This window comes from Carassius auratus, unplaced genomic scaffold (assembly GCF_003368295.1).
Source record: "Carassius auratus strain Wakin unplaced genomic scaffold, ASM336829v1 scaf_tig00024851, whole genome shotgun sequence".
In the NCBI taxonomy this organism is placed as follows: domain Eukaryota; kingdom Metazoa; phylum Chordata; class Actinopteri; order Cypriniformes; family Cyprinidae; genus Carassius; species Carassius auratus.
In genome coordinates this window covers 1-116,689 of record NW_020525376.1, presented here as the reverse complement: position 1 = coordinate 116,689, position 116,689 = coordinate 1, and the positions used below count along the sequence as shown (strand labels likewise).

The following is a 116,689-nucleotide window of genomic DNA, read 5'->3' as shown; positions in this document are numbered from 1 at the left end:
AACTCGTAGCACTAAGATTTTTCATGATTGAATACGGCCTATAATGAGTTTCAAAGAACCAAATAATCCAAGATCATACAAAATCGTCATCAAATCCATCTCACTGAGAACGGGCTGTTTTGTTATCGTAACCAAACTAAGGCGGGGCTATTTTTCTCGGTCCAATAAAAAAGGAGATTGGTTGTGAAGCCTGCCGTCTATGGAGGAAATTTCTGTCAATCAAAACGTAGCCTAGCAAGGTTGTTTCGCGATGTGAACTAAAAGTGGACCTTTTCGGATCCTTACAAAAGCCGAAGTACGTCAGTTTCTTTTTTCACTTTCAGTACATTTATAACACATTTAACAAACGTCCAGCTGTAATAAATGCATGCCAACTTCAGTCTAAAAACCGCGTTTATCCGGAATAAACATTCTGACATGTCATCCTGCGCGTGACTGGCTGTTTACCCTTATGACATAACTTTTATATAGTTGAACGTCTGTTCGTTATTATTCTATATATATATATTTTAAATCTGGTTTCTATGGCAACAAAAGAACTCATACCAAAGAACTCGTTACAGTGAAAGACAAAGGAATGTGTGAAAGAACGCGGACGCTGATGTTTGTTTACATTTCAAAACAGCTGTTTCTAGCGAACAGTACAGTACAGTAAAAATGCATGTTCTTTTTTCTCTTATAGATCTTATATCTGTTCCACTCTGAGGGTTCAGATGGCATGTGTGATCATTTTGTAATTTGATTTTTTAAATTCTGGGTAGTCATAAAAAAAGTAGACGCAGTGAATGTCATTTGACTATTTAAGAAGAACCAGATAAGTTAAAATGCCTTAAATGGAAAATATGTCTATATTTTATTTATCTATACATTAAGGCCACGTATATATAAAAACAAAACTGTCAGCAAAATTTCTGTTATTAGTTCTTAGTATTTTTGTTTCACAGAATCTTCACCAAACCAGTTTAAACCAACTGTTAAAATAGATTAGAGAAGTAGGTTTTTCTCACCTTGTTTTAAATTATCTTTAGCTTGCGACTGGTACAATTTTAGTAGTTCCTTTTATAGTGAAAATATTTAGCTTTTACATTACCAGATTTTGTATTTCTGCTTAAAAGATGCCTAGTTTAGCAGAAACATTCAGGACAACTGGTTTGATGTATTTCAGCAATGATCCCGATTATAGCGATACCAAAATAATCAGAAATGTAATTGATCTCTACTACTTGGAAAATAAAGCATTCATACATAGAAAGGGGAAAAAAGTATAAGCACTAGTAGTGATGCTTTACTGCTTAATCCAAAATTTTTCTCTGGTCATCCAAGATGTAGATGAGTTTGTTTCATTATAATACCAGATTTGAAGAAATTTGGAATTGCAGATATGTTGGTGGATTTTGATGGAGGACAACAAGGGATACCACTCAAAATCACTAATATTACTGATATATCATGCTTCTCTATGAATAAATATAATGTGCATATCAAATGTGAGTTATCTTTAGTTACTGTGATTCTTTCACTCAGCAGACTACGGATGACCTCTTGACCTTGTTGGCAGGAAACTAGTCAGACCATGGCCGCTGGTGCTGCAGTCGGGGAGGGTCAGATCCAACGGATTATCAGAGATCTGCGTGGTACGGATGTGCGTTGGCTTTCATGAGAGAGGCAGAGCTATTGTTTAGAGAGTGAAAAGAGACATGTGGTCCATGGTGGAGCACGTGCAGTTACAGTCCTCAGGGTGCTGGCTTTCAACATGGGGGAAAGAGAAATGCAAAACCAGAGAGACCTGCTTGTCAGAGTTCATCCCTTATGTGTGCCGTATCAGTTCCTGAGGAGGATGAAAGGCGCGTGGAAGACATACAACTAAAAATGGGCTAAAGAAGACACTTTTTAAACCCTTGAAAAAATGACTATAAAATTGGGTTTTGTTGTCTGTGATCATTATTAATAGCAGTGTGTTCCTCTGTTTTAAAATGTGCCTTTACATATCTTGATGTCATCTTGATTGTCATACTTGCTTTATTCTGATGGTCTTTTCTAACAGATGCTGTTTCAGAACTGACAAAAGAGTATAAGGAGAACGGCGAGCCCCATTACAGATGACAGCACCAACCTGCACAAATTCTCCTACAAACTGGAGTACCTGCTTCAGGTCAGAGACATGGACACGGAAAAAAAGATGTAAACGGGCTCCAAAAAATTCTTATTTGATAGATCAAAGTTGTTAAAAATGCGTATGATTTCATTGTATTTGTTGTGTAAATTCTCATGCAGCCTGACCAACAAAACAGTATCACATTCTCACCTGCCAATCAAGCATTGTGCTAAAACAAGGATTTTTAACTTTACTGTTATTTAAAGCTGCAGTAGGGAACTTTTGACGCTCTAGCGGTTAATAAACAGAACTGCTTGCGTCTTGTAGAAGAACATCGTAGCCGGAACTACTTCTCTCTGTTTATGTCTATGAAGAATCACAAAGGTACTGGGTTACTCTGCCGCGGTAACCCCGAAGCAATCTAAAATAGTCTGAAATAAACACTTATTATAGGTGCACCCTAGAGATTCAGGACAAGCTAAAACACGGTTTGGAAAATGGATTCATCGTGTACTCGCTTATTATATAAATTTTTCTACATTTTAAACACAAACAAAGTTACGGACCGTAGCTCTGGTTGTTTTTTACCGGGAGCGGATGACTTTCTGCAAATGGCAATAGGACCACTGGAGGAGCCAGAGGAGCTTGATTTTTTCACAGATTATCTGTCTCATATTCTACTGTCAGGACATAATGACAGGTTTAAGAAATATGTAAAAAATATATTTTTACAAAAGTTACCTACTGCAGCTTTAATCAAGGTACACTTGGAATGCAAATGTAAGATGATGTCTTAGAAAAATTAAACAAAGCAATAAAAATAATTGGCTAATGGGCTATTAAATATGTTTTCCCTTTAAATGAATTTGTTATGTACAGTGGCCGAGAGAGCTCAACACACTGCGACTTAAGAAAGCACATGCTAATAGACGTTTTCAACGGCAACGACATAAACATACGATACTGTGCATGCTCGCTTTTGTGGCCCTAACTTAACTTCCGGTAGACTTCCAAATAGAATCAATAACAACAGCTAAGTAGTCCATCTAGAGTAGATTATTTTTGATAACATCCAAAATATGTTTGAATCTTGAAAATATGTAAATCAGACTTACTGAAAATGCTAATTCATTCTCCACCTGCAGGAGGTGCTTTAAAGCGGGAGAAACAGGTTTCCCGGGTAACTGTTGTACACAAAGCAGCGCTGAGCTCACAAACGCTGTTTTATCAGACATATAACATGTGAGATGAAATGAAAATTACATCGAAAATTTTGTAGACTAATTAAAAATAGTCTTCCTTCAGAAATACAGTGATATAAAAACACCCGCGCCTCGTTTTGATTTTTAAACGTGCAGTACGTGCTCATGTTTATTCAATGAAGCCTTTTGGAAAATCTGTCAGTTTTGATATTGTGAGCACCACAAATAAATACACATATGGTAAACACATCCCACAGCACAAGAGTCTTGAGCCCAACTTCAGTCTACTACTCATCATCTTAACTTTTAACTGTGTTTGTAGACAGCACCATGGCCAGATTGATAAACAAAAACAGACCAGAAGTTAACTTAGGGTCAGACGCATGCGCCCGATGAAACCGTCTAAGCACCAGCAAATTAAGAAAACATCTTCATCATTTTGACAACACATGTGCTACAAATTCTCACAACACGACCAAATACAAAAACGCACTGCAAATACACACAAAACGACCAAATACAGAATCACACAGCATGTAGTGTGTGTGATTCTTAACCATAATTATATTATAGAAAAGGTGTATTAATTATGTTTTTGGTCTTTGCTATTTTTTACAAGTACCATTTTTGGGGGGTTGATTTCCATTTGTGTACTTACTACACAAATACAACAGTTAAACTATGGTTAGTGTCATTTGTGATTACTAGGGTTTAACTATAATAACCATGTCTTCTTAATTTGCTGGTGTTTTTTCTGTTTGCATGTGTTTTTTTTTTTTCATTTGCAGTGCATTGAGCTCTATGGGCCACTGTAGTTTTGAGCTCGTTGGCAGATGTTTTAATCATGAACCCACTTCAAAATTGAAAGTATTATTTTATGTAATTGCATCTCAAGTAAATATAACTTGATATAATCTTAAAACATTAAATTTATTTTCATAATCTAGTGGTTGGTAGAAGAGCTTTTCATACCTTAAGGTTTTTTTTCTGTTCTTTTTTTTTTTTTTTTTACTTTTTCATTTAAACTTCTTTGAGCCTGCTTTTAAGATGTTTCTCAGTCATCTATCTGAAGTGTTATGTTATTGTTGTGTTGCTCAGTTCGACCAGAAGGAGAAAACAACTTTTCTGGGATACAGAAAAGACTACTGGGATTATTTCAGCGACTGCCTGGCCAAAATCAGAGGAGCAAACGATGGAATCCGCTTTGTTAAATCAATTCCAGAGGTTAATATCGATCTCACTCTCATATTTTTTTATAATGTTAGCAATAAAAACAAACTAATGCAAATGCATAAACATGTAATACAGGAAATAAAAATTCATAAACCTGTATCATTCACATTCACTTATTAATAACTAACTAACAATACTAGTTATGTGACTAATATTTTATTATTAATTTATAATAGTAATAATTTATTGTTAAATGTATTATTCTCTTGCTTGTGTATGCATGAAAAAGCGGAAAAGGTCAATTTTAACCACCCTTTCTTTTATTATGATGTGCTGTATTACTGGACATCTCTTGTCTGTAAAAACACACCTATTGTTTAAACAAACCTTCCTGTCAGATTTGTCCAGTTCTCTTGTGATACTATTGTTTAGGTTGTTCCTTGTCTGCCCGCATTATACGCTGATCTAAAGGCCATGTTTTTTTTTAAAGAGCCACTTCCACTTGAAAGCTGTTTGATATTGTTCACGGTCAGATTTTTTGTACTGTCTTGACACTGAGCTCTTCTACAGCGGTGACCAACTTCCATGTTTCGTGGTGTGGTCAGTTTCGGTCTCATAGATGCTGAATTTTGGGAATTAAATTTGATTAACAATAGGTAAATTATTCAGCTTTGACTGGTTACAGGTTGTAGTCTGTATGCATGTATAAACAAAGGTATTTAATTATGCCACACAGAAAAAGTCAAACATCCACCAGTTTAAAAGGAAAAAAATTCTGTCAATTAAAAAGTTTTAACATTTTAAAATGTCATTCACCTCAAATAGTAAGTAACCACCCAAAAAATCCTAGCAATAACTTGCAACTACCTTGAAAAATGTCCAAAAAAACAACAATTATTTGATCCGTTGCCATTCAAATTTGAATAATGTCCGATATGTTTTGGAACAGTGCAGATACTTGAGTGGCAGTAAAAGCTTTGATCTTTTTCTGTCTTAGCTGAAGACGTCTCTGGGTAAAGGCAGAGCATTTATCCGTTACTCACTTGTGCATCAACGGCTGGCTGACACACTCCAGCAGTGCCTCATGAACCACAGGGTCACCAGGTAACACTTCACTGTCACCTCACCTGTCATGCTACACATCTTTCTTAATAAACATAGAATTTAATATTCAGACACGTAGCCAAGGCTTTGTTTGAATTCCAAATATTGCACTGAAATGTTCCTGACATTATTATTTTTTATTATTTTATATATTTTTTAATGAATACAAAGAAAAGTGTGTCAGTGCAATGTTTCTACATGTATGTGTATGACTTTTTTTTTTTTACATTAATGCAGTACTTTGTTAAATGTTTGGAAAATTACCATTTTAACGTTTTTGATAAAGTCTCTGTTTAAAAAAATACAGTAAAAACAGTAATATTGTGAAATATTATTACAATTTAAAGTTAATGGTTTTTATTTCAATATGATTCAAAATATATATTTTTTTCTGCGATGCAAACTGTATTTTCAGCACCAGTCTTCAGTGACTGATTTGCTGCTCAAGAAATATTTCTTATTATTATCAATGATGAAAACAGTAGTGTTTGCTTAATTATGCAGAAACCTCGATATGCTACCATTCAAATTTTAATTGTGTGTGTTTTGAGTGTGTGTGGTTTTTAAAATAGAAATGAATGCTTTTATTTAGCAAACATAGATCAGATTAATAAAAATGACAGTAACATTTTTTTTCATAATTTTACAAAAGATTCAATTTTCACATTTTCAATTTCAGACTCTTTTCTTCTGAACTTTCTATTCATCAAAGAATCCTGAAAAAACAATATTAAGTAAAGTGGAAGACTAGAGTAATGATACAAATAATTCTTTACAAGACTTCATTACAAACGATTACAAATTCTAATGTTTCAAACTTTTGACAAGTACTATATACAATATGGACATTAATAATAGTTATAATGATAATAATTAACTTATTTGGTTTATGAAAAATATGAATATTATATATATATAAAACAATAACAAAAGTTTTATAAAATAGTTTATATGGACATTTGAAAAATAAATGTTGTTATAATCATCTATTATTGCACCTTTAACAGTACTTCTCAAACTTCAAACTAATAAAAATAATAAAACATGCAAAAAATACATAATGTGTATATGTGATGTGCATTGCATATATGCAGCAATGTGTGACTGCATTTTAAACACGGCAGTAAATTAAATATTTTACTTTATTAATAATTTAAAATGGAAATACAACTTGATATTTTAATCAAGTTTTTAATCAAGGTTAATCATTTCATCAAATAACTTATTGTAATCCAACATTTGTATGCCAGAGTTTAGCAAATACACAAAATGGTTTCATGCAGCATTTCTGTGATTATGGAGAAATACACCTGAAATAGGTTGTGCCATTATTCATGATTATTCATGCTGATGTCTGTGTTCACCATCTAAACCAAAAAAGGGGAAAACTTGTGCATAAGCTGCCATTTCCGCTTGTTCTGTTTACAGTGTTTTAACAACACACAGCTTAATTCAGTAGAAACAATACTGAGAGTGCTTCCCTTTCAGTTTTACTTCTTTAAATTGGCTTCCCTCTTTAAAGAAATCACCTTTACTTTTTTACTCAAGGATTATGGGTCTGTGCTATGTATGTTTATACAAACATTTTTATTTTATTTTTTTCTGTGTGATCAGAAGGTAGTCTAAACATTATTTCCATATTCTAGTTGTATTCAAGTTTAAGTTTTTTGTGAAATGAATTAAAAAGTAATGAAGATGTGTTGGAAGCTTTATTTTCAAACTTTGAAGCATTACTATTTGTGGCGAGTGGGGCGGGGCCGAGGGACGTGGGAACAAGGAGTGAGGCCCCACTCGCCACACTATTATAAAGTCAAGTCAAGTTCAAGTGACTTGACTTTATAATAAAGTCACTTGACTTTTGACATTTACACTAGAAAACATATTGATGTGTCATTGTATCATTTTATTCCTTAAAGCTGCGGTAGGTAACTTTTGACGCTCTAGCGGTTAATAAACAGAACTGCTTGCGTCTTGCGGAAGAACATCGTAGCCGGAACTACTTATTATAGGTGCCACTTATTATAGGTGCACCCTAGTGATTCAGGACAAGCTAAAAACACGGTTTGGAAAATGGATTCATGGGGTGCTCACTTATTATATAAATTTTTCTACATTTTAAACACAAACAAAGTTACGGACCGCAGCTCTGATTGTTTTTTACCGGGAGCGGATGACTTTCTGCAAATGGCAATAGGACCACTGGGAGGAGCCAGAGGAGCTTGATTTTTTTCACAGATTATCTGTCTCATATTCTACTGTCAGGACATAATGACAGGTTTAACAAATATGTAAAAAATAAATTTGTACAAAAGTTACCTACTGCAGCTTTACATTTTCTTTACTTGGTCTTAAAAGGTCTTACATTTACATTCATAAACACCTGCAGAAACCCTTAATGTAATAAGATTTGGAGTGCCATCATTTTTATTTCTTACTGAAGAACTAGACTTTGTTTTTTAATGCCTTATTTTATTTAATTTTTTTAACTGGTGTTTTTCTGTAGTGACTGGTATAATTCCCGGAGCCCATTTCTGAAACCCCATCTCAGTGTGGACATCATTAATTACCTCTATGAGCTCAATGATGTTCAATTTGATGTTGCATCCAGGGGTCATGACCTTGACTCAGAGTGGCCCACTTTTGCAAGGTAAGCAGAATATGAATTTATATATTTCTAATATAAACAATGAAACATCAGCCGTATATTACTACAAAAACACTGGCCCACATATAATGCTTCTAATTTATGGTCCATTTACCATTTACCTGGAAATAGTATGTGTGTGAATTTGTTTGAATGAGCTGATTAATGTTCAGTTAATATAATTTAAAGCTAATTTAAAAAAATATCTTACAGTAGGACACTGGGAATTACTAGCTCCCCCAGTCACATGTGGAAACCACCGAGTCGTAGTTCCAGCATCAACAGTCTGGCCAGTACATACTCTCAGGTACCAGCACACCTTTTGAAGATCCCTGTTCTCATGTATCATTCTAAACTTAGAAATACTTAAACTACTGTTTTATATCCAGTAGATGGCTTTGTTTGTGTCTCTTTCTTTCATTCTATGTATATTTCCTCTAACATTCATTGTAGCAGGCCCATGAGTTTCCTGGGAGTCCAGACTTTGGACCTGGACTTCTATCTGACGTGTCTGTCCAAAACTCCAGTGGACTAAATGATTCATCCATCAGTGCTATAGACGAACTCCGTCTGGAGCTGGACCAGTCTGAATTAAAGCAAAGGGAGCTCCTCGACCAGGTTCAGCAGTTTGGCAGAGAGGCAGGTGAACTCCACGGGGTTGTGGTAGAGCTCCAAAGGCAGCTGGATGTCTCTCTAGCTGCTCAAGGTAACCATCAGGAGCTCCAGCGGAACCTGGAGGTGCTAGCTGAGAGCGAACAAGCACTATCCCATGAGCTGGAGGTCTTAAGGGGACGTGAGACTATCAGGGAGGCCTCCTATAAGGACCTCCAGGACATGTTGGCAGCAGCAGAACGGAAAAATGAAGAACTGATGGCAAGGCTAGATGGAGTATTGGATGAGAAAGGCCAGAGGGCGGCCAGTGACTTCAACTCTGCCCAGAAGATTCACGAGCTGTTAAATGAATTGAAAGAGGCTGAGAAGGGAAGGATAAATGCTCTGGCAGAAGGAGAAGAGAGGAGGAGGCAGGCGGAACAGCTGGCTGAGAAAGTCAGAATGAAGGATGAAGCACTCAAAGAGACTGAGGTGAAAATGGCAGCTTGGATGGAAAAGGGTGAGCAACTGCAAACCAGCGCAGACGAGCACCGTAATGTCATGGACAAACTTCAAGGGGCACTTGCAGTGCGAGAGAAGGAGACCAGCAACCTGCAAAAGCAACTGCAAGATCTCCAGCACTCTCAGGAAACTATGGAAAAGAAGGCCAAAGTGGAGCGGAAGGAAATGCAAGAGGATAAAGAAGAGCTTGAGAAGAAGGTGAGTGGTCTGGAAGAGCAGTTGCAAACATCACGGACACAGCTGAAGACTAAGGAGTCCAGTCTTCTCTCCAGTATCAAGAGAGTCCAGCATTTGGAAAAGGAATCAGAGAAGCTTAAAAGCGATAAACAGAATCTGAGAGAAACCATATCTGCACTGGAGAACAGCACCAAAGAGCAGGCCAAGAAGATTGAGGAATACAAAGATAGTTGTGGCAAGCTAATAGAGGAAAACAGCAAGCTCCTCCAGATGGGGAACAAAAATGAACAGACCAAGAAGGAGTTGCTTGAAAACAAATCTTCCCTGGAGAGTGAACTGGCTGGATTGAAGGCCTCAGAGAAGCAGTTGCGAGCGCAAATTGATGATGCCAAAGTGACTGTGGATGAAAGAGAGCAGCGGCTCAGAGAGGAGAACAGAAGTCTGGATGAAAGGCTGCATAAGGCCAACTTGCAATTGGAGGAATCAGAAAGTTCAATTCGCCAACTGAAACTGGAGAACAAGGACAACATGGAGGTTCAGGTGACTCTTAGAGCATCTCTCACAGCCATGCAGGAGGAGATACGCAATATCAACAGCCAGATTGCTGAACTTGAGAAGAGTCTTGGAGCTGCGAGATGCAATGAGGCAAACCTGACGGCACGGCTTAAAGATAAGGATTCCCAAATTGAGGATTGGGAGAAGCTCTGTGAGGAGCTCCAGGGAAGGGTGGAAGAACTTGAAGGTCGGGAGAGGGATTTGGAAATGGAGAAGACAAAGACCGAAAGAGCCTTAGTTAAACAAACAGAGATGATTAAGACTCTTGAGGCCCAGAGGACAGCTGTGGAGAAGGTCCAACTTGAGCAGAGTGCATTCCATGCTAAAGAGACCCAAGAGATGGCCTCAAAAGTCACTCTCCTGGAAGATCAGCTGGGACTGAGTGTGAAAGAGGTTTCTAGGCTTCAAGAGGAGGTGCTTGATCTCAGGGCTAAACTTTACAGTGCTGTGGAGGAAAAGGACAAGACCAAAGCAAAGCTGGAGGTCACAGATGCTTCCTGTGCAGAGCTACGAACCTTGACCGAGCAGTTAAAGAAGCAGGCAGAGGAGCAGAATCGACTGCATGTGAAAGAGCTGCTGCAGTCAAGCCAACGGGTAGATGCCATAGCTTTGCAACTGAATCAAGAAACGTCCACATGCAAGAAAACCACTGCTGAACTCACTTCAGTCCAAGAGGAGCTTGCAGATCTCAAGGCCCAGAATGAAAGGTTGGTTGTGGAGAATACAGAGACCAGGGAGGGTCTCCATCGGGTCAACACAGAAATGGCAGAGTTGGGAATGACAGTTTGCAAGCTCACCGCAGAGCGGGAAGAGGCCCGGGAACAATGGGCTGCAGAAGCTGCTAGGATCCAGGAACTTCAACAGCAAGGAGTAAAGGAAATAGAGCGACTTAATGCTAGCTTGGTGGCTCTTCACCAAGAAAACTCCAGTCTAAAAGAAGAGCTCCAGCAGATGGAAAAACATTCAGAAACAGTGCTGGAACTAAAGGAACTGCTGGACAAAACCGAGGGTGAACGGGACGCTGCTCGCGAAGAGATCGCCGCAGTGAAATTTCAGATGAGCACGGAGAGTATGACTTTAAAAAAACAGATAAAGGTAAAATAATCCCAGAATCATCAGTCATTATCACTTCAAATCTATTTTGTCAAATACTTGTGCTGTGTTCATGTCATGGTTTAATCACTGTAATAAGTAGACAACTCTACTCTGTACAATGTTTCTGGAATAATTTGTTTATATAAAACCCTCATAATGCAAAATGCATTATAGAAGAATTATAAAACAAAACCATCTTGTGTGTGTGTGTGTGTGTGTGTGTGTGTGTGTGTGTGTGTGTGTGTGTGTGTATAGTATCTAAAACAGTATAACATGTTTTTACATGTCACACAGTTAAGTGAGAAAAACTGGTCATGAATCAAGTTCATGTGAATGCTATATAAAAGGCAGGAACTCATAATTATAGTATTTCTGTGTTGATATGAATGCAGCATCAGTAGCTTTTTGATTAACAGAAATCGAAATCCTTTTCATGTAAAATTGTGATCTTAGTGTTACAAATATTTTCCTTTATTAACTACTTTATGCATTTTTTCTTGATATAGGCTTTATTAGTATTTGTTTTTTAATCTAGAGCCTTAATGAAGAGATTAAGGGGTTGAAAACTCAGCTAGACATGGAGTTGAAGAAGACATCTGAGCTGGAGGCCAAATTATCCGAGTTAGAGGTACAGTATGCAAATGTTGAGCCAGATGAGGCCAGACTAACAGCATCACTTTTAATACTTCTATGTAATTGAGCTACATGATCATCAAATAGTTTTTGAATACCAGCATGTGAATGAATATTATTCATCTCTGTTGGGTGATAACACTGGTATTGATAGGTGATGAATGTCTGATCTCTCGCTGCTCCTTTTGTTCTTGTTCATTAGAGACCCACTGTGCCAGACAGTGGAACAGAAGACAAGAGATTGGGGTTAATTGCCAGACAGTGATGCATTTGCTTCTCATTAAGTCTATAATTAGGAACAGTGCAGGCTGTTACCTGCAGATATTTGTCTGTTTGTCTGTATAAGTGCCTCTGTAATAAAAAAAACAAACTATTATTCCTCTGTGAAAAACTTTATAATAGAAGCACAGTGGTCAAGTGTATTTGATGGTAAAACCAAGATGCTGAATTATTGTTCATGCACCATGGTATTTAAAAGAATATCACAAAACAAGCTATTATACAAAAAGCAGTACTGTGGAACTATAGTGATGTAAGATGGTAATACTATTGTGCCTTGAAATGGACAACGGTAGTAAAATGCATGGAATAAAACCAAACGAGACAAAATAACTGTACAGGGTTTCTGTGTACAAGTTGTGTTCATGCATTTGGCTGTTTGTTTGTGTTTTTAGGCAGTAAATCTTGAATACTCTCATCTGATTGAGGAGAAAGACTCTCACATCACTGACTGTGAGACTCGAATGCGTGAGAGAGAGTGTGAGACACAGCAACTGCAAGAAAGTGTATCAAGGTGAGCGATCAAAAACACAATAAAAGCGCTCATGAAGTACAGATAATGGATCTGCTTGTGTAAAAGCAATCACTAATGGATTTCCAATTGGATCTTCATAAGGATTTCTTGAACCCTGGAAGAGATTCAGTTTTAGTAATCAGTTAGGTTATATTTGTATGAATTATTATTAGCTTCTGTTTTCCTTTTCTCTCTCCATAAGTACCAAAGAGGCTCTTAGTGAGGTACAGAAAGAGAGGGAAGAACTGAAGCAGAAATTGGATCAAGTGTTGTCAGAGACTCAGAATCAGCATCTCCGGATGACTGCAGAGCTGGAGGATCTGGGCCAAACCAAAGTAAACCTGGAGGAACGGCTCATCGAACTTATCAGGTCTTTATATAGCCTTGCCATTCAGGGTTAACTTCTTTTTCCTTACCTAAAAACAAGGTTATTTCATTGTTTATAATTAGCTAGCTTGTTTCATGATTATAGGTTAGGTTTGAACTTAATCCAGTTTTTCTAACATGTCTTGTCATGTTTGTAAAGCTCTGTCACACCTTGCAAGTTTGCCACAAAAACAGATTTCCACCTATTTATATTGAGAATCATTAATTTCACTCTTGGTGTAAATATATTTGTTACGAAAATCATGATTAAGTTTACTTTTTGAAAATTCTTTAAATAGTTTGAAATAGTTTTGATGCAAAAATAACTAGTTTTGTTCTTTTATAAGTTAAGGTGTCAAAATAATTGGATGATTTGTAGGAGATTCTTTTGGTTTATCTTTTAGTTTATATATGTGTGTGTGTGTGTGTGTGTGTGTGTGTGTGTGTGTGTGTGTGTGTGGTGTGTAAAAAGTTTACATTTAAAAACAAAATATACAATTTTCAAACAGAAAATCGTCCAGTCATTTTCATTCAAAAACTAAATATATATATTGTTTTTGAATGAAAATGACTGGATGATTTTTTGTTTGAAAATTTTATATTTTGTTTTTAAATGTAAACTTTTTTGTCTTGATCCAAGCACCTCAATTTATTTTACTACTTCACCTTGTATGTCATCTTGTGCTACTTGAAATAAAAAGCTCCAGTCACGCTTCAGAGGAGAAAAAACTTTAAAAAAAGACTAAAACCTGTTTTACAGATGAAGCTGCTTGAATTATCGAGATGTTAAGAAAAACTGATAATAGCAGTGTTCAGTGTCTGTATATTAAAATACAATAAGCATAAAAAATCAAGAGAAGAGCCCATTCTCACCTGCTGGATTGTTGTTACCCTCTCTCGGTTTAATTCAGTATTTTTACATTCCTGCCACACTCACACGCAAGCAGATGTTTGTTATTTGCTATTTTTAAGTGCATGGCTTATTGAGTTCTAGGTGAATAATATTATTCACATAATCAAACCGCTGCAGATGTAATAAAACTCTGTCCTTGACACGAAAAGGAAATGAACCATGAAAGGTGCTTTAAGACATTGAGGACCCCAAAAGACAAAAGAGAACCAAAGAGATTTCTTTGAGAGTCTTTGTTTCTATATTCTCTTTTTTCTATCTGTGTTTCAGGGATAAGGATGCTCTGTGGCAGAAATCGGATGCTCTGGAGTTCGAGCAGAAGCTGAGAGCGGAGGAGCAGTGGTGGCTGGTTGATAAAGAGGCCACACATTGTCTGGGCTGCCAGGGCCAGTTCACATGGTGGCTGCGGCGCCATCACTGCAGGCTGGTGATCTCCATAACACCCTCTCTGATCTCAAGTTGAAATGCAAAAAACTACAGAAAAAAATGCATGGATATTAATGTTACTAGAAGTAGAAGTATTGTACACATCTTTTGAAGAAAGGCTCAGAAAGATTTATCAATCACATCACGGTAGTTTAGCACACTATGTGCTAAGATTTTTTTTTTTTTGAAATTACGGTACACTTCATTGAGAGTATGTATTGTACAGTGCACAATGAATATTTTGTTTAATTAACGCCAGTATGCATACATTTTAAAGTGAGTTTTGAGCTTCCAAATCAATTTGTTGTGTCTGTATGTGCGTTTATGTATGTGGTTTAGCACTGGAGGAATTTATATTCAATCATTGTCTTTTTCTGGGCAAACACAACACATCTTTGGCTGTTTACTTTGCTACCTGATCTACATAATGACTTTAGTCAATCTGGCTGAAACAATGCAGACGAAACATGCAAATAAATAGAATTTCATTCTTAGTCAATCCTCACCTCAGGTCTTTTAGACACATCCTGAGGTTTTACTGCAATTCATTGAGTACATTAAAGGAATTGTTCACCCCAGAAATTAAAATTCACCATCAGGCAGTCCAAGAACAGATTTGGAGAATTGAATCATTAAATCACTTGAATACTAATGGATACTGTGCAGTGAATGGGTGCCGTCAGAATGAGAGTCCAAACAGCTGATAAAACATTACAATAATCCACACCACTCCAGTCAATCAGCTAACCTCTGGTGAAGTTAAGTGCTTTTCACTTCACAAGACAATAATTGATGGACTGGAGTGCTGTGGATTATCCTGATCTTTTTATCAGCTGTTTGGACTCTCATTCTGACGGCACCCATTCACTGCACAGGATCCATTGTTGAGCAAGAGATGGGGATGAAGAAACAAAACCTACATCTTGGCCTGAGGTTACATTTTCAGCAAATTTTGATTTTGAAAACAGTTTTCAGTACTTATTATAACATTTTTGCATTATGTATAAATTTAATAGAATTCTTATTTTAAGACCTGATAAGTAATTTGCCAACAATTTTCTGCAACTATTTACACAGAGTCTGAAATTTTTATCAAAGGAAACAAAACATATTTGGACGCCTAAATGGACTTTTAAAAGTTTTTTTTTGTTTTGTTCCAAATCTGCTGACTTTTGTTATACTGTGTTCTTGGCAGGTTGTGTGGCCGTATCTTCTGTTACTACTGCAGCAATAATTTTGTGATGACCAAAAACTCAAAGAAGGAGCGCTGCTGCAGAGAGTGCTACACACAGCACAGCGCTGTGGTGGAAAGATTCACGAAAGCCGAACTCAACAGCTCATCAGAGAATCAACCTCCGCCTCTTCCAAATGCTGCCAGTCAACCACCACCACCCTATATACCCACACCAAGAGTTACAGGTACAGATGCAGCCAAAAACAGACCCTACTAATACTTATGAGTTGATTGCACATGAATGCGATGTGAAAAGTTATAATTATATACATGTTAATTGTGTAGTTTAGTTTGAATGCATTTTGTTTATGACAAGTAGCCAGAAAAAAACTACTCGTTTAGCTGATTCATGAAGACACACCCGTGCAATTAACTTGCATTTCTCATGATGGATACTCAAACTTAAATTACTCTTCATTGTGTTGCACTAGTGCTGAAAAACTTTCTGCCTCCTGACAGAGAAAAAAAAGAGATATCTGAATTGTCCATTTTATTCTTTATTATATCATAGTTTTTTTTTTTTGTAGTCTTGCAAGTATGACCTTCCCAGCAGGTCTTGAATGTAAAATTATTCTAGTAGTTGTAGAGTAGTTATTCTTTATGTTTTAAATTCAGGAAACTTTTTCCATTTAAGAGCACCTCAAAACTCCCTCAGCAAGCATCAAAGTTACTTTTCTTTCCTGTAAACTCTCTACATAAGTACTGATAAAAAAGGACAGTCACCGTTGAGTGGGTTTTTCATTGTGTGTGTGTGAATATACAGTAGCAGCACAGATTCAAAAGAGATCCTTCAAGGGCTTAAATGTATTGTTCTGCCTGGCATTCATCTTTAGTGACTGAAGAATGTCTTTATGAATGGATTGACTGGCCGGGAAGTCCATTCCTGAATGCTAAAAGACTAGAAACTGCTGCAGAGAGCTTTGTCATCATAATTGACAGGTGGAACGTCATAGATTTGTCTTGACCGTAACAAGCAGTCCTGTCATTGATGTACTGGACAGCAAATATTGCTGGTTAATAAATATATCTGTGTGTTTTTCTCACGGTGGTTCAAAAAGCCAGATACGATAAAAAAATCGTTGATGAAAATTTGATGTTTGTACTAAAGAATATTCTATTGATTTCAAGGTTTGATACCTGACATGCACATAGAAATCATCTCCAGCAATCTCTAGATATTTAAAAAAAAAACAATATACGTTCACTGCAGACTGTGATTGCTCAATCCTGACCAGCACTGAGAAAAGTAAAGTACCATGTGACAGCGCCATCTATGTATCATCAGTAATTCAAACCTGGATAATGATACTTGAAAACTTCAGTGAATTTAGAGCCACCTAGCATTATTGTAATATTATTTTTATAGTGATATAGTATTTTTTATATTTTAAAATAGATTTTATTTTCATATTTCCTTTTAATTTTAAAGTATTAGTATTTTTCCTTTGTGCATTTTCTAATTTATTTATTTTTTTAAGATTTATATTTAGCTTGAATTAATTTTTACTTCATTTTTAGTTGTATTGATTTAAGTTCTTCAATTTGTTTTATTTCAGTTAGATGACAAGGCAGAATTTTTAATTTTTTACATTTCTCATGGGTCAGTGTCATATTAATGCATATAACGTCCCGTGTCCTGACTTGCAGTCACAGATCCTGGCGACAAACCGGATGATGGGGCATTTGACATCATAACAGAGGAGGAAGTGAATGATACCTATGACAGTGACTCGCGCACCACCACCGGGTCACAGGAAGGAGGAGGAGATGGAAGACAAACTGGAGACCTGTAAGGATGATACATGCACACACACACAAATGATCCCAGACAACACCACCTGTAAAAACATTAATGTTCAGAAATTTGGGTTCAGTAAGATTTTTTAAGAAATCAATACTTTTATTCAGCAAGGATGCATTAAATTGATCAAAAGTGACTTCAAAGACATCTGTAAAGTTACAAAAGATTTCTATTTCTAGTAAATTCTGTTCTTTTGAACTTTCTATTCATCAGAGAATCCTGAACAAAAGGAGAACAACTGTTTTCAACATTGATAATAATCAGAAATGTTTCTTGAGCAGCATATTAGAATGATTTCTGAAGAATCATGTGACACTGAAGACTGGAGTGATGATGCTTTTTTTTACTGTATTTTTGTTCAAACAAATATAACACACATAAGAGACAGATGGAAAAAATCTTCCAGACACCAAACTTTTAAACAGCAGTGGACCTGCTGAACTAATCTAACTTTAAACCTGGTTTTTAGATATGCTTCTTCCATTTGAATTTAGGTAAAGTAAACAAAAAATAAGAGCTCAGTTTTAAGGTATATGCTGCTTAGGGTGTGTAGTTTTTGCAAATAATGATGCTTTCAGACTTATTATTGCAATAAGGCTAGGTGAAAGCCGGCATCTTTTTTTATTGCAAGACATATTCCATTCTTTTAACCTTAAAATAATCATAAATGCACTAAATAAGGAACCGCATTTACTAAATGAAATCATATAAAGAATTGTTCACTTCTGTATGAAGAGACCAGAGACAATGGATGTGCTAAAACATTCCCATGTCCTCACAATCACACTTCGAATGTGTCAGTTTGTAGCAGTGTTATCAAGATTCCCCAGGCTGCATCTCCGGCCTCTGTTTAGAAAATTGTGCTGTGATGCTTCTACAAATAAGTGTTACAGACAGACAGGAAGTCCTGCCGGGAGACTGATTGCAGGGGGGGATGATGACTGTCAATTTATGCGTTTCATGCCATCTTTGCGTGCATTTCCTGACATTTGTCACTCTGAGATGAGCACCTGCCTGGCATATAATTCTACAGCAACCTAAAAAAAATCATTTTCCTGTGGGTGAACAAGGTTTCTGTAATAAGATGCACTCCCCGATGGAAAGATTTTTATTTTTAGTTTATTTATTTAAATATTAAGCAGCACAAGTGTTTTCAACATTGATAATAATCAGAAATGTTTCTTGAGCAACAAAACAGCATATTCGAATGATTTCTGAAGAATCATGTGACACTGAAGACTGTAGGAATGATGATGAAAATTCAGCAATGAATTACCGTACATTTTAAAATATATGAAAATAGAAAACCATTATCTTAAATTGTAATATTATTCTCCAATTTCTGTCTTTACTGTATTTTATTATTTATAGCTTCAAATGGTGTTCCATCTGTTTCTGATGATTGTCTTTTACAGTAGCATATCGAGTGACATGACACCTGATGAACAGGAAGAGATGGTCCCTGTACAGGATGCAGAAATCACCCTCCTCAAGTCAGGAGAACTCACGTTAGTATACGCCTATAGAAAACACACGCACACACACACACACTCATCCGGTTATACAGTTATTTTTTCTGTTGATTGGGTGCATGTCTTTCTGTAGTGCCTCTGTGCCTCTGGATATAGATCAGATTCTTCATTTCGGTGATGGTTCCCGTGAACTGTTTGTCAAGTCCAGTTGCTACAGTGCCGTTCCCATCACTGTGGGCGACCGAGGGCCCATCATCAGCTGGGTCTTCTCTTCTGAGCCCAAGAACATCTCTTTCACTGTGGTGTACAGAGAGACACTTGACACACCTGTTGAGCAGGCCAAGGTAACACACACACACACACTGCCTTCAACACCTGTTTGGTTTGCAAAGGGTGCCACGGACAACTCATTCGCACATGCGCGAGTCGACCATCACTAAAGTTGCTCACTGTAAAATAACTGCCTTGTTAGTGTGATGCTCAGTAGATAGTCTTTTAAAAAGTCTCAGATAATTTGGTAATGGGTATCTCTGTGTCTTAAAAAATGATTTCTCAGAGCTCTGATCATAACTCTAAAAATTGCCCCTCGTTTAGTGTTGGGGAGTTATAAATCAATAAGAAGAAACATTTTAATATTATAATAATCATTATTTACTTTGACTTCCTTCTGTGGAAAAGGAGGACATTTTTTTTCATACAATGGAATGGAAAATTAGGCTTTTTATTGACCTAAAACCTTTTGCATCATCTTGTTTATATCGAAATAATATTTAGTTAAATACCATTGTTTCCAGCTAATTTTAAAATAATTTATTGAACATTCTTGGTTTTTATTATTTTAGTTAAATGTATTGCTATTTTATGCATGCACTTTAGATGCTTCCATTCTAATTAAGATCTCTTTTTTTATGTTACTAATAAATATTAAACGATCAAATTTGCCAGACTAAGTAGCTCTAATGTAGTTAGTGTTTGGTAACTTCTAGTCAGTGTTGTTTTAATTTTTTTTTTTATATGCTGTTTAGTATTTATTCTTGTTTTTTAATTAGCTTTTATTTGTATATTTTCAGTCATTTCATTTCTTTGTTATTTACAGTAACTTAGACTGTGTATGATAACTGCATGTTGAATAATAATCAGTTAGGCTAATACAAACTGCTGCATTTCTTCACAGACGTTGCATCAGCTTGCATTGTTACGTCCCTTCTGTGTGGCAGTGTCTCAAATGCATCCATCTTTATTCTCACTCCTTAAAATGATAACCATAAAGCAGCCCTTTTACCTCTTAGAGTGCTAAATCTATTTGATGTCCCTGTGGTTCAGGTTCTGATTCCTCTCACACGCTGTAACTCGCATAAAGAGACCATACAGGGCCAACTGAAAGTCCGCAATCCTGGAGTCTATACACTCATCTTCGATAACTCATTTTCCAGGTACAGTAACACACAGGTAGCATTTATACACTCCGGAGAACCTTTCAGAGCTTTTTTGCTTCACAGAAAATATCTACTCTTTTGACTGGTAGTATTTTGCTCATGATTACTATAGTAGGCTGTTTTTTTGTTGTGCAGTGCATTTTATTGGCTTTCTGTGGGTCTTGAAAGTATTAATTCACCCATCCACAAATTAAGGCCTTATAAAGCCGGAAGTCCAAAATTCACAAACTCATGGCACTATATTACATGCACATTGTGACAAGCTTTGTAAATACCGGAAACAATATCAGTGCTTTTAGCTGCTTATGCACTATAATTATAAAAACTTTTTAAGATATCAGTACACTGAAAAAAGCTTGTTATAAAAGCAATATTCACTCGGATACAGTTAAAAAGAAATGGCAAGTTACACATTGAACAGTATTTTGAAGTAGAAAAACTGAAATAACATATATTGTTTTCAATCGTTTTGCAGTAATCTTTGTTTTATTTACAACTTAAAAAAAAATGTTTACAGTGTAGTTATTAATTGGTAGGATGGAATGATCCTTGTTTCTCCTGTGTTTTCTTTTCTACAGATTTCTCTCCAAGAAGGTCAACTACCAGCTGACCATTGAGAAGCCCATCGTCTATGATGGAAGTGACTTCCCTTAAATGTGGCTTTGTGGTGTGTAGCGTCCTCGTGTGAACTTGATGTGCTTTATTTTCATCTTTATTCATCTCAGACCTGTTCCTGTGTGCCAAGAGTTTCTGTTTTAGAGTTGTATGGGTTAGAGTAGTATTAAAGTCATGTTTTATCGCTGATAGCATTCAGGTTATTCACAGTTTCTACAGCATATGTACTTATTGGAAAATGCTTTTTGTTCTGAACTCATCTACATCTTAGATGACCTGAAGCCAAGTAGATTTTAAGGAGGTTTTTGAGTGATTTATTCCTTTAAAAAATGGCAATTCAGAGAAGTCATTTTAATTTCTAGCTGCATATGACAGAGAATACAATTTAAGTCTGCAAACAAGACTTGGAGATATCCAGAAATGGCAGCAGTTTGTATCGATATCACACTACAGTTCCACTACGGTTGTCCAAAACGATAGTATGTGCTCTGAGTTTACCAAGTACACAGGGAAAAGAGAAAAATGTGTATTTTGACATATTTTCTTAAAGAAATGCTACATTAGAAATTTCATATAAGGTAAAACTGCATGCTTCACAAAAGCAACAAGCTATGCTTACGACTCTCCAGTTTTTTTTTGTTTTTTTTTTCTCTGATGTGTCATGACATAGTCCTGAAACTATAGCAGTTTACTATCTTTTTGTAGTCTCCACCAACTGTCAAATTGTCACAGGAATATTTATCTGCTCACTATTCTTGTGTCATCTAAAGCATTAATTATTCACAATTTATACAGGTAAATATGGCACTTTTTATTTAATCTACTCCGTGCACTATTTTGTATACAATATATTGAATCAAATGGCGGATACTATGTAGTCATTTAGCACTTGCACAAAGTGTCTATTTTTGCAAAATATAAGGCTCAGTTTTTTAATCTTATAAAATTGGATTGCATAGTATTTTTGACATGTTCAATTTTAATTCCTCCTTTCTGTATATGCATTACTGAATCTTCATCCTGGTAGATGGCCAAACACTAGTAATATGAACACTAAGGCTGTTAAACGTGTCTTGTTTGGTTTTAACAACTTTGAAAAGCAAATATCCAAGACACTCGTGTTTATTCAGGTGTATGTTTCACATACATTTCCAAGTGACAAAGCTGAACTAGACTGCTGCTCTTATGAAGATCTGTTTATATATTTATATTGTATCTCAAGCTCTTATTTGAATTTTGCGCAATTTTACATATTTTCCTAATAGGACTTGCTCTTTTACAGGAGTTTTCATATGGTATTTTAAATAAATTGGTGCATTTTAAATACATTTTAATGGATTGTTCAGGAAATTGTGAATATTTCATGAATGTAACTGAATTTGATGATATTTGTGAATCTATGCAATCACAGTGCAGTGTTTACAAATGGCTGAACCCTTTAAATGTAATAAAGTTGAATTGGTTCAACATTTAGTGCATCTGCTTCGTTTGTTCAGAAACATACTCTTGTCTGTATACATGCACACGATGATAAACAAGCGTTTTTAATTTTTTTGAATAGCCTGATTGAGTCTGTATTGGAAACACTGTGGTGTGTTGCTCACTAGATCTTCTGCTGCTGGTAATTTGGTGGTTTGCATGACATTGTTGGTCGTGATGTCAACATGAGGGGGCGACCTTCAGGTAGAATGAAAAAAAGTTTTCATAAAGTAAGTTTACAATATTAATATTATCCAGAGTACACAATTTTAAGTGTATAAAAAATACATAAAACAAATATGATGGAAGTCAGTTAAAGCTATAGGAAATAAAAATAAAAAGGTAGTTGTGACTTTTTTTCTCACAGTTCAGACTTTATCCTTGAAATTCTGAACTAACTTTATTTATTTCATGTGTAAAAAAAAAAAAAAAAAAAGTAACAATTTGCATCAGAATTTAGAATGTTATCTCCCAATATTGCACACTCAAGAAAAGGTTATATATACTGTAGAACCATTTTTAAGTGTTCAATCAAAATAATCCTTTAGGGTTCTTTGTAGTTGGAAAAAAAAAAGTTCTATATAGAACCCTTTAGAGGTTCCCATAAATTTTTCTTATATTTTAATTGACTTAAACTGCTCGTAGATACTTTATCACTAGCAATATATCACTTTGCAATACTGCAACAGTTACAGAAATTAACCCAAATCTGTGTTTATGTATGCACACTTTTATTTGAATTAATTGTGTCCTCTTAAATTGACAAAATACAATCAGTTTTATTGTCCACACTGCGGAGGTTTACAACGCGTTAAACCTTCTTCACTGCTAGTATACACATTTATTTATTTCTTCCTGATAGTTTTGTTACTATAAATGAATGTATTTAGGCTGATAAGTGATATCAAGTATTTTAGACTTCAGTAAAACCAGTTAATTTGGATGGTGCCATTTTTTTTTTCAGTGTACAAGATCATGTGGTAATTATTTTAAAACTTAATCTTGAAAGAGCAGAAGTAGCCTACATTTTAAATTTATTTTCTTCATAATGAAAGGTGTGTCAGTAAAAATTTTTTATTTATTTATTTATTTATTTTGTGTGTGTGTGTGTGTGTGTGTGTGTGTGTGCCAAAGAGGGGTCTTTCTGCTTATATAGAATGTTTTTTGCCATAAAGGGTTGTTTGGATTTAAGTAAAGAACCCTAGGGTCTATAGAGCCCCGATGGACCTTGTCTGGTTTGAGGAAAGTAACCTGAGCTGTAAAAAGTTGCAGCAGAGATGCAGAGGTTTTGAAGGCAGAACTGTGAATGATGTGCGCTCTCTCCTCTCTCTTCTCTGATTGGTCAGATTCAGTCTATAAAGCGTTTGATCTAACTACAGCCGTCAGCGCGCGCTGTGGACACGGCTGGAGACATGCGCTCGTGTCAGGGTGTCCTGTGGTTGACATCTCTTACAACTGTGAGTATGCACAACCTCATTTACTGAGTCACACCTGAAATTAATATCTTGTCACATTTGTGTAAGAAGCATCTTTATAACTACAGACTTTTGAACGGATTTTGTGGTCTGGCAAGCTAATTAAATTATTCCACGCGCTTAGAATGAAGACTGAGAGTTTGTGTTTCATATCTCTTTTATTAATTTAACTTTGTATTGTTTTATTAAACATTTTTTTGGCTCATTGAGAATATGATGCCGCTTATGTGATCTTAACTAATACATTTTTGCATGGAATATCCCGTCGATGCGCTGCTTTAGTAAAGCTGGAGTCGGCGACTGTTATAGACTCTCTAAACAGCGAGAGAGAAAAAAATTAAAAGAAAAAGAAAGAGAGAGAGAGCGGCATGCGCTGTTTGATAATAGCCTGGAAAATCAAAAGGCTCTTTGTCTATCAATCATTTTCTGTGAGCATGTTGTCTATAATATCCTTGGAGGGAGGGGTTTTCAGCGGATTTTCTTAATAATAATTCATTATCGTGTGGATTAAAGGAATCTCTGCAATGAAGCTCATTTGGTAAATTGGTATCCCGTTATTATTGCATAGCAGTCTTTCTACTGCTTATTATTTATTTTAGTCAAAACAAGTGTGCAAGGAAAACCATACTGCTCATTTTGGGATAACATAGCATAGTTGGTTAACATAGTAGGCTATGGAAGTTCTAAGCGGCCATGCATTATATATATTATTTTCCTTTTTTTTCTCGTTATAATGACTTAATCTCGACATAACGAAAGTCATTTTCTCGTTATAACGAAAGTCGTTTTATCGTTATAACTACTTAATTTTCTTGTTATCTCCTCATAACCAAAGTTGTTTTCTCGTTATAACGACTTAATTTTTTCTAAGAAGTTGGTGGCACTATAGACCTGAATATAACTGATGGGGTGTTGTACACTATCCACTTTACTGTACACGGACCTTCCTCGTGATCGCTATAATTTGTGCAGTCTTTTTCATTACTGACATTTAATTAATTCATAAATGTCAAATGATTGAATCAATATGATTATTTTGTGTATTAAGTTCTTGCTAGATGAGTTTCAACAATGCGTTCTGTGTCATAAAATAACTGCTTATCAAAACCAAGGTTGACGTCACTGTATTCTCTTTGCACCTATATCTTTATTTGTGTTCTTTTAGGCACATGATTAGGTAGTTAATAAGCGGAGATGTTCTGTTTATCTACAGTAGGACGGGATTTAACGATAGGCTATTTGTGATGTGCTTCTTTTCCTTATTCGTAATCTTTATTGTTAACCATATTGATGAGAAATGTGATGTATATGTAAAGTGCATAGGCTAATTAAATTTAATTGTTCTATAATGTTGTAATCGTTTTTTTTTTCTGCACACACACAAACACGTACTACACGTACACATAAACGCTCTTTTCAAACAGAAGCTTGTAACGCACATGATATATCTGTCACAGCATATAATGACTACTAAAAAGAACAAATTTTATATACTTTTATTTCAAATAAAGGGAAAATTAAAAGTGAGTTAAATCCAAGCAGCTCTAGAAGATCTTAGAATAGTTCTGCATCCTTCTGAAGTGTTCGCGGTGTTGCCATTTAAACATGTTAATTACAAAAACAAAACGTTTGGTGTACTGTCTCTGGAAAAATCCACAGTGATCAATCACCCTTTATTTACTGTATGTACAGTATTGTAGATGTTGTTACCTAGGCGAAGCAAAATTTGCTGAAATATAGGCTACGGTAAGAGCGCCTAAATGGTTGTCCAGATGCATGTCAAAGTTGAGTTCGTTACTATAGAAACAGTAAAACTGTTATGTCCTTATAACAAGAAAAAAAACTTTCATTATGTCGAGATAACGAGAAAATGAAGTCGTTATAACGAGAAAGTGACTTTCGTTATGTCGAGATAACAAGAAAATTAAGTCGTTATAACGAGAAAGCGACTTTCGTTATGTCGAGATAACGAGAAAGCGACTTTCGTTATGTCGAGATAACAAGAAAATTAAGTCGTTATAACGAGAAAACGACTTTCATTATGTCGAGATAACAAGAAAATTAAGTCGTTATAACGAGAAAACGACTTTCATTATGTCGAGATAACAAGAAAATTAAGTCGTTATAACAAGAAAACGACTTTCATTATGTTGAGATAATGAGAAAATTAAGTCGTTATAACGAGAAAGCGACTTTCGTTATGTCGAGATAATGAGAAAATTAAGTAGTTATAACGAGAAAACAAGAAGGAAAAAAATTATAATGCATGGCCGCTTAAAACTTCCGTATATTTATGATTTCAGGCATAATTTTTTTTTTTTTTTTAAATAGCGGTCTAACATTGTCAATGCCAATGATCAATCAAATCAAAGAAGGCGGGGCTTAACTGAACATAATATTTCAGTGCAATCCTTAATTTTTAATGGTAAAAGGGCAAGGTAAGCTAATATAAATTTTTATTACATTAACCAATTATTTTACTGCTGTGCCCATGTTCAAGAAGACAGAGGACAAGAAGACTACGGAGTAGGTAGTTACTACATTTTGTTTAGAATTTGCTTTGCCACCGTTAAAGGGGTCATTGGACATTGGTCATTAGAGGTCATTGCATTATAAAAGCATTCTGTAAGAGCTCTTTCTCATTAGTCTAAAAATGGCTTATATTGAAGCCAATCTGCAAATGAATGGTTGAGGAATTTGTCATTCTATGACGTAGAGGCTAAACCCTGCCTCCTGATTCTACATCACCACCACGTCAGTCATAACTTAACCTGCCTGCATGAGTTGCATTGCTTCACTGCACTTCTTAAATCCTCTCCCGTGGCCTCATGGGATAGTAAAGTGTCCATAGAATGCACCCTTCAGAACCTGAGTGTAAGAAAAGGGTATTTCATCATCTGGTTATTTTTGCTCACGGTTTTTTGAATACTGTTTCGGACATGCTACTAGCACACTTGCTCACATACTGTTTTTCGCTTACTATATAGTAGGGAAGTATGCACTTTTTAATGCAGCAATGGTTACCGAGTGTTCCAGGAGTAAAAGTGCCATTAATGATCTCTTTAAGGAAATTTAATTTTAGTGATAACTTATTAACCTTTAAAGAAGACCTACTGTCAGCTCTGAGGTAGTTAACTGATGCTATATCATTTTGTTGAAGCCATCTCTTTGCATTTTTTTAACTTGTTTTAAATCATCATGTTTAACAGTGGAATTGGAATACAGAATACCCCTGATTCTGTTAAGAAAATTCCATCAATCAGAGAATTGCAGTGAGTGCCAAACAAGCGCAGACTCCGCCCACTTCCATTAATTACCACATATGACATAATCAAATCCATCTCCCATGCTCTCAAAACACTTAAATGTTTGAATATATATATGCATCTTTTGCAATAAACTGGTATTGTTTCTACGTGTACAATCAATCATTTTGTTAGATATTTCTCCATTGTTTTAAACTTATGTCATTTGCAATGGTCCATGGGATTAGTTCTTTCTCTCATTAAAGCCGTAAAGTAAACAATTTTGGACTATTCTCTTTTTGTCAGATTTACACATACTCTTTAAATAAAAGTTTGAAACATTGTGATACATTGTGTTTGGTTCTTAGATTATAATGCTTTGAATTAAGACTTTTTTAATATTCCTATGGGGAAAATGAATGGAAAAAAATACTGGAGCCAGCACCGCTGTTACTTTCCATATGAACTTGTGTAAAGTTTTAGAGGTATTTATAATAGCCAAAGCATGTATCCATGTTTTCCCACCTGTTGCAGCTTATGATCTTCCTCTATCACCCACATCTCTGTGTTTTAGCCACTCTAAACCTCAGCATTTATGAAAAACAGAAACTGCAACATTTCTGGTGTCAAGGTTGCTATCTTAGGTTAGAGGTTAGAGTATGCCGTTTGCAGTTTTGAAGAAAAGAGAAAACCCTCTTTTGTGGAGTGTTAAATTCTCCTATGTCAGTGCGGATTGGGAGAGCGAGTCAGGATGACTTCAGATACGGTTATTTTTGGACACATCTAATTTAACCTTCTTGCAATAAAGGTTGTCATCTCATCTGTGTTTGATGATGACTTTTATTTTTGAATTTTTCATTACGTCTCCTGCGGGAGCTGGAAAATACAGGTGTATGTGAATGTCGTCACCAGGAGAAGGCTTTGAAATGATCTCAGGCTTTCTGGCTGTCAAAAATAAGTGAGCTCTCAACTTTCCTCTGGTGCATTTGGTTGTGCACTTGTGTGCCCATTTCCTTGGCAAATGCACTGCAAAACCACAATAGGAAGTAAATGTGGAGGCACAAGCGCCATCTGCGATCTGAACTGGGGGACCCTTGTTGGAAACGGGGCAGTTAATGGATCTGCATGCTGTCGTGTAGAGTGGAGATTAATGTTCTCCAGAGAGAATGCACAGTATAATAGAGCTCTCTGTAAACGAGACCGGTGATTTCATATGGCGCAGGTGGTTTTTTTTTTTCTTCTAAGTGCCTGTACAAATAAGCATTTTCTTTTTCATTTTCTTTGCTGAAGGACATTAACATTTCAGGCCTTTGGAATTCATAAGTGGAATCAGTGGTTGCATTTGTGTGACATTTTCAGATTAGTTATTAATTATTGCATTAATTTAAAGATTCAAGATATATTTCTAAATATATCCAGGGCATTTGTAGCCATCAGTACTGGGGCACAGAAAAGTGTGCCCATATCTTGATACAAATGGATATAAATCATTCACAAACTGCACTTGCAATAAAGAGCTGCTTCATTACTGACAGAGGATAGAAGACATTTTTTTGTCAGTGAATTGTAGGTAAATATACTCGCTCTTTTTGATCCAGTGCATGAGCGATCTATCCAAATAAATCAAACTGAAACACAAACAATTTCAGACATTTTCACAAATCTGTTTCAATCCGATCACAAGAGTAATTCATTTATGAATTGTAAATTGCTAGGTTTTTATTATTATTATCATTATTATTATTATTATTATAAAAAGCTGATTAAAAAAAGCACGACTTAATTGCAGAAATAATAAGAATGTTTTTTTTTTTTTTTTCAGATCAGCTATCAGATATATGTTTTTTTGTAAAGAAATTAACACTTTTATTCTGCAGGCTTATTTTAGTAAAATTAAAATAAATAAATAAAAATGTTAATAAAAATTGTTTCTTGAAAAAAAAATAAACGGAAATAAAATATTTGTCTAAAAACATTGCCCATTTTAATTTGGTTTAACTTGATTAGTCAAAATAACTCAAAACTGCAAAAAATAAATAAATAATAATAATAAAAGTGTACATGAACTATAATAGTATTTATAAACTACTAAAAATGGCAAAAACAACAAAATTGCAAAAACTTTAATTACAATAAATTGAGAATATTATAATAAAACATAAAAAATAATAAAAGCTATAATTGTCTCTCAATGATACATTAATAATTAGAAATATTTCAGCAGCAAGCAAATCAGCTTATCAAAATGATTTCTGAAGGATCACTTGAGACTTAAAATCCAACAAAAATAATATATATATATATATATATATATATATATATATATATATATATATATATATATATATATATATATATATATATATATATATATATATATATTCAAATAAAAATATATTGAAATGTATTCATTTCACAATATTACTATTTTTTACTGTACTTTGATTAAAAATTAGTTTATAATTAGGTGAAAACATAGTGCTATTATGGCTGAATACTATTAGGCAGCTCAGGATCAAAACCATAAAGTAGCAGCCCGTAATTGTATTGAATTTTTCTGATGAATTGCATTCTTTAATAGCAGAATCAGAGAAATAAAACCACGGACAGAAGAGCATGTGGGGTAAAATATCCACAGCGTGCAGCTCTGAAATCCATGGAATCCAATTGTGCGTGATATCATAATAACAGCATGAATGCATTAATGGACTCTCTTTTTATTTCATGTGCAGAGAATCAAAAGCATTAGTGACAAAAGCAATAGCTTTCTTCTATCCTTTTTAATCTAATCAATCAAATCTACTGCAACTCTGAACACGGCGGAGTATCCGGGTCAATTTTAGCATCCGCCAGTATGAGATGGAAATGAGCGTGGAGCATGCCGAAAATATTTCTTTTGTGTAATGAAGTGGGTGTGAGACTTAATGAATGGAGAGAGACCTTGAATGATGCTGCTTATTTACAAATCAACTCATGGAGCCGTGGATAACCGAAAGAGATTTTAATAGTTTCCAACACAGGGGGTATATCCAACACAGGGAACAGCTGTTAGACCCGACAGACTGCACAGAAACACAGGATGAATACCAGACATAGGTGCACAGCATGACTAATTATCTAAACGAGGACAGGAACATGATCCAATAGGGAACACAGGAACAGAAACAGGGGCTAACCTGACACAGAACAGTCCAGAATCCTGACACAGAGACAGCAGTGACTCAATTACTGCTTACACTGTCACCTTTTATGAGGAAGATCTCAGACAGAGGTTTGATTGATTTCATGCTCGTGCTCATATCCAGTCAATAGATTCCATCATTTTAAACAGCATGACACTAAACTTACAAACAAATGTCACAGTCATATTTCTCTTAAATAATAAGAACACCTATTCTGCATACAGATTAAGAAGCTTAGTTTAAGGAAGATATTGCATTGTGGGTCATTACATTATTTTCCTTAACATTACTTAAAAAATTTTAAAAAAATAATAATAATTTTGGTGCTTCAAGTTAAACACATTTCAGTTAGTAGCCAAGGCAAATTTTCTAATTTCCATCGTCTATAAATATTTTTAAAAATTCTAATATGAGGCCAATCTCACTTCTCAATGTAGACCTTAAAATTCTTGCAAAGGTTCTTGCACCCCGTCTTCAACGATTAATGCCCTCCATTATTTCACTAGATCAGACAGGGTTTATGCTGGGCCAGCAATCTTTTCATATCATTAGACGACCACTCAACATCATTCACTCATCAAATAATGATATCCCGGAAATCGTGGTATCTCTTGATGCCGAAAAGGCATTCGACAGGGTCGAGTTGGGATACCTATACGAGGAAATGGACAGGTCCGGTCTAGGTGAGAATTTTATTCTATGGGTTAGATTATTATACTCATCACCAACAGCATTGGTTCAAACTAATGGCATGTTATCACCTCCTTTCTCACTTCGGAGAGGCACCAGACAGGGTTGTCCCCTGTCTCTACTCCTATTCACCATAGCGATAGAACCTCTGGCCATTTGGCTCCGTGCGGAAGAAGGCTTCAATGGCATCACGCAATTTGGCGTAACACATACATTTTCATTATACGCGGATGACCTGCTCCTGTATATCCCTAACCCTGTCACCTCACTCCCTGTCATTTTGAATGTTTTGGATCGGTTCGGTACGTACTCCGGCTACAAGCTCAACTACCAGAAAAGTGAGCTCTTGGCAATAAACTCTTTGGCTAAGCAGCTCCCACGCTCGTTATCAGGATTTAAATGGAGTAATGACGGATTTAGCTACTTGGGTGTTCATATTACAACGGCCGTATCTGACTTGTTTCGCAATAATTTCTTACCCCTGGTCGCAAAAACTGCAAGTGATTTTGAACGATGGGTGCATCTACCACTCTCCCTTGTAGTGAGGACGCCTCACCTCCTGCCTGGGTACATTTGGAGCGATCAAGCGCACGCCTCCCGTTGCGGTCGGTCCTATGCTCCCAACTCCCTTTGCCTTTAGGACCTGTAGGCCCATGTCCAATTGTATCCCTCTCGCTCAAGGTCTGGAGTCAGATCAAGAAGTGTTTAGGCTTACAGGGTCCCTCCATCTTGACACCACTGCTCCAAAATCATGTCTGTACCCCCTCAAGGTCGGATTTAGCATTCAGGGCCTGGCATAGTAATGGTATTATTTGTGTTAATGACCTGTACAAGGATGGTAAATTTGCATTCTTCACAGAGCTCTCTTCTCTTCATAATTTGCCAAATTCACACCTCTTCCGCTTTTTTTCAGATTAGAGACTTTGTTAAGAAAACATTTACCCACTTCCCAAATCGTCCCCCCGAAACACTGACTGACTCCCTCTTGGCAACAGACCCCAATCGTAGAAAATGCATTTCTGTGTTGTACGAGTAATTAGGATCGACCTCTGCACACCCTGGTACCCTTTCAAAAGCTGCTTGGGAGGGTGACTTGAGCATGGCTATTACGGTTGAACAGTGGGGCCATGCTAAGGCTATGGTTCACTCTTCTTCTATATGCGCACGTCATGGTCTAATTCAGTGTAAGATCCTTCATAGAGTTCACTACACAAATGCAAAATTGTCTAAAATATACCCTAATGTCATTGATGCCTGTAGAAGGTGTAACCAGTCCCCTGCCAATCATACGCATATGTTCTGGTCCTGCCCTAAGCTGACAAATTTTGGGATGAACTTTTTAGACACCTTGAGTAGAGCTAATGAACACACTATCTCACCCAACCCTTTATCAGCCATTTTTGGCATCTCCCCAGACGCTGACCTCCCTGTTGCACTGGAAAGGGCCCTGGCATTTACATCATTGCTAGCTCGGAGGCTAATTCTGCTCAATGGGAAGCTTCCCCCCCCCCCCCCCAGACATGATCGTTGGATAAAAGAAGTGCTTGACAATCTGAGGTTGGAGAAGCTCAGATCCTCTCTGAAAGGCACTACCTCAAAATTTTATTTGACTTTTTACTGACCTAATCAAGTACTATTATTTATTTACTATTTCCTTTTTGTGTGTGTGTGTGTGTGTGTGTGTGTCTATACTGGTGAATGTTTGTTGGTATGCATGTATCTGTATGTTTGTCCTCGTTTATGGGCCTGTGTTGGGTCTGTTCAGGGGTGAGGTGGGAAGGGAATCGGGTACAGATGCCATTTTGGTCCTACTTTGTAATGTTTTTTTGTTAACTATACATTTGTTACCTGCTGTCAAAAAATGTTAAATCTACTCAATAAAAAAAGTTGAAAAAAATATAAATAAATGTTCTAATATGTATACAAAATAATACATTGCTACTGTATATAGCATTTTCTCTAATATTTTATATAAATATATATATATATATATATATATATATATATATATTATAATTTATTTCAGCTTTATGTCTGATCAGGATGTTTTAGTTGTCTATAAAAGCCCTCCTTGCAATGTGCAGGAGTCAAATTTTTCTAAAAACACTCCACTTTCTCATTATTTAGTATTGTTTGATTGAATTGTTTTTCTAGTTTTCCCTCCGTTTCTGTTTCCCAGCTGTGCTCTGATTTTTATTTTATTTTTTCTTAAGAGACTGAAAATGGCAAGTGATAATATCAGTTTACTGCGTCTCTAAGGCTTGAGGATTAAAAAGAAGGAGATGAAGAGAGATAAACGTAGAGAAAACCCAGTAAATATGAGAAGATTAGGATGAGATAGTGCTGCTGTATGAGAGTATAGCACCTCACAGACGACTGCCTTCTCTGTAGACTTGTTTATGGTGTCGAACGGCTCAGTGCTTTTGAAGAAATCTTTTAATGAACAATACCCTGCTGCTGACCTGTGTTGTTCATTCAATGAAAGCAGAGACGTGACCGCTTTAGAGATGATTTACCTTTAAAGACAGACTATAGCATGTACAACCAGCCTCATCGGGCGGCCTGTGAAGAGCATAGTGATGAGCTTTTAACTTCTCATGTGTAAAATAATATATTTATTTAACTTTTCAGTTTTATTGGCAAGAACTTGTATCAAAGTAAATGTTAAATGGGAGTTATTCTTGGCAAATGGTTGGGATTTTTTTGTCATTGGCTTACTATTGATGTGAAAAACCGCTGTTTAAGTTGGTTTTTGAAAGATTTTATAAAGAATTTTGAAAAAATATATACTTTTATGCAACAAGAATTTATTAAATTGATCAAAAGTGACAGAAAAAAACAAGTTACAAAATATTTTTGTTTCAAATAAATGCTGTTCTTTTGAACTTTCTATTCATCAAAGAACCAGGGTTCTTGGCCTCCACGCCATTCATAATAAATGTTTAATGCACAGCTAGCCATGCATTATCCCTTCCATATACGTATAAGGCTATAAAATTATACATTTATTAAGAAAGATTTTTGTGTGTAAATCTTTAGTAAATTGAGTAAAAACAAAAAACAGTTCTCTTTCCATTTCAGAAACTTTACTATAAATGATTTATGGAATATTATGAATTATTGGTACCACATGTTTACCACATTTATGAAAGGCCTTTGAAAATCTATATTTGTTAAATTGCTGTTGATTGTGATTGCTTTCAAAAGCTGCTAGAGATCATAGTAACATTTTAACCTGCATAAACTCACACTGAAGTGTCTGATTGGAGACACTCTGAATCAGCGCTGTGATTGCATGTACATAATTAATGCATGCATATATGCGTGTGTTTGTGCATACACTACATATGCTGAAATTGTTAAGGCTGTTAATGAAGTAGCCCTTGTCAAAAACCGAGGAAGCAATCATTTGAAATGTAATGGTGTATTTATTAAATTGAAGATTGATTGAAAATAAGAAATTTCACCTTTCTGCTAATGCAGTCAGAATGAATGTTGTTCTGTGCTGTTAATACCAATCTTTTTTATCACATGCTCTCTCTGTGTTTGGAAAGTGGGTCAGGATTGCAAATGCAATTGATAGTAATATTCTTTTTTTTTTTTTTTTTTTTTTTTTGAGCCTGAGTGTCTGAAGATGGATCTTTAAGTGTTGTGTTATAAGGTAGACCTGCATTTTTATGCACCACTCACTCACACATTTAATTTTCTCTCTTGGCAGGTGTTGTCTAGTTTGCATCCTGAGTGTGAGTATATCTTTCAGTTGGCAAGAGATGAACAGCGGTGTCTCAGAGAGATCACAGATCTCGGGAACCTCAGCAGCTCCTCAGGTAGAAATAAACCGACGCTCCTGATGAGATTTTTAAACGTAGGATGTGAGAAGCGTGCTAAAGAGCGCTGAGTTTCAATTGAGAGCAAATGGAGACTTTTGTTAAGGCATAATGCTTCTCAGATTTTTCTCCTCAGAAACTGTGTTCTGCAATCAGAAGTCACAGATCTCAATATAAACTCAAACATTTCTCAGATGTATCCAGGACTATTATATAACTAAAAAATGTGGGTTCATTAAGATTTTTAAATGTGTTTAAATGTGCTCACCAAGGCTGCATTTATTTGATAAAAAATGTACTAAAATATTGTAAAATATCATTACATTTTAAATGAACAGTTTTCTATTTGAATATATTTAAAATGCATGTAAACTGAATTTTCTGCATCATCACTCCAGTCTTCAGTGTCACATGATCCTTCAGAAATCATTATATTATGATTCGCTGCTCAAGAAACATTTCTGATATAATCATAATAATTGTGCTGATTGTGATGTTTTTGTGGAAACTGTAATTTTTTTTCATGATTCTTTGATGAATAGAAAGTTCAAGAACAACATTTATTTGAAACAGAAATATATCGGAACATTATAAATGTCAGTACTGAGTTCATATTTCATTTAATTTTTAAATCAATTTAACGAATTCTTGATGAATAAAAGTATAAAATCTTTCAAAACCTGACCCCAAACTGGAAATTCAGCTACTATAAAATAATTTACTATATGTTTTTAATTTCTGTATTATTTCTAAAGTAAATAAACCACAACATCATCAGTAATTTCTCCTGTCAACTTTTTGACTTTATTTGAAATGACATGAAAACAGGTCACAAACACTTGAGATGTCATTTAAAATAAATCACATCTGCATGGCATTTAGCACTGCCACAAGCTGTCAGTGGTGACATTCAGAGACAGAGTTTAGTACAAGTTCAGACTCATTGAAATGCAGCGCCTTGCGTTTGTGTTTCCCAGTGAATCCCAGAAGTGAAGTCGTGTTTGGCAGCGGCTTTGCAGGGCATTCGCATAAACACATGTACACGTGCCAATCCAACATGGCAAACTGGACATTTATATAGCAAATACAAGCTGTTACATGCCACGGATAGCCTGTCAGATGGTGCTTGAGTGCATGGGTATTTACTGAATAAACACATGCTCTTCGTGTGTATGTGTGTGCGTGTGTGTGTGTGTGTGTGTGTGTGTGTGTTGTGAAGGTTGTCTGCCAGTATGGGATTCAGTAGTGTGTTGGCCCAGGGCTGCAGTGGGTGAGACGATCCACTCGCCCTGTCCTGCTGTTTTCTCTGTCATCAAGAACAACACGGGTACGACACACAACACACTTGTGCATGATTCAAAACTGAATTTTAAAGTTCAGGACTTTAAAAACAGTCCTGCCATATTCGTGCTTGTTTTTAATTATCCAGCATTGAATTAAAACATTGCATTTTTTATTTTTTTATAAACAACATTTGAGATGCTAACTAGAGAAATTTGTACATGAACTTAATAAATTAACTTTAATTTAATGGGCCATTTTTATTTGTTGAAAATGATCAAAAGGAATGTTGTGGTCATTATGTGATGTTTTAACTCTACACATTGAGAAGATGAATTGAAACCTCAAATGGTAAAATGCACAGCCTCAATATTTGACTTTGTACTATGTACTTTACCAAGACTTAAGTTTGACCCAAAAAAAGGCTTTTATATTTGCAGTAACTTTTTAAAGTCTCCACAGATCCAGCAGTATATCAAACTAAACCTGGTCTAAGCCCGACCAACCAACACTGCATTCACATCTGAAAGCTCTCAAATGAAATTTGCACTCCATCCTTGTATCTCTGTCTGGTGTAGAAAAGGAAACAGGCTTCATTTCACATTCAGCTTAAGCACAAGCTAATTTAATGCATTGCAGCTCATTCTCTAGAGAAGAAGTCAATACAAACCACATGAAATGTCAACTTGTGTTTATTCATTTAATCTGAAAGTGCTGGTGACCGTATTAGCATATTTGTTATAAGTTGTTGTTTTTTAAAAGCTTGCAGAGACTGCCTTGCATTATTGTCATTGACCTTTTGACCTATCATTGATTACTCCAGGTATAGTGAGTCGTAACTGTACGCCTGGCGGCTGGTCACATCCGTTCCCTCCGTACCATGAGGCCTGCAGTGTTGAGGACGAAATCCCAGAGGTCACACATGCTCTGAAATTCAGACTCATTTGTAAAGACACAGTCAAGAATCTGAGTATGAACTCAAACCAAATGATCTGGCTTTGGATTTAAATTTTATGTTCTAATAAATGAAGTTAATTTACAAATATATTAATACATTAATTGTAAAGTTATTATTAAATTAATACATGTTTCATAATAAGAATTACTTAATAATTTTAGTGACTTAATTTAAATCTAGTAACATTGATTTAACTGAATATTACCTATACTACACTTTATATTACATTTTTATTGTAATAAAAATCTTTTTTTTTTTTTGCAGAATTTTTTTTTCTTTTCTTTTTTTTTTTATAATCAGGCTTTAGGCTTTAAAAATTATGTCTGTATGTCATAATTCTCACTTATAGTTTATAGTTGGCTTATAGTTTTTCATTTTATGATGAAATAAGTTAATATGTAATTAATATGTAGTTAATATAGAAATAAATGAATACATCAATTGTAAATACAATTTCCAGATCATTTAATTAACTTAATTTTAATCTAGTTACATTCATTTATTTTATTTAAATACAGTTATTTTTTATATTTAATGTTTAATATAAAATGGATATATATATATATATATATATATATATTTATATATGTGTGTGTGTGTGTGTGTGTGTATTTGTGTCAGTTCAAGTCACCTTTAGTTATAAACACTTTCTACAATACAGATTGTTTCAACGCAACTTTAGAGTAATAAAAAAAGCATAATGCAGCTTTAAAAAGACAATAGTAAACTCAAACTAATTTTAATTTACATTTTTGAAAAAATAAATATTTAAAATGTATTTTAAGTTTTAAAAAAATCTGTATAAACTGACTTTAGGGTTTCATAATTATGTCGGTTTGATTCAAATGATTATTCATTCATTCATCATTGCGTCAAATAATGATGGATCTATTGATTCACTGCTTTACCCCTGTATCCAGAGAAATGTTTCTTGTATTTAAACCGACTCTGTGTCCTGAACATGGTCTCAGATGTAATTGATTTCTGCTTGTTTGTCCCTCAGGAGTCATACTTTGCCACAGTGAAGCTGATCTATACTGTTGGATATGGAGCATCACTGCTGTCGCTCTCTGTTGCCGTGGCAATACTGATGCTCTTCAGGTACTGTGCCTTTACAATGAGTTCTTATTGATGGACAAAATAGAAAAATCCAAACCTAAATACAAAATCCCCTCATGTAACCTGAAAGTTGTTGTAAAAAAAGGCCTGCTTTAATATATTTAGTCTCTTTTGTGAGTAATATTTTTTTTAAATAAACCTAACACTGGCTATACATCTTTAAATAATTTTCCTGCGTTGGTAAAAAACTGTGTTCTTTAAAATGAAAGAAGTGACCTGTTGTTTGTATTCTGTAGGCGATTACACTGTGCTCGAAACTACATCCACATGCAGCTGTTTTTGACCTTCATCCTGAAATCGGTGGCTGTGTTTATCAAAGATGCTACGCTGTTCTCCAGTGACGACACAGATCACTGCACGCTCTCTACAGTGAGTCCATCAACACCACAGTCCTCACAGAGAACTGGACAAAACATGACTGATTGTGACTCAATGCATTCTGGGATTGCTTTCTCCATGAAGGATGTATGTGATATTGCCTGATATTGTGTAACCAGCATTTATTTGATCAAAAATACAGTAAAAACCTTAATATTGTGAAATATTATTACAATTTAAATAATTGTTTTAATGTTTTACCCTTTTATGCTCATTAGGGACGCATTTATTTAAACAAAAAAAATTAAGTAAAATTGTGAATAATTACTATAATGTAAAATCACAGTTTTCTATCTGAATCTATATTAAACCATAATTTATTCCTGTGATCAATGCTGTATTTTCATCATCATTCCTCCAGTTTTCAGTGTCATATGATCCTTCAGAAATCATTCTCATATGATCTGTTCCTTAAGAAACATTTCTGATTATTATCAATGTTGAAAACAGTTGTGCTGATAATATGTTTGTGGAAACATAATACATTTTTTTTCAGAATTCTTTGATGAATAGAAAGTAAAAGAACAGCTTTTATTGGAAATATAAATCTTAACACAGACCTAAAAAGGTTTGAAAAATCACCTTTTTATTTAAAAAAAGAATAGAAAAACGTAATTAAAAATGTATTACGAGTTTATTTTGTGCCCTGTTTATGGAAAGATCCTTAAAATTGTCATTGTCATTGTCATTTCCTGCTGAGTTTGGGCTTTCTCCATCTGTTTATTTCTTCTTCTTTTTTTTGCCGTCATGCCCTGTTTATCATTCTCAGCATCTCTCTCTCTCTTTCTCTCTCTCTCTCTCTCTGCAGGTGGCCTGTAAGGTGTCAGTGGTATTTTGTCATTATTGCATCATGACTAATTTCTTCTGGTTGCTGGTTGAAGCTGTGTATCTGAACTTTCTGCTGGTCTCGGCCTTCCCGCGTAGCCGCCGCTGTCTCTGGAGTTTCGCTCTTCTGGGCTGGGGTGAGACGCTCATATCTGTCCCTACAGCCACCCGGCCCTGTCCTCTCCCAAACACTTTCCTCTGGCCATCACAAATGAGGTTCATCTACTAGTGTAGACTATGTGAGTTATTAAAGGAAGAAACAATGAAAACTAGGGGTGCTCCGATCACGATCGGCCGATCGTTAATGCGCATCTCGACAGTAAAGCCGGTTCTCTAATCAGCGGTTAATTCCATCATTTTTTGGTGCATCTTCTCGGTTAAAGGCTCTGTGTAGTAACAGCTGCTCTATGTGAAATCACGCACGTGATGGAATTAACCGCTGATTAGAGAACCGGCTTTACTGTCGAGATGCGCATAACGATCGGCCGATCGTGATCGGAGCACCCCTAATGAAAACTTTAATTTAGTTTGTTGTCCTGATATTATTTTTGTAACTAAAAGTCTGTTCACACCAAGAATGATAACTACGTATAACAATGAATATAATATTTTCTTTATTGTAAGCGCATTGCAGTTTTGTCGTCTGTCACTTTAAATGCTCAAGCTCTTTTAAAGCAGGATGGATTCTGATTGGCTGTCAGTGTATTTATTGTTTATCAGCTGGAAAAAAATGCCAACAGTATCATTCTTCTGTGTCATTATAGTTATATTTGCAGTGTGACCAAAAAAATGAGACCAAAGACCAAATGAAATAGCAAAAGTAATAACACATCCCATCAACAATGTATCCCATCTGCCCTTGGTCAAATTTACACACAGTCCCGCACCAAAATTATATTATTGGTTGAGTGAGTGTTGCAGTGTCAGGATACTCAAATGGTATATATATATACACACAACTGATTTCAACATTGATATTGATAATAATTCAATGCTTTTATTCAACAAGAATCCATAAATTTTATTATGGATTACAAGTGACAATAAAGTCATTTATAATGTTAAAAAGATTTCAAATAAATGCTGTTCTTTTCATCAAAGAATCCTGAAAAAAAAGCATCATGGTTTCCACAAAAATATTAAGCAGCACAACTGTTTTCAACAATAATAATAAATGTTTGTTGAGCAGCAAATCAGCTTATCAGAATAACTTCTGAAGGATCATGTGACACTGAAGACTGGAGTAATGATGCAGGAAATACAGCATTGATCACAGGAATAAATTACATTTTAAAATAGATTCAAATAGAAAACAGCTATTTTAGTAATTTTTCACAATATTACTGTTTTACTTAATCTTTTAATTTTTTTGTTTAAATAACTGCGTCCTTAATGAGCATAAAAGCGTAAAACATTAAAACATCTTAACCATGCTAATAATTGGAATGGAAATATATGTATGTAAAGAGTAATGTATGTGTATCACGATCAGTCTAGGGTTTTATTTTTGCAGTAATAACCATTACATTACTGACTGTACATTATGATGTGTATTTCTGAAACCTGTTATTTTTCTGATGTTAGCAGCTATTACAGTCTCAGTCGCTCCAATCAGTGAAGTACAGCAGGATCCTTCTGTTTCTCAGTTTCCAGTTATATCTCTCTCTCTTCCCTCCCTGTCTCTGTTACCCCGGGAGGGCTGAGAAGTGTCAGAACAACTTATGTGATTGGCATTTCTGTGATTTGAGCAGACTCTGAAAGAAAGAGTTCAAATGAACTTGTCGATGCTCAATACAGAGATGCACGGATCATGTGCAAATCACAGTTCTTGTTCTTATACCTGTTCCAGGTTCTATTGTGAACAGGCTTATTGTCAGTGATCAGTGCATATTACTCTAAATAATTATTTTTAGTTTTAATCTGAGATACATTTTGGTGTATAATGCTTCTAGTCAATTCCTGGAGGATTAAATCACGTGTTGCATCTTTTCCCTGCTTCACATACTTTTGTATCACATTTTGGAAAGTTGAAGAGGTTACAAACTGCATTCCATGCAGACTTTTAAGAGATTTATTTTTTATAGTAAGTACATGAAAATCGATGATTTCTTGTGCAAATGTTTAATACTTAATGAACACTGTCTAAATGCTGGGTAATTTCCATAAACGTTTAATCTTATTTTCATAATTGCTTAAGTTATTAATTTAGAATTTTGCCAAATTTTGGTCATTTGACTAAAAGGCACTTTATGTTTCATGCAGCATAGCTCAGATTTTTTTAAATGTGCTTCTGTCTGCATGTCACTGAATAAAGTCTGACTTATTCTACACGCAGTGTCATTACCATGATAATCATTTAAAGTAATAGCTTCTAGGTATATTATCCATGCTTTTTATTATTATGTTATTCAATCTTTTTGTCTGTCTCTTGTCTTTTCTTGCAGGTTTTCCCCTGGTCTGCATCATCCTCTGGATCTGCTCTAGACTATATTTTGAGGACACAGAGTAATTGCACGTTTTTCTTTACCTTACTTAGTGGTGCTTCTTCATACTAGGGTTAGGGTTTGAACAAGTTCTTAAAGCCAAGCGAGATTCAGTCTCATCGCCTTTGATGTTTTCAGTCGGCTGCTAGTCTGCTACAAGACTTGGGGCTAATGACCCAGAACAGAGTCAGAGTCAGAGAGACTTTATTATCATTTCAGCTCTATACAGCAGTACACAGTGAAACGAAACAGCTGAAAAGTAGAATGACTTGATTGACCTTCTACCGGGTCACATGATCTTTGAGAGCAGTTGAGTGTTTTTATTTCTCTTTAGATCCACAGTTGGACACAGTCTTTTAGTGGATTGTGTGAGAGAAGAAAAACGATGGATTTGAATCAGTCTCTTATCCAGGCCTATTTTTTTCTCAGGTGTTGGGACATAAATGAAGATTCTCCTTACTGGTGGATCATCAAGGGTCCCATTGTAGTGTCCATAGGGGTGAGATAAAGCTCATATATATATAAAGCTCATAAGCTCATGAGCTCTTTTCAGCTCATATTTTCCCGTTTACCTTCCCAACCAGGTGAACTTCTTTCTCTTCGTGAACATCATCAGGATTCTGGTGCAGAAACTGAACCCTCGCTTGATCCAGTTCAACAATTCGGCTCAGTACAGGTACAGAAATCAAGGCAACACCACACACCCATGAGCAGGGACATCAAAACGGGAGAGTAAATGCATGAGTGGGTGTTTTCAGTTCATTCTCTATGGGAGCTGAGCAGCAGGTCTGTGTGGAGGATTGTGGGATAGCGTGGCTCAAGTGATGGGAGCCTAACAGATTACTAGGTTCAATGCATCAACTTTAGTATTAAATGCATTAGGTATTATGAACTGAAAGGCGATGCTAGTTTATAAATATACTATTTTTCATTGTTAGTTCATTCCAGTTTATAAATGCATGAGCTAATTTTAATATATTCCTTAAATATTATACTGTAGCAGTGTATACAATTATAGGGTTTATTGATATTTTGAATTAGATTTTTTTTTTCAGTTTTAATTTGAATTCCTTCATGTACTTTTGTCATTTATATTTAATATTTCTTTTTACATTTAATTCATTTTAAGTCGTTTTAGAACTTCAGCATATTTCAGTTTAGTTGCAGGGCAACTTTTTTCATATCTGTTGCTAATACAAGTTTTTCATCTAATATTTATGTTTTTATTTTATTTCAAGTTCATTACCAAAAATACTTTTTAATAGTTTGAGTTTTACTTTATATGTTTGGATGTTAAAATGAACCAACATTAATAAATGCTGCAAAAATCTAAACTGACTGGTTGCATTAATTATTATTTATTATTATTTATATCACTGAATCAACTGGACAACATCAGTTTACGCCAATGAAAGTCATTGTAAGATCAGATTATTTAATAATGTCTTATGGTACTGAGTCTATCTGAGTAGGACAGGATGTTATACAAAACTGGCTCTCCAGGGATGTGGTAATGAAATGCATGGAGTGAAACTAAGATGCAAAGGAAATAACTGACAGGAAATAAAATGGAGTTCCCAGAATGCCGCTGAAGGAGAATGATGTGGACTCGACATGTCATTGTCACTGATCCTTTGATCATTGTTAGCCACTGCAGCTGATGGAAGTGTAATTCTCTTAAGTGAGTTTGTTCTTCCACCCTCTAAAGCGTTTCTACTGTACTTCCCTCCACGGAGACCTGCAGATAGCAGCACTGGTGATCATGACAACCACTGGAAATAAGATTGCTTTGCAATTTTAGGTATTTTAATAGATAACCCTCAAGCAGAGTTATTTGTGAATTATTATAGCTTGAATGAGCTTTATTTTATTTATATACACCTGGTAATCAAAAGTTTTGAAGAATTATGTTTTTGAAAGATGTTAATTGTACTCGAACTGTAATCGATTGTTTTACTAAAAACAAAATCATAATAAACAAATCCTCCGCCAGTTCATATAGCTAAACTGTTAAAGCTAAATCTAAAGCTAAAGCTGTTGCCAAGTAACAAAGAAATCAAATTTCACTACTGTTTTTACATCCAGGTGTCCAAGGATGATTTCCAGTACATTTCTGCCTGGCACAGCTCATACATAATATCTGGAGAGATAATATGACTTTATGACCTGTTAATGGTGATATCATGAAGAGCGAGGCTCTTTGTTTTTGCCAGAAAGTAGTGTTTGCTTCTGTTGTGTTTATATTCATAATCATACATATAAAGATGTAACACAGGCCTGTGAATGACAGCTACACTCTCTAAACTGGGTTTTTAAGAGTTTCTGTCAGAATATTTGATGGTTAATATTTGCAGTGGTGCTAATACATAAAAATAAAATAAAAAAACACAGCGAGTTCATTAAACTGTGAAATTGAGTGAAATTTTAATATATTTAACACTGAGGGACCTTAAAGGTATAGCTCACGTTCAGTTTCACACAAAGTTGACTTTCAGAAGACTTAGAATGTGTACAAGTTATAAATACTACGTTTATGCAACAGTTCTTTATACATATTTGTTCTCTGAAAAAGGTTACTAAATCTCTGTATTCTACGAAGAAAGAAAATCACAGGTCTGGAGTGTGAGAAGATGAATGTTTTTCTTCCCCTTTAAGCTCAGAATGTTGGTTCTGTAAATTATACATTTTTCATTTATGTTTTAAAATCAGCAATTATAATAATCACTGCAGATATGTTTACATTAATACATATTTTTATCTGGCTCACATATGAAGAACAATACAAACATAAGAAAATATATTACTGGAAGATATACAGTAAATACAACATTACAGTATTTCTTATTCATTCAAGATTATTCAGATCAGTGTGCAAATACAGAAGACACAAATGAATATTAAAGGAACAGTTCACCCTAAAATAACACTTTATCTCTCCTCCCCTCAGACGACTGACCAAGTCCACCCTCCTCCTCATCCCTCTCTTCGGCACTCATTACATGGTCTTCAGCTTTCTCCCAGACTACTTCAACGTGAGCCTGCGGCTGTGCATCGAGCTGTGTCTGGGCTCCTTCCAGGTTATTCAGCCCACTATCAGCACAACACAGCCTAAACACACACACAGCACGCATACACTTATTAAGGCTGGAATACAAGACACCATTTTTGACCAGATCTTCAGTCTGGGCATGTTGACGCTTTAGTTGCCAAAAATCAGAACCAGTCTGCAGTTTTCAGCACTTGGAAGATGATTTGCAAACAAATGACTCTTTCTGATTCTGGTTCTTTTTAGTGAATCTAAACCATGCCGCACAAATTGTATAGTCCAATTCATGAACAAATTTATATTTTCTGTTCTTTTTATTGAATCAGAAACACACGGGAAAAACAGTACAGTCTGATTCACAAACAAATGTCTTAAAACATTCAGTGTAGTCCGAATAACTAACAAATGATTCTTTTAAAATGGTTCTTTTTAGTGAATCAAAAACATAAAAACCAATCTGTGTAGTTCATAAACAAATGACTTTTAACCAGTTATTTTTCTTGAATAATAACAACACAAAGCACAAACAGTACAGTCCGATTCACTAACAAATTACTTTTTCAAACGGCTCTTTTTATTGAATCACATACAGCACAACCATGGTAATCCAAATAACTATCAAATGACTCTTGTAGTGACCAGTGTAGCCTGGTTCACCAATAAATGACTCTTTTAAACCAGTTCTTTTTACTGAATCATAAACACGCAGCACAAAAAGTACAGTCCGATTCACAAACAAATAACTCTTTTAAAATTATTCTTTTAGTCAGTCGTAAACATTCATTCATTTGCAACCAGAATAGTCTGATTCACAGACTGACTCTTTTCAACCATTTATATTTATTGGATCAAAAACATGTAGTAAACAGTATAGTCCGATTCACAAACAAAAGACTCTTTAAAAATGGTTCCATTTAGTGAATCAAAAACATAGATAGCAACAAAAGTAGTCTGATTCACAAAACTTTAAAACCAGTTCTTTTTACTGAATTAAAAACATGCAGCACAAGCAAGGTAGTCATATTAACTAGCAGCAAATAGCTTTTTTCTTTTTAATGTGTCACACACTAACAATAAGGCGCATGTTTCTGCGAGATTTTGTTGTGTTTCGGTGTGCTATCCCCAGTTGTTTGGTATATGAAGACCAGTTTTTCTCCCGTTTTCATCCATTTACAAAATCCGAAAGTGTATGATGCCTAATGTTCTGTTCAGATTTGTAAAAGTCATGTAGTGTACTTTTTTCTTACTTCAGATGAGCTCAGATCAAAACAACCTCCGAGCAGACCTCATACTCACCTTTGATCTGTTGACACAGAAGATGGACACCGGGGCTTTAGAGATATTACTTAGTTAGATAGAACCCTAATTGAGTTTCCTGAAGGGCCGGTGATTAATTGTAAAGATTAATTCCATGCAGGATGTTTAGAAACATAACATGAAGGCTTTCTTGTAAAGGTTTTATATGATGTCCGTGAAGTGTGTTTTTTTTAATGCTAATTACTTTCTTTGAAGGCTAACATTGAAGCAGGACTATGTTATTAATCTTGAGTAGTCAGATATGTCAGCTCACCCTGAATGTGCAAAATGACTGACAGACAGAGAAATGCCTCAGGTTTACAGATTGCTATTTCCTAGTTCCAAAGTCTACAGTGGTTCTAGTGACAGGTTTGATATCCTAAGACATCTATTTTAGGGCAGTATATAGGCTGTGTGTGTGTGTGTGTGTGTGTATATATATGGCTTATTGATCTGAAAGTACAGGGATAGTTCTCTTGAAAATGACATTATTTACTCATCCTTGTGTGCTGTGTGCAAACCTGTATGTTTGTAATTTGAAATTTGAAGAGTACAATCTGTTCTGTGGATACCATTTGTAAACTTAATTTCTCGTGTTAGACATTGACTATAATGTGCAGAATTATTCTGAAATGATAAACTTCCAATTTTGCAAATGTAAACATTTTTAAAACATCCATGAAACGTTAAAGAATGTTTCTGAGTCTTTTTGAATCGTTTATTACAGGTCTGAGGAACATTTAATTCTATTTTCACTTTCTCTTCATTGATTTTCTTAAGGGTCTTATTGTGGCGGTTCTCTACTGTTTCCTGAACCAGGAGGTGAGTGATTATTATTTAGCCCTCTCACATCATAAAAATACAAAATACACTACAAAATTCATAATAATGTGTTGAAAGCTAGATTCTTTAAGTGCAATGCCCTTATGCATTTGCAAACTGTAAAAAAGCATGCATGTCAGATATCTGGACAAACCGGCTTGTTTACAGTTGATTCTGAAAGTCAGGTTTGTTTTTGAATGGAGACAATCAGTGTTCTCAGAGACCTAAACAACATTTGTACTCAAAATCTGGCCCAATAAAATCCTTGACAAACATGTTTGCCAATCTTTATTAATTTGATTATGAAACAGATTGGGAAATTAACAAGAGGACTGCTTAAAGGCCAATATGCCATTAAGGATAAATAATAATAATGCATTGTATTTCAGTCTTACATTTAATTAAAGTCATTTTTAACATCCAATATATTAAAGAAACAGTTCGCCCAAAAATTTAAACTTGCTGAAAATCTATATCCAAGATGTAGATGAGTTTGTTTCTTCATTTGAAAAGATTTGAAGAAATGCAGCTTTGCATCACTTGCTCGTCAATGGATCCTCTGCAGTGAATGGGTGCCGTCAGAATGAGAGCCCAAACAGCTCATAAAAACATCGCAATAATCCACAAGTAATCCACACAACTCCAGTCCATCAGTTAATGTATCGTGAGTGGAACACTGTATGTTTGCAAGAAACAAATCATTTCATGTGGTTATTAGTGGATTATTATGTTTTTATCAGCTGTCTGGATTCTCATTCTGACGGCACCCATTCTTCTTTACATCTCTAACAGCACCATATATATGTGTGACCCTGGACCACAAAACCAGTCTGAAGTCGCTGGGGTATATTTTTAGCAATAGCCAAAATAAACATTGTATGGGTAAAAAAAAATATATATTTTTCTATTATCCCAAAGATCATGTTCCATGAAGATATTTGCCATAAATATATCAAAACTCAATTTTTGATTAGTAATATGCATTGCCAAGTATTCATTTGGACAACTTCAAAGGTGATTTTCTCAGTATTTAGATGTTTTTGCACCTTCAGATTCCAGATTTTTAAATAGTTGTCCTTCTGCCAAATATTGTCCTGTCCTAATAAACCATATTCCAATTCCAGTCCTTGCGCCGCTTTTTCGATGGCAACTGCGAGAATCAAAGTTACACCTTCTTTCTTTGTGTGAACATTTGGGCGGCATTATGTTATTCTTCCCACACAGTGACGTAGACACTCGGGGAGCGTGTTTAAACGAGGTGTTTTAAGAAGACGTAGACAAGTCTTTAACTTTTATGAAAAATATCTCTTTGGGTTTGAGACTTTAGTGTTTGCAACTTTAGGAATCTTATCTATTCACGAACAGCTTGTAACTTGAAAACTTGAAATCACATCATATGTCGCCTTTAAAATGTACGTTAGATTTAGGTTTGGTTTTGATTGAAGTCTCTCGTGGGATTTTGTGATTATATATATGTTTGTCTGTCAGGTTCAGAATGAAATACGCTTACGATGGATGCGAAATCAAGAGGGGAGTTACGTTGTCGTCCCTGTTGGAGCCAAAGGAAGTCAGATGGATACTCCATTCTAGTCGCTAAAACTCACCAGTGCCTCCATACAGACCTCAACACCTCCAGAATACATGAACATCTGAATGAAACGGTTTTATTAAATGCAGATCGTATTGCTCAGTTTATGTGAAAACCAATGACTTAAAGAGTGTATCTAAAGAGAGTATATCTGTGAATTACACACAATCAAAACAGTTAGTTACAGTAATGCAAAATTTGTTGCACTTCAAATTCAGATATTTAATTATAATATTTATTTATTTGTGGAAATGTTAAACTGTAAAAAATTACTCAATATAAGGCAGTATGGCAGGTTTAATATTTATGTATTTATCTGTATGTAAGTACATTATTTAAAATAGAGAAATGTAAAGATTAATTGGAAGATTTCATGGATTTCTGAGTGAGATTCAAGTAACCGGGGCAAGTTTTTACATGTTTTATATGTTGTAATTTTGTAGAGTTTGTAAGCTACACTTTCTGTTGGCAAAAACAGAGGTTTTTATTTGTCCTTATCTTTCATTTCACAAGCTGTTTTGTGTGTGATAACTATATTTCTGTTTACATTTGAAATGCCTGTAATAGGTAGTTTAATGTCAAGTTCTCATGTGTGACAACTTACCCCATATAAAGTCAAAGTAAACACTTGAGAGAAAAACAGCTGTGTTTCTGTATATTAGATGCCTTGCAGGTCTTAAAGTGACAGCAGTCTAACAGTACTAAACATGCTGCCGCTTGTCATTAAAGGAAGAGTTCACCCAAAAATTATAATTCTGCCATTATTTACACACTCTCATATTGTCCCAAACCTGCACTGATTAACACAAAAAAAGATATTTTGAAGAATTGGGTAACCAACCAGTTGCTGGTCCCCATTGACTTCAGTAGCGAAAAAAATAATACTATGGAAGTCCCAGCAGGACCAGCAACTGTTTTGTTACCCACATTCTCCAAAATAACTTTTCTGTTTAACAGAAGAAAGAAACTCTTTCAGGTTTGAAACAACTTGATGAGCAAATTAAGACAGAATTAATTTTTTTATTTTTTATTTTTTGTATATTATGTGTATTTGAACTTAGTTTATGTAGTTAGGCTGTACTGCTCAGACAACTTGCAAAATAGTAAAACCAACATGACAAAGAATCGTAAGTTTACTGAAAAAATAAAAATAAATGATACCACAATCCCATAGTGTGATAACATGCCCTGCAGTTTGCTCATCATTTGTTCCTACATCATTTTTTCCTGCAATAACAGTATAAATGTTCAAAAGCATCTTTGTAGCAAAGACTGAAAGTAATGTATAAAGAAAGTGACTTTCAAACTAAACCCCCGCTCGAAGCTGAAAGTTTGACATCTAGCCCTGGTATCTCATTTCTGCTGGTCGATTCTTTCTTGGTCACTTAAAAAAAATGATTGATGTATTTAATTTTAATTTTAACATAGCATTCGTAACTTGAATGTGTGAGGCTTCTGGTGCCATTCACTTCCAGTTATTTTAGCTGTAGGCCTACTTCAAACATTACGTTATGCTGCTTGACAAACTAGTAGGCCTAGCTGTTAAGATATTATTTTGATTATTTATTCTCACCAAATGTGCATTTATATTTTGTTGCCTATAAACAGCTAGTAAAAGCATTGTAAACTTATTTTTGATATAAATATTGTATTATACTGTATATTTTTTTCAGCTGTAATACATTATTTGTTTATCTGTCTGTTTTCACATGCTCTTGGAATGTCCTTAAGTGTATAAATGCATTAAATCATCAGAGTGCTTTACAGAGATGGAAATATTACCAATTTTATAAATGCTCTATCCGTGTAATGGATGTATTTATTTATTTTATTATGATTTTTTGTCTATTTTCTTCCCTTTAATAGTGCAGTTAAGCTGATGTTGTCATGTGCATGTGTATGTCCATAAGCAAGCTGGCGCAGTTTGCTCAATGTTTTTTTCTGATTTTGGTTGAATGTTGATATATCTACTTTAATGTCTAAAATATAATTATAATTTTTTATAGCAGGAAAAATGTACAGAATTGCCAAATGTCCAGGCTTCAGAAATCTATTAAAGATTAGTCTGTCTGTAATAAACACTGACCTCTGCTGCTCGATACATAACACTACTACTGTATTTACTCATCATACTTATTTTAATGAGAATAAAGTCATGTTTCCTCCTTCCTCCTTATTTTTATTGTTAAAATGTTTTTTTAGATTAGTTTATAGCCTGTTCACCTTTAACAATATTTCTACCTTCATTGCTAAAGTTTTATTTCTACAGTCAGGTAATACTTAGAAAAAGTCAGGTAGAAATACTTTGTGAATTGTTTCGGCCATAACATTTGAATCAATCGGCTCAGCATTAGTTTGTTAAAAAATAATATCCCTAATAATAAGTAATATTTCCACAATATTGCTTCCTCTTCAGTTTTTACAGCGATTTGGGAATCACTTGGTGAATCATTCAGAAGAGTCGGTTCAGTAGAACGATTTGTTCGCGAGCATTACTTCAGCACTGAAGCATTCTGATGGTGAGGCGTGGCGTTTACAAACTCCTGTGTAATGACTGGCGTGCCAAAGTAAAAGACGCTTTCCTTTTTCCGAAAAAAGTTAAAGGGAAGTGTCTTGAGAAAACATGGCGGAGTAAGAGAAAGAGACTTTACCGATGCTTCTTCAAAAAACGAGAAACTCTCCCACCACAGGACATGTAGCGCGCTTACACACTTTAAAGCTGTACTAAATTTAAAGTGAGGTAAGAGCTTGATTTCGTTTCTTGATTTTTTTATTTTCTAAATCTAAACAGCTTCTCATATTCTGTATGTGTCGCATAAGTTAAGTACTTCCTTGTATTTTTTGAGAAAGTTATTGCATTTCTTTTTTTAACTTATATGATGATTTCGTGAAAAAGGCTTCTAACTAGTCAAAGTGATCTTTAAAGTTTATTTCAAAGACACTTCAGTGTATGCTGGTCATGGGATGGATAGTAGTAGTGACGGTGACCACAATCAGTTCTGTCAAAACGTAACGTCACTGTTAATTTGTCCACCACTATGTTATATTTATAAAAATAAAAATAAATATTTTTTGTTTACATTTGACATAAAGTAAAAAGCTGCTTTGTGGCATTATTTAACAAATTGTCACAAATTATCAAGCAAAAATAAATAAAAATCATATCTGTTAGTGTAGTGCACTTAAAATAATGATCTATTATTTAACTTAATATTAATGTATTTATAACTTCAATGTAGTACAATACAGAATTTAATTTGATCTGTATTTTATGGGACAGTTTTTTTTTATTTTATTTTATTATTTTTTATTGTCAAGACTGAGAATTATAAGAATTGCAAAAGTAAAACATCGATTTTCATTAAAATATTTTGAGAATAAGTACAAATATGAAATTGTAGGCTACATTTTTATGTTAAATGTATCTTTTTTTTTGGCAGTGGCTATTTGCACTGTGTAAATAGCAATTAGATGCTATTTACTCTAAATTGTATTTACACTGTAAAAATTTTACTACTTATTGCAAATAGTAGCAATTATCTGCACCTTGGTATTGTAGTACATTGTAAAACAGTATGCACTATTAACTCATTCATTGAGTGTAAATTTTAATTTCAATACAAATTAATAAAGGGATGCCACCTTGTTGGGACAATAAAGTCTTCCCAAACCAACCCTAACCCTACCATATACTTCATTTTTAACTCTTTGATTCATTTTCATTGAAAATAAATGTCTTCTGATGTGATTTGAAATTTGAAAAGGGGAAAAAAAGTAAGACAAAAGGCTGATTCGAACCCAGGTCGATTGCGTCAAAATGAACATGTTACACATGTTACGTTACACATGTTACCATTTGCACCACTGGAGTGGAGTTAGTGTAAACCGCCTCAGCCAACAAGGCGGGCTATTTGCACTTAGTGATTTTGATTTTGGGGGGAATTATTATTATGGTACAGTATTTAAGATTCTCACGAAAGGTTGTTGTCTCACTGTAAGTAGTTCCCCAAAGTTCGCTGCTTTCGAAGGCCTCCTGTGGGACTTTATGAGAATGGACACAGCAGCTCATTGTGTTTGTGTGCTTGAATCTTTTCATGAATCACAGGCGTTTACAGTGCACAGGCTGTACCTTTGTGTTTTATTCTGTTGTAGACTGACTAATCTGCTCATTCATTGCTCACAAAGCTATTATTATCACCTTTCTAGAACCCTTTGAATAAGTGGATCAATGGTTCTGGAACTGTTTGCATGAAGAAGAGCTGAAATGATGATGTAGTTGTTTCGTTATGTCATTTTGGACCAGTGTTTGAGAGGATAAATGATCCTGACATGCTTGTTTAGTGAAATTACGCTAGATAGGAAGTTGATATGTCAAACAAAAATGAAAATTCATAGAGTGTGTCTTTTATCACATGCTTGAGTAAATATATGGTTGGACATGGCCTGGGCTTTGCCAGGAAAGGACTGTGTTTGGCATTGCAGAGATGAATATTCAGATTGTTGGTTGGTTGATCCAGTTTTGAACGTGAACAATGCTTTAAAGGTGCCATTGAGGTAAAAATATCCATAACATGACCTACACGAATCAAAAGAATGAGAAGAAATAAGGGCTATGATGTCATTAAAAAAATGTCAAGTTATAGTGCTGCAGAGATATCAACCTTAATTAGCATTAGCATTACTAGCCCCGGCCCGACAGGTGTCGTAATACCAGTTTCGGCCATGGGAGGCGGTATGCGGGCAACATAATCACCAGCCAACCTACAATACACGAATAACTCACACGGCTTGTGGGCGTGTACTTGAACCTGATGTCAATCATGTGGAAAGTACAGCCCACTAGTTCATTTCAGTTCATGGGAAGAGAGCGTCACCCGCTACAGGGAAACAACCGCGCTCGGAAACACAAATCAAGAGTAAACATCGGCACTGCTTTTAATCACTGGAGACAACTGATGGACCTGAAAGAAATGAGGTTCGACTCCGATCTTGCAACATTTCTTTTGGATTGGTAAGTTAGATGCTGTTAGTATTTCGCTAGAAGTTTGTTTTATATGTTTGTGTATTTGTTTTCGGGAAGTTATAACATAGAAATGTATCGAAGGCTGTTCGATAAACGTGCTAATGTTAGCGTTGGCTAACCGTAGCTACGTTTGATATTTAGCTAGCTATAACTTAACGTTACCCATTTTATTATATAGGGCTGTGCATGTCTTTACTCATGTACATCTCATCAGTAAAGACGCTCCTGTAATTAGAAGTATAGACGGTTTCATCGGGCGCACGCGCCTGGACCTAAGTTAACTTCCGGTCTGTGTTGTGTATATCGGTCTGGCTGCGGTGCCATCTACAAACGCAGTTAAAGCCAAGGTGATGAGTAGACTGAAGTTGGGCTCAGGTGGTTGTGCTGCGGGATGTGTTTCCCATACATTTATTTATTTTTGGAGACTCGCCACAATTTTAAAACTGATCGATTTTCAAAAAGGCTTTGTTAAATAAACATGAGTAACGTAACGTTACGTAACGTACTGCACGTTTAATAATAATAATTCCTTACATTTATGTTTAAATATCAAAACGAGGCACAGGTGTTTTTATATCGCTGTATCTCTGAAGGAAGGCTTGCATGTTATATGCGTGATAAAGCAGCGTGTGAGTGTACCAGCTCTGTTTTGTTTACAGCTGTTACTGGGGAAACCTCTATTTCTTGCGCTTTATGTCTATGCTTTAAAGCATCTCCTGCTGGCAAATAATGAATTAGCATTTTCATTAAGTCCGCCTGATCCACACAGAAAACACATTTTGTTTGTTATCAAAATATATCTACTCTAGAGGGACTTGGCTGTTGTTATTGATTCTATTTGGAGTCTACCGGAAGTAAAGTTAGGTCCACAAAAGCGCTCACTCGCATTAACGTTTGTTTATGTTGATGCCGTTGAAACCGTCTATATCTCCAGCACGTGTGTTCAGATCAGGGCTGCCAGGTTTTCACAACAAATCCTGCCCAGTTGCTTCTCAAAACTAGCCCAATCGCGTTTCCGGGAGGTTCCCCGATAAAACATTGCTTCCCGGGGTTAAAATATACGTTTTTTAGCAGGGTTGCCTTGGTATAATTCGCATTTTAGGGACTAAAGTTCACGTTATTTGTATTGGGGTCGCTGCGACCCGCAGACATGAAAAACAACCACCACAGACTTGGCAACACTGGTTGGCATTTACTACACAGAGCCGTAATTCACTGACAATCTACACAAAATCGATGTTAAAATCGCAGGCGATTCTTTGTCGATTTTGAAAGCGATTTTGTGTTAGTTGTCGGTAGACTACGGCTCTGTGTAGTAACTGCCGCTCCACCTGAACCAGTGTTGCCAAGTATGCGGTTGTTTTTCATGTCCGCGGTTTGAAGCAAACACAATACCAATAACGTGATATTTAGCCCCTAAAATGCTAATTTTACCAGGGAAACCCTTCCCAAAAATGTATATTTTAACCCCAGGAAGCAATTTTTATCGGGGAACCTCCCGGAAACGCGATTGGGCTAGTTTTGGACTAGTTTTAAGAAGCAACTGGGCAGGATTTGTTGTGCAACCTGGCAACCCTGATCTGAATAAACATGCTGGAGATAAGTTATACTTCTAATTACAGGAACGTCTTTACTGATGAGAGGTGCATGAAAATCGCATTCGATTTTTTGCACAGCCCTATTATTATATCATAACTAACCTGCTCTGTCTAGTCTGTTGGTCTCCGTGTCCTCTTTGCTTCATGGTTTTTCTGTGCGTGAAAAAATTGATGTGTGGCGTGAAAGCGTGTGAAAAGAGTCAATTGCGTGTGTCTCACGGTGAATGCTTGAGAGTTGGCACATTAGTTCTCAAGCAGAATAAAGGACAGGTTGATTATTGCTGTTTAGCGTTTGTATTAATCTATGATGTGTCCCTGTTTGCCTACAGGGACATAAAAAATAAATTAAAAGTGATACGTGGACCAAGGTGTCTGAGATTGTTCATTTTAAGTAAAGGATCCTAATATTTCGTCCACAACAATATTTAATGAGGTTATAACTCCTTGTGGTTAGTCTGCACGAGATCAACAAGCTTGTTTGCTTTGCGGCCGCTTTAAATACAAAATAAGCATTCAATCTACGTTAGAGCGTCTGAGCGCTCACAAATCTTTCTGCAGCGTTGTGAGCAGAGCGGCAAGAACGATTTTTGACGCTCTAGACGCCGGCGGTGTGTACGCACAGTTAGGCTTCGGCTATGGCTGTAGTGTTGTTGTGAAAGTAGGGGCGGAGCATAGAGACTATGCCGTTTCTCGTTTGTTACTCTAGAGTAGACCAATTCACTTTGAGGCATACTGCCCCCATCTGGTATGGAATGTGGAGTATGACTTGATTTTTTTTGCCAAACATTACAGATGGCACCTTTAAGATTTCTGCTCAATACAAGGAATTCCTGAAGTACAAACAAATATGATTTCTACCATATTTTCCCACTGCCTGTTCAGTTTTTGATCAGGATAAAGTTAATTCAAAGATAAAAGGTTTGTCACTCACCATCTTGTTTTCCCAAACTTAGGACTTTCTTCTGTGCAGTGTTGTATTAGTATTGTTGTTATATACTATCAGTGTTTATTAGCTTTTGTTTTTATATTTTTATTTTTTATTTTTTAAAGTTTTAGTAATCTTGTTATATTTTTGACAATGTTATTTTATTTTGTTTTAAATTTACATTTCTCTACTTAGATTTATTTATTAGTCATTTTAGTTCTTCAACTTAAATTTATTTGAAAAACATAAATAATTAAGGCAATTATTTATGTTTCTTTATGTTTAGGATTTTAATCCATTTTATTTTATATTAATATACAAAAAATAAATATGTATTTTATTTAAACTTTATTTTATTTAACAAAAAAGAAAATGGTTGTTATTATTATTATTATTATTATTATTATTATTATTCGTTTTATTATGAACAACTAACTATTATTTATTAGATCATTTTAGTTTTAATTAACAATGACATGGTTGCATCCGTGGAATGCAAAAGGAAATACTGTAAAGATGTAAATTGTCAATTTTTTTTATTTATTATTTTCTCAAAAATATTGCAAAATCGCACATCTTGTTTGCACAAATGCATATATTCAGACATTGCATGAAGAAGCATCACACTGGGTTTGACATCAGCGTTTCCCAAGTGGCATTGAATCCTTGGCTCTTCCCTCACATAAAGCTATCATATGACTTCAAAATAATAGTATGTGAGTCATATGGACTTTTTTATGATGCTTGTCTGTCAGCTTTGTAGCTGGACAGGTCGTGGCCACATTTTTGAAAATGTCTGCGCTTGAGTTTCTTGGAAGAAATCAACTCATATGGGTGGGTCTGAAATGATGTAAGGGTGAGGAAATGGTATCTAATGTGTCACTGTCCTTTCAGATGAAAACATTCGTCAAGATTTTAAACTCTTTGTTTTTCTCATGTACTGGTTCATCTGACACTTGTCCGGGTCATGTCAAAGAGACAATGTAATGCAACATCTTTCCATCCAGAAAGAAAATGTCTTTTGATGATCAGATGGTTGCTCATGAGGAAGTCAAGAGACTTCCTCATGTTCACTCTTCCACATGAGATGCAACATGATACAGTACATACCAAGTCAGAATTAGCTTGTACTTTGTAGGGTGGATTAATCAGTCACTGACTTTTTTTCGTAATGAAATCACTTGCACATCAGTGTGTGTGTGTGTGTGTGTGTGTGTGTGGTTGTGGTTGTGGTTGGGGGGCTCATGTTTCTTAGACTCTTTCTTTAGTGACACTCAGCAGTCAGATGGAGGATTGGTTGAGATATGGTGAAAACATGAACATCTTCGCTCCGTCTTTATGTTTGTTCTTTATTTTAGAGTTGTGATGACGTGATGTTTGATGTTTTTCCAAGTCTCTTGTGTCTCTGCTGTGGGGTTTTGTTTTACACTTGGACTTTTACTATGAACTTAAATGGATGTGATCTCAAAGGATGAGGATCAAGCGTTTCATGTTCGTTCCAGGTAGGAGAACAGATCTGTCTTGTCATATATTAGCTAGTTTTACAGCGCATCTCTATTTTTACTTCAAATAAGCCGTTTAGCACAAGTGTTTGTCATTCTTTAGCATACGATCCAGATCCACTGATGTGCTCTCGTTTTTCCATCAGATGAATGGTTTTGAAATGTAATACAGCATGTGGTGGATGGAGGCGAGTGAATGAGGTTTCAGTTTGGTCCAGAGATCTCCTGTGTGTGAATTTTTAATAGGTGTGTTTAAAAATTAAAACAGAGGCGCAGTTTTGTTTCTTGTCTTGCTGTCGCACATCCACAAATAGTGGAGGAGCATTTCACACTGGACCTGAAAGATGAGTCAAGTGGATAAGTTTCTTTCCACACGTGCAACTTTTGGAGAACGGGTTTGAATTCAGCATGTTTCGGAGCACATGCACAAACCACTAGGCCATGGCTCCAACAAGGCCCTGATGTTTGGATGAGATGGATTATCTAAATTTGCTCATCTTCATATAATGCCAAACATTTCTTTTGTAAAAAACAAAAACAAAAATGTTTTAAAAGATGTTTAAGCTGTTTTAAGTTTTAGTCATTTAGTGTAAGTTTTAGTGCTTTTGTCTTTTTTATTCATTAATTTTTTTTTATTTCTGGTTTAGTAATTGTAGTACACACTTCATGTTTTTTAAGAATGTTTTTTTTAAGTAAGTTTTTCATTTAACTATATTTTATTTAATCTCTTTTTTAATCACAGAAAATGTAAGTTCTAGTTTTAGTAAACAGTAACGTCACTTTTACAGCACTTATGATGTTTTATTTTCACTTATTAATATTCTATTCTATTATAATGTATGTTAATATTTTAAATTAGCATTTATTTGTTTATTTAAATGTTAATTTAAGTTTTAGTAATATTATGTGTAGGACTGCCTGATCATAATCATAATTGTCGATTATTCCACTGAAATTGTAAATGCGATTATTAATTATGATTATCCCAGTTTACAGTGAATGATGCTTATACCATTGTTTGATGCAACTGCATGTCGTAATTTTGGTATTATAATATGAATGGTATTATAATGTTATTCTAAAACAATGGAAAAACCCTTAAGATAACCCTTAAGACTTTGAATGATTATATAATTGTGGCATCCATAATTGTAATCACGATTAGAAATTGTATTAATTGTGAAGCCCTCTGTCACTTTTTGTCAAATTTTTTACATTTAGCCTAACTTTATTTTAGTTTGACTTAAGTCTTACAACTTTTCGAGGCAGCTTTTCTAGTTTTCTTTAAGTTTTTTCATGTAATTATATTTTATTTTATTTTGTTTCGTTTTTATTTTAATTATTGACAAAAATGTTTAACAGTTTTAATCAATAATAACAACAACACTGAAAGCAGCTTAATTTACAACTTGTATCTCACACAGTGCTTTTGTTTGGATTCAGAAGCTTCTGGTTCGAATGGGCTTCTTTTATAAAACTTTGTTGTTGTTCCTTTTTGGTCAGAACTTATTTTATTTAGATGGAAACGAGATTGTGCAAGATTTTCTCATTTTGAGTTCTACAGATCTCATGGAAAGACATGAGGGTGAATAACTAATGACGGAAGTTTAATTTTACAGTTGGAGTTTTAGAAATGAACAGAAATAATGAGCAACATGTGCCTGGTGTTTCATTCAGTATCAGTGAAGTTCATGACATCATGCGTAGTATGAGTTGGTGTGAATTAGTCATTTCCATCGGTCAGTGGAGAAATCATGTCAGCCGCTCGGCGCTCGTCCCACCTCACTGAGGATAAAGAAATGAGAACATGTGAACGCTGCCAGCCTTCTTCTGAGGGCACTCTGGGCAAAGCGCAGGGTTTAACTTGGTTTAATGGATTTTCCCAGCGTGGCCTTGATAACCTGACAGTTTCTCTGGCTGGAGTCGATTCGTTCTTACTCTACTTCAGCAGATTAATCAATTCTGGCAGGTTTTCTTGGATTGCTTTATTCCTCCACAGCTCTAAAGCCTTCTTACCTTGTCTTTCTCTTGCTAATTGTGGATTCTAAGGTGTTCTTAATGGTGCCAAGGTGTTTAGGTGCTTACTTCCCGGGTTCCTAAAAAAAAAGTTACAAATTGTTTGTGGGCAGTTAGATAAAAAAAAAAAAAATATATATATATATATATATATATATATATACACACACACAGTACAGACCAAAAGTTTGGAAACATTACTGTTTTTAATGTTTTTGAAAGAAGTTTCTTCTGTTTATCAAGCCTGCATTTATTTGATCAAAAATACAGAAAAAAACAGTAATATTGTGAAATATTATTACAACTTTAAAAGTTTTCTATTTGAATATACTTTAAAAATAATTTATTCCTGTGATGCAAAGCTGAATTTTCAGCATCATTACTATTATTATGAGTGTTGGAAACAGTTCTGCTGTCTAATATATTTGATGAATAAAAGGTTAAAAAGAACTGCATTTATTAAAAATAACAACAACAAAAATTCTAATAATATATACTCTAATAATATATTTTCTTTACTATCACTTTTTTATCAATTTAACACATCCTTGCTGAATAAAAGTATTGATTTTATATATATAAAAAAGAAATAAAAATTACTGACCCCAAATTACTGACCAGTAGTGTATATTGTTATTACAAAATATTTATATTTTAAAAACATAGCTTCTTTTTTTTTTTTTTTTTTTTACTTTGTATTCATCAAAGTATCCTAAAAAAAGTATCACATGTTCTGAAAAAATATTAAGCAGCAGAATTGTTTCCAACTTTGATAATGAATCATCATATTAGAATGATTTCTAAAGGATCATGTGATAATGATCCTAAAAATTCTGCTTTGCATCACAGAAATAAATGATAATTTAAAGTATAATACATTTAAAAACTTAACTCTTAAAAATAAAGGTTCCAAAAGTCCACATAGAACAACAATTTTTGGTTCCCCAAAGAATCTTTCGGTGAACAGTTTTGAAAAGAGCCATTTTCTTTTCTTCTTTTTAATATGTGAAGAACTTTTAAAAAATCTAAAGAATCCTTTTTTACATTATAAAGAACCTTTTGGAACCATGGAACCATCTATGACTATAAAGAACCTTTATTTTTAAGAGTGTAAGAGGAAAAAAATCAGAAGCTGCATGGCATTTTTTTTTTTTTCTAAGGTTGACCCATCCGACTGGAATAGCGGGTTTAGAAGCTGTTGGAAGCACATTAGAGTTACTCTGGTTCCTCTTTTACGCGTGATAATCTCCATGTGTCATCTCACTCTTAATTGGAATTGACGTTTGCCATCGGGTGTCCGTAGATAACACTGGCATGTCACACTGTTGCATCTGTTATCAGCAGGCTTACTGCGCTGACCCTCCGTTCATGTGTGCAAGACCCAGTGTAACCTGTTACCACGGGTCAACAACAAAACATTTTACAAGCTAAAGCCCAGTTTGGTTGTGCAGAGGCTTCTCACTGGAGTAGAGGGTTTGGGAAAGGTCTCACAGAGGGGGTTATCCTGGAATTCAGTGTCTTTTGGAAGAGGTCAAACTGTTTCAGGATGTGTCTGAGAGGGTTGAAGTCGTGGGTCTCATGCTGCACCCCATGGAGAATTAAACGTGTCTATCACACCAGAGGAGAGAAAGTCATGCAGAAGATTGAGATGTTTAGACGGTGCACAGAATGTTTCAAAAAGAAAAAGGAGAAAAGGTGAGGTTTGTTTTGGTTTGTGATTTTTCATGCACACAGTTGACACGTGTGGTTGCTAGGGTATTGCTATGTGGTTGCTAAGGTGTTGACAGGGTGTTGGAAGTAGAAATTAATATTTTTGTTCTGCAAGGATGCATCATCAAATTGATGAAAAGTGAGAACAAAAACATACGAGACATAATAAGACCAAAAGTTTTGAAACATTACTATTGTTAATGTTTTTGAAAGAAGTTTCTTCTGCTCATCAAGCCTCCATTTATTTTATCAAAAATACAGAAAAAATCTGTAATATTGTGATATATTATTACAATTTAAAATAATTGTTTCTACATTTATTATACTTTAAATTATAATTTATTTCTGTGATGCAAAGCTGAATTTTTAGGATCATTATCACAAGATCCATTAGAAATCATTCTAATGTGATGATTCATTATCAAAGTTTTTTTCAGAACGTGATACTTTTTTAGGATACTTTGATGAATAAAAAGTATATATATAAATAAAAAAAGAAGCTATGTTTTTAAAATATAAATATTTTCTAATAACAATATACACTACTGGTCAGTAATTTGGGGTCAGTATTTTTTTTTCTTTCTTTTTTTTTTAAATAAAATCAATAATTTCAGCAAGGATGTGTTAAATGGTTAAAAAGTGATAGTAAAGAAAATATATTATTATAATTTTTTTCTTACATTTTGAAAAAATGCAGTTCTTTTTAACCTTTTATTGATCAAATATATTAGACAGCAGAACTGTTTCCAACACTCATAATAAATCAGAATATTAGAATGATTTCTAAATGATCATGTGGATGTTACATGTGACACTGAAGGCTGGAGTAATTATGCTGAAAATTCAGCTTTGCATCACAGGAATAAATTATTTTTTTAAAGCATATTCAAATAGAAAACTATTATTTTAAGTTGTAATAATATTTCACAATATTACTGTTTTTTCTGTATTTTTGATCAAATAAATGCAGCCTTGATGAGCAGAAGAAACTTCTTTCAAAAACATTAAAAATATTAATGTTTCCAAACTTTTGGTCTTTACTGTATATATATATATATATATATATATATATATATATATATATATATATAATTTCTATCATTTTTTCCAGGATGGAAGCCTCATGTCTGGAACTGGCTCTGGAAGGTGAGCGTCTGTGTAAAGTGGGAGATTACCGTGCTGGTGTCTCCTTCTTAGAATCTGCCATCCAGGTGGGCACTGAAGACCTGCAGATTTTGAGCGCTATCTACAGTCAGCTGGGCAATGCCTGCTTCCACCTGCACGACTACAACAAGGCGCTGGAATACCATCGGCATGACCTCACGCTCACCAGGTCTGAATCTGGACGCTTACGCCACGGTTTCGAAGCTAGTAGGATAATGTCCTTATCTAAAATCGCATGTCTTGTTTTTCTGACTCTTTCAGATCTATCGGAGATCAGCTGGGAGAAGCTAAAGCCAGTGGTAACCTTGGAAACACATTGAAGGTTTTGGGTCGCTATGATGAAGCAGCAGTTTGTTGCCAAAGACACTTGGACATTTCCAGGATGCTCCATGATAAAGTGAGGTTTTTAACACAACCAAGGGGCCTTTTAATGCAATAGCTGAACCCCGAAATGACGTTTTGGTCATCATTTATCATCTGTAATGCAGAATAAGATATTTTAAAGAAACTACAGTATGATTCTCACTAACCAATGGCATTCTTTACTGATGTCAAACCCGGCGTGTCAAGGCACATTGTACATATGTGCGATGTGTACGTGTGAATAAGGTCTGACAGCTATTGTATGGCGTCATCAGACTGGAAACATCACATATTGAATGGCATTGACTATTTTTATGGCACTTTTTTGTCCTTTTTTTGGAGCTTGACAGCTCCTGGTCACAATATGAATGCAGAACCAAAGAAAAAGTTAAAGTAAAACGAAACCAAAAAACAAGACTCATTAATAATAATAAAAAAAAAAAAAAAATATATATATATATATATATATATATATACGATGAGGAGATATAATAAAAAGGCACTTTAGATACAATTATGGACTGATTTTATTTATTGATTGATGTAAGAAATACTAATTTATTTATTGATAAACTGATAAAATAAGCTGTTTATAGAAATAATTAAAAGGGTATGTATTTACAGTATTTTTGATAATACAAAAAAAGTAAATTAAAGACTTTAAAAAAAGTAAAATAAAACAATGATTTATTTATTGATCAAATAAAACTGAATGTTCAATTAAATAAATACTAATAGAATTGTAAATAATATGACTTTTTATTCATTTTAAATTTTTGTTTAATATATGTATATTAAATATGTATATATAATAATAATATATATATATATATATATATATATATATATATATATATATATATATATATAGTAGGGGTGTAACGGTTCACAAAATTCACGGTTCGGTTCGATACGATACACTGATGTCACGGTTCGGTTCGGTTCGGTTCGATACGTTTTAGATACAGCAAAATGTAAAAACATCTCAACTTTTCAGAATGCCGCAAGCGCACCGCGGGTCATGTGACAAGAACCAACCAATCAGCTTCATCCTTTCCCGTAACAACGTTGAGAGCTCAGCCAAGATGAAGGAACAGCTGATCATAGTTGTATATGGATTGCAATTTTGAAATAAATTCAGTAGCAGAGCTACTGCAAGCGATTTTTAGAGCTGCAAATCCATTTATCCTTCGCTGAAATTTCCGCGTCTCATGGAGAGAGCACGTCATTGTTGCTTAGCAAAGACAGACGCCTCATGAGCGCTTCTGCCCGAGCGCTTTGGAAAAGAGGAGAAAGACGCGCTTAGCGTTTTCCATGCGTTTTTAGGCACGATATGTGAACGGCCCCTAAGGCGCTCGCTCACTCAGCACGCGCTGAAGGCTCGTTGCAAAATGTCGAATGCCTTTAACAGACCAGAAATATAAGATCCTAAAATAACCAACAGATCTGGTGTTTGGGTTGGATTCCCTGTAAGCTATAGTTTCTAAATGCTGCAGGGATAGTTTGCTGCGTGCATGTTTCTCCTTTTTTTCGTCTTTTCCCAGATAGTACTGACGCATATATCCCAGATATTCCCGCTGTTTTTTTTTTTTGTTTTTTTTTATTCCCGCTGGTGTACCCTGTCATGTTGCAGATGCGACATACCGTTGTTTTTTTATCCACCACTCTCTTGCCATCACCATTATAGCTTAAAGGGAATCCAAAGTGCACCCAAACACCAGACCTGTTGGTTATTGGAGGATCTTCTCATTTCTAGTCTGTTAAACGCATTGGCTATTTTGCAACGAGCCTTCAGCGCGTACTGAGTGAGCGAGCGCCTGCTGAGTAGCCTAACATAAACATATAAGATGGTGTTTTTTTCTTCTTCGGGAGTGTCAGGGGCGTTGCCTGTTACGTTGTTTGGGTTATTGGGCTACCTTGTTGAACGCATATCATTATATTTCTTTCTCTCTCTTTTTTTTTTTTTTTTTCAAATATAATTAATTACTCCAACGAACCGTTCGGTATACATAATGCGTACCGCGTACCGAACCGAAAGCGTCGTACCGAACGGTTCAATACGAATACGCGTATCGTTACACCCCTAATATATAGGTATAATAATTTAGTTTAATATATGTTTATAAATGATCAACAAAAATGTTTTAAGAATATTGTGACATAAAATGTTCACCTAAAAAGAAACACGCCTCATCTCTTAAAAAAAAAAAAATGAAGCCAAACAGATTTAATAAAAAGCAAAAATTGTCAGTGGATTTGTTGATTGGTAATATTTATTTAGTAATGTAAATAATAATTAAATGAAATGTAAATAAATAATATTTGTTTGTTGAACAAATACAAATAAAACTAACTGTTCAAATAAAATTGTCTTTTTGGTATCATGAACCAAAATTTAAGATTATTATGGTCTAATTTTTTTATATCTCTCACGTTATTCCTTTAAACTCTGTTTGAATAGTTCATGGCCAAGTTTGCCTCAGATGTTTTTGGAAGCCCTGTTATCCCGAAACACCACTTGATCTATTTTAACAGACCATAAACATATTTATGTTTAAATGCAAGGCTTCAATCCTATTTAGGTGTGTAATGAGCGTGTCTTGTGGACTGACTGTTGTGTGCGTGTCTGTGTGTGGTTTGTGCGGTGGGGCAGGCCAGAGCGCTCTATAATTATGGGAATGTGTACCACGCCAAGGGGAAGAACATATGTTGGAGCGGTATGGATCCTGGAGACTTTCCCGAGGAGGCACACATCGCTCTAAAGAAAGCAACTGAGTACTACGAGTGAGCCAGCCAGCATTTGTTTTCATTCTTTTAAACACCCAAACCAGTGTGTAGACGACACACATGTGCCAAGAGACAAAATATTTCATTTCTGAAAGAACATAGCAGAGATTGCAGTAGAAAGTTTTCCAAAGGCATGCTTTAGCTTCTATTGTGTTATCACCTCTACTGTATCTAATAGTGCACCTCTCTGTTTGAAGAGCGAATCTGGCCATCGTGAAAGAGTTGGGGGACAAAGCGGCTCAGGGCAGGACCTACGGTAATCTTGGCAACTCACACTATTTGCTCGGAAACTTCCAGGATGCGGTCTTGGCTCACGAACAGGTATTTCATACAGAGAGTTTCTTAAATTAATCAACTTGTGGTTTCTGTCAGGGATGGGAATCGCCAGAGGCCCCATGATACGATATTATCACGATACTTGTGTCACAATACCATATTATTATTGACCTTTTTCAAACTTCAAATTATGTTCCTAAACTTCAACTTTGGCAACATCTGTTTCAACTAAAAAAAGCATTTCTCAGTTTGTTTATCTCACTTCAGTGTTATTGCTGCAAACAATCGATAATTAATTCAAATAAATGTTCTAATTCTGTAATTCTACAATTCCGTAATTTATGAAAATAACTGTAATTTTTACCCTTTTGTCAAATATTGCACTGCAAAGAGCAGTGCTACTTTTAACTTATCCATAACTTAGCAAATGACCATGGAATAAGCGCGATAATCAGTGCTTTAAAAGATTGCATTAAAAGATTTTAGAAAAAAACTAAACACCACCAACTTGTGGACTGTAAAAAAATATATTTTATTATTTTACCAAATAGTATAATAAAAGATTGATACTTGGCATCCATGTCTCGATAGTATTGTTGCGGAAAATATCGCAATACTATGCTGTATCGATTTTTCCCTCATCACTAGTTTCTATTAAAATGCACAGATAAACTGATAAAGGTTGGATTACTGTACAGAAAAAGTCTGCTATTATGTGCACAATAATATATATTAGTGCTGTCAAAATTTGTGAAATAATGGATGCAGTTATTTTTTTTTTTTTACAGTTTATTGCATTACAGATATTTAACGCAATAAATGCAGGGGCAGAGCCAGGGTTGGCCACCCCACTCACAACTGCTGCGTCTGTCTCTTTTTGCATTTATTTAGACACAGAACATCTTTACGACCACATCAAATGGGAGATTTTCAGACGCACACCCTAACTTCACCTCAGCACTAGGCGCTAGTCAAAGAGCCCAAAATAAAAGCATTTCATTTGGATATACAATAATAATGCAGAATCTTGTGCAATGTTCAATCAAATCACAATCAAATCAAATTGTTTCATGAATCAGCAGAGTTTATAATTTTTTTTCTTCATTTTTTTTTTTACAGCGTCTCCTTATTGCGAAGGAGTTTGGAGACAGAGCTGCAGAGCGGAGAGCGTATTGCAACCTTGGAAATGCATACATATTCCTCGGACAGTTTGAAGCTGCAGTTGAACATTACAAGTCAGTTTTATTTTATTTGATTTTATTTCAAATTTTCTAACAAAATATACAAAGCAATGAATACAAATAAAGCAACAATGGCAATTGAATATTTTTATCTTATTTGTTTAACTTTATATCCAAAGAAGTAAAATGAACAATTCAACAATAGTGATATTTTTTTAATTAATTATATTATTTTTATTTATTTGAATTATTTTAACCTGATACTGAATTTATTTTTCACCTTCCTATTAAACTTATATTATTAAAGACATTATATTATAGCCCTTATAAGTAATGTTTGCTCCTTGCAAAAAATTTTGTCCTTGCAAAAGAGAAATAAAAAACAACAACTGGGATGTTTTTTTTATTATTATTATTATTTTTATTTTATCATAATTAATTTCCAAATTATAACTCATTTACTTTCCACTTTCCTTTATTTATCTAATTTCCATTCATATAGAAATTATTGATCATAGCCATTAAAAGCCATGTTTATAGTATTTTTGTTTTTCCTTGGGAAAGCATCCGTTTATTAATTTGACTCAACATTTCATGCCTTAAAATAAGGGTTTTACCATAGTACTTGTCCAAAAAACATGTACTTCTGTATTTGACTGTGAGATGAGCTGGAGTGATATGATGAGCTGGTTTTGGTGTTTTCCTGCAGGCGGACGCTGCAGTTGGCGAGGCAGCTGAGGGACAGGGCTGTGGAGGCTCAGGCCTGCTACAGTCTGGGCAACACCTACACACTACTGCAGGACTACGAGAGAGCCATAGACTCTCACCTCAAACATCTCATCATAGCTCAGGACCTCAAGGACAGGTACACTGTCACAAACACGTCCTGTTTGGGCTGCTGCTCTTCCTGATGTCTAACCCTGTTTCTGTCTCTGTGTGTGAAGGATCGGAGAAGGGAGGGCATGCTGGAGTTTAGGGAATGCCTACACCGCACTGGGAAAGCACGAGCAGGCCATGAGCTTTGTTGAAAAACATCTGGAAATCTCCAAAGAGGTGTGTGTGTGAGTGAGAACACTGAGATAACACCAACCCACTTCCTGCCTGCACAGGAAAGCCCAAGGATGAATCTCACAGAAAAGAAAAATCTCAAGAAAAAAAAAAATCATGCCAAAAATCAAGTATAAGAATAAGAAATTATGCTTTATATGAAGAAAATGAAGCTTATTTTAGGATTAGTAACATTTTTGGTGTTATAACAAGTGCTATTTTAGTATCTTTACTATACTATTATAGTTTTTTGTTAATATTTTAATTGAAATTTTATTTTTATATTTTAATTTTAGTTAGTTTTAGTAATTAAAAATTGTATTATGTTTATCATTATTATTACAGTTGTGGTCAATATTTTGTCATTAATACATTTTTGTCCACAACTGCATGTATATACGTTTTTTTTTCTAAGTTTTATTTTTTATTTTTTGCAATAATAAGCAATTTAACTTGGGGAAAAAAAGAGTATTTTATTTCAGGTATTTTTTTGGCTTTTAGTTAACAACAGTAACTCTGAACATGACCTTATTTTTTACGACAATTGAGATCTTTTTCACCCCTAATTCTCAATGCTAAAAATCAAGTTCCCATTGCTCCCAATGACAGATTTTCTAATTACAGTGATACAGTTTATTTGTATTTAATTCAGCATGAATTAGTTTGTACAACACACACTTAAAACATTATTTAAAACACATTCAATTCATCATCAAAATTAAACAGGTTTATTTTCTTAATGCACATTCCTGTGAATGATAATGTCACTGTTATTCCACTAAATAATTTCCTCTGAAATCATTTTTTGCTTATGTGGCATTGTTTTTTTTCTTCATTTCAGTATTGAGAATTAGGGAAAATGTTTTTACATTTACATTAATCATTAGCAGATGTTTTGTCCATAGTTAGTTACAGCAGAGGAACATGAAGGATACAAAATCACCTTTATTTGAACACTAGATTAGATTAGGAAACAAAGGTGAAAAGCAAGAAAGAGGATAAAAATTATGTGAGAGCAAAGCAAATAAAAATTCCTATTTCTTTCTTTTGATTATGAGGGGAAATATGATTTAAACAGGCTTTGCGTGCTTGCTTTCTAATGTTTTTTTCCTTCCTGTGTGTGTGTGCTGCTCAGATTGGAGATCGTAGTGGGGAGCTGACGGCTCGAATGAATCTCTCTGATCTTCAGTTAGTTCTGGGTCTGAAGCAGAACAGCTCTGCCTTCATCGAGAGTCCGCCCGGAGACAGCAGTCTGACTGGTAACAGCACACACAACTTTCCTCAGACTTTAAAACCACACATGGTAGATGCTGTTGAATGTAAAGATGAACAAGAACCCTTAGAGGTGCACAAAGTTTGGTTACAATTTTTTTTTTTTTTTGGTGTCCTTGTTACAGTGTAATTATATATTTAAGTACTTCGAAAAATGTGTTATTTAATAACTTGTGCTTACTAGGGCTATTTTTATTTATTTATAGGGTTATTGCAAGTCATTTTGTCTAATTACTCTTCTCTTATTACCTTCTTTTATTATATGTAATGTGTAACAAGGACATTGTAAAATAAAGTGTTAAACAAACTCCATCATTATTATTATTATTATTATTTATGATATATTTATATTTCTGTAATACAGAGAGGGCTGGAGAAACAACCACAATATAATAAATAATATTAAAAAAAATACAAAATTAAATTTAGATAAAAGGTAAGTAATTATGAAAATAAATATAGGAACTATAATCAAATAGTAAAGTTAGTAAAATAAAGCTCTAAAAAAAATTTACAAACATAAAATTATAGTTGTGAAAAGTACAAACCACAAAGTATTTTTTGACCAAAAATAGGACTTTAATATTAATATTGAGAAATTGAATAAATTGAAAACAAAATCACATTTAAGCCATACTGAAGTAATATTAAGCATATTAACTATCATCCAATAACTTAACAAATCTTAATCAAAACTTAAGATCTAAATCATTTTAAAAATAAGATTTTAAAACAAAAATCAGATTAAAAAACTTGTAATGCAAACAATTGCAGTACATGTATTGAAATGACATTCCCTTAAACATGGAGCTCTCCTGTATTTTGGCATATTTGGCACATAAAAGTTTAATTTGAGAGTTTGGTGTTAGGAGTTTGCTGATAGCGCCACCTACTGGATAAAAAAAACTGTACATTTTGTTTAAACTTCAATTCAGTTATATGGCTTGAATATCTTTTTTTTATTAACAAATACATACATTTAAAATGTACAAAATTAGTTTGTGCATGATTAATATGCTTGGCAGCAAAAAATACTAGTAATCGACATATCAGCTTATAAGCAATAACTGCTCTTAGCACAACTGATCTAAAGAATGAGAGTCACAGTACCTGCTTCTTTCTGGTTTTGTAGATGGAAGATCCAGAGGAAGCCGGAGACTCAGCATGGAGAACATGGAGCTCATGAAACTCAGCTCTGACAAAAATACGGTGAGACAAGACTTTCACCGCCGTGCTTTTATTAGTGTGCTAAATGCTCACTCCAAAGATCTTGGATAATTATACTTTTCTCTGTCAGGAAAAAAGTCAGTGACTAGAACAAACGTTTTCAATGCTTCATCTGTCCAGGGCCAGACCTGTGAGGAGACTACAACTCCTCAGGAAACCAAATCGCCAACCAAATCATCCATAGCCAAGCTTTCCTTCATCAATCGCTTCAGGAGCAAAAAACACAGGATAAATGGCTCAAACTCCAGTCCACCAGCTGAGAACCACAGCAGCAGCCCACCTTCAGCCCGTCTGGACAAACAGGTCAAATACTAATCTTTTCTAAATGACACATGACAAATAGCATAGTTGTCCGTTTAATATTATAAAATATGTATTACTTATTAATATTCTCATTTCCCTGAATGGCTTTTCCCACAGAACACCCCAGACACTCTGGGTGACGACAGCTTTTTTGATCTTCTGAGCCGTTTTCAAGCAAACCGCATGGATGACCAGAGGTGCTCAATACTGGACGGCCTAAGCCGTTTTCCCGCCCCTTCCGTACCCTGTGAAACCCCACCTGTAGTCTTGAAGAAATGTGAGACATCCTTCCTCCCTCACTGCACTGACCTGTGCAAACTATACTTGTATATGAAGGTGCAAAATCATTGAAGGTGCATTCACACTGACAGCGATTCAAAGCAGAAAAGTAGGAGCAGTTGATTTGAATTTACAGAAGTGAAACAATGTGAGCAGAATCTAACTTTGTGCTAATAAGAAAACAGACTAACAGACAGTGACAGTGTGAACGCACCTTTAGTTTGTAATAATTATACCAGTGTATAGAAGTGCACACAGGGACAATACTAGAGTATTGTGTCGCATGACAGAATCCCAGCCAATTATAAGATACTTGATGTTTCAAATAGACACAGTGTAGAAAAACATGTCTTCAAACAAACATATGTGTGTGTGTGTTAAGTTTTTTCTACACTGGTGGGGACTTAAACCTGAATGCACTCCAACTCATGGGGACTTGTGTCACCGTGGGGACCTAAATTAAGGCCCCCATGGGTACAAAAGCTTATAAATCATACAGAATGAGATTTTATAGCAGAATCATAGCAGAAAGTTTCCTGTGAGGAGTAGGTTTAGGAGTAGGTGTAAATACAGTTTGTACTGTACCATTACAGCTATGGGCAGTCCCTACAATGATAGTGAACCAGACGTGTGTGTGTGATTTTATTTGAATGAATTTAATAAATTTTTTTCATTTGTTTTAATAAAAATAAGTCTGGTATAAAAAAACTTTTTTTTTTTTCTTTTTTTTAAGTAGTCGCTTATACTCTCCAAGGCTGCATCTATTTGATCAAAAGTACAGTAAAAACAGTTACTGTTTTTTTTTTTTTTTTTTTTATTAATACGTTGAAAAATGTACTTTTATTCCTGTGATCAAAGCTGAATTTTCAGCATCATTACTGCAGTCATTACTTCAGTGTCACATGATCCTTCAGAAATCAGTCTAATATTGCTGATTTGCTGCTCAAGGCAAAGCAAGGCAAGTTTATTTATATAGCACATTTCGTACACAATGGTAATTCAAAGTGATTTACATAAAAGTCAAATAATCATGACGTAAAATAAAATAAAACAAGCAATTTTAAAACATTTAAAACATCAAGAAACATTTCTGATTATCAATATTGAAAACCGTTGTGCTGTTTAATATTTTCGCAGAGCACATTTTCTTTTTTTTTTCAGGATCCTTTGATGAATAGTTAAAAAAGAACATTTGTTTGAAATATAATTTTTGGTTATGTTATTTACTTGACAATTGTCAATGTTATTGGCTTTTGACCATTTTACCAATTCTTGTTTCCTTTCTGAATAAAAGTATTTATTTATGTAAAATAAAATAAAAAAGAATCTTAACTACCCCAAGCTTTTGGACAGTGTTTAAATGGTCCACATTGTGCTGTTTTTAACCTTGTACAGCTATTTCCGCATCCGGAGCGGAGGCCTCGGCACAGCCTGGTCATTTCCTAGACCTGCTGGCCAGCTCACAGAGCCGTCGGCTGGACGAGCAGCGGGCCAGTGTGGACCGTCTCCCAGGTCTCCGGCTGGACCAGCGCCACAGCCAGGACGTTCTCAGCAAACTCATGGCCTCGGCCGATAACAAAGCAGCAGATGAGGACTTCTTCGACATGCTGATTAAGAGCCAGGTTAGTGTTGTTTATTATCAGTCTCTCTCTTTAAAAGTGTATGTTTGATAGCTGTTTTTGGCTTGTACAGGGATCCAGACTGGATGATCAGAGATGTGCTCCTCCACCTCCTCCCACCAGAGGCCCTACAGTCCCAGATGAAGACTTCTTCAGCCTCATCCTTCGCTCCCAGGCCAAACGGATAGATGAGCAGAGAGTCATCTTGTCATCAGACACAAGACCACTTCAGACCAATCCTGAATGACCTGTTCTGTATGAAGCCAGAATACTATTTTAGGACCTTGCAACATCATTGAAGTTTTACTTATGAATCAATGCCTTGTTGAAAAAGAGGTCCTACAAGGTGAAATCTGTTCTCATTTAACAAGATCTTTGAATCTTGAGATACATGAAGTTCTTTCATGCTTCCTTCTAGAGTGATCTGAACTGGATTCAGACATTCCTGTACAGGAAAGACCAAGACTGCAGTCTCTTTCTCAGGGATTCAGTACAGTGCACTGAATGCATTTCATTCACCTGGATAACTGGATGGACTTAATCAGCGGTAGATTAGGATGTTTGACCATTTTATATATATTTTTAACACTAAATGTAGCATCAGTTCTATTTTGATTCTGTCTTTGACTTGTATTGTATGTAATGTTATCTTTTAATACCAGCAAAGCAATGCTCTATATTAATGTTCTGAGATTTCAGAAACGAGCAGTCTCCAAAAGTTCGGATTTATGTGAATTTAAAGTTGTGTTCTGGAAATTGTGAAGAATGTATTACTAATTTTAAATAAGACGAATAAAGCCTCATTTTAATAGATCCTGCTCAATTACAAACGGACACAGTTTAGTATGCTGGAAACATTTTATTTGAAGCTGAAGCTACACAGGACAGAGTGACCAACACCATGATAACATTACTTGAGTTTTCAATTGAGGAAAAACTGGGTAATAACTATTCAGAATTACATTTATAGTCTCTCAAACTCTCATGAACGCCAAATAACAAAAGAATACAAAGAAAATCAGAAAAGATGAAAACACATTGTCTTGCATAAAGCATTAGCGCAATTGTCCTACATCATGATTAAATTAATTGTGAGACATTTAAGGTTTACAACCTGAAAGTTAAGAGAAACTAACAGCTGTTATCTAACTCTGCAAATCAATTCAGTGTGAACGTTTTCTATTCAGTGGAGCCATGACGTTTCTTCTGTTTTGGTTGTTTGATTGGTTTAACAATGCTGTTTGACAGCAATGTTGGAGAATCCATGAACCTGAGTGAGCTGAGGAGAGTCCAATGAGACCAGAAGTTTCTGTGGACCGTGACACGTGGGAATAAACTTCTCTGTCAGGCACACTGTGGCATTCCCTGCAATGTCACTGTGAAAGAAAGAAAGATGATTTTATAATACTGTGTAATTATATTTTACTCTTCTTCTTTTTTTGATTAAATAATCACTGTTTAGCAACAGTTTGAATATAATGCAAAATTAATTTACGGTTTAAATAATTAAATCAATTTTACCCATAGTTGACAACTCTTGCATGCTGCTGTCCAAGTCCCACAAAGCGGAATACAGAGTTCTTCAGGACACGAGGCAGAGGATTCTGGAAAGTGATTTTGACTGGCACTTCTTGACCCAAGACAGCATCACTTACAGGCTGAGAAGAAGCACATACAAGACACAATTTAACACTAAATAATTCCAACCAATCAAAAGATTCAACAGTTAAACTCTAACTTTAAACTCACAGCGACAACAAGATCTGGTGTGCGCAGTCTGAAGTTGTACTGGGTGGCCAGAACCTGCTTCGTCTGAGCCACGTGTCCAAAGAGGTTGAGCATCAGTGAGGTGTGATCCACCAGGTGTTCCTTATACTCGTCATAACTCAGGGTCCATTCCAGAGCTCTGCCTATTATAGCAAAAATGACAAATACTGAATGAATACTCATGCTTTCATTACAAGTCTCTTTACCCATAAGCTGCATAATGCCAACTGGGTGGTATCATGTATTGCAACTCTTTATCACTTCTCACATTCAGCTTTATCTTTGAACTCTTTATGATTTCTTACATTCAGAGGGCTTGAGCTCGATGCATGTCTGGTCTCTCTTCAGGAAGGTCTTCCTGACTCCGGTGTAGTACGTGGCTGCAGCCTGGCTGTAGAGGGTGACGCTACGAGGTGAGCTGCATTTGTTTTTAAGATTGATGTAAAGCAAGGCATCCTTGCCCACACATAGTCCATCCTCTTTCAGGCTGACTTCACAGACAACATCCTCAGGACAGGGCAGTGGGTATGTGCATCTTCTCAAGCCATGACGAAGAGCTGTTTCCAAAGCAGTGCTCTTCTCAGAAGAACCTGATCAATAAAATACAAGGTAAAATGCACATATGATTGAATCCCAGGAGAGACACCAAACTTCATCATTTCTAGAAGCCATGGTTCAAAGTATTAAGGGGCTAAAGCAGATGTTTTAAGTGAAATGCTTGTGGGTTTTACCATATGGGTGTTTGTAGAAATTTGTGATGTCTACACGTTGATCTGAGCCGACAGCTTTGGTACTGATGCAGTGACCTACTACATCCTTCTCAATATGAACAACACCAAAGGTCCCGTCACATCTCCGCTGCCAGTAAACCTTATCATTGTTCACCTAGAGACACGACAGGAATCAGAAGTTATAATCGCTGTTTGTAAATTGTATGCAATGGTAAATTAAAGGAAATAACGCACTTCTGCGAAAAGGAAGGGCACATCATGCTTCAGGAAGACCTGCCCGCTGCGGATCGCAGCAACAGAGGTGGGACCGCAGCGGAAGAAGCCCTGGCCGGTCAGTTGAGGAGTGGAATCAACCACCTGCCAACCTCCAAAACCAGATGGCAGGTCTGGCCGAGTCATCCAGGCCTCATTCCACACATGGTAGTTCCTACATGGAAGAGAAGAAGAAAGATCTAGAAACACTTCATGGACATTCAGAGGAACTCTTGGTGACATTATAAATGGTAATGATACTTACCAGATTGGATCACGGTTCATGTGATCGATCAGCTGAAATTTCTCATCCAAGTAGACATCAGTTGACAAATGAACATCAGTGTCATGAGCAGAACAGAAGTTTGAAACTGGACGAGCAGGAACACCCAAACACCTCAACACTACGAGAAAGAGAAGAACAACAAAATAATTACATCTGTAATCACTTTCTCAAAACTTCTTCTTGTCCAGTCTGCAGGAACTCTTACGTGTGTTGGTGACTCCAGCAAAGGCCAAGCTCTGTCCATACTTGACTGGCGTTCCTCCACATTTGTAGAACTGTTTCAGGATGGCACTGCTGCTGCACCAGGATGTAGGAGCAGTTCCATCTCCATAGCAGTGTGACCAGTTACCCACCAGCACACCACTGCCTTTGCTGGCAATAACCTGTTAAGGAAATACAACTGAAAGTATTATAGAAATACTGAATTAAATAAAAGAACAAATCTGACTATTGTGTCAGGCTTTCCAAATGAAATCAGGTGTTGATAAGAAGGAAATGAAGACTCACCATGTCAGAAACCACTCTGGAAATGTTAATGGGGCTTCCCCACCCTGAGCAAGGTGTACAGCTCTTCTCCAACACATACATACACGCAGACAAGATTCCCTTCTCAAACTAAGAATCACAGAGGAAGAAAATTAGATATTGTGAAGCAACCCCTTCATGCTATATTGTGCACTTTTATATCTCAAGTATGGGAAGGTTAGGAAAAACTAGAAACCATAGCGGTGCCTTAGTCTCTAACATATCATGAACATTAAGATATCTTTGAACTTTCGTAATATATTAATGAAATCTTGGCTCTTACTTGACCAAAGTTCCATGTTTTGCAGCCAATCTGCTGCTTAGTTCCGTAGTAGATTCTGCCCATGTCATTCAGCACATACTCAGCTCTCTCCGCCTCATCACTCAGGTACACACAGTCATCTGATGAAGAGAACAATGGACTTTAATCGGAAAAGCATTTATTTTCTTTCCTCACTCTATTATATTTTCATATTTAGCTTTCAGTTGTTATATTAAAGTATAATAAAACACGTACCTTTACACCAGGGGTTGAACAGCATGTAAATGTCATTTTCAGGAACATAAGGTAAAGTGAATCTTCCTCCTGGACAGTGTGTCACGACACTGAGCTGGTATCGTCCAACACAAGCAGTCGGAACAGAGTTCACACACAGTTTGATTCGGTTTTGGGCTCGTTCCACAATCTTTGCCCCCCAGCAGTCTTTCTTGAATTCTTCCACAATTGGAACGATCACATAAGTGCCGTCCCGGATGGATGGGATATGACCTGTTAAACATACAAAACAACAAGAGATTCCAGTGATGGTAGAAATGCTGGTTCAGCTCCTCACATGTTCCTCCTCTACATATGTAGATACAGTTTATTCTCTGTTGTCTTGGATCTTTTAGAAACTAACCTAGTTTGAGCTCCAGGTGAAGCTTGTCACAACTGGGATTGAAAGGACGGCACAGATCAACCCACATGTTGAAACTCTGTCCTCTGCGGACGATGAGATGGTCATCAAGGAAACAATGTGTGTGATGCTCCTGACGATTCAGTCCGGTCCTGCACTTGAGAAGGTCGACTTTACTCACCCGGAGGACAGCATCTGAGAAAACATAAAAGCAGAACACAGGTAATTGGTTTTCAAGCAAATAATTCATTAATTTATAATGAGTAAGAATAACCCATTTCCCATCATACACTGCAGGACAAAGATAAAGAAAATGTGAAGACTCTTACTCTCTGCTCCACAGACTTGCGTGCTTGTACAGTCATCCACATAATTCTTGACGACGACTTCCTTTGTGTCATAATCATGGCATTGAGCAACAAAACCGTAAGGATTAGCGTATGAAGTACCCCAAGGATAATCATATGAAGTACCGCAAGGATAATCATATGAAGTAGCGCAAGGAGTAGCATATGGAGTAGTGCATGGGTTAACACAAGGGTTAACATATGGGTAGGCATAAGGGGTAGTGCATGGGTCAGTGCAAGGGTTAACATATGGGTAATGATAAGGGATAGTGCATGGGTTAACGCGAGGGTTGGTGTGAACCGGTGTGTAGTATGCTGGTTTCCTCCAGTTGTACTCCTGCAGTTTAATGGCTGGGAAACGGCCAACGCTGCAGAGGTTTTTGTATGGGTTGTATACAAAAGGCATGCTGGGCAAAAAAGAAAGGAATGAGAGTCATGAGTGTGATCTGTAATTGGTCAGTAGATAGTTAATAATTCATAAATTAGGTCTCTTTGTTCTTAGAAATCAGATCTCCAGTTTCTTTTTAAGCTGCAATTGCTAGACAGCAAAAACATATCCTTACATGAAACATTGGGCTTTTCCCAAAAATTTTGACTATATAAAGTTCATACCAGTATAATAGTTTTTAGCCAACTCTCGATCCACAAAACAGCCTATGAAATCTAGATGTCAGCTTTCTAATAGAAATGAATAAAGAAAGTTTCAAACAATGTCTGAGATGATTACTTACATGGATGTTGTCCTTGTCTGTTCAAGAGAAACTGAACTGGAAACTGCTGCAGAAAGTGAACAGTAAGTCCTGCTTTAACCAGCTTGTGGCTCGTTCTGTTGTTTGTCTCTACAGCAGACGGGATATTTATACTACATCTCCATCTCCACCCCATCCACAGCTCATAGCTGAAGTGTGAATAGTTGTCCTCTTAAGAAAGCCATTAAAGGATTTTGAGTCATATTCATTTAATTGTTTCTTTTAGAGAATTAATGGGACAAGTTAACATCTTAGTTCTTTGTTCTAAACATTCATTTTAGACTAACATCTATACCAGAGAATAGAATTCATTAAAATCAGCGTGACACTGCCTATGCTGGATACACCAAGATATTGACAACAGAAATAAAATGTATATATTATATATAAACTTAATTTTAAACTTATATTAATGTGTATGTTGAATTGTACTTATTGCAGTATACATTAACATTCTCTCAGACACCTAGATATCAGAAACATTCTATAAGCAACGTGTCTATATATTTCATAAAGACCCTGCTTGTTAATCTTTTTATATTAAGAAAGCAGCACAATGATTTGTGCATTTGTTGCAAAGGAGAAAAAAATATTTGTACATACATTTGAAGAAATTAAGCTAGAGATTAGAGAAGAGATTTTAAGGCCAAATTTGCTCTGATACATACAGTAATAGTGCATTATTAAATTAAATTGCAGTATTGATAGGAGTCCATTACTGTTAATTCTACATTTATTCTCATGATTGTATGAACAAGGATGACTCTTTGATATATGACTGTTAGTCAGTTATTAAATAAAATGACTCATAAAATTGGAAAGCAGAGAAAATGAGTATGAAAATTCTCATGCTAGAGAATTTATTTAAAAAATTACCTGTTTATTTTTCATGTTCATCTTTAATAAAAATTCTCCTTTTCCATGACAGAAGATAAAATGCTGCTTCAGGCCCTGTGAATAAAACAGCGTCCCCATGCAGTGATGTTGGAAGATGTGTCTATCTGACAAGAGCAAGTGGAAGTAAGGAATCTGATTTCATAACTTCAAATCAGTATGCACCTTTGGATTTATCAACTATGTTATAAAAGGCATTTTCAAATAGGTCATGATTTTTTTTCTGAGACGATATAATTGTTCATTATCCCCAACCTGAACCTTATCCTCCACCCAGAAGGCGTATGAGAAAATAAGTAAAAAAAAAGCCTTTAATATGACCAATTAAATTAAAATGACCCAAATACATCCATAAATCAACTGTTCAGCACATTATTAAAAGTGTGTCTAGTAATTATGTTTAAACTTGACAGAAAACAATGAAAAGGACAATATTCATTTATTCACTATTAATTCAGTTCGTCTGACCATCCATCCATCCATCCATCCATCATTATTTCAACCATCCATCCATCCATCCTGTCCTTTCATTCATCCATCCATATTTCATTCCATCTATCCTTTAATCCAAATCGAAATCAATCCATCAAAATGGATTTACTTAAAATGACGTTGTGTTTATCACACCATAATAATTTAGTTTAGTCAGTGAAATCAGTGCAATTTGTGATGGTGTGACACAGTTGATGTTGGATGGAAACCAAAATTTTGTAGATGCAAAACTCTCAAGAAGTGCTCAATGAGCTTTCAGCACTGGACTTTTGAAAAACAGGGATGCTCTGATACCGCTCTTTACTGTAAATGTATAATCTCCAAAATAATATGTATTATGTATTACAGACCAGCGAGTGTGATTTCACCAAGTACAACATGTTCCTTGGACAACATTCCAATCAACCAATCAGAATTGAGATGCACACTGATTCTAGGAAAACATTATGGGTAGGGTTAAGTTTAGGGGTAGGGATTGGGGTTTTTTCATCAAATGGTGTTGATCCAGGAATATGTATTACCTGGCAAAATCACAATGACCTTTACAGACCATTATTATAATGCTCTAGTCAGTCTTACCCATAATTAATCTGACATGCTGCAGACCAAGTCCATCAATACAGAAATATCCAAGACAGTAGGAACCACACATGAACTGTTGATGGTCACTGGATTTGTCTTGGAAAAGAAAAAACATGTTTGGAAAGGTTGGGGCATTTTCTCCTCTCTATTTTACTTAGCTACATCACAGAAACTACTAGACTTTTCATGTCATCTCAGAGACTGAAATCACTGTTGTTGGGAGTTAAATACTTAAAGTTTCTATCTTTCAATTTCAGGCTTCTTTAGTGCAGTTGGTTATCGTGTGAATTATTATTATTATTATTATTTTATTTACTACACTTGTTTTTATGAATATTCATTGGCAGACAGTTTAATTCTTTCAATAACATAATCTCTTTTAAGAGTTCTCTCTTTAAAAAGCTGCATGCATGTACAGACAGACATAAAAGTGTTCTTTATATTATTCAAATTCATCATATTATTCAAGTTTATTTTATTTCACTTCCTTTAAAATGTAATTTTACATGAAATTATGCAAAATGTGTAAATGTTTTGCATATTACACAAAACAACGCCAGTGACAAAACAGTGTCCTTTTTTTTCTCATTTTTGTGTAATAATATGGCATAAATACCTGCTTTTACATTTTTATAAGACGCACAAGAGCAAAAAATAAAAATAAATAAATACATAGTTTCTTTATTTGGCTGATCAATTTGAGCTGATTTGTCACATGAACTGTAATTCAGTCTGGTCAAGTACTATTTGTTGCAAACATTACATTTTACATTATTGCAATAAATCACTCAAGTCTTTGCGTTTTAACATTTCAAAATTCCCACCCAAAAAATTAAATTTATACTTAAACATCTTAACCGACATGTTAGACATCTTAACTGCCTTCGAGACTTCTTAACTGACATCTTAACCAACATCTTAACTGCCGTCAAAAATTGGCCAGATGAAGGCATCTCAGGAGACAGGAATTGTAGCTTACACTGAATTCAGACGTGCCTTAATGCCTTCCTACCTTTGAATTTGTCCTCCGAAGGCAGCATTTTCAGTTTTCGGATGCAGTCTTTAATGTCTCGGTTAACTAATGACCCGATATAGTCCGGCTATATTTCATCATTCCATATATATATATATTTGACATGTTCAATACGTAGCCTGTGGGTGATTCTATAATTGGAGATACATTTGACAAAAGTTCATTTAAGTAATTCAACTCAGATTGTGAAACTTATGTATTAAATAAGTTAATTGCACACAGACGGACGTATAAGTCTTTGGTTATTTTAATTGTGATGATTTTGGCTCACAGTTAACAAAAACCCACCAATTCACTATCTCAACCAATTACATGTAGAATACTTCATAAGACCAAAAAAAAAAAAAAAAAGTATGTCCATTTACTTAACATGTACTCATTACTTGGTAGAGGCTCCTTTTGCTTTAATTACTGCCTCAATTCTGCGTGGCATGGAGGGGATCAGTTTGTGGCACTGCTGAGGTGGTATGGAAACCCAGGTTTCTTTGACAGTGGCCTCCAGCTTATCTGCATTTTTTGGTCTCTTTTATCTCAATTTCCTCTTGACAATACTCCATAGATTCTCTCTGGGGTTCAGATCTGGTGAGTTTGCTGGTCAGTCAAGCACACCTACACCATGGTCATCTAACCAACCTTTAGTGAATTTGGCAGTGTGGGGAGGTGCCAAATCCTGCTGGAAAATGAAATCAGCATCTTCAAAAAGCTGGTCAGCAGAAGCAAGCATGAATTGCTCCAACATTTTTTGGTAAATGGGTGCAGTGACTTTAGTTAAAAAAAAAAACCCATAATGGACCAAACACCAGCAGATGACATTGCACCCAAAATCATCACAGACTGTGAAAACTTAACACTGGACTTCAAGCAACTTGCCACCCTTCCTCCAGACTGAAGGACCTTGGTTTCCAAATGAAATACAAAACTTGCTCTCATCTGAAGAAAGGACTTTGGACCACTGGGCAACAGTCCAGTTCTTTTTTCTACTTAGCATAGGGAAGACGCCTCTGGCATTGTCTGTGGTTCAGCAAAATCCATGACACCTCTGTGTGTAGTGGCTCTTGATGCCTTGCCCCCAGCCTCAGTCCTTTCTTAGTGAAGTTGACTCAGATTCTTGAATCGATGTTTGCTTGACAGTCCTCATAAGGCTGCAGTTCTCTCTGTTGGTTGTACATCTTTTCCTTCCACACGTTTTCCTTCCACTCAACTTTCTGTTAACATGCTTGGATACAGCACTCTGTGAAAAGCCAGCTTCTTTCTCAATGAATGTTTGTGGCTTACCCTCCTTGTGAAGGGTGTCAATAATTGTCTTCTGGACAACTGTCAGATCAGCAGTCTTCCCCATGAATGTGTAGCCTAGTGAACCAAACTGAGAGATCATTTTGAAGGCTCAGGAAACCTTTTGTTTTGAGTTGATTAGTTGATTTGGCAAGTCACCATATTCTAATTTGTTGAAATATTGAATTGGTGGGTTTTTGTTAAATGTGAACCAAAATCATCACAATTAAAAGAACCAAATACTTAGGGCCCTATTTTAACGATCTGAAACGCAAGTGTCAAAGCGCGAAGCGCAAGTAACTTTGTGGGCGGGTCTCGACGCTGTTGCTATTTTCCCGGCGGGATAAATGGCTCTTGCGCCCGGCGCAAATCTAAAATGGGTTGGTCTGAAGTAGCTTCATTATTCGTAGGTGTGGTTTGGGCGTAACGTGAAATAAACCAATCAGAGCATCATCCAACATTGCCTTTAAAAGCAGGTGCGCAAGTTACATTATGGATTGCTATTATTATGGCGTATTTACCAGGCGCACGCCAGGAGCGGTTCACAGCCGAGGAGACTGATGTTCTTGTAAGAGCAGTGAAAGACAGAGAAGTTGTGTTGTATGGGGATGGGAGAAACCCACCCAAAATAGCGTCGGTTAAACAGGCGTGGGAGGAAATAGCCACAATTGTTTCATCGATTTTTTTTTTTTCCTGGTTCTTGACGGACAAACAAATTTGTCAGATGTCCTTATATACATATATGTCTTGCCCTCTATCAGGCAAACAGGTCTGATCCTTAATTACTACAATTAGCCTGAATAATTTGTAAGCAAGATTTCACAATGATTTCCGTCATCTCATGTGTTAATATTTTTTTAGTGTAACAATTTATGATTTGCAAAAATAACTGTTGCATCTGTGTAGATTACATGAGCAAAGTGTATGCGCGTTGTGCACGCTATACATTATGGTCAAGCTTGCGCCCTTAAAATAGCATAATGAACAACGCGCAACGCGCCACTGACTTTAGACTAGGTTTTTTCTGGTCAGTGGCGCAATTGTTTAATGGAACAGCAAAATAGCACCAGGGATTGTTTGCGCCGGAACACGCCTCCTTTTTTGCGCTGAACCGCCCAGGGAGCGCAAGTTCATTCACTAGTTTAGCGACATGCTTCTGTGGAGGGAAAAGCGCGCTTTGCGCGGGTGCGTCGGTGTACAAAGTCAATTGCGCTGGGTGCAAGATAGGGCCCTTAAACTACTTCAGTCTGTGTGCACTGAATTTATTTAATACATTTGAGTTGAATTACTGAAATAAATGAACTTTTCCATGACATTCTAAGTTGTTGCGACACACCTGTAATAACTCATGGGATCCTGATAATATTTCATGGCCATTTGATATTAATTTGAGGGAATGTCATATTAACTCTTGGGAATGTGATATTATGTTGTGGCCTCAAGATCATTTTGTTAAGGAAGGACAACCTTATGTTGTGGCTGCAACTTCTTATGTTGAGGGAATTATATATTTTTCTAGTGGCCATTAGTTTAATGCATAAACAAACCTGCATGACCATAGAAACCCGGGATTATCAAAAATAGATCATTTAATTTAATATTTGTATATGATTATTATTATTACATTAACTTATTAGGGCTATATTTTTATATTTATTGTTGTATATAATTTCTCAATGAAATACTATAGCATTTATAATTATGGTCCATTAATTAGCCGAAATAAAATGAAATGCATGTTAAATTTAAAATGCAATCTAGCAAAAATTCTAGTCAGCATAATCAAAGCTTTATTGGCATGCCGAACATTTACAGTAGGCTATTATTTAAAAAAGTATTCAGAATGTTAGGTAAAGAGATTGAAATGAAGGGGTATACGCGTTAATTGACTCCAGAGGGTTAATGAACTGACAAGACTGTAGGATGGATAAAAAGGTTTTCTTGTAGTCCTATTTTATATTATGCACTTTATGTAACATTTATTCATCATAAATTTGAATGCTGCTTATCGCATTTAGTCTGATAGCCAAGGACTATGGTTAATATAATAATTTAATAATGTCACAATTTCTATAATAAATAATATAATACTTTCTAACTTGCTATGATAATGCAGGTTTGTTTACATTTAATTCCTGGCCATGAGAAAAATATGTATTAGTTCCCTCAACATAAGAAGACATAATATCACGTTCCCACAAGTTAATATGAAGTTCCCTCAAATTAATATATCCTGGTCATGACATATCAGGATCCCATGAGTTATTATGTTGTGGCTAAAAAAAAACTAAGTGAAGAGACCATGTCTCCTTAGGGGCACCATAGAAGGGAGATGCAGGGAACAGGGATTGTAATTTTGCAGTAACTGATGTTGTAGCTGCAAACAAGTGTTTGTGCTTTTCTACATATATCTATTAAAATACTGATATTCTGGTCTATTCTGGGACGAATTTACGTTTTATCAAAAGTTGGGAGGACATGTCCCCCATGTATTCTGCGCTCATACATCCATATAACCCCTCACCCCAAATCCAGTATTGAAGTTTTTTAATTTTTTTTTTTTTTGTTATTTATTTTTTTTTTTTTACTATATTTCGCCTATAGTAAACAGTAACAGTGCCTGCTTTTAAGTTTTTCATCTTAAGCATCTCTGGTCTTAAAATGACCTGTTTACTAAGCCATTGTGTATTTTTCTTTATCACTGTCCCAGTAACTAGCCCAAATAACAAGTAAAATAAGTACAAAAAATGCAGTACAAAAATTGGAAAATTTCATTATATTTGTTTAACTTATTTTTTTGTTAATGAAAGCAGCAACTGGGACACTGATAGAGATTGCGATCGACAGGTTGGGGGTCACTGGTCTATATTAATATTCTGAGGTTTTAGAAACAAGCAGTCTGCAAAAGTTTGGATAAATGAGTATATAAAATTATCTGTTATGGAAAGTATATGAGACAAGAATGTATTACTAATTTTAAATGACAAGAGGAATAAAGCCTCATTTTAATAGATCCCTCTATATCACAAACTGACACAGTTTAGTATGCTGGATTTTTTATTTTATTTTTTTTATTTGAAGCTGAAGCTACACAGGACAGAGTAACCAACACCATGATACAATTACTTGAGCTTTCAAATGAGGAAAAACTGGTAAATTAATATTCAGAATCACAATTATAAGCTTTCAAACTCATAAAAGGCAATTTCAGAAAGACTACTAAACAAATCAGAAAAGATGAAAAGACAACATTGTCTTGCATAAAGCATTAGTGCAATTGTCCTACATCATGATTAAATGCATTGTGAGAAGTTTAAGTTTTCCAACCTGAAAGTTAAGAGAAACTAACAGCTGTAATCTAACTCTGCAAATCAATTCAGTGTGAACGTTTTCTATTCAGTGGAGCCATGACGTTTCTTCTGTTTTGGTTGTTTGATTGGTTTAACAATGCTGTTTGACAGCAATGTTGGAGAATCCATGAACCTGAGTGAGCTGAGGAGAGTCCAGTGAGACCAGAAGTTTCTGTGGGCCGTGACACGTGGGAATAAACTTCTCTGTCAGGCACACTGTGGCATTCCCTGCAATGTCACTGTGAAAGAAAGAAAGATGATTTTATAATACTATGTAATTATATTTTAGTCTTTTTTTTTTTTGGATTAAATAATCACTGTTTAGCAACAGTTTGAATATAATGCAAAATTAATTTACGGTTTAAATAATTAAATCAATTTTACCCATAGTTGACAACTCTTGCATGCTGCTGTCCAAGTCCCACAAAGCGGAATACAGAGTTCTTCAGGACACGAGGCAGTGGATTCTGGAAAGTGATTTTGACTGGCACTTCTTGACCCAAGACAGCATCACTTACAGGCTGAGAAGAAGCACATACAAGACACAATTTAACACTAAATAATTCCAACCAATCAAAAGATTCAACAGTTAAACTCTAACTTTAAACTCACAGCGACAACAAGATCTGGTGTGCGCAGTCTGAAGTTGTACTGGGTGGCCAGAACCTGCTTCGTCTGAGCCACGTGTCCAAAGAGGTTGAGCATCAGTGAGGTGTGATCCACCAGGTGTTCCTTATACTCGTCATAACTCAGGGTCCATTCCAGAGCTCTGCCTATTATAGCAAAAATGACAAATACTGAATGAATACTCATGCTTTCATTACAAGTCTCTTTACCCATAAGCTGCATAATGCCAACTGGGTGGTATCATGTATTGCAACTCTTTATCACTTCTCACATTCAGCTTTATCTTTGAACTCTTTATGATTTCTTACATTCAGAGGGCTTGAGCTCGATGCATGTCTGGTCTCTCTTCAGGAAGGTCTTCCTGACTCCGGTGTAGTACGTGGCTGCAGCCTGGCTGTAGAGGGTGACGCTACGAGGTGAGCTGCATTTGTTTTTAAGATTGATGTAAAGCAAGGCATCCTTGCCCACACATAGTCCATCCTCTTTCAGGCTGACTTCACAGACAACATCCTCAGGACAGGGCAGTGGGTATGTGCATCTTCTCAAGCCATGACGAAGAGCTGTTTCCAAAGCAGTGCTCTTCTCAGAAGAACCTGATCAATAAAAGACAAAGTAAAACGCACATGTGATTGAATCCCAGGAGAGACAGCAAACTTCATCATTTCTAGAAGCCATGGTTCAAAGTATTAAGGGGCTAAAGCAGATGTTTTAAGTGAAATGCTTGTGGGTTTTACCATATGGGTGTTTGTAGAAATTTGTGATGTCTACACGTTGATCTGAGCCGACAGCTTTGGTACTGATGCAGTGACCTACTACATCCTTCTCAATATGAACAACACCAAAGGTCCCGTCACATCTCCGCTGCCAGTAAACCTTATCATTGTTCACCTAGAGACACAACAGGAATCAGAAGTTATAATCGCTGTTTGTAAATTGTATGCAATGGTAAATGAAAGGAAATAACGCACTTCTGCGAAAAGGAAGGGCACATCATGCTTCAGGAAGACCTGCCCGCTGCGGATCGCAGCAACAGAGGTGGGACCGCAGCGGAAGAAGCCCTGGCTGGTCAGTTGAGGAGTGGAATCAACCACCTGCCAACCTCCAAAACCAGATGGCAGGTCTGGCCGAGTCATCCAGGCCTCATTCCACACATGGTAGTTCCTACATGGAAGAGAAGAAGAAAAATCTAGAAACACTTCATGGACATTCAGAGGAACACTTGGTGACATTATAAATGGTAATGATACTTACCAGATTGGATCACGGTTCATGTGATCGATCAGCTGAAATTTCTCATCCAAGTAGACATCAGTTGACAAATGAACATCAGTGTCATGAGCAGAACAGAAGTTTGAAACTGGACGAGCAGGAACACCCAAACACCTCAACACTACGAGAAAGAGAAGAACAACAAAATAATTACATCTGTAATCACTTTCTCAAAACTTCTTCTTGTCCAGTCTGCAGGAACTCTTACGTGTGTTGGTGACTCCAGCAAAGGCCAAGCTCTGTCCATACTTGACTGGCGTTCCTCCACATTTGTAGAACTGTTTCAGGATGGCACTGCTGCTGCACCAGGATGTAGGAGCAGTTCCATCTCCATAGCAGTGTGACCAGTTACCCACCAGCACACCACTGCCTTTGCTGGCAATAACCTGTTAAGGAGAGATTATTTAAACTAATTCATTTTGAATGCAGTGAACTTTGTGAAGAAATACCACATTCAGAAGAGAACAAATCTGACAATTTTGAAGGATTTCCAAATGAAATCAGGTGTTGATAAGAAGGAAATGAAGACTCACCATGTTAGAAACCACTCTGGAAATGTTAATGGGGCTTCCCCACCCTGAGCAAGGTGTACAGCTCTTCTCCAACACATACATACACGCAGACAAGATTCCCTTCTCAAACTAAGAATCACAGATCACAGAGGAAGAAAATTAGATATTGTGAAGCAACCCCTTCATGCTATATTGTGCACTTTTATATCTCAAGTATGGGAAGGTTAGGAAAAACTAGAAACCATAGCGGTGCCTTAAGTCTCTAACATATCATGAACATTTAGTTATTGTTGAACTTTCGTAATATATTAATGAAATGTTGGCTCTTACTTGACCAAAGTTCCATGTTTTGCAGCCAATCTGCTGCTTAGTTCCGTAGTAGATTCTGCCCATGTCATTCAGCACATACTCAGCTCTCTCCGCCTCATCACTCAGGTACACACAGTCATCTGTGAAAGAGAACAATGGACTTTAATCGGAAAAGCATTTGTTTTCTTTCCTCATTTTATTACATTTTCATATTTAGGTTTCAGTTGTAATATTAAAGTATAATCAAACACGTACCTTTACACCAGGGGTTGAACAGCATGTAAATGTCATTTTCAGGAACATAAGGTAAAGTGAATCTTCCTCCTGGACAGTGTGTCACGACACTGAGCTGGTATCGTCCAACACAAGCAGTCGGAACAGAGTGCACACACAGTTTGATTCGGTTTTGGGCTCGTTCCACAATCTTTGCCCCCCAGCAGTCTTTCTTGAATTCTTCCACAATTGGAACGATCACATAAGTGCCGTCCCGGATGGATGGGATATGACCTGTTAAACATACAAAACAACAAGAGATTCCAGTGATGGTAGAAATGCTGGTTCAGCTCCTCACATGTTCCTCCTCTACATATGTAGATACAGTTTATTCTCTGTTGTCTTGGATCATTTAGAAACTAACCTAGTTTGAGCTCCAGGTGAAGCTTGTCACAACTGGGATTGAAAGGACGGCACAGATCAACCCACATGTTGAAACTCTGTCCTCTGCGGACGATGAGATGGTCATCAAGGAAACAATGTGTGTGATGCTCCTGACGATTCAGTCCGGTCCTGCACTTGAGAAGGTCGACTTTACTCACCCGGAGGACAGCATCTGAGAAAACATAAAAGCAGAACACAGGTAATTGGTTTTCAAGCAAATAATTCATTAATTTATAATGAGTAAGAATAACCCATTTCCCATCATACACTGCAGGACAAAGATAAAGAAAATGTGAAGACTCTTACTCTCTGCTCCACAGACTTGCGTGCTTGTACAGTCATCCACATAATTCTTGACGACGACTTCCTTTGTGTCATAATCATGGCATTGAGCAACAAAACCGTAAGGATTAGAGTATGAAGTACCCCAAGGATAATCATATGAAGTACCCCAAGGATAATCATATGAAGTACCGCAAGGATAATCATATGAAGTAGCGCAAGGAGTAGCATATGGAGTAGTGCATGGGTTAACACAAGGGTTAACATATGGGTAGGCATAAGGGGTAGTGCATGGGTCAGTGCAAGGGTTAACATATGGGTAATGATAAGGGATAGTGCATGGGTTAACGCGAGGGTTGGTGTGAACCGGTGTATAGTATGCTGGTTTCCTCCAGTTGTACTCCTGCAGTTTAATGGCTGGGAAACGGCCAACGCTGCAGAGGTTTTTGTATGGGTTGTATACAAAAGGCATGCTGGGCAAAAAAGAAAGAAATGAGAGTCATGAGTGTGATCTATAATTGGTCAGTAGATAGTTAATAATTCATAAATTAGGTCTCTTTGTTCTTAGAAATCAGATCTCCAGTTTCTTTTTAAGCTGCAATTGCTAGACAGCAAAAACATATCCTTACATGAAACATTGGGCTTTTCCCAAAAATTTTGACTATATAAAGTTCATACCAGTATAATAGTTTTTAGCCAACTCTCGATCCACAAAACAGCCTATGAAATCTAGATGTCAGCTTTCTAATAGAAATGAATAAAGAAAGTTTCAAACAATGTCTGAGATGATTACTTACATGGATGTTGTCCTTGTCTGTTCAAGAGAAACTGAACTGGAAACTGCTGCAGAAAGTGAACAGTAAGTCCTGCTTTAACCAGCTTGTGGCTCGTTCTGTAGTTTGTCTCTACAGCAGACGGGATATTTATACTACATCTCCATCTCCACCCCATCCACAGCTCATAGCTGAAGTGTGAATAGTTGTCCTCTTAAGAAAGCCATTAAAGGATTTTGAGTCATATTCATTTAATTGTTTCTTTTAGAGAATTAATGGGACAAGTTAACATCTTAGTTCTTTGTTCTAAACATTCATTTTAGACTAACATCTATACCAGAGAATAGAATTCATTAAAATCAGCGTGACACTGCCTATGCTGGATACACCAAGATATTGACAACAGAAATAAAATGTATATATTATATATAAACTTAATTTTAAACTTATATTAATGTGTATGTTGAATTGTACTTATTGCAGTATACATTAACATTCTCTCAGACACCTAGATATCAGAAACATTCTATAAGCAACGTGTCTATATATTTCATAAAGACCCTGCTTGTTAATCTTTTTATATTAAGAAAGCAGCACAATGATTTGTGCATTTGTTGCAAAGGAGAAAAAAATATTTGTACATACATTTGAAGAAATTAAGCTAGAGATTAGAGAAGAGATTTTAAGGCCAAATTTGCTCTGATACATACAGTAATAGTGCATTATTAAATTAAATTGCAGTATTGATAGGAGTCCATTACTGTTAATTCTACATTTATTCTCATGATTGTATGAACAAGGATGACTCTTTGATATATGACTGTTAGTCAGTTATTAAATAAAATGACTCATAAAATTGGAAAGCAGAGAAAATGAGTATGAAAATTCTCATGCTAGAGAATTTATTAAAAAAATTACCTGTTTATTTTTCATGTTCATCTTTAATAAAAATTCTCCTTTTCCATGACAGAAGATAAAATGCTGCTTCAGGCCCTGTGAATAAAACAGCGTCCCCATGCAGTGATGTTGGAAGATGTGTCTATCTGACAAGAGCAAGTGGAAGTAAGGAATCTGATTTCATAACTTCAAATCAGCACCTTTGGATTTATCAACTATGTTATAAAAGGCATTTTCAAATAGGTCATGATTTTTTTTCTGAGACGATATAATTGTTCATTATCCCCAACCTGAACCTTATCCTCCACCCAGAAGGCGTATGAGAAAATAAGTAAAAAAAAAGCCTTTAATATGACCAATTAAATTAAAATGACCCAAATACATCCATAAATCAACTGTTCAGCACATAATTAAAAGTGTGTCTAGTAATTATGTTTAAACTTGACAGAAAACAATGAAAAGGACAATATTCATTTATTCACTATTAATTCAGTTCGTCTGACCATCCATCCATCCATCCATCCATCATTATTTCAACCATCCATCCATCCCTCATCCTGTCCTTTCATTCATCCATCCATATTTCATTCCATCTATCCTTTAATCCAAATCGAAATCAATCCATCAGAATGGATTTACTTAAAATGACGTTGTGTTTATCACACCATAATAATTTAGTTTAGTCAGTGAAATCAGTGCAATTTGTGATGGTGTGACACAGTTGATGTTGGATGGAAACCAAAATTTTGTAGATGCAAAACTCTCAAGAAGTGCTCAATGAGCTTTCAGCACTGGACTTTTGAAAAACAGGGATGCTCTGATACCGCTCTTTACTGTAAATGTATAATCTCCAAAATAATATGTATTATGTATTACAGACCAGCGAGTGTGATTTCACCAAGTACAACATGTTCCTTGGACAACATTCCAATCAACCAATCAGAATTGAGATGCACACTGATTCTAGGAAAACATTATGGGTAGGGTTAAGTTTAGGGGTAGGGATTGGGGTTTTTTCATCAAATGGTGTTGATCCAGGAATATGTATTACCTGGCAAAATCACAATGACCTTTACAGACCATTATTATAATGCTCTAGTCAGTCTTACCCATAATTAATCTGACATGCTGCAGACCAAGTCCATCAATACAGAAATATCCAAGACAGTAGGAACCACACATGAACTGTTGATGGTCACTGGATTTGTCTTGGAAAAGAAAAAACATGTTTGGAAAGGTTGGGGCATTTTCTCCTCTCTATTTTACTTAGCTACATCACAGAAACTACTAGACTTTTCATGTCATCTCAGAGACTGAAATCACTGTTGTTGGAAGTTAAATACTTAAAGTTTCTATCTTTCAATTTCAGGCTTCTTTAGTGCAGTTGGTTATCGTGTGAATTATTATTATTATTATTATTTTATTTACTACACTTGTTTTTATGAATATTCATTGGCAGACAGTTTAATTCTTTCAATAACATAATCTCTTTAAGAGTTCTCTCTTTAAAAGCTGCATGCATGTACAGACAGACATAAAAGTGTTCTTTATATTATTCAAATTCATCATATTATTCAAGTTTATTTTATTTCACTTCCTTTAAAATGTAATTTTACATGAAATTATGCAAAATGTGTAAATGTTTTGCATATTACACAAAACAACGCCAGTGACAAAACAGTGTCCTTTTTTTTCTCATTTTTGTGTAATAATATGGCATAAATACCTGCTTTTACATTTTTATAAGACGCACAAGAGCAAAAAATAAAAATAAATAAATACATAGTTTCTTTATTTGGCTGATCAATTTGAGCTGATTTGTCACATGAACTGTAATTCAGTCTGGTCAAGTACTATTTGTTGCAAACATTACATTTTACATTATTGCAATAAATCACTCAAGTCTTTGCGTTTTAACATTTCAAAATTCCCACCCAAAAAATTAAATTTATACTTAAACATCTTAACCGACATGTTAGACATCTTAACTGCCTTCGAGACTTCTTAACTGACATCTTAACCAACATCTTAACTGCCGTCAAAAATTGGCCAGATGAAGGCATCTCAGGAGACAGGAATTGTAGCTTACACTGAATTCAGACGTGCCTTAATGCCTTCCTACCTTTGAATTTGTCCTCCGAAGGCAGCATTTTCAGTTTTCGGATGCAGTCTTTAATGTCTCGGTTAACTAATGACCCGATATAGTCCGGCTATATTTCATCATTCCATATATATATATATTTGACATGTTCAATACGTAGCCTGTGGGTGATTCTATAATTGGAGATACATTTGACAAAAGTTCATTTAAGTAATTCAACTCAGATTGTGAAACTTATGTATTAAATAAGTTAATTGCACACAGACGGACGTATAAGTCTTTGGTTATTTTAATTGTGATGATTTTGGCTCACAGTTAACAAAAACCCACCAATTCACTACAACCAATTACATGTAGAATACTTCATAAGACCAAAAAAAAAAAAAAAGTATGTCCATTTACTTAACATGTACTCATTACTTGGTAGAGGCTCCTTTTGCTTTAATTACTGCCTCAATTCTGCGTGGCATGGAGGGGATCAGTTTGTGGCACTGCTGAGGTGGTATGGAAACCCAGGTTTCTTTGACAGTGGCCTCCAGCTTATCTGCATTTTTTGGTCTCTTTTATCTCAATTTCCTCTTGACAATAATTGGAGATACATTTGACAAAGTTCATTTAAGTAATTCAACTCAGATTGTGAAGCTTGTGTATTAAATAAATTAATTGCACACAGACTGAAGTATAAGTCTTTGGTTCTTTTAATTGTGATGATTTTGGCTCACAGTTAACAAAAACCCACCAATTCACTATCTCAACCAATTACATGTAGAATACTTCATAAGACCAAAAAAAAAAAAGTATGTCCATTTACTTAACATGTACTCATTACTTGGTAGAGGCTCCTTTTGCTTTAATTACTGCCTCAATTCTGCGTGGCATGGAGGGGATCAGTTTGTGGCACTGCTGAGGTGGTATGGAAACCCAGGTTTCTTTGACAGTGGCCTCCAGCTTATCTGCATTTTGTGGTCTCTTTTATCTCTATTTCCTCTTGACAATACTCCATAGATTCTCTCTGGGGTTCAGATCTGGTGAGTTTGCTGGTTAGTCAAGCACACCTACACCATGGTCATCTAACCCAACCTTTAGTGATTTTGGCAGTGGGGGAGGTGCCAAATCCTGCTGGAAAATGAAATCAGCATCTTCAAAAAGCTGGTCAGCAGAAGCAAGCATGAATTGCTCCAACATTTTTTGGTAAATGGGTGCAGTGACTTTAGTTAAAAAAAAACCCATAATGGACCAAACACCAGCAGATGACATTGCACCCAAAATCATCACAGACTGTGAAAACTTAACACTGGACTTCAAGCAACTTGCCACCCTTCCTCCAGACTGAAGGACCTTGGTTTCCAAATGAAATACAAAACTTGCTCTCATCTGAAGAAAGGACTTTGGACCACTGGGCAACAGTCCAGTTCTTTTTTCTACTTAGCATAGGGAAGACGCCTCTGGCATTGTCTGTGGTTCAGCAAAATCCATGACACCTCTGTGTGTAGTGGCTCTTGATGCCTTGCCCCCAGCCTCAGTCCTTTCTTTGTGAAGTTGACTCAGATTCTTGAATCGATGTTTGCCTTGACAGTCCTCATAAGGCTGCAGTTTCTCTCTGTTGGTTGTACATCTTTTCCTTCCACACGTTTTCCTTCCACTCAACTTTCTGTTAACATGCTTGGATACAGCACTCGGTGAAAAGCCAGCTTCTTTCTCAATGAATGTTTGTGGCTTACCCTCCTTGTGAAGGATGTCAATAATTGTCTTCTGGACAACTGTCAGATCAGCTGTCTTCCCCATGAATGTGTAGCCTAGTGAACCAAACTGAGAGATCATTTTGAAGGCTCAGGAAACCTTTTGTTTTGAGTTGATTAGTTGATTTGGCATGTCACCATATTCTAATTTGTTGAAATATTGAATTGGTGGGTTTTTGTTAAATGTGAACCAAAATCATCACAATTAAAAGAACCAAAGACTTAAACTTACTTCAGTCTGTGTGCACTGAATTTATTTAATACATTTGAGTTGAATTACTGAAATAAATGAACTTTTCCATGACATTCTAAGTTGTTGCAACACACCTGTAATAACTCATGGATCCTGATAATATTTCATGGCCATTTGATATTAATTTGAGGGAATGTCATATTAACTCTTGGGAATGTGATATTATGTTGTGGCCTCAAGATCATTTTTGTTAAGGAAGGACAACCTTATGTTGTGGCTGCAACTTCTTATGTTGAGGGAATTATATATTTTTCTAGTGGCCATTAGTTTTAATGCATAAACAAACCTGCATGACCATAGAAACCCGGGATTATCAAAAATAGATCAAACTATTTAATTTAATATTTGTATATGATTATTATTATTACATTAACTTATTAGGGCTATATTTTATATTTATTGTTGTATATAATTTCTCTTAATGAAATACTATAGCATTTATAATTATGGTCCATTAATTAGCCGAAATAAAATGAAATGTATGTTAAATTTAAAATGCAATCTAGCAAAAATTCTAGTCAGCATAAATCAAAGCTTTATTGGCATGCGAACATTTACAGTAGGCTATTATTTAAAAAGTATTCAGAATGTAGGTAAAGAGATTGAAATGAAGGGGGAAAATTAATTAAAACAAATTAAAAAATATTACCAATAATAATAGGCTAATGATAATAGTTAAAATATTATGGGGAAAAGATTATTCACTGAGTTACAGTTCATTTTAATGACTCGTTTGTAAATGAAGATCAGCGCAGACTGCACACCTTGTTTGTTATTTTTATTTTATAAATGCACAAATGCACAAAGTTTTGCTGTTATTATATCTGTATACAAAAAAAGGTAGACCCCTCACAGATTCCACTGATGTATTGCTCTTATGTGTACGATCAAATTGAAAGTGTAATTAAAGTTCTTTTCGGGGTTGTCAGGAGAAAATGACTCATAACGCGTATACGCGTTAATTGACTCCAGAGGGTTAATGAACTGACAAGACTGTAGGATGGATAAAAAGGTTTTCTTGTAGTCCTATTTTATATTATGCACTTTATGTAACATTTATTCATGATAAATTTGAATGCTGATTATCGCATTTAGTCTGATAGCCAAGGACTATGGTTAATATAATAATTTAATAATGTCATAATTTCCATAATAAATAATATAATACTTTCTAACTTGCTATGATAATGCAGGTTTGTTTACATTTAATTCCTGGCCATGAGATGAGAAAAATATGTATTAGTTCCCTCAACATAAGAAGACATAATATCACGTTCCCACAAGTTAATATGACGTTCCCTCAAATTAATATATCGTGGTCATGACATATCAGGATCCCATGAGTTATTATGTTGTGGCTAAAACAAAACTAAGTGAAGTGACCATGTCCCCTTAAGGGCACCATAGAAGGAAGATGCAGGGAACAGGGATTGTAATTTTGCAGTAACTGATGTTGTAGCTGCAAACTAGTGTTTGTGCTTTTTTCTACATATATCTATTAAAATACTGATATTCTGGTCTATTCTGGGACGAATTTACGTTTTATCAAAAGTTGGGAGGACATGTCCCCCATGTATTCTGCGCTCATGCATCCATATAACCCCTCACCCTAAATCCAGTATTGAAGTTTTTTAATTTTATTATTATTATTATTATTATTTTTTACTATATTTCGCCTATAGTAAACAGTAACAGTGCCTGCTTTTAAGTTTTTCATCTTAAGCATCTCTGGTCTTAAAATGACCTGTTTACTAAGGCATTGTGTATTTTTCTTTATCACTGTCCCAGTAACTAGCCCAAATAACAAGTAAAATAAGTACAAAAAATGCAGTACAAAAATTGGAAAATTTCATTATATTTCTTTAACTTATTTTTCTGTTAATGCCAGCAGCAACTGGGACACTGATAGAGATTGCGATCGACAGGTTGGGGATCACTGGTCTATATTAATATTCTGAGGTTTTAGAAACAAGCAGTCTGCAAAAGTTTGGATAAATGAGTATATAAAATTCTCTGTTATGGAAAGTATATGAAACAAGAATGTATGACTAATTTTAAATGACAAGAGGAATAAAGCCTCATTTTAATAGATCCCTCTATATCACAAACTGAGAGTTTAGTATGCTGGATTTTTTTTTTTTTTTTTTTTTTTTTTGAAGCTGAAGCTACATAGGACAGATTAACCAACACCATGATACAATTACTTGAGCTTTCAAATGAGGAAAAACTGGTAAATTAATATTCAGAATCACAATTATAAGCTTTCAAACTCATAAAAGGCAATTTCAGAAAGACTACTAAACAAATCAGAAAAGATGAAAAGACAACATTGTCTTGCATAAAGCATTAGTGCAATTGTCCTACATCATGATTAAATGCATTGTGAGAAGTTTAAGGTTTACAACCTGAAAGTTAAGAGAAACTAACAGCTGTTATCTAACTCTGCAAATCAATTCAGTGTGAACGTTTTCTATTCAGTGGAGCCATGACGTTTCTTCTGTTTTGGTTGTTTGATTGGTTTAACAATGCTGTTTGACAGCAATGTTGGAGAATCCATGAACCTGAGTGAGCTGAGGAGAGTCCAGTGAGACCAGAAGTTTCTGTGGACCGTGACACGTGGGAATAAACTTCTCTGTCAGGCACACTGTGGCATTCCCTGCAATGTCACTGTGAAAGAAAGAAAGATGGTTTTATATTGCTATATATATTTACTTTTTTATTATTATTAAATAATCATAAAAACTGTTTAGCAACAGATATTGAGTTTACCATTATGTTCAGCAATCATAATTTATATAATTCATTGAAAAGTAAATAGAATAATGCAAAAATTATTCATAATCAATTTTACCCATAGTTGACAACTCTTGCATGCTGCTGTCCAAGTCCCACAAAGCGGAATACAGAGTTCTTCAGGACACGAGGCAGTGGATTCTGGAAAGTGATTTTGACTGGCACTTCTTGACCCCAACACCGCATCACTTACAGGCTGAGAAGAAGCACATACAAGACACAATTTAACACTAAATAATTCCAACCAATCAAAAGATTCAACAGTTAAACTCTAACTTTAAACTCACAGCGACAACAAGATCTGGTGTGCGCAGTCTGAAGTTGTACTGGGTGGCCAGAACCTGCTTCGTCTGAGCCACGTGTCCAAAGAGGTTGAGCATCAGTGAGGTGTGATCCACCAGGTGTTCCTTATACTCGTCATAACTCAGGGTCCATTCCAGAGCTCTGCCTATTATAGCAAAAATGACAAATACTGAATGAATACTCATGCTTTCATTACAAGTCTCTTTACCCATAAGCTGCATAATGCCAACTGGGTGGTATCATGTATTGCAACTCTTTATCACTTCTCACATTCAGCTTTATCTTTGAACTCTTTATGATTTCTTACATTCAGAGGGCTTGAGCTCGATGCATGTCTGGTCTCTCTTCAGGAAGGTCTTCCTGACTCCGGTGTAGTACGTGGCTGCAGCCTGGCTGTAGAGGGTGACGCTACGAGGTGAGCTGCATTTGTTTTTAAGATTGATGTAAAGCAAGGCATCCTTGCCCACACATAGTCCATCCTCTTTCAGGCTGACTTCACAGACAACATCCTCAGGACAGGGCAGTGGGTATGTGCATCTTCTCAAGCCATGACGAAGAGCTGTTTCCAAAGCAGTGCTCTTCTCAGAAGAACCTGATCAATAAAAGATAGAGTAAAATGCACATATGATTGAATCCCAGGAGAGATACCAAACTTCATCATTTCTAGAAGCCATGGTTCAAAGTATTGAGGGCTGAAGCAGATGTTTTAAGTGAAATGCTTGTGGGTTTTACCATATGGGTGTTTGTAGAAATTTGTGATGTCTACACGTTGATCTGAGCCGACAGCCTTGGTACTGATGCAGTGACCTACTACATCCTTCTCAATATGAACAACACCAAAGGTCCCGTCACATCTCCGCTGCCAGTAAACCTTATCATTGTTCACCTAGAGACACGACAGGAATCAGAAGTCATATGTCATTATAATCGCTGTTTGTAAATTGTATGCAATGGTAAATTAAAGGAAATAACGCACTTCTGCGAAAAGGAAGGGCACATCATGCTTCAGGAAGACCTGCCCGCTGCGGATCGCAGCAACAGAGGTGGGACCGCAGCGGAAGAAGCCCTGGCTGGTCAGTTGAGGAGTGGAATCAACCACCTGCCAACCTCCAAAACCAGATGGCAGGTCTGGCCGAGTCATCCAGGCCTCATTCCACACATGGTAGTTCCTACATGGAAGAGAAGAAGAAAGATCTAGAAACACTTCATGGACATTCAGAGGAACTCTTGGTGACATTATAAATGGTAATGATACTTACCAGATTGGATCACGGTTCATGTGATCGATCAGCTGAAATTTCTCATCCAAGTAGACATCAGTTGACAAATGAACATCAGTGTCATGAGCAGAACAGAAGTTTGAAACTGGACGAGCAGGAACACCCAAACACCTCAACACTACGAGAAAGAGAAGAACAACAAAATAATTACATCTGTAATCACTTTCTCAAAACTTCTTCTTGTCCAGTCTGCAGGAACTCTTACGTGTGTTGGTGACTCCAGCAAAGGCCAAGCTCTGTCCATACTTGACTGGCGTTCCTCCACATTTGTAGAACTGTTTCAGGATGGCACTGCTGCTGCACCAGGATGTAGGAGCAGTTCCATCTCCATAGCAGTGTGACCAGTTGCCCACCAGCACACCACTGCCTTTGTTGGCAATAACCTGATAAGGAAATACAACTGAAAATATTATAGAAATACTGAATTAAATAAAAGAACAAATCTGACTATTGTGTCAGGCTTTCCAAATGAAATCAGGTGTTGATAAGAAGGAAATGAAGACTCACCATGTCAGAAACCACTCTGGAAATGTTAATGGGGCTTCCCCACCCTGAGCAAGGTGTACAGCTCTTCTCCAACACATACATACACGCAGACAAGATTCCCTTCTCAAACTAAGAATCACAGATCACAGAGGAAGAAAATTAGATATTGTGGAGCAACCCCTTCATGCTATATTGTGCACTTTTATATCTCAAGAATGGGAAGGTCAGGAAAAAACTAGAAACCATAGTGGTGCCTTAGTCTTTAACATATCATGAACATTTAGATAACTTTGAACTTTCGTAATATATTAATGAAATGTTGGCTCTTACTTGACCAAAGTTCCATGTTTTGCAGCCAATCTGCTGCTTAGTTCCGTAGTAGATTCTGCCCATGTCATTCAGCACATACTCGGCTCTCTCCGCCTCATCACTCAGGTACACACAGTCATCTGAGAAAGAGAACAATGGACTTTAAATGGAAAAGCATTTGTTTTCTTTCCTCATTCTATTACATTTTCATATTTAGGTTTCAGTTGTAATATTAAAGTATAATCAAACACGTACCTTTACACCAGGGGTTGAACAGCATGTAAATGTCATTTTCAGGAACATAAGGTAAAGTGAATCTTCCTCCTGGACAGTGTGTCACGACACTGAGCTGGTATCGTCCAACACAAGCAGTCGGAACAGAGTGCACACACAGTTTGATTCGGTTTTGGGCTCGTTCCACAATCTTTGCCCCCCAGCAGTCTTTCTTGAATTCTTCCACAATTGGAACGATCACATAAGTGCCGTCCCGGATGGATGGGATATGACCTGTTAAACATACAAAACAACAAGAGATTCCAGTGATGCTAGAAATGCTGGTTCAGCTCCTCACATGTTCCTCCTCTACATATGTAGATACAGTTTATTCTCTGTTGTCTTGGATCTTTTAGAAACTAACCTAGTTTGAGCTCCAGGTGAAGCTTGTCACAACTGGGATTGAAAGGACGGCACAGATCAACCCACATGTTGAAACTCTGTCCTCTGCGGACGATGAGATGGTCATCAAGGAAACAATGTGTGTGATGCTCCTGACGATTCAGTCCGGTCCTGCACTTGAGAAGGTCGACTTTACTCACCCGGAGGACAGCATCTGAGAAAACATAAAAGCAGGGAACAGGTAATTCATTATCAAAAAGACAATTAATTTAGTTATTATGAGTAAGAATAACACATTTCCCATCATACACTGCAGGACAAAGATAAAGAAAATGTGAAGACTCTTACTCTCTGCTCCACAGACTTGCGTGCTTGTACAGTCATCCACATAATTCTTGACGACGACTTCCTTTGTGTCATAATCATGGCATTGAGCAACAAAACCGTAAGGATTAGCGTATGAAGTACCGCAAGGATAATCATATGAAGTACCCCAAGGATAATCATATGAAGTACCCCAAGGATAATCATATGAAGTAGCGCAAGGAGTAGCATATGGAGTAGTGCATGGGTTAACACAAGGGTTAACATATGGGTAGGCATAAGGGGTAGTGCAAGGGTTAACATATGGGTGATGATAAGGGATAGTGCATGGGTTAACGCGAGGGTTGGTGTGAACCGGTGTGTAGTATGCTGGTTTCCTCCAGTTGTACTCCTGCAGTTTAATGGCTGGGAAACGGCCAACGCTGCAGAGGTTTTTGTATGGGTTGTATACAAAAGGCATGCTGGGCAAAAAAGAAAGAAATGAGAGTCATGAGTGTGATCTGTAATTGGTCAGTAGATAGTTAATAATTCATAAATTGGGTCTCTTTGTTCTTAGAAATCAGATCTCCAGTTTATTTTTAAGCTGCAATTACTAGACAGCAAAAAACATATCCGTACATGAAACATTGAGCTGTTCCCAAAAAATTTTAACTATATAAAGTTCATACCAGTATAATAGTTTTTAACGAACTCTCGATCCACAAAACAACCTATGAATTCTAGATGTCAGCTTCTAATAGAAATGAATAATTTAATAAAGTTTCAAACAATGTCTGAGATGATTACTTACATGGATGTTGTCCTTGTCTGTTCAAGAGAAACTGAACTGGAAACTGCTGCAGAAAGTGAACAGTAAGTCCTGCTTTAACCAGCTTGTGGCTCGTTCTGTAGTTTGTCTCTACAGCAGACGGGATATTTATACTACATCTCCATCTCCACCCCATCCACAGCTCATAGCCGAAGTGTGAATAGTTGTCCTCTTAAGAAAGCCATTAAAGGATTTTGAGTCATATTCATTTAATTGTTTCTTTTAGAGGATTAATGGGACAAATTAACATCTTAGTTCAGTTGTTCTGAACTTTCATTTTAGACTAACATCTATACCAGAGAATAGAATTCATTAAAATCAGCGTGACACTGCCTATGCTGGATACACCAAGATATTGACAACAAAAATAAAACGTATATATTATATATAAACTTATTTTTAAACTTATATTAATGTGTATGTTGAATTGTACTTATTGCAGTATACATTAACATTCTCTCAGACACCTAGATATCAGAAACATTCTATAAGCAAACGGTCTATATATTTCATAAAGACCCTGTTTGTTAATCTTTTTATATTAAGAAAGCAGCACAATGATTTGTGCGTTTGTTGCAAAGGAGAAAAAAATATTTGTACATTTGAAGAAATTAAGCTCTCTTCAACAAAGAGATTAGAGAAGAGATTTTAAGGCCAAATTTGCTCTGATACATACAGTAATAGTGCATTATTAAATTAAATTGCAGTATTGATAGGAGTCCATTACTGTTAATTCTACATTTATTCTCATGATTGTATGAACAAGGATGACTCTTTGATATATGACTGTTAGTCAGTTATTAAATAGAATGACTCGTAAAATTGGAAAGCAGAGAAAATGAGTATGAAAATTCTCATGCTAGAGAATTTATTTAAAAAATGACCTGTTTAATTTTCATGTTCATCTTTAATAAAAATTCTCCTTTTCCATGACAGAATATAAAATGCTGCTTCAGGCCCTGTGAATAAAACAGCATCCCCATGCAGTGATGTTGGAAGATGTGTCTTTCTGACAAGAGCAAGTGGAAGTAAAGAATCTGATTTCATAACTTTAAATCAGTATGCACCTTTGGATTTATCAACTATGTTATAAAAGGCATTTTCAAATAGGTCATGATTTTTTTTCTGAGACGATATAATTGTTCATTATCCCCAACCTGAACCTTATCCTCCACCCAGAAGGCGTATGAGAAAATAAGTAAAAAAAGCCTTTAATATGACCAATTAAATTAAAATGACCCAAATACATCCATAAATCAATTGTTCAGCACATTATTAAAAGTGTGTCTAGTAATTCTGTTTAAACTTGACAGAAAACAATGAAAAGGACAATATTCATTTATTCAGTATTCATTCAGTTCGTCTGACCATCCATCCATCCATCATTCTTTCAACCATCCATCCATCCATCATTCTGTCCTTTCATTCATCCATCCATATTTCATTCCATCTATCCTTTAATCCAAATCGAAATCAATCCATCAGAATGGATTTACTTAAAATGACGTTGTGTTTATCACACCATAATAATTTAGTTTAGTCAGTGAAATCAGTGCAATATGTGATGGTGTGACACAGTTGATGTTGGATTTAAACCAAAATTTTGGAGATGCAAAACTCTCAAGAAGTGCTCAATGAGCTTTCAGCACTGGACTTTTGAAAAACAGGGATGCTCTGATACCGCTGATTACTGTAAATTTATAATCTCCAAAATAATATGTATTATGTATTACAGACCAGCGAGTGTGATTTCACCAAGTACAACATGTTCCTGGAACAAAATTCCAATCAACCAGTCAGAATTGAGATGCACACTGATTTTAGGAAAACATTATGGGTAGGGTTAAGTTTAGGGGTAGGGATTGGGGTTTTTTCATCAAATGGTGTTGATCCAGGAATATGTATTACCTGGCAAAATCACAATGACCTTTACAGACCACTATTATAATGCTCTAGTCAATCTTACCCATAATTAATCTGACATGCTGCAGACCAAGTCCATCAATACAGAAATATCCAAGACAGTAGGAACCACATATGAACTGTTGATGGTCACTGGATTTGTCTTGGAAAAGAAAAACATGTATTTGGAAAGGTTGGGGGATTTTCTCCTCTCTATTTTACTTAGCTACATCACAGAAACTACTAGACTTTTCATCTCATCTTAGAGACTGAAATCACTGTTGTGGGGAGTTAAATACTTAAAGTTTCTATCTTTCAATTTCAGGCTTCTTTAGTGCAGTTGGTTATCGTGTGAATTATTATTATTATTATTATTTTATTTACTACACTTGTTTTTATGAATATTCATTGGCAGACATTTTAATTCTTCAAGAACATAATCTCTTTAATAAGAGTTCTCTCTTTAAAAAGCTTCATGCATGTACAGACAGACATAAAAGTGTTCTTTATATTATTCAAATTCATCATATTATTGAAATGAAAGTAAATGTTTTGTGTAAATGTTTTGTGTAAATGTTTTGCATATTACACAAAACAACGCCAGTGACAAAACAGTGTCCTTTTTTCTCATTTTTGTGTAATAATATGGCACAAATACCTGCTTTTACATTTTTATAAGACGCACAAGAGCAAAAAATAAAAATAAATAAATAAATAGTTTCTTTATTTGGCTGATCAATTTGAGCTGATTTTTTTTACATGAACTGTAATTCAGTCTGGTCAAGTACTATTTGTTGCAAACATTACATTTTACATTATTGCAATAAATCACTCAAGTCTTTGCATTTTAACATTTCAAAATTCCCACCAAAAAAATTAAATTTATACTTAAACATCTTAACCGACATGTTAGACATCTTAACTGACATCTTAACCAACATCTTAACTGCCGTCAAATATTGGCCAGATGAAGGCATCTCAGGAGACAGGAATTGTAGCTTACACTGAATTCAGACGTGCCTTAATGCCTTTCTACCCTTGAATTTGTCCTCCGAAGGCAGCATTTTCAGTTTTCGGATGCAGTCTTTAATGTCTCGGTTAACTAATGACCCGATATAGTCCGGCTATATTTCATCATTCCATATATATATATATTTGACATGTTCAATACGTAGCCTGTGGGTGATTCTATAATTGGAGATACATTTGACAAAAGTTCATTTAAGTAATTCAACTCAGATTGTGAAGCTTGTGTATTAAATAAATTAATTGCGCACAGACTGAAGTATAAGTCTTTGGTTCTTTTAATTGTGATGAGTTTGCAGTTTGCTGTTGACGGCTGTGCTGCGTTTGAGCTCCGTCACTATATTCTTTTCATTGACTATTTTTAACTTAAAAATCAATTTTATACATCATTGTTTCCGTTTATATAACGCGTGAATATATCCTCTATTGTATTCTACAACAAAAACAATCAGAGCGCCTCGCTATCACTAGTTTTATTTTGATCTCCCGGGTCCGCTATTAGCTTTTAGCCAGTTAGCATCAGCAAGCGTGTTTGCTGCTAACTGCGCTTACATTGCTAATACTCTATTCTCACACATTACCACTGCTGTACTCACTGTTACTTGCTTTAATGGCGGATGAATGTCTCCACTCTGTGCAGCTCGAGCTCGAGGCCGTGGGGAAGCAGATTCGCGACCTGGAACAGAGGCAGGCCAAGCTGAGAGAGCGGAGAGCCGCGCTGGAATCATCCCGGGCCGACGCTCACAAGTCCGGGGTAAGTATACAGCGTGCTGTTAACAGTCCCACCACGTCTACTCCGTGTGTTTCTCTGCGCAGGCCCGGTGCACCCAGGACGCGCTCTTCCCAGATGTCCTTCACTGCGACGCCGGGACACCACGGACCCTGGGTGCATCCACAGCGGAGGACGCGAGCCGGGTCCCGGGCGACTACTTCTCCCCCTCCTGCCTTCGAGCTCTCCATCCAGAACCGCTTCGCTCCCCTCCGCGAGACAGGACGCGACGCTGTGATCATCGGAGACTCCATCGTCCGACACGTAAGTGCTACGTTAGCCGAAGGTAAAGTGCACACTCATTGTTTGCCTGGTGCTCGTGTTCTCGATGTTTCTGCGCAGATACCCGCGATCCTGAAGGACGGCGAGAGCCCCAGAGCGGTCGTGCTTCACGCCGGGGTTAACGACACCACGCTGCGGCAGACGGAGACGCTGAAGAAGGACTTCAGGAGCCTGATCGAGACGGTTCGCAGCACGACGCCCGCGGCGACGATCGTCGTGTCAGGACCACTGCCCACGTATCGACGAGGACACGAAAGGTTCAGTAGACTTTTTGCTTTAAATGAATGGTTGTTGTCATGGTGTAAAGAACAGAAACTGCTATTTGTTAATAACTGGAATCTTTTCTGGGAGCGTCCTAGACTGTTTCGCGCTGATGGATTACACCCCAGCAGAGTCGGAGCGGAGCTGCTCTCTGACAACATCTCCAGGACACTTCGCTCCATGTGACTAGTAAGTCAATTCTCAAATAACCATTATGATGAGTTTTGTTCTAACCGCTTAAATGCTAAAGGTACTTGCGCTGTAAAACCTATTAAGACTGTGTCTGTTCCCCGGATAGTGAGGTCAAAATATAAATATAATGTAGGATCTAGAAAAAATCTTATCGTAATTAAACCAGAAAAATGTAAAGTAAATGAACAAAAACAATTTTTAAAGTTTGGGCTCATAAATATTCGATCACTCGCACCAAAAGCAGTTATTGTAAATGAAATGATCACAGATAATAGTTTTGATTTACTCTGCTTGACTGAAACCTGGCTAAAACCAAATGATTATTTTGGTCTAAATGAGTCTACTCCACCAAACTACTGTTATAAGCATGAGCCCCGTCAGACTGGTCGTGGCGGAGGTGTTGCAACAATATATAGTGATATTCTCAATGTTACCCAGAAAACAGGATACAGGTTTAACTCTTTTGAAATACTTCTGCTAAATGTTACTCTGTCAGACATGCAAAAGAAATCTAATGTATCTCTTGCTCTGGCTACTGTGTATAGACCACCAGGGCCGTATACAGAATTCCTGAAAGAATTTGCAGATTTCCTCTCAGACCTTCTAGTTACAGTTGATAAGGCGCTAATCATGGGAGATTTTAATATTCACATTGATAATGCAAATGATACATTAGGACTTGCGTTTACTGACCTAATAAACTCCTTTGGAGTCAAGCAAAATGTCACCGGGCCCACTCATCGTTTTAATCATACACTAGATTTAATTATATCGCATGGAATCGATCTTACTGCTATAGATATTGTACCTCAAAGTGATGATATTACAGACCATTTCCTTGTATCGTGCATGCTGCGTATAACTGATATTAACTATATGTCTCAGCGTTACCGTCTGGGCAGAACTATTGTTCCAGCCACCAAAGAAAGATTCGCAAATAACCTGCCTGATCTATCTCAACTGCTAATTGTACCCAAAAATACACACGAATTAGACGAAATTACTGACAACATGGGCACTATTTTCTCTAATACATTAGAAGCTGTTGCCCCAATCAAATTGAAAAAAGTTAGAGAAAAACGTACTGTACCATGGTATAACAGTAATACTCACTCTCTCAAGAAATTAACTCGTAGTCTTGAACGCAAATGGAGAAAAACTAACTTAGAAGTTTTTAGAATTGCATGGAAAAACAGTATGTCCAGCTATAGACAGGCTCTAAAAACTGCTAGGGCAGAGCATATACACAAACTCATTGAAAATAACCAAAACAATCCTAGGTTTTTATTTAGCACAGTGGCTAAGTTAACAAATTACCAGATGCCACCTGATTCAAATATTCCACCAACGTTAAATAGTAATGACTTTATGAATTTCTTCACTGATAAAATAGATAACATTAGAAATACAATAGCGAATGTAGATTCTACAGCGTCTAACACTTCAGTTTCATCCATCGCACCCAAAGATAAACTGCAGCGCTTTACAACCATAGGACAGGAAGAGCTAAATAAACTTATCACTGTATCTAAACCAACAACATGTTTATTAGATCCTGTACCCACTAAATTACTGAAAGAGCTGTTACCTGTAGCAGAAGAAACACTTCTCAATATCATAAACTCGTCGTTAACTTTAGGACACGTCCCAAAACCATTCAAGCTGGCGGTTATCAAGCCTCTTATTAAGAAACCAAAACTAGATCCTAGTGTACTGGCAAATTATAGGCCTATTTCAAATCTTCCATTTATGTCTAAAATTTTAGAGAAAGTTGTGTCTGCTCAATTGAGCACCTTCCTGCATAAAAATGATATGTATGAAGAATTTCAGTCAGGTTTTAGGCCCCACCATAGCACAGAAACTGCACTTGTTAAAATTACAAATGACCTGCTCCTTGCGTCAGACCAAGGCTGCATCTCATTTCTAGTCTTACTTGATCTTAGTGCTGCGTTCGACACCATAGATCATGACATACTCATAGATCGATTACAAAACTATACAGGTATTCAAGGGCAGGCTCTAAGATGGTTTAGATCCTACCTGTCCGATCGCTACCATTTTGTTTACTTAAATGGGGAGTCATCTCATTTATCATCAGTAAAATATGGAGTGCCACAAGGATCCGTCCTAGGTCCCCTTCTATTTTCAATATATATGTTGCCCCTTGGTAATATTATTAGAAAATACGGAATTAGCTTCCACTGTTATGCTGATGATACTCAGCTATATATCTCAACGAGACCAGATGAAACTTCCCAATTATCTAAGCTAACAGAGTGTGTTAAAAATGTAAAAGATTGGATGACACACAATTTTCTCCAATTAAATTCGGATAAGACAGAGATATTAATTATTGGACCAAAAAACACTACACAGAATCTTGTAGATTACAATCTGCAACTAGACGGATGTACTGTTACTTCCTCTACAGTCAGAAATCTGGGTGTTATATTTGACAGCAATTTGTCTTTTGAAAATCATATTTCCAATGTTACAAAAACTGCATTCTTCCATCTTAGAAACATTGCCAAGCTACGAAACATGTTATCTGTTTCTGATGCAGAAAAGCTAGTTCATGCATTCATGACCTCTAGACTGGACTATTGTAATGCACTTCTAGGTGGTTGTCCTGCTTCTTCAATAAACAAGCTACAGGTCGTCCAAAATGCAGCAGCTAGAGTCCTTACCAGGTCAAGAAAATATGATCATATTACCCCAATTTTACAGTCTCTGCACTGGCTACCTATTAAGTTCCGTATCAGTTACAAATTATCATTACTTACCTATAAGGCCCTAAATGGTTTAGCTCCAGCGTACCTAACTAGCCTTCTACCACGTTACAATCCATCACGCACCCTAAGGTCACAAAACGCTGGACTTTTGGTCGTTCCTAGGATAGCAAAGTCCACTAAAGGAGGTAGAGCTTTCTCACATTTGGCTCCCAAACTCTGGAATAGCCTTCCTGATAATGTTCGGGGTTCAGACACACTCTCTCTGTTTAAATCTAGATTAAAAACACATCTCTTTCACCAAGCATTCGAATAATGTATCTTTTTAATTGTGAGTGTAGTTGCATCTGTTCAAAGTTGCATTTTTATTCATTAGCTTGGGTTAAACTAATTTTACTTTGTTGGATCAGCAGCTATGCTAATGATGTCTGTATTTTGTTTCTATGTTTCGCCACGGGATTTACATCCCGTGGTAACTAGGATTTAAACAAGCTCCAGTCTGGATCCAGAACACCTGAGAAGAGATGATGCTGACCCTCAGAGGACCCCAGATGATGCTAACCTTGAATCAACAAACAGAACTAACAATTATTGCTAAATGTGTGACTGAATCATATAATAACTTAATAATATTGATAGTTCATCGTCTAGCTGACTACGTCTTGTATTATTATTATTATTTTTTCTAAAATCCTGTCAAATGTGCACAAACTACTAGCTACTACTAAATATTGTAGAAACATAATTTTCTGTAAAGTTGCTTTGTAACGATTTATTTTGTAAAAAGCGCTATACAAATAAACTTGAATTGAATTGAATTGAATTGATGATTTTGGCTCACAGTTAACAAAAACCCACCAATTCACTATCTCAACCAATTACATGTAGAATACTTCATAAGACCAAAAAAAAAAAAAAGTATGTCCATTTACTTAACATGTACTCATTACTTGGTAGAGGCTCCTTTTGCTTTAATTACTGCCTCAATTCTGCGTGGCATGGAGGGGATCAGTTTGTGGCACTGCTGAGGTGGTATGGAAACCCAGGTTTCTTTGACAGTGGCCTCCAGCTTATCTGCATTTTTTGGTCTCTCTTATCTAAATTTCCTCTTGACAATACTCCATAGATTCTCTCTGGGGTTCAGATCTGGTGAGTTTGCTGGTCAGTCAAGCACACCTACACCATGGTCATCTAACCAACCTTTGGTGATTTTGGCAGTGTGCCAAATCCTGCTGGAAAATGAAATCAGCATCTTCAAAAAGCTGGTCAGCAGAAGCAAGCATGAATTGCTCCAACATTTTTTTGGTAAATGGGGTGCAGTGACTTTAGTTTAAAAAAAAAACCATAATGGACCAAACACCAGCAGATGACATTGCACCCAAAATCATCACAGACTGTGAAAACTTAACACTGGACTTCAAGCAACTTGCCACCCTTCCTCCAGACTGAAGGACCTTGGTTTCTAAATGAAATACAAAACTTGCTCTCATCTGAAGAAAGGACTTTGGACCACTGGGCAACAGTCCAGTTCTTTCTTCTACTTAGCCCAGGTAGGACGCCTCTGGCGTTGTCTGTGGTTCAGCAAAATCCATGACACCCCTGTGTGTAGTGGCTCTTGATGGCTTGCCCCCAGCCTCAGTCCTTTCTTTGAGAAGTCTTGAAGTCGATTTTTGCTGGACAGTCCTCATAAGGCTGCGGGTCTCTCTGTTGGTTGTGCATCTTTTCCTTCCACACGTTTTCCTTCAACTCAACTTTCTGTTAACATGCTTGGATACAGCACTCTGTGAAAAGCCAGCTTCTTTCTCAATGAATGTTTGTGGCTTACCCTCCTTGTGAAGGATGTCAATAATTGTCTTCTGGACAACTGTCAGATCAGCAGTCTTCCCCATGAATGTGTAGCCTAGTGAACCAAACTGAGAGATCATTTTGAAGGCTCAGGAAACCTTTTGTTTTGAGTTGATTAGTTGATTTGGCATGTCACCATATTCTAATTTGTTGAAATATTGAATTGGTGGGTTTTTGTTAAATGTGAACCAAAATCATCAAAATTAAAAGAACCAAAGACTTAAACTACTTCAGTCTGTGTGCACTGAATTTATTTAATACATTTGAGATGAATTACTGAAATAAATGAACTTTTCCATGACATTCTAAGTTGTTGCAACACACCTGTAATAACTCATGGGATCCTGATAAAATATCATGGCCATTTGATATTGATTTGAGGGAATGTCATATTAACTCTTGGGAATGTGATATTATGTTGTGGCCTCAAGATCATTTTGTTAAGGAAGGACAACCTTATGTTGTGGCTGCAACTTCTTATGTTGAGGGAATTACATATTTTTCTAGTGGCCATGAGTTTAATGCGTAAACAAACCTGCATGACCATAGAAACCCGGGATTATCAAAAATAGATCAAACTATTTAATTTAATATTTGTATATGTTTATTATTTTTACATTAACTTATTAGGGCTATATTTTTATATTTATTGTTGTATATAATTTCTCAATGAAATACTATAGCATTTATAATTATGGTCCATTAATTAGCCGAAATAAAATGAAATGTATGTTAAATTTAAAATGCAATCTAGCAAAAATTCTAGGCAGCATAATCAAAGCTTTATTGGCATGCCGAACATTTACAGTAGGCTATTATTTACAAAAGTATTCAGAATGTTAGGTAAAGAGATTGAAATGAAGGGGGAAAATTAATTAAAACAAATTAAAAAATATTACCAATAATAATAGGCTAATGATAATAATTAAAATATTATGGGGAAAAGATTATTCACTGAGTTACAGTTCATTTTAATGACTCGTTTGTAAATGAAGATCAGCGCAGACAAAGGCTGCAGACAGCACACCTTGTTTGTTATCTTTATTTTATAAATGCACAAATGCACAAAGTTTTGCTGTTATTATATCTGTATACAAAAAAGGTAGACCCCTCACAGATTCCACTGATGTATTGCTCTTATCTGTACGATCAAAACTGAAAGTGTAATTTAAGTTCTTTTCGGGATTATCAGGAGAAAATGACTCATAACGCGTATACGCGTTAATTGACTCCAGAGGGTTAATGAACTGACAAGACTGTAGGATGGATAAAAAGGTTTTGTTGTAGGCCTATTTTATATTATGCACTTTATGTAACATTTATTCATGATAAATTTGAATGCTGATTATCGCATTTAGTCTGATAGCCAAGGACTATGGTTAATATAATAATTTAATAATGTCATAATTTCTATAATAAATAATATAATACTTTCTAACTTGCTATGATAATGCAGGTTTGTTTACATTTAATTCCTGGCCATGAGAAAAATATGTATTAGTTCCCTCAACATAAGAAGACATAATATCACGTTCCCACAAGTTAATATGACGTTCCCTCAAATTAATATATCCTGGTCATGACATATCAGGATCCCATGAGTTATTATGTTGTGGCTAAAACAAAACTAAGTGAAGTGACCATGTCTCCTTAAGGGCACCATAGAAGGAAGATGCAGGGAACAGGGATTGTAATTTTGCAGTAACTGATGTTGTAGCTGCAAACAAGTGTTTGTGCTTTTTTCTACATAGATCTATTAAAATACTGATATTCTGGTCTATTCTGGGACGAATTTACGTTTTATCAAAAGTTGGGAGGACATGTCCCCCATGTATTCTGCGCTCATGCATCCATATAACCCCTCACCCTAAATCCAGTATTGAAGTTTTTTAATTTTATTATTATTATTATTATTATTTTTTACTATATTTCGCCTATAGTAAACAGTAACAGTGCCTGCTTTTTAAGTTTTTCATCTTAAGCATCTCTGGTCTTAAAATGACCTGTTTACTAAGGCATTGTGTATTTTTCTTTATCACTGTCCCAGTAACTAGCCCAAATAACAAGTAAAATAAGTACAAAAAATGCAGTACAAAAATTGGAAAATTTCATTATATTTGTTTAACTTATTTTTCTGTTAATGCCAGCAGCAACTGGGACACTGATAGAGATTGCGATCGACAGGTTGGGGATCACTGGTCTATATTAATATTCTGAAGTTTTAGAAACAAGCAGTCTGCAAAAGTTTGGATAAATGAGTATATAAAATTCTCTGTTATGGAAAGTATATGAGACAAGAATGTATGACTAATTTTAAATGACAAGAGGAATAAAGCCTCATTTTAATAGATCCCTCTATATCACAAACTGACAGTTTAGTATGCTGGATTTTTTATTTGTTTTTTTTTTATTTGAAGCTGAAGCTACACAGGACAGAGTAACCAACACCATGATACAATTACTTGAGCTTTCAAATGAGGAAAAACTGGTAAATTAATATTCAGAATCACAATTATAAGCTTTCAAACTCATAAAAGGCAATTTCAGAAAGACTACTAAACAAATCAGAAAAGATGAAAAGACAACATTGTCTTGCATAAAGCATTAGTGCAATTGTCCTACGTCATGATTAAATGCATTGTGAGAAGTTTAAGGTTTACAACCTGAAAGTTAAGAGAAACTAACAGCTGTTATCTAACTCTGCAAATCAATTCAGTGTGAACGTTTTCTATTCAGTGGAGCCATGACGTTTCTTCTGTTTTGGTTGTTTGATTGGTTTAACAATGCTGTTTGACAGCAATGTTGGAGAATCCATGAACCTGAGTGAGCTGAGGAGAGTCCAGTGAGACCAGAAGTTTCTGTGGGCCGTGACACGTGGGAATAAACTTCTCTGTCAGGCACACTGTGGCATTCCCTGCAATGTCACTGTGAAAGAAAGAAAAAAAGAAAGATGTTTTTATAATACTATGTATATTGTAAAAAAAAAATTATTTCATTAAATAATTAGATGAAATGTTTATTAACAGATATAGAGTTTGCCATTATTTTCAGCAATCATAATTTATATTAATTGCAATTAAATCTAATAATGCAAAATTATTCATTATATTATTGAGCAATTAAATCAATTTTACCCATAGTTGACAACTCTTGCATGTTGCTGTCCAAGTCCCACAAAGCGGAATACAGAGTTCTTCAGGACACGAGGCAGTGGATTCTGGAAAGTGATTTTGACTGGCACTTCTTGACCCAAGACAGCATCACTTACAGGCTGAGAAGAAGCACATACAAGACACAATTTAACACTAAATAAGTCCAACCAATCAAAAGATTAAACAGTTAAACTCTAACTTTAAACTCACAGCGACAACAAGATCTGGTGTGCGCAGTCTGAAGTTGTACTGGGTGGCCAGAACCTGCTTCGTCTGAGCCACGTGTCCAAAGAGGTTGAGCATCAGTGAGGTGTGATCCACCAGGTGTTCCTTATACTCGTCATAACTCAGGGTCCATTCCAGAGCTCTGCCTATTATAGCAAAAATGACAAATACTGAATGAATACTCATGCTTTCATTACAAGTCTCTTTACCCATAAGCTGCATAATGCCAACTGGGTGGTATCATGTATTGCAACTCTTTATCACTTCTCACATTCAGCTTTATCTTTGAACTCTTTATGATTTCTTACATTCAGAGGGCTTGAGCTCGATGCATGTCTGGTCTCTCTTCAGGAAGGTCTTCCTGACTCCGGTGTAGTACGTGGCTGCAGCCTGGCTGTAGAGGGTGACGCTACGAGGTGAGCTGCATTTGTTTTTAAGATTGATGTAAAGCAAGGCATCCTTGCCCACACATAGTCCATCCTCTTTCAGGCTGACTTCACAGACAACATCCTCAGGACAGGGCAGTGGGTATGTGCATCTTCTCAGCCGTGACGAAGAGCTGTTTCCAAAGCAGTGCTCTTCTCAGAAGAACCTGATCAATAAAAGACAAAGTAAAACGCACATATGATTGAATCCCAGGAGAGATACCAAACTTCATCATTTCTAGAAGCCATGGTTCAAAGTATTAAGGGGCTAAAGCAGATGTTTTAAGTGAAATGCTTGTGGGTTTTACCATATGGGTGTTTGTAGAAATTTGTGATGTCTACACGTTGATCTGAGCCGACAGCCTTGGTACTGATGCAGTGACCTACTACATCCTTCTCAATATGAACAACACCAAAGGTCCCGTCACATCTCCGCTGCCAGTAAACCTTATCATTGTTCACCTAGAGCCACAACAGGAATCAGAAGTTATAATCGCTGTTTGTAAATTGTATGCAATGGTAAATTAAAGGAAATAACGCACTTCTGCGAAAAGGAAGGGCACATCATGCTTCAGGAAGACCTGCCCGCTGCGGATCGCAGCAACAGAGGTGGGACCACAGCGGAAGAAGCCCTGGCCGGTCAGTTGAGGAGTGGAATCAACCACCTGCCAACCTCCAAAACCAGATGGCAGGTCTGGCCGAGTCATCCAGGCCTCATTCCACACATGGTAGTTCCTACATGGAAGAGAAGAAGAAAGATCTAGAAACACTTCATGGACATTCAGAGGAACACTTGGTGACATTATAAATGGTAATGATACTTACCAGATTGGATCACGGTTCATGTGATCGATCAGCTGAAATTTCTCATCCAAGTAGACATCAGTTGACAAATGAACATCAGTGTCATGAGCAGAACAGAAGTTTGAAACTGGACGAGCAGGAACACCCAAACACCTCAACACTACGAGAAAGAGAAGAACAACAAAATAATTACATCTGTAATCACTTTCTCAAAACTTCTTCTTGTCCAGTCTGCAGGAACTCTTACGTGTGTTGGTGACTCCAGCAAAGGCCAAGCTCTGTCCATACTTGACTGGCGTTCCTCCACATTTGTAGAACTGTTTCAGGATGGCACTGCTGCTGCACCAGGATGTAGGAGCAGTTCCATCTCCATAGCAGTGTGACCAGTTACCCACCAGCACACCACTGCCTTTGCTGCAATAACCTGTTAAGGAAATACAACTGAAAATATTATAGAAATACTGAATTAAATAAAAGAACAAATCTGACTATTGTGTCAGGCTTTCCAAATGAAATCAGGTGTTGATAAGAAGGAAATGAAGACTCCACCATGTCAGAAACCACTCTGGAAATGTTAATGGGCTTCCCCACCCTGAGCAAGGTGTACAGCTCTTCTCCAACACATACATACACGCAGACAAGATTCCCTTCTCAAACTAAGAATCACAGAGAAGAAAAATTAGATATTGTGAAGCAACCCCTTCATGCTATATTGTGCACTTTTATTCTTGGGA

General features: G+C 36.0%; 5 protein-coding genes, 1 long non-coding RNA gene and 2 pseudogenes across 6 annotated transcripts; 4 read left to right on the top strand and 4 right to left on the bottom strand.

Moving 5' to 3' along the window:
* The first annotated feature begins 183 nt into the window (after positions 1-183).
* LOC113078250 (FYVE and coiled-coil domain-containing protein 1-like) lies at positions 184-22,313 on the top strand. The gene is given in 19 exon segments (XM_026250573.1): positions 184-295; positions 1,528-1,634; positions 2,045-2,088; positions 2,090-2,152; positions 4,396-4,521; positions 5,468-5,574; positions 8,078-8,221; positions 8,432-8,525; positions 8,672-11,158; positions 11,694-11,786; positions 12,466-12,584; positions 12,787-12,954; positions 14,131-14,283; positions 15,482-15,705; positions 17,168-17,309; positions 18,737-18,829; positions 18,927-19,137; positions 20,117-20,226; positions 20,808-22,313. Coding segments are annotated over 18 exon segments (4,515 nt in total). The 5' UTR covers positions 184-295; positions 1,528-1,573; the 3' UTR covers positions 20,884-22,313.
* A 9,115-nt stretch (positions 22,314-31,428) lies between these two features.
* LOC113078249 (growth hormone-releasing hormone receptor-like) lies at positions 31,429-48,564 on the top strand. Its single transcript, XM_026250572.1, has 13 exons — positions 31,429-31,482; positions 34,634-34,742; positions 35,962-36,069; positions 36,847-36,938; positions 37,985-38,082; positions 38,337-38,469; positions 39,287-39,440; positions 41,748-41,808; positions 42,216-42,285; positions 42,371-42,462; positions 44,734-44,863; positions 46,909-46,950; positions 48,439-48,564. The coding sequence occupies exons 1-13, from the start codon at positions 31,429-31,431 to the stop codon at positions 48,538-48,540; spliced, it is 1,245 nt and encodes a 414-aa protein (XP_026106357.1). The 3' UTR covers positions 48,541-48,564.
* A 2,504-nt stretch (positions 48,565-51,068) lies between these two features.
* LOC113078245 (G-protein-signaling modulator 2-like) lies at positions 51,069-73,641 on the top strand. Its single transcript, XM_026250569.1, has 14 exons — positions 51,069-51,278; positions 62,424-62,645; positions 62,738-62,873; positions 65,493-65,623; positions 65,824-65,947; positions 67,022-67,137; positions 67,793-67,948; positions 68,028-68,136; positions 69,266-69,389; positions 70,535-70,611; positions 70,750-70,932; positions 71,050-71,209; positions 72,607-72,833; positions 72,904-73,641. The coding sequence occupies exons 2-14, from the start codon at positions 62,425-62,427 to the stop codon at positions 73,075-73,077; spliced, it is 1,938 nt and encodes a 645-aa protein (XP_026106354.1). The 5' UTR covers positions 51,069-51,278; position 62,424; the 3' UTR covers positions 73,078-73,641.
* Positions 73,642-73,728: 87 nt separating this feature from the next.
* LOC113078244 (protein-glutamine gamma-glutamyltransferase K-like) lies at positions 73,729-78,453 on the bottom strand. The gene is made up of 14 exons (XM_026250568.1): positions 78,366-78,453; positions 77,617-78,041; positions 77,291-77,482; positions 76,909-77,160; positions 76,675-76,793; positions 76,374-76,481; positions 76,072-76,249; positions 75,846-75,984; positions 75,563-75,755; positions 75,329-75,482; positions 74,903-75,187; positions 74,580-74,740; positions 74,352-74,488; positions 73,729-74,206 (listed from the first exon to the last, which is right to left on the bottom strand). The coding sequence occupies exons 2-14, from the start codon at positions 78,038-78,040 to the stop codon at positions 74,059-74,061; spliced, it is 2,490 nt and encodes an 829-aa protein (XP_026106353.1). The 5' UTR covers position 78,041; positions 78,366-78,453; the 3' UTR covers positions 73,729-74,058.
* A 7,219-nt stretch (positions 78,454-85,672) lies between these two features.
* LOC113078248 (protein-glutamine gamma-glutamyltransferase K-like) lies at positions 85,673-89,822 on the bottom strand (the record flags this gene model as incomplete). The annotated part of the gene is made up of 13 exons (XM_026250571.1): positions 85,673-86,245; positions 86,391-86,527; positions 86,619-86,779; positions 86,942-87,226; positions 87,368-87,521; positions 87,602-87,794; positions 87,885-88,023; positions 88,111-88,288; positions 88,436-88,543; positions 88,745-88,863; positions 88,979-89,230; positions 89,361-89,552; positions 89,687-89,822. Coding segments are annotated over 13 exons (2,202 nt in total), but the record flags the coding sequence as incomplete, so codon positions are not given.
* Positions 89,823-97,645: 7,823 nt separating this feature from the next.
* On the bottom strand, positions 97,646-102,143 carry LOC113078246 (protein-glutamine gamma-glutamyltransferase K-like; annotated as a pseudogene).
* On the top strand, positions 101,319-103,518 carry LOC113078247 (uncharacterized). The gene is made up of 4 exons (XR_003281473.1): positions 101,319-101,452; positions 101,574-101,656; positions 102,352-102,387; positions 103,280-103,518. It is a non-coding gene; the product is annotated as an uncharacterized LOC113078247 (long non-coding RNA).
* A 10,500-nt stretch (positions 103,519-114,018) lies between these two features.
* Positions 114,019-116,379, bottom strand: LOC113078243 (protein-glutamine gamma-glutamyltransferase K-like; annotated as a pseudogene).
* Positions 116,380-116,689: the final 310 nt, after the last annotated feature.

Coding starts and splice junctions, on each gene's coding strand:
- LOC113078249 (XM_026250572.1), top strand. CDS start 31,429: ATGGGTGCATCTACCACTCTCCCTTGTAGTGAGGACGCCTCACCTCCT. Junction 36,939..37,984: donor TTGAGGACGAAATCCCAGAG/GTCACACATGCT, acceptor TTTGTCCCTCAG/GAGTCATACTTTGCCACAGT. Junction 38,470..39,286: donor ATCACTGCACGCTCTCTACA/GTGAGTCCATCA, acceptor CTCTCTCTGCAG/GTGGCCTGTAAGGTGTCAGT.
- LOC113078245 (XM_026250569.1), top strand. CDS start 62,425: ATGGAAGCCTCATGTCTGGAACTGGCTCTGGAAGGTGAGCGTCTGTGT. Junction 62,874..65,492: donor CCAGGATGCTCCATGATAAA/GTGAGGTTTTTA, acceptor GCGGTGGGGCAG/GCCAGAGCGCTCTATAATTA. Junction 68,137..69,265: donor ATCTGGAAATCTCCAAAGAG/GTGTGTGTGTGA, acceptor TGTGCTGCTCAG/ATTGGAGATCGTAGTGGGGA.
- LOC113078244 (XM_026250568.1), bottom strand. CDS start 78,040: ATGCCTTTTGTATACAACCCATACAAAAACCTCTGCAGCGTTGGCCGT. Junction 76,250..76,373: donor CCAGAGTGGTTTCTGACATG/GTGAGTCTTCAT, acceptor TTTCCTTAACAG/GTTATTGCCAGCAAAGGCAG. Junction 75,756..75,845: donor ATGAACCGTGATCCAATCTG/GTAAGTATCATT, acceptor TCTTCCATGTAG/GAACTACCATGTGTGGAATG.